Source organism: Ahaetulla prasina, chromosome 1 (assembly GCF_028640845.1).
Source record: "Ahaetulla prasina isolate Xishuangbanna chromosome 1, ASM2864084v1, whole genome shotgun sequence".
NCBI classification, from domain to species: domain Eukaryota; kingdom Metazoa; phylum Chordata; class Lepidosauria; order Squamata; family Colubridae; genus Ahaetulla; species Ahaetulla prasina.
The window spans coordinates 220398614-220509314 of record NC_080539.1 but is presented as its reverse complement, the minus strand read 5'-3'; the positions used below and the strand labels follow the sequence as shown (position 1 = coordinate 220509314).

The window sequence follows — 110701 nt, the reverse complement described above, 5'->3', positions numbered from 1 at the left end:
CACACAAGGAATTTGTCTTGGTGCATACGCTCTCAGTGTACATAAAAGAAAAGATACTTTCATCAAGGTACAACATTTACAACACAATTGATGGTCAATATATCAATATAAATCATAAGGATTACCAGCAACAAAGTTACAGTCATACAGTCATAAGTGGAAAGAGATTGATGATGGGAACGATGAGAAGATTAATAGTAGTGCAGATTTAGTAAATAGTTTGACAGTGTTGAGGGAATTATTTGTTTAGCAGAGTGATGGCCTTTGGGAAAAAACTGTTCTTGTGTCTAGTTGTTCTGGTATGCAGTGCTCTATAGCGTCGTTTTGAGGGTAGGAGTTGAAACAGTTTATGTCCAGGATGTGAGATATTATGAGTCAAGAAAAAGGGCCAGATATATGGTGAAAATGTGGTTCCAAGTTATCAACATTTATCTAGATTATTCTTGGGGTAGTGTTATAGAACAGGGGTCTCCAACCTTGGCAACTTTAAGACTTCTGGGAGTTGAAGTCCACAAGTCTTAAAATTGCCAAGGCTGGAGACCCCTGTTATCGAAGACTGAAGCTAATAAAGAAACTGGCAAAAATCCTTGCTTCAAATGTCACTTGGGCTATGAATTCATTGGCCAGTTGGTCAAGCCATTTCTTTTTGGCCTCAATTTTGCATTTGCAACAAGTGCAGAATACTAGTGGCCTATTTTCCAGGTTCATTACTGTAGTCGTGTATAAGGAGCAGCCAAGATAATTTATATGAAACTCCTTGTACACTTAAAAACATGAATGCATTCTAGATTTCATGGCTGCATTTCTGTCAACTGAGCCTTGGAACAATGTCCCCTTGTTGAAAACCCAAAGGGAGTAAAACTATTTTCTTGTATCACATGGACAAAATGAATATACTGGGGCTTTATGTACGTATGTATTGTATGACTGAAATGTATGAATGATATGGGGTGGGTGGCTGGGCAGTAATTACTGGAGGAAGTGGGGGACAGGCATGTAGTGAGATTAGCACTCAGTTTAACCAATGGTCTATAACAGGGGTAGTCAACCTTTTTATACGTTCTGCCCACTTTGTATCTCTGTTAGTAGTAAAATTTTCTAACCGCCCACCGGTTCCACAGTAATGCACCGTGTATCGTCTGCGCATGCCTCTCGTGCATCGTGGATTGGGTTTCGGGGGGGGGGCGCAGGCTACCAGCTCTGTTTGTCTATTACAGCTGGGTGGTTTGGGGGGAAATACATGAGTTATTCTGGGATGAGGCTCTTTTGTTTGCGGTCGCACTATAGCGCCACTTAGTTTCACTTACGTAATGTGAACTAAACTTATGCGAGGGTGATACAAATAGTATATTTTCAGAAATTTAAATTGTCACGGAGAATTTTACGAAAACCTAATGAAAATGTTTTTAAATAATGCTATGAATTTTTTTTAAAAAGTCAATTAAATTAAAAAAAAAGAAAGTGCTTCAGTATCAGACAAAACCCCTACCGCCCACCATGAAAGCTGGAACGCCCACTAGTGGGCGGTAGGGACCAGGTTGATTACCACTGGTCTATAATATAGATAATATTACTAGCATATGATCTCCATGGGCTTTGGTCCAGGATTAAGCCATGAAATTTAAAGAAGCTGGTTCTGCAATTGATTCTGCAAATTTAGGATTAGGGTAAGCCTGTGTTTCTCAACCTCAGCAGCTTTAAGACATGTGGATTTCAACTCCCTGAATTCCCCAGCCAGCTTGGGGTAAGCAGTGCAATTTTAGCTGTAAAGTCAGGGTTCCTTTCCAAACTGCTTCTGTATTGCCCTTTCTGCTTTATCAGAGACTGAATGACAAAACTTGAGAAGCAAGGGCAAGCCTGAGTGAGGCCCTCTGCCCTGGAAAAACAAATGAACATGATGTTGAAATGCTCATGTTAATGGCTGTAACTCAATCCAAAAATATCTGCAACAACGTTGTTTTGTGTATGAAACACTATGCAGCTGTTAACACAATAAATGTTTTTATCCTTTTGAGTATACTTACTGTTTAAAGGAAAAAATAGCAGTAAGCATTTATGATTAATGCCTCCAAACTAGGGATGAGTTCTTAATAGTACTCACTGGAATAATGATAACAGAAATGAAGTCAACCATTAAAGTAAAATAAACACAAGAACCAGTGCCCCACAGATAAAAGCATTAGTTTCCATTCTGTGAGTGGGATGTCTCTTGTAGTCGTTAAATTCCATATTGTTAATTTCTCTTGTGCTGGTGTAAAGAAAATACAGCATCATTTTATATATATAAAAAACATCTTTGGGAATCACTTGGTGCCTGGCTATGTGGCAAGATATAAAGCAGGGGTAAAATGTAAAATTTGTTACTACCGGTTCTGTGGGAGTGGCTTGGTGGTGGTGGATTTAATATGAGTGGGTGGGCGTGGCCACCTTTTTTTTTACTTTTAAAAGCATTTTTTCTACAACCTTTTCAGCTGAAGAGGTTGTAAAAAATGCTTTTAAAAGCCTCTGACGATCCCAGCTGAGCCGCGTGATCATCAGAGGCTTTTTTTTTACTTTTAAAAGCATTTTTTTTGGCTAAAGAAAAAATACTTTTAAAAGTAAAAAAAACAACCTCTGATGATCGCGCAGCTCAGCTGGGCATGGGGGGCCCCAAGGATTTTTGCTACCAGTTCTCCGAACCACCTGCCACCATCGCTACCGGATCGGGCAATTCAGTCCGAACCGGGAGCATTTCACCCCTGATCTAAAGTAATTGTCTACACATATACAGAGGGAGGGAGGGAGGGAGAAAGAGATTACTTTAAAAGGTTGTTCCTAGACTTATTGATCCCGTGCCACCTTTAAAAGGTACATGCTGTAGCAGCCAAAAATCAGTGCAGCATCTTTTCCTTGCAGGCATTGCTAAGTGATCATTCTTTCTTTCCCTACATAAATGCTTCTAAATTTGAAAGCCAAAAATATGCACCACCAGGAGGAGGCTCAAATAGTAACCGCCACAAGTCTCTTTAGAAAGCGCTCAGTAGTGGGCATGGGAAGGGACTCGGCCTTCCTCCCTTGCTTCATCCACCTCCAGGCTCCTTGTACAGGTTGTCCTCGACTTACAACCATTCATTTAGTGACTGTTCAAAGTTACAACGGTACTGGAAAAAAGTGACTTATGACCATTTTTCACGCTTACAGCCATTACAACATCCCCATGGTCACGTGATCAAAATTCAGATGCTTGGCAACCAGCATGTAGTGATGATGGTTGCAGTGTCCTGGGGTCATGTGATCACCCTTTATCAAACAAAGTCAACAGGGAAGCCATATTCACTTAAGAATTGTATTAATAACTTAACTACTGCAGTGATTCACTAAACTGTGGCCATAAAATGGGGCAAAACTCACTTAACAGCTGTCTTGCTTAGCAACAGCAATTTTAGTGTTTAAGTGCTGTCGTAAATCGAGGAGTATTACTATAAGTGGCTAGCTTTTTCATACCTTTCACTAAGTCGTATGTATTTTGAGCCTTTTTTTAAAAAAAAAAAATCAGTTAACTTTAAGAGGATGATTCTGTGCGTTGCCTTTAGAAGTGAAACATGGTTTGCAACTCACAGTGGCTGGATTCCCACAATGTAGAAAATCACAATCAGACAAACCGCAAGGGGGCTTAGTGCAATTTGTGAATGTTGCTCTCGATTAAAAAAACAAGGGGAGGAAATAGCAAGAGCACTCTAAGTTATCATGTCAAGCAGCTGTTGCAAAAAAATAATAATAATACACAGATCAGCAACAAATCTGTTGACTGACAGAAAAAGAAAGGGAATGACGGTCTTGTGTCACAGTGTATTTTACTTATTTTAAGCTACCATTGCTTATGACCGAAGTGATTATTTATGTAGACCATTTGGTTTTACTTTATTGTCCCATAGTCAAGACTAAATTGCAAAAAAAGGAGGGAGATTTCTTGTTTCACTTTTCACTTACTTCAGTAACTCCACTTCTTAATGACGGTAATCAGACAAGACTGCATTCCATATGGAAAACTAACCTGAAAGCTGTATGCCTCCTCTTTTCCTTTCAATTTAATATAATTTAACTTCAATTAGATTTTTTTTTTGGGGGGGGGGAGATGTTGCCGATTGCACTAAATAGCTGTCAGGCCCTGTACAAGTTATGGTGAAAGATGTGAGAAAAAGGATGGGAACTCCACTGCTTCCAGTTGGACCAAGGCGGCAAATGTTTGGCAGGGAAGGTAATCTGCAGTCCATCTGCCTTTCTGAAGGCAACTCTCTATTTCAGAGACCTTCTGTAGACCTCTGGTTTTTCCTCCCGTGGCAGTATCAGCCCACGTGAGACAGTGAATTTCAGCACCTCCCAAGGTGCTGAAAGATAAGTAAAATATACTGTGACATAAGACCGTCATTCCCTTTCTTTTTCTGTCGGTCTCCATACATGCTCTTCTCCCACCCCCAGCCTATAAACTAGTGCCTTTTTGTGTGTATATGCTGATTTTGGCAAATAGAACATAGTTCTGTTTTTCTGCAAAGTTTTTGAGACAAGAGAAGGATCGCCAGCTTTTTTACATGAGTAGCATATGCTTTCTTACACAACCATCTCCGGTTGTGCTATATTAGGTATAATCTTCAGGGCACGCTCATTGAGTCAAGAGGTTTCAATCCAGGGTTCTCCTTATGGGGTAGGAATGAAAATATAGAAAGGCTGAAGATGCTGAGGCAATGGAAAAAGAAAAGTAGGGAAAATGCAATATATGCTCCAGTCCTTTTGTTGTTGTTGGCACCCTTTACAGATATAAATAATGGATGCTGTTGCCAATATTTATCCTGTGTTTTGAGGCCTAGCAGAGGACAGGAACATCTTTACCAACTTTAGATCAAAAAACAAGAAGAGGGAGCAAACCAATGAGTGGCCTCAGAATCCTCCACCCAGAACAAATCTGGCATTCATTTGCAGAAGTTTGGTCCCTTTAGACTAGTTTATGCTTAGAAACTTAACCAAGCCCAATACGTAGGTCAACTGGGGTAAGGCCTCAGTAGAAAGAGCATGGGTTCAAGGAGCCGAGTCTCAGAATATCTGTCAACCCTGGAGCCATCTTTTGAGTGTCTTCAGGGTTGCCACAGTGACGCTGGCTGGAGCTGAGGGAAAGGGAAGGGGGAGTAGAGATAGCTGAGGGGAGTATGTAGCCAAAATAACATTCTTTCTCCTGTGAGCCAAGGACACTCTCACCAGCACCTGGAGGGGCATGGATGGGAGGCATCTGGGAGGGAGAAGAGAGACTTGATTGGGGCATGTGATGGTTGTGTGTAATGTGGGGAAGAAGTTTGGATATGAACTGGGTGGGAAACACGCAGGAGACTTCAGATTCGGGTTTTCACCAGCTGTGCCAATATAACATGCCTAATAAATACTTCGAGGAACCTTGCCTTGGAGTTTTGATTTCCTATGGGCTGTTACTTGGAACCCTGACAATATCTGGGAGATCTCAGTTGAATAAGATTACCTGAATCATAGCATCCTAGGATGGCTGGGATTGACAGGGACCTTGAAAATCACCTGATCTAACTCACAGAGCAAGGTCATCTGGTGTAGCATCTTCCCCAGTGTAGGTAACCATCACTAAAACATCCCCATCCAGCCTTTGCTTTTGACAACCAGAGAAGGAAAGTTCACCGCCTCCCAAGGCAGTCTATGCCTTTGCTGAACAACTCTAAGGAGGTAGACTAAGTCTACCTCCTCATCTTCTACAGGGCAGCTCTTCCTGTCACATCTCCACAAGTGTTATGCTATATACTTAACATCTTGTTGTAAACACTGGAAACTACAGTAAAAGTTTTAGTTTAATTTAACTAATTCAAAGATTTTAATTGCATCAGAAAACATCAAGTTCACCTGGTAATAAGTAGCTTGATTTGTCTGGATCTTGAAGATGCTTGCACTCCTTAAATCCATCACCTTTTATTGTAATTGTAGGTAGGATATACAGAAATAATCATGTTTTTTTTTATGACTGCCCCCTCTCCCTCCCCATTTCCTTAATTCCTTGGTTATTTCTTTGCAACTCTTTTAGACTATAAACCCAAATGAGTGATCAACCTCTTATACCAGTTCTTTATAAAACTTCATGCCTTACAATTGTATCTATTTTAAACAAGATCATTATTAAATCATAATCAAAGCAGAGTGGGCAGAGAAGGGCTAGATAGCTGGGGAAGCCAGAGTCAAATATTTTCCTGCTCATCTGTTCACCTTGTTGCAGATCCAACAACAACAACAACAACAACAACAACAATAATAATAATAATAATAATAATAATAATAATAATAATAATAATAATAATATTTTAATTTGTATACCGCCCTTCTCCCGAAGGACTCAGGGCGGTGAACAGGCAAATAAAATACAGACAAAAGCACACACAATATTAAAAAACAACCCTTAAAAAACTTATTCAATTAGCCAGAAAATTTAAGATAAAAATTACACCCTATAAAATTACAGAAATTTAAAAACCCCTTAAATTAAATTAAAATTTTAAAAATCAAGCCAGTCCAACAAGAAAATTCCTTTCATCCTGACGTCGTTGTTGATCAAAGGGAATACAATGCGTTTCCTGTTTTCTCTTTTCCTTAGAGGCAACACGGAAAGAAGCTAAATATCAGAATAATGATTTTTTCCCCTCCTTTTGCAGTAAGAGAAACAGGAAGGCTATGCAAGCAAATGAACAAGTAGTTAATTTCCTCTTTTCTAGAAGCAACAATGTGGAGTTGAAATAGGCAGGATGTAAGATGCAGAGAACCAGTTTGGTTTAGTGGTTTAAGATACCAGGTTAGCAACAATTCAAAAGCTTTCTCACAAACTGTGTTGCTGAGAAAAGAAAGCTGGGAGAAACCAGGGGGGTATTTTTTGTGTGAAAGGACTTCTGAACTTAGCTTGTGCAATGATCGCAGTTTCCTGTGCTAAATATGTGCTTAGAAATATCCTATATACCAACATCCTACAGACAATATATTTTATTAGATGCAGAGTAACAGAGGATGTGGAAGCATTCATTTGTGGGAAATTCTGAAAAACAAACTGAAGTCTGAGCCATTTTCATTTAAAGTCAGCAAAATAGAAAATCAAAATATAGTACTGCAGAGAAGTTCAGTCTGCTGGCGCTTTTATTTATTTTTTTAAATGTGAGGTGTCCCTGGAAATGTTTCAGCCATTGTGTCATGCAGTAATTTGCAACTTCCTAGCACTTAGCTTCATGTATATTTAATGATGCTGAATAATCTCAAATCATCACAGATGAAGAACTCTAGACTCCACTTTGAAAAGTGCAGTTAAGCTGTACCTCCACCAGAATCATTGGCCCAAGTTGGTAAGAGACCACAACTCTTTTCATTCAAAATATCCTGTACTGTGTGTCAATCTTCTGCACATGAGTGATTTTGCATAGAGGGAAGGGTTGCCAGAAGCTGGTTAAAGGCCTGGCCTGGTTCAGGAGGGCAGGTGCCCCGCGATTTACATGGCAACAGGAGACACGGATTCTCCTTCAAGAGATGGCAACCTTTCTGTTGTTGAGGGTTTTTTTTTTCAGCCTCCAGCGACCATAGGGAGAGAGGAATGGCAGTGATGCAGTGGTATAAATGGTGAGGGAAGTTGCAATACTTTTTGTTGGTTGAGAAAATTTTATGTGTTATTAAATTTTTACTTTGTTATTAGAACACAGTAGCCTGCAATTACTGCAGGTTCAAGCCCGGCCCAAGGTTGACTCAGCCTTCCATCCTTTATAAGGTAGGTAAAATGAGGACCCAGATTGTTGGGGGGGCAATAAGTTGACTTTGTAAAAAATATACAAATAGAATGAGACTTATTGCCTTATACACTGTAAGCCGCCCCGAGTCTTCGGAGAAGGGCGGGATATAAATGTAAAAAAAAAAAAATTGATCAAAAAGATGCATTGTAACAGGAGACGTAATGGTATGAGGCAATGGCTACGGGGGATAGGTGGAAGAGCCACAGACTAGACAAAGCAATAGTCAAGTAAGAGGTAGCTGAGTCCCCAGAAGGTATGGAGACATGGCAAACATCTCAGATGGGACTCTTGCTAGTTTTTGGGACTGTGAAGGTAAGGTGTGTGTGTATGAGATGTACTTTCAGACTTGCAAGGTTGATATCAAACTTGTGAAGTAGTCCTGACAAAAAGCACACCCAGAAGTACTAGCCCTAACTTTATTGTAAAGTTACATTAGCAGGATTGTGCAAATTTGAAGCTCCTTTGTCAAAATTTGTTTAATTTCAGCTCAGCACATGGTGTAGAACAATAAATAAAAGTTTATGGCTTTGTATTATGTAAGATCTCAACCATCTGCAACAACCATGTTTGGTTTAAATTTGGTTCATTGAATAAATTGCACTAAATTGCCTGTTATGTCAACTGCATATGATGATGGCTTGGCATAAATTTATAGTTTAGCATAAATAGAAACCTTTTATTACTGATTTATTGTTATATGAGTTGAACCAATTGTGGCTTACTCAGTAAACCATGATTAAAAATTAAAGCTTTGCATTATAACTCAGTTTAAGAGTTAATTTGGGCCAGATCTGAGGGATCATTTTATCCAATACCTGACCTGCAATATGTAATATGTTACATCTGAAATTTAAAGAATTTGATCAGATCTTTATCAGCAAATGCAAGATAGCGAGATTCATGACTTTAACAACCACCACCACAACAACCAAGTTGGGAGGGACCTTGGATCTAGTCCAACCCCCTGCCCAGGCAGGAAACCCAACATCACTTCGGACAAATGGTTATCCAACATCTTCTTAAAAATTTCCAGTGTTGGACGATTCACAACTTCTGGAGGCAAGTTGTTCCACTTATTAATTGTTCTGTCAGGAAATTCTCCTTAGTTCTAAGTTGCTTCTCTCCTTGATCAGTTTCCACCCATTGCTTCTTGTTCTACCCTCAGGTGCTTAGAGAATAGTTTGACTCCCTCTTCTTTGTGGCAACCCCTGAGATATTGGAACACTACTATCATGTCTCCCCTAGTCCTTCTTTTCATTAAACTAGACATACCGAGTTCCTGCAACCGTTCTTCATATGTTTTAGCCTCCAGTCCTCTAATCATCTTTGTTGCTCTTCTCTGCACTCTTTCTAGAGTCTCAGCATCTTTTTTACATCACGGCGACCAAAACTGAATGCAATATTCCAAGTGTGGCCTTACCAAGGCATTATAAAGTGGCACTAACACTTCACGCGATCTTGATTCTATCCCTCTGTTTATGCAGCCCAAAACTGTGTTGGCTTTTTTGGCAGCTGCTGCACATTGCTGGCTCATATCTAAATGGTTGTCCATTAGGACTCCAAGATCCCTCTCACAGTTACTACTATTGAACAGTAACTGTGAGAGGGATCTTGGAGTCCTAGTGGACAACCATTTAGATAACCACTTTGAAAAAGAGACTGTTCCAAAAAAGAGCATAAAGGAGAAAAACCTACTCTCTCTCCAGTTGATTTTGATTTAGTTGAGCCCAGGATTAGAGATATTGAAATGAATTTAATTATGTACTCCTTTGAGCTTGTTCTACTGTGTTGGGCAGTCTCTCTTTTGCTTTATCTTAAAAGCAAGTGGACCGACAGGAATCTCTATACTGCATCAGCTTTCCTTTTTTGGTATCTACCCAAATCGTTGTTTTAATTTTGCCATCATTTATTGGAAAGGGAGGTGACAATAAGCACTCCAATTTATTTGGCATTTATGGGAAGCAGGGCAAAGATCCAGTTGATAATGGAGAATCTCTTTGCCTACTTTAGCAAGTAGCCAGTGATTGTTTTAATTCTCAAACTGGAAGTAAACACTTAATGGATTAATAAGGTAACATCTTAGCCATCAGGACCATTGATTTCACCCATTCCTGGTGAAAGCCCCTGCATTATGTCATTGGTAGGCAAGCTCCTTTTGGATCAAACAACCCATGATTTATTTTATATATTAAATCATAGGCAGGTGGTTTTCCAGGCACAATTCTATTGTAAATTCTTTTAGATTTCTGACATAAGAAACAGTCTTTGATGATAAAAGGAACTTTTCATCTAAGCAAAACGCTGCCTGGGAGGATAGATTTTCATAGGGCCGGGCAGGGTACAGCAGAAAAGTCAGCTTCCTTTTTCCATGCCCAAATGATGGCTCCTTTATTTTCCCTTACATAAAGACAATACCCAGTTTGTTAATGTATGTTAAAACATTGCACAAAATTGGGGCCTTAAACTGGAGTTATCAGCATGAATTTTAACACGAGGCCCTCTGCACTTTTGGTTAACTTGGTACATAATCAAACACAAATACATCCGTCTACTTTCAGAAATTCAGCAACTTAGCTACCATGATGAGAACTGTGTTCTCTTTGCTGATGATGTCAAACTTTTCAACACCACTGACAATACATCCACAATTCAAAAGGACCTTGATCATCTAACTGCTTGGTCTAAAATTTGGCAACTACAAATCTCAACCAGTAAATGCTCAATCTTGCATATTGGAAGAAAGAACCCAATCACAAAGTACATGCTTGATGGACATTGCCTCGCAGATGACCCCCACCCTGTCAAAGACCTTGGAGTTTTTACATCTAACAATTTAAGTGCCAAAGCCCACTGCAACTATATAGCAAAGAAGGCTCTAAGAGTTGTTAACTTAATTCTATGTAGCTTCTTTTCAAAAAACACCACGCTACTGACCAGAGCATATAAAACATTTGCTAGGCCAATTCTTGATTACTGCTCTCCTGTCTGGAACCCATACCATATATCTGATATCAACACAGTTGAGCGTGTCCAAAGGTATTTTACGAGAAGAGTTCTCCACTCCTCCGAAATCAATAAAATACCTTATTCCACCAGACTTGATATTCTGGGTCTAGAAAACTTGGAACTTCGTCGCCTTCAACAGGACCTGGGTTTAGCTCATAAAATCATCCGTTGTAATGTCCTTCCTGTCAATGACTTCTTTAGTTTCAATAACAATATCACAAGAGCTACCAACAGATTTAAACTCAATGTCAACCGCTCCAGTTTAGATTGCAGAAAACACGATTTCTGTAACAGAACTGTATATGCTTGGAATGCATTACCTGACTCTGTGGTTTCTTCTCATAACCCCAAAAGCTTTACTCAAAATCTATCCATGGTTGACCTCACCACTTTCCTAAGAGGACTCTAAGGGGCGTGCATAAGAGCACAAACGTGCCTACCGTTCCTGTCCTATTGTTTCTTCCCCTATATATATATGTTTATAGTACCTTGTTTCTCCTTATATATATGTTTATATATTATATAATCCTTTATGCAATGCTTGTATATATTGTTACGACAAATAAAATAAATAAATAAAAATAAATACATGATAATTTACCTTCAAAATCCTGGATAGATGTGGTGTTGCTTTCTTCAGGATCCCAGCAACCTTTTCTTAGCCCATCTCTACTGCCTGTTTCTTCTTGATTTACTGATATTGCAACCCCTATCAATTTTTTAGGAGGATTTTTCTTCTTCTTCAAGGGCTATGTACAAAAGCTGGAGTGGCTGGCTTCCCACAGTGTGCTTGGGCATGGTTAAGTAATAAAGCTCAAATGGCTATGCTCACATCACACTCAAAGACATGAATTGTGGTTTACAAAGCACAATGGCTAGGGTGCATTAAACAAAAAGAAAACCCTAAACCAAATCAGCTACTTGTGGGCTTAGTGCAGAATAGAAGTCCAATTCAACTACTCAATTCAGCCTCTATGATTTCAGCTTCTTTCTACAAGGCAAGATACAGAGTCCACTTAGCATAATACTGTCTGGTACTCAGAAGAATACCTTAGTGAGGATACTCGTTAGTAGATAAGATACTGCCAATTGGAGAAAGCGAGAAGTTTTATATGTTAGCTCATGTCATGCTTCTATGGGCCTTTTCGCCTATGCAGCCTTTATTCCCACTCAGCCACCCATTGCCATGTTCAGCCTTCAGTTAGGATGGTGCTACTGCTACCTCATTTTCCTTGAATAGATTTTGGTTAAAGTATTTGCTTTAGTTTCTATGTGAATCATTTCAAAGAGATATTTGTGGTTATTCTTTTGCATATTTTTCACTGGATCAGTTCAAGTATAATATATCCCACACCACTGCAATTTCTATTCCCTAATCAGAACTAATAAATTCCTATCTGACAGCAAGCCGTAGTTTACCAGTGCCTCTTAACTATGGCTTGCACAAACTTTATACATTGGTATTAGAATCTCAACTCCAACTCCAGTTTGATGTATTGATTAAAAAAGTATTTGTTCAGGAAACATACTTCAAAACTGTGTGACCATAGCCAATGCAATTTATTCAACAAACCATAGTCAAAATGAACCATGATTTAGTATAATGTTAGAAACCAGAGGACTGTGAGTTTTAGTCCCACCTTAGATAGAAAGCCACCTAGGTGATCTTGGGCCAGTCCCCTATCTCTCAGTCCTAGGAAGAAGGAATGACAAACCACTTCTGAAAAACCTTGCCAAGAAAACTGCATGGGCTTCTCCAGGTACAGGAGTCAAAAGTTTAATGAAAGGAATATGAACACGTAAAGAGAGAAAGATGCACACATAAAAGTTAACCTTCTCTCTTACATTTGAACTTTTCATCATACTTTGATATTAGTATGTTTATATTCCATCCCTCCAAAAGGAAAAAAAAAGATTTAAAATATTTTAAAACAAAGAGTTAAAAAAACCCATACGGACGGTTTGCTATTTTCAGAAGCTAATTCTATATATAGAATTGAACTTTATGTCTCTTCTTGCTTATCCACCTAAAATTTTACCTGGAGGTGAGGCAGAATTATTTGAAATAAATAAATAAAAACCTTGGAAGCAAATTCAGTTATGTTCAGTGGTGCTTGATCCTCGATCAGCATGTATTAAGAAATGTAGGGCCAGGTAAATCCTTGGCTGGAAAAATCCAAAAATAGCCGCAGATCAACTAGAACACCTCTGCGCTTGTAAAATATTTATTGCTGTAGCCTGCCTTGGAGGGGGAATAATAATTGTGGCACATCCAGAAAGCCATTAATAAAAGCAAAATATCGATACAGGATTTGAGTTTGCAGATTTGGAATATCTATGGATGCTACTTAAAATTTTCCACACAACGCTTACCCGCTCTCATTAAAAGATGTATTTTTCTAAGATTTATCCCCAAACCATTTAGAATAGAATAGAATAGAATTTTTTATTGGCCAAGTGTGATTGGACACACAAGGAATTTGTCTTGGTGCATATGCTCTCAGTGTACATAAAAGAAAAGATACGTTCATCAAGGTACAACATTTACAACACAATTGATGATCAATATATCAATATAAATCATAAGGATTGCCAGCAACAAGTTATAGTCATACAGTCATAAGTGGAAAGAGATTGGTGATGGGAACTATGAAACGATTAATAGTAGTGCAGATTCAGTAAATAGTCTGACAGTGTTGAGGGAATTATTTGTTTAGCAGAGTGATGGCCTTCGGGAAAAAACTGTTCTTTAGACGGTTACAGGTAATCAATCCTCACTGTACGACCACAATTGAGGCCAAAATTTTATGTTGCTAAATGAGACATTGGTTAAAAGCGAGCTTTGACCCATTTTACGACTTTTCTTGTCACAGTTTGTTAAGTGAACCAGTGCAGTTGTCAGGTTAGTAACACAGTTGTTAAGGGAATCCGGCTTCCTCGTGGGCTTTGCTTGTCGGAAGGTCGCATGAGCCCCCCCCCCCGCTGCCCCCCCCCGGACACTGCAACCATCATAAACATGAACCATTTATCAAACATTTGAATGTAAATCACATTCGACCATGGGGATGCTGCAATGGGGGGTGGGGGTGTTTCATGAGTGTGAAAAATGGTCATGAGTCACTTTTTTTCAGTGCCCTTGTGACTTCGAACCAATGGTGATATTCAGCCGGTTCTATCCGGTACGGACAAACTGGTAGCAGCGAGTACAGGAGGCTCTGCCCACCTACTCAGACGTCATCACGTCCCACATGTCACACATGAGTGCACACATGTTTACATTTACGAACCGGTTGCAAAAGTAAGTGAATACCACCCCCTGCTTCAAATGGTCACTAGCGAACTGCTAAGTTGAGGACTACCTGTATACAGCGGTGGGATTCAAGTAATTTAACGACCGGTTCTCTGCCCTAATGATTTCTTCCAACAACCAGTTTGTCAAACTTCTCAGAAAGTTAACAACCGGTTCTCCCGAAGTGGCGCGAACTGGCTGAATCCCACCACTGGTTGTATACTGTTGAGGACTACCAGATACCGCTTATTTTTTAAGCCAGGGTGGCTATTAAAATGGAATACCTACCTACTAAAGGACCAGTATTTACATACATACAAACATTCCCGCTTAAAGGGAATAAAAACAGCAGCTTTCTTCTACTACTACCCGCTCCTTGATTTTCCGCAGATCAACCTCGCAGGCATCAACTGTGAGGGACCGAATTTCAGGGAGGCGGTGGGGAGAGAGAGAGAAAAGGAGCCGGTCTTTCTGCGGCTCTGATTGCGTGTCAGACAGGGCGTCTTTCCGCTCCTTGAGTTAATTCGTGCTCCTGCAGCAGCAGGAACCACGGCAAAGAACCACGCGAGAAGCGGCACACCACCTTCTCCACCACCCCGCTCCCTCCCTCGCGCTGCCCCGCCCGGACGGCGGAGTGCCGCAAATGGTTCGACTTCGGCGGCACTGCAGTGTCATCCCCACCGCTCCCCCCGCCTTCCCCCCCCATCCCTTAAAAGCTCTACGGGCTGTGTGGGAGACTATACGCCGCGTCTCCTCAGAAGCGCTGGGAGGGGGGGAGGGGAAAAAGGCGGGGTGAGGCGTCGCTGAGGAAAAGGACGGCTCATAATGCAACAAAGTCTCCAGCCGTGCTTTTGCCTTCCTTGCCCGGCAGCCTTTCCTGCGGGGAGGGTTTTTTTTTTTCCCCTCCCTTTTTTTTTCTCCCCACCCCTTACAAGTGTTTCCGAGCCAGGTACTTCGTTTTGGATTCGTTCTCCCAGGAAAGCAAATGAGTCATCATCCTGCAAGAACACACCCCGTCCTCCCCTCCCCCCCCCCCCCCCAAAAAAAAAAAAAAGCAAGGCTAGGTCCTTAGTGGTTGGCTTTTAGAGAGAGGAATTCGGCTATTTTTAATCTGGCAATATCTTCCCCTCTCCTGGCAATATTAAGCTTCCCCCGCCCCCTAAACTGCTGCCATTTTAGCACATTGCGGTTGGGTTTTTCTTGCACCGATGCATGGGAAAAACAACAACAACAACAACGCCACGCCAACTAATAAAGCGCAGAGCTCTTTATGCGACCCGCTTTCTTGGTATAAAGAAGCGGGTCGCATAAATAAACACCCCCTCCCCTAAGAAGGATTTGTGCAAGAATCTCGAATTAAGCCCCAAAAGAGGAATTTTGCAAGAATTTGGCGGGAGGGCAAGCAAGCTATCCCTCTCGTCCGCGCCCTATACTGTATGCAGATTTCCTTCAAAACCACGCGCTGTTTGGGGGAAAAAAATCAGGTTTGGGTGTTGAGCAAGAGGCAGGAGTCAGCAAGTTTTTCCCCTGGTGTAGTGAAATTAGTAATAGTTATACGTCCTGGGATAAGTAATATATTTGAACCATTAAAAGAGATTGGTGTAGGTTGAAACTGATTTTATTTTATTAGAACTGTAGAGTTCAGGTTGTTGAACAAATCATGCACCTGGGCTAAAAATGCAAAACTTCCTAAGTTCATTGAATTCGCCTTATGTTTGAAATCAAATAGGTTAACTTTTTAAAGATTTTATAAATAGTATGAACTAATGTCCAAACAGTAATAATATTTCCAATATTGATTGTGAGTCCAAATTCATTCTTTCTTTCTCTTCATTTTCTTTCCCGTCCTTCCTTTCTTCCTCCTTCCCCCCCCCCCATCTCTCTCTGTCTGATACACACATACACACACACAAACTCCTGCAGACCTCCAACAAAAATTGTGGCTGCTTTAAAGTCACAGGAGTTATACTCATGCCTTTGAAGTGTGGTATACCTTTATTACACACAAAACAAGCTGTGTGTGCATGTGTGTATACTTGATATACATGTACACATACATGATTCATTTCCCTCAATCCCTGCTATGCTGCCTCTTCATGGCATGTGTGTTTGGTGTTCCTGGATGGGATGAGTGACAAAAGCTGGAAGAATATGTCAAAAGTATGGAAGAGTCCCAGCAGGCTCACACAAGTTGTGAAGGTCATCTCACATGCCCAGTTAAAGCAAGCAATTATCTATATTGAGCAGGAATAATACAGGAAAATGCTGGAAGAGGAAGATCATTTTAGGCACAATGGCAAAGGCATCATTCATACTGCTCAGGAGAACCAATTCACTATTTTACCAGAAAACCACGGCTGGACAAAAGAAAGTGATTGATGACATAGTGCGCAATGACGGCCTCTCAAGTTGGAAGGCATTCAACATACTATTGAGAAAGAACAGAAGATATTTCAAAATATTATTTGTGTTTATGATGCAGCTAGGCAAAATCTTTGGGACATCCAGTTGCTGGTGTTGCCATACAGAAAAATTCAAAGCTTTGACATAAACATGAAAAGCACAAATATGGAAAAGATTGACACCTTGAAAGATAATCGGCTGTAAGATTGTACTGCTTACTACCTAGGATAAAAACAAGGACTAATGTTGCCTTCATAGGAAAGGTACAGCTAAAACAGAACCTGGGTACCATGCAGTCTATCAACAAATAATACCAGATTTCATGGACAACCATTTAATATGACACTTATCCAAGTTAATGCTTTAACCATTGGTGCAGAAGAAGAAAAGGTGAACAATTGTTATGGTTAATTTCAATCTGAAATCAACAGAACAGGCAAGCTGCCTATGATGGAAAATGGAAAGCCAAAATGGGAAATGTATTTGGACTGTATGGCCTAGGAAAGAGAAATGAAGCAGAAGAATGGCTTATCAGTTTCTACCTGTCCATATTTTGCCTTGAAACAAACACAGTGATGCTATCCATAGAGACATGACCAGATGCACTACATAGAAATCAGTTTGACTTTTTATTGTGCTGACTATGTAATACTATGAAATATTTTTAGGAATATCTATGGGAATCCCAGAATAGCTCATTGTTCTTATATGAAACTTGTATGTAGGGCATAGTCCAGATGAAATACAGCAAAACAATCTGGCTTCATATTGGCAAAGGAACAAGACAAGGCTATACACTCTTTCTTAATCAGTAGGTGACTAAAGCTAGAATGGAAGAAGATAAATATGGTTTTATAGCTGGAAGAAGGAACATCTGTAACCTGCATTACGTTGATGATTCTGATAGCTGAAAATACAAATAATCAGAACTTTAGTAATGAAAGTTAAGGAGTACAGTACAGTGAATAAACAGGACTAAGATTAAGTAGAAAGAAGACCAAGTAAAAGATCAAGGCACAAAACCAATCTTAGAATTGATAGAATGCAATGTTGTGAGGCACATTAATTAATGAGATATAAACATAGTCACGTACCTGTTTGTTAGAGAAGCCTCAATAGGAACTCTAATATTACACGTAAATTCATTCTATGAAAGAGAAGAGGGGTATTTTTTGTTTATAATGGCAAAGATCAATAGAGTTAAGGCTACTCTATTAATACTAATATTAATAATGCTTGATGTGGAAAAGAATGAAAATTTTGATTTTGGGTTTTACCGATTAGACTGATAGATCTTTATAGAAATGACTTGTTCATATTATTATGAAAAAGCAAAAAGCTATGATTTGATGTTAATGCCTTATTTTACTGTAACACAGTCAGAAGTTAATGCTTCTTTTTCTTTTTTTATCTTTCCTCCTTTCCTCCCCCCCACTGCTTTCTATTTACTTTGTATTTTTGTATTTTATAATACTTTATAATTCAATAAAAATGTTGACAAGGATACTATTAAAGTACAAGCATATCATCTTCATGCTTTTATCAAATTCCTTCCCATTTGTTTGCTATCATAATAAGTTGAGATATCTCCTTCCTGCCTGCAAAATTTTGACTATACCTGAAGTACGTTAGTGTATGTGCATTTGATATGAATGGTTTCATATGTTAAGTGATGTTTCAGAACATTAGGCTAAGTCATTATGCAAGTTGCTTGGGTTTATTACATGAAAACAGACATTGTGATTTGAAGTCCACGGTGCATGGATTTGGAATATTTTGCAGATGGGGCTTTTGGAAAACATTTCACCTACTTCTACTTCATCTGATTTGCTTTGCCAAATCAATGAGTTCAGCACTAAAAAAGTACTACTGATACTTCAGCTAATTCTAGACATGGCAAGGATCTGTTGTGTTGTTTCTGCCACCATCTGAATCTGAACATGTCTCCAGATGTCCCAACCACTTGCTTTTTCCAGCAAAGAATATGTTTTTTCTTTAGCAGAAAAAAAGGACTTGCTATCATACCCAGAGGGTCTGGCTTTAACATTGATAGTTTCTGGTGACTAGATGAGGGATTAAACCAGGAGAAATGGCATGGCATTCCTAGAGGATTCTTCGTGCATAGGGATTCATGATATGAATAGTATAAAAATTATCATAAGGTGCATATTGGGTATGCAATGGAAAAATTGGATTTAAACTATGGATCATCCTTACTGTAATGTGGTTTATTTAGTGAAATTCTGAACCCATTATAATTTAATGTTATACATCAGGGGTGTCAAACTCAAGGCCCGGGGCTGGATCTGGCCCGCGGGGTGCTTAGATCTGGCCAGGGGCCCCGCTCTGGAATCAGCGAAGGAGTGGCCCACGGTGCCTCTGCCAACGAAAATAGAGCTTGGGCTGGCCACATGCTCTGTTTTGCTGGCAGAGGGTTGCAGGACGCCATCGCAGCTGAAAATGGAGCTTGGGAGCCTGTTTTCACTAGCAGAGTACTCACGCCCCCAACATGAGTGACATCGAGCTGGCCACATCGCCCCTGGCCACCCCCCCCCCAGGTCCAACACAACCCTGATGCAGCCCTCAATGAAATCAAGTTTGACACCTCTTTATACATAGATGAACATAGACATAGAACATAGAATAACTTTGTCAGTTTGAATGTACACTAATTAGAATACATTAAAATGAAATTTCGTTGCATAAACCAGGTGACTATAGCTTGTTTAACATTTGTTCTTTTAAAAATCACCTTTGAAAGCACACATAGGGGCAGAGACTCATTTGCAATTTTTAAAACAGAATTACTTGGCAGAAACTCCATCTCTCCCATATACTCTGTGACTGGATGAATAAGGACCTCCAGTTCTTGACAGAAAGGATCTGAAGGAACACAGGACTTCAAGCAAGATAAGAGGGCAGATTGTGTGAATTCACAGATGACAACTCAAGGAACAGCAGTTAAAGATAAGTAACTATTTCTTGTGAACATTGTGACTTAACACGAGTGAGTAAAAAGTTGCTTACCTGGAGCAGTGTTTGGGTATCATAACAAGACTGAAATAAGTTGCCCCTTTCAAATGTCTGGGAAAGGACATCTAATCTATAGTGAAAGGTTGAGTCCATGCAGTTGCCAAACACAACTACAGTCAGGGAATATTTGAAAGAAAGGCTATGATGCTCGTGTGGGAACAAAGTAGGTTGGAAGAGGGCATAGCCGTTTGATCACCTCACAAAGTTTATGGCTACTGCTGTCCATTTGGAGAATTGCTGACAAAAAGACCACATCCTTTAGATGTGCCTTGGAAGGGCAGGAATACATGTTGACCTATGTGAAACAATATCAAGATGAAAAGGAAAAATACGTTCTAAATAATGAAATGATGCTCTCGATGATGCTGGGGATGTTAAGAAAAAAGCAAGCAATATAAGGAAGGAGAAAGATTCCAAATTTTGTCCTTAAACAAAAGTCCTTTAAGAGATCTTCAGCTTGATGAGCTGGCAGCATAGCTATCAAATCAATTACTTTCCATGAGTCACAGTTAACTTGTGTGATTGCTGTAAGGCTGCATTCTATTTTATATCTTGGAATAAAGACCTTGCCGAAAATTGCATTCACCATTATTTGTGACATTCACAAGAATATTCTCCTTGACTGGGTTAAAAAGTAGGACACATTTGTCACTCCTGTCTTCTGAAATACATTTTAGTTACTGGGAGGCATTATAATTGTTTAGTGTCCAACTATGCCAAGGTTCATAATTTTATCCCAAAATACTGTATATAGTTTTATTTTGCTTCCGTCTTGTGGATTGCAGTTTATTTCCTTAGCCAAGAGCATGGATAATGGATTAGCAGACTGCCACAGTATGTCTAGAACAGACATGGTTGGCTAGTGAGGATGGGGCCACACTTAGGAATAGGGCAGTAGAAAACTCAGCATTATGATTTATCTAGCAAATCCAGGGAAAAGCATGCAAATTAAATAAATTAAATGGATTATTTGCTGGCAAATTAATGTGAACGGTTTGAAATCAATAATTAAGAACATTAATTTTACATAAACATTCCAGGGATGATACATGAGCTCATAACTCTAAAGATAAAAACCGCATATAATAGATCAGAGTAGAAATATGCGATAATATCAGGACAAATACTGTAGCTGAGTTCAGAAAAACATACTTCTGTATTAATGGAAAAAGATGAGAAATGATTTTTCCTAAGAATATTAGAGAATTTATAAAGATCACCTTGATGCTACACATTTGCAAATACAACATATAAAAATATCAAAAATAAGCACCAAAAGATTAGGAAAGTGCTAAGTGTTTCCAAAGTTAACAAGCATCAACCTGTTAAGAATATAAGGAAGTATTTATTTTACAAACAGAACAGTGAGAAATCAGATTTTGCAAGCTTCATATAAGGGGGAGAAGATTCAGATTGCTGGTCAAGATATTTTGATATTAAAGGAAATTCCACCAAAAATGTTAAGGGCTAGGAAGGAATTTGCCTTCCTGGTGAATGAACTTAAAAAACATCAGATTGAATATAGATGGGATATTCCAACTGGTATAATAGTATATTATGCAGGGAAAGTACATCGTTTCAATACGGTTGGAAAAGCAAGAGAATTTTATGTTGAGGTATTAAAAGTTGGAAGTCTTCCCCCATTGGAAGCTAGAAGAAGGGAGGCTGAAGTGAAGGAAAGAGAAGTGAAGCAGGTACAAGAACAGATTGTGATGGAAGAAGATTTATTACAAGTGTTGGAAATACCTACGACGGGTTTAGATTCAAAAGAACAAAGGCTGACAAGAGCTGCTGCTAAACGCAAGGAACAAGAGATGAAGGCACAACAACAACTGGCAACTACTACAACGGAAACAGTGGGAGGAGCAAGGCCTAAAGTAAAATGTGATCTGCGGCTGGTGTTCCAAAAGTTTCCTTCGGCCGATAATGGCAATTAAACTATTATCTTGGAATGTTAATGGCCTGAATTCACCGCAGAAGAGAAGGAAAGTGTTAAGTTCGGGAAGTAACGAGGCTGGAGACCAGGGTAGTGACAACAGCTCTTTAATATATGGTGAACCCAGCAACCAGGCTGGGGAAAAACCTCTCCTTATATACAGTTCTACCGGCGGCTTTAACCAATCAGCAACGTGCTTGTTTCCCGCCAAAACCATTTAAAGATACATTACACTCCTTCCCCCCAGAAAACACTTTACCACTATTTACATGATATTTACATATTATTTTTCAACGTAATCACGCAAATAGACTGGGCGTCTCCTGACTCTTTCGGACCTGCGCAGTACATTCCCTGGGAGTGGGTCGAGCTGACCGGAGGGGCTGTTTGCTCCTCTCAGCTCTTTCTCTAGGCCATCCGGCCCTGGATTATTAGCAGAGTCGTCCCTGCTGTTTTCTACTGGAACCTGTGGGCGTCGCTGGACCTCCGGAATTTCAGCTAAGTCCTGCGAGTTCTCCGGGTTTGAGTCAGCTGTGGAATCAAACATTGTGTAGTCAGGGCCCGTTTCTATTGATTCAGATTGTTCAGCTATGCGTTTTCGTATTTGGTCTATGTGGCGCCTCCATACTCGGCCGTCCCTTAATTCTACTAAGTATGATTTGGGACCTGTTCTGTTTAGGATTTGTCCTGCTATCCAGGTTGGGCCTTCACCATAGTTGTGTGCCCACACTCGGTCGCCTATGTCCATTTCTCTTGTTTTTCCTATTTCCCCCTTGTAACCCTCCGGCGTATAGTTTGGATGTAGACGGTCTAGGGGGCACCTGAGCTTTCGGCCCATTAACAATTCGGCTGGGCTTCTGCCGGTTGTGACACAGGGGGTTCTGTGTTGGACTGCCAGGAAAATATCTATTTTTGTTTGCCAGTCGCCTGGCTTAAGTCTGGACAATGCCTCTTTAGCACTCCGGACGGAACGCTCTGCAAGGCCATTCGTCGCAGGGTGGAAAGGCGCCGAGAGGGCATGTCGGATGCCCTCCTCTGCCAAGTATTCTTCAAATTGGGTTGCCGTGAATTGTGGACCGTTATCGGACACTAGCGTGTCGGGCAACCCATGGGTTACAAATAGGTGCCTTAGGACTGAGATCGCGGCCTCGGCTGTCATGGATCTCATGAGAATGATTTCCAGCCATTTGGAATAGGCGTCTACTACGACCAGGAAGGTTTGGCCGTGGAAGGGGCCAGCAAAATCAATGTGTATTCTAGACCAGGGGCCCTGGGGTTTCTCCCATTCGAAGCTAGAAGAAGGGAGGCTGAAGTGAAGGAAAGAGAAGTGAAGCAGGTACAAGAACAGATTGTGATGGAAGAAGATTTATTACAAGTGTTGGAAATACCTACGACGGGTTTAGATTCAAAAGAACAAAGGCTGACAAGAGCTGCTGCTAAACGCAAGGAACAAGAGATGAAGGCACAACAACAACTGGCAACTACTACAACGGAAACAGTGGGAGGAGCAAGGCCTAAAGTAAAATGTGATCTGCGGCTGGTGTTCCAAAAGTTTCCTTCGGCCGATAATGGCAATTAAACTATTATCTTGGAATGTTAATGGCCTGAATTCACCGCAGAAGAGAAGGAAAGTGTTAAGTTCGGGAAGTAACGAGGCTGGAGACCAGGGTAGTGACAACAGCTCTTTAATATATGGTGAACCCAGCAACCAGGCTGGGGAAAAACCTCTCCTTATATACAGTTCTACCGGCGGCTTTAACCAATCAGCAACGTGCTTGTTTCCCGCCAAAACCATTTAAAGATACATTACACTCCTTCCCCCCAGAAAACACTTTACCCCTATTTACATGATATTTACATATTATTTTTCAACGTAATCACGCAAATAGACTGGGCGTCTCCTGACTCTTTCGGACCTGCGCAGTACATTCCCTGGGAGTGGGTCGAGCTGACCGGAGGGGCTGTTTGCTCCTCTCAGCTCTTTCTCTAGGCCATCCGGCCCTGGATTATTAGCAGAGTCGTCCCTGCTGTTTTCTACTGGAACCTGTGGGCGTCGCTGGACCTCCGGAATTTCAGCTAAGTCCTGCGAGTTCTCCGGGTTTGAGTCAGCTGTGGAATCAAACATTGTGTAGTCAGGGCCCGTTTCTATTGATTCAGATTGTTCAGCTATGCGTCAGATTTGGTCTATGTGGCGCCTCCATACTCGGCCGTCCCTTAATTCTACTAAGTATGATTTGGGACCTGTTCTGTTTAGGATTTGTCCTGCTATCCAGGTTGGGCCTTCACCATAGTTGTGTGCCCACACCGGTCGCCTATGTCCATTTCTCTTGTTTTCCTATTTCCCCTTGTAACCCTCCGGTATAGTTTGGATGTAGACGGTCTAGGGGCACCTGAGCTTCGCCCATTAACAATTCGGCTGGGCTTCTGCGGTTGTGACACAGGGGTTCTGTGTTGGACTGCCAGGAAAATATCTATTTTGTTTGCCAGTCGCCTGGCTTAAGTCTGACAATGCCTCTTTAGCACTCGGACGGAACGCCTGCAAGGCCATTCGTCGCAGGGTGGAAAGGCGCCGAGAGGGCATGTCGGATGCCCTCCTCTGCCAAGTATTCTTCAAATTGGGTTGCCGTGAATTGTGGACCGTTATCGGACACTAGCGTGTCGGGCAACCCATGGGTTACAAATAGGTGCCTTAGGACTGAGATCACGGCCTCGGCTGTCATGGATCTCATGAGAATGATTTCCAGCCATTTGGAATAGGCGTCTACTACGACCAGGAAGGTTTGGCCGTGGAAGGGGCCAGCAAAATCAATGTGTATTCTAGACCAGGGGCCCTGGGGTTTCTCCCATTCCCGAACCGGGGCCGTTGGGGGTAGCGGTCTGGACTCCTGGCAGGCCTGGCATTTCCCTACCCTTTCAGCAATTTCTGAGTCCATTAAGGGCCACCACACATAGCTTCTCGCTAAACCCTTCATCCTAACGATCCCTGGGTGACCCTCGTGGAGGAGGTCCAACACCCTTTTCCTCAATTTTCTGGGATCACCACTCTATCCCCCATAGCAGGCACCCCTTGAGCCGACAGTTCCCACGTTTTTTACAAATTCTTAAACGCCGCCCGCGCAGCGGCCACCCTCTTGTACCCAACCGAGTACAGTTCTCAAAGTAATGTCGGTATGATGCCCGAGCCACCTCCTTAGATGTGACTGGGCCAGAGTCCAGAGAGTCAATTAACAGTATGGGTGTCCCCGGAGTGGGGTCTTCGATCGCTCCTGGTAGTGGGCATATACTTAATGCGTCCGCATGCCCCACCTCTTTTCCCGGCCGATGCTGCAGTTTGTAGGAATAGGCGGCTAAGAAGATAGTCCATCGGGTCAGTCGTGGCGACAGTGCCACAGGCGTTGGGCGGTCGCCAGCCAGTATCCCTAACAGTGGTCTATGATCTGTCACAATTTCAAAGTCTCTACCAAAAACGTACTCGTGAAACTTTTTTACCCCTGACACAATAGCTAGCGCTTCCTTATCCAACTGGCTATAGTTCCTCTGTCGAGGACATCGCTCTGGAGTAGAAGGCTATTGGGGCTTCTGTGCCATTTGAAACCTGTGGCTGAGCACAGCCCCACCCGTAAGGGAAGCATCGCAGACTAATACCAATGGCAATGAGCTATGATACTGAACCAGTAAGCTATCGCTCGAGAGTAGGTTTTTTACTGCTTCGAAAGCCCTAGCTTCCGACTTTCCCCAAGACCAAGCAGTATTCTTTCCCAGTAACTTATGTAGCGGCTCGGCAACGGTTGCCTTATTTTTAAAAGACCGTAAAAATTCACTAGACCCAGGAATGCCTGTAGCTCTGTTTTGTTTTTGGGCGCTGGAGCCTTTCGTATTGCCCTGACCTTGCTCTCAGTGGGGTGAATTCCCTCCTTGTCTATTCTGTAGCCCAAGAAATCTACGGATTCTACCCCTATCTGGCATTTGTTCACTTTAACCTTTAGACCGGCTGACCGGAAAATGCCCAGAACTTTTCTCAAACGCTCCCCCAATTCTTCTAAATTTTCGGCTGATACCAATACATCATTGAAATAGGGGACTACCCCCGGGAGCCCTTGCAGAAGTCGCTCCATTAAGTTTTGGAATAGACCAGGTGCCACACTCACCCCAAACTGTAACCGGGTACACTTGAAAGCACCTCTGTGAGTCACAATCGTCTGGGCTTCGGCTGTGTTGGCGTCTACGGGTAGTTGTTGATAGGCTTGAGCCAAATCTAACTTGGCAAAGACGTGTCCTTGCCCCAGCGAGTGCAGCAAATGTTGCACCACGGGGACCGGGTAAGCGCTTTTCTGCAAGGCTTTGTTTAACGTCGCCTTGTAGTCAGCGCAGATCCTAACTGACCCATCTGGTTTTACTGGGGTGACGATTGGTGTCTCCCACTTTGCGTGATCGACTGGCACCAGAATCCCCTGACTGATGAGCTTGTCTATCCTTGTCAATCTTAGGTTTAAGGGCAAAAGGGACTCTCCTTGCCTTTAACCTAATGGGGGCTACCTGGGGGTCTAAATTGAAGGAAATAGGGGTCCCCTTGTACTTGCCCAGGCAGTCCTTGAAGACATCTTCGAACTCGTTCATGAGTGTGTCTTTTAGGTTAAAGTCACTTCTGTAGATGCCAGTCACTCCCATGCCCAATGCACGGAACCAGTCTAGTCCCAACAGACTTGGCAGTGTCCCTTCGACTATCGTGATGGGCAGGGTCTTCTTGTGTGGTCCGTACTCGACGCGGACGGAGGTGGTCCCTCGAACAGGGATGCGATTCCCTTGGTAGTCGTGCACTCGTAGCCGTTGTGTTTGCAGTTTGCGTTTGGCGATTCTCGGCAAAGCTTTTGCAAAAGTGTCCCAGGACATGATTGTGATCGCTGACCCGGTGTCCACTTCTAGTCGGCACGGCACTCCTTCGATTTTCGGTTTAGTGAAAATTTTCTTCTCGACGCAGGTTGCTGCACGGCCTATGACCACGGTCGTTCGATTTGAGTTCGCGCCCTTTTTGTTTTGACCAATCGCGGGTCGCCTTGCCGATCCCGTGCTCTGATTGGTTGGTTTGAATTTTCGGCGGGAAGGTTGGGGTGCTCGACAGACTTGAGCCAGGTGCCCCTTCTTCTCGCACCGCCGACATGTAGCGTCCTTGAACTTGCATCGTTGACGCTGGTGTTGCCCTCCGCAACTTCCGCATTCATCCCGGTCTTCTTTTCCCCTTCTCTCGGTGAGGCAAACTCCTTCCTCATCCTCGCCGTCTGACTCGGGCTGGATTTCTTCACTATGGACCGGGGTTGATTTCGCGCTTGTGCTCGCCGTTGGCGAGAGTGGCTTTTGCAGGGTTTCCGCCGCTTGGGTGGACATCTCATGAGCTCTGGCTTCGTCCAGAGCGTTTGCCAGCGTTAGATTGCTTTTTGATAGCAGCCGCCTCCACAACCGCATGTCTCTGACCCCACGGATGAGTTGCTCTAACAGCTCCTCATCCAAGTCTCGGTACCCACAGTCCTTGGAGGCTTTTCGCAGGGCGGCCATGTAATCGCTGATGGATTCGCCTTCTTGCTGTCTGCGCTCCCCAAATTCAAAACGCCGTACGTATTTGGACGGTGTTGGCGCGAAATGGTTCTTCAATAGATTTTGCAGAGTTTGCCACGGTACTGATTGTACCGGCGTTGGCTCTGCCAGGGCTTCCGCAATGTCGATGACCTCAGGACCGCAGTGGCTCAGGAAATATGCCCTTTTGCGGTTGTCTGGAACTCCTTGCAGTTCGTTTGCTTCTAGGAAGCTTTCGAAACGGGTCATGTACGTTCCCCATTTCTCCCTGGCTGGGTCAAACGGTGCGGGCGGAGTGTAGCTGGCCATCTCCGCGTTTCTGCCCTGAGTTTGCTGGGTTCGGTTCTCCGTGCGTTCAGCTCGTTCCTGGTGCTCTTAGCCTCGAAATCCCACCTTCGTCGCCAGTGTTAAGTTCGGGAAGTAACGAGGCTGGAGACCAGGGTAGTGACAACAGCTCTTTAATATATGGTGAACCCAGCAACCAGGCTGGGGAAAAACCTCTCCTTATATACAGTTCTACCGGCGGCTTTAACCAATCAGCAACGTGCTTGTTTCCCGCCAAAACCATTTAAAGATACATTACAGAAAGTATTTCATTATTTGAAACAATTTAAAAATGACATTACCTGTTTACAAGAAACACATATTAGATCTTGCTAAATGTTGGAGATGCGATTGTGAAGATGCTACTTATTACCATATATGGTGGACTTGTAAAAAAGTTAAAGCATTTTGGATTAAAGTATGGTGGATCATGCAGAATATTTTGAAAAAGAAGATTAAGTTTACTCCGCAGTTCTTTCTACTAGGAATAATTATGGACTATACAGCTATAGAGACTAAATTGATTTTGAACTTAATAACAGTCGCAAGACTTTTGATTGCTCAGTATTGGAAGAAAGAAGAATTACCTACAATCGAAGAATGGACACTCAAAGTATCAAATCTGGCAGAGATGACAAAATCTCCGCTTACTTGAAAGACTATACACTAGAAAATATATTTTAGAATGGAAAATGTGGATTGATTATATTCAAAATAAGAATCAGATGAAAAAATATCGAATAGCATATGAGTAAATATAGGAAATATTTTGTATTAGATTTATTTCTGAAGGAGAGGGGAATTGGGAGTGTGGCTAAGTGTGGTGTGACTAGAGATTATAATTTAGGAATTATTTTGGATTATGATTGTTAGTTTTGATACCCTGCATTTTGTTCTGGGAAGTCGGGGTGGGGGTGGGGGTAAGGGGAGGGAATTGGGGGTTTTGGTAGAGATGGAGTGATGGTTAATGTACAGGGATTATTGAAGAAATATAATTAATGTAGGGTCGGGTCTGCATAGTTACCATTTTAGAACGGTGAGGAGGGAGAAAAGAGAGAGTAGGAGGTAGGAAAGAGGAGAAGAGGAAGGAAGAGGGATAGTAGAGGGAGAAGGAAGGCGTAGGGTGGAGGGAGGAGCGGATGTAGATAAGAGAAGGAGAGGAAGGTTTGGAAAGTAAAAGAAGGTAGAAGAGGGAAGAGTGTTAAAAAGGGTGGTGGTGACTGGGCAAGCCCGACTAATTGTATATAACTGTACATTGGATGAATTATTTGATATGATTGTAAAAATAAAACTTTTTATAAAAAAAAAAAAAGAATATAAGGAAGTATTTATTGCTTACCAGAAATGAAGCAGGGAGGGGACCAGTTTTGGTCCTCCTTAGTGAAAGAATAGTAGATCTGGAGTATAGTTCTACATTATCTTGCCATTATGTTACCTTGATTTAAAATTTGGCTTAATATCTGGATTAAGGTAGTTTCTAGGTGATGTTTCTAGCTTGAGAAATTGTAATTATTTCTTCCATGCTAATACAGACATTGCAAATGAAAAGGTATGTACTAACAGGGTGAAAATTGTCACAATCACCTCGTAAACCACAAAATACAATTGGATTTATATAAGAGCAATAGTCTCTGCATTGCTCTTATACGATTTCTCTTCAGACTGGTGCTGTTGACCCCACAGTTCAGCTCTGAGCTACACATTCTCTATTAATTATATCCTGCTGATGCTTAAGAAGTGCAAATCTTTGGTATCTACTGATGTAGCTGGGCCCAATTGGGTAAACAATTGGATCTTATTTTGGTTTGTTTCACTATTTAATACCCTCTCCCCCATCCTGAAGCATTATTTTACTTTAATGAAAATTTAAAGTTAAAAAGAAGCACAAAATTAATTGATCCATGATAAAAATGATCAGCTTTATTCTTTTGGCTTGTTAGTAATATGGTTTATAGTTATTTATGCTAAAATATTCTTCTACATGCAATTCATCAATATATATTACTAGTCAATAGCCAAAGTAAAAGAATAGGTTTACTTCTTCCCTCTGTAAGAAACAGAGATGCCCAGATACATTGGTTTTCATTTTGCTGTTTTGTTCTTAAAGAAAGAGGACATTCGAATCAGCCTCTGGGGACCAAATTACAGTTATGATATATCTAATGCAGCACAGATCAGAATGAATACTGCCACAGGTGTAGCAGTAGTGAAATTCAAGACCCAAGTGTTGGTGCAAGTACTATGAGAACCAAACATTCACTAATATCACTGACCCAAAGCTCACTGCTTTCACAGGCAAATCACACACTGTCTCCATACATCTGCAATTATTTCATTTACTAATTGTTCAGCTTTTTTAATTGAAACTGCTAGGAGGCACAGAAACAAAACATAGCAATAACAACCTGATTGTCCCCCACCCCCATTGGTGTGTTAAAATGTATTATAAAATACCGGTTCAAATAAATAAGGAAGCATATATCAACTGCAAGCTGATAAATCGAAGTGGTTTAAAAATAATATAAAATATGCTTTTATAAAAAGTTTTATACATTTATATTTTAAACCAATTACCATGTTCATAGTACATCTTGTTAGTACAGTAATGTTTCGTGTCATAGAACAATCAATTAGTAAAAATTGTACAGTGGTTATATGCAGCATCAAATATAAATAGAACAATATCTCTTCAACTAGTTTCTTTCAGCTTCAGACACATGATTTCCCCTGTCTGACAACTACAAAAAAAAGATGAATCAGAGGCAACAAAGGTATTTTGCACCAACAGATCTAGATCCTGCCAATAAAATCCAAATCACTCTAAACAGAATAAGTTGTGTAACTTTACTAAATTATCCACATCAGCCCCATTTCCAAGCATGGCATGTTCAATCAATTTAGGATTTCTCTGTTTCCCCTATAAGGTACGTAAGGTGAGAAAGCTCTTATCTGAAAGTAAAAAGAGTATAGGAAAAGCTACCAACTATGGTTTTTTTTTAAAGAAAGTCTTCACTCAATTACAGTAATGAGCATTCAACAACTGTATAATTTACCAGAACTGCACAGAGGTTAAACAGTAATTTCTAAAAATCTTGCTCATTTTTCAAAAGCTTCATGGGAAGAGTCTTCCTTTCTCCTTGTGAGAAAGTTATGTGGGATTCCTTTCCTAAGGCAGCACCTGACACCTGCACTTTTTCTAGACACAACATAAGCACACTTTATTGAATGAATATTTTCAATCTATAAAATATTTAAGAAACTAATCTAGTACCTTTGCAGCTCTAGATATGTTGAACAATTCTCGTTCAAATAGTGATGATGATGATTCAATAATCTTTTGGGAGCTAGACTAGGCTCATAGTTCATATCTAATCATTCTAGAGCTAGTTTGGAAGAAAAAAGAAATGGTGTATTTAAATAAGCCAAATGTATAATTATTCTGGCTTATTTCACTTAATTTATTAGATTGCTTTAGGTGCCCACTCCAGAAGATTCTGGATGGTTTAAACGTAAATTAAAAAAACAACCACCAGTAAAAACAATTTTGACCCATATAAACAAACAACCCTGTTTAGCAAACGAATTGTGAAATATACTAATTCAAAGACGAACATTTACAATAAAAAGAAAAGTCATCATGTTATTTGATTCAGTTTACCTACACATTATAAGCTGTATAGAAACTTTATCTTGTATGATAAAGTTGGCTTGTATGATACAGCATGAATAGGTAAAAATTACAAACTTATGTAGTTGCTTACTTTTCCATTATGTGTGGGCTAGGAAGTAGAGCATGGCTTCATGCAAATCTGTTACCTTTACATGTGCGAAAATACTAGTATATTAATTGGCCAAATAAATTCAATGGATACCTAATGTACTAGAGACTTGGGATAGCTCATAAAACACCATTTTAAGATGCTGGACCCTATTGTAGTTGTCATATTATTTTAGAATGACTGAATGAACCAATCAATCAATGAATCAATTAAATCAATGAACACATATATGAATGGGAAGAGCTTGTCTTACCATCAAATGCAGTGTATACACTGTATGCTATGCTATATCAGGGGTCACCAACCTTTTGGACCTCAGGGACCACTAAATTCATAATATTAAATCCTGAGGATGACTAATATGATTTTTTTAAAAAGATAAATAGTATTTAGTGCAATATAAAAAATGGAAATAATTTTTCTGTGGACCACAAACATTTTCTCACGGACCACTGGTTGGTGACCACTGTGCTATAGTACTTAATTTTAGAATATGTACATTTTATTTTTGATTATTTTTAATAGTTATCTTTTTCCCTGTAGAAGTAATTACAGGAGAATACATATGAGAACATAAAATCCTTTTGGCTTTTGCATTCTTATAATATGTACCATATCTCACAGTATTCAAGACTTTTTCCTCTAAAGAAGTATCACCTCAGAACACATTCCTCTTCTACAACAGAAACATTTGTATGTGTACATACAAACAGAAAACTAAAACCTGTGGAAGTTGAGGAGCTAGAAGAATTGCCCAAACGTGAGAAACTATAAAAATAAAAAATAGTCAGAATTGATGTGAGTCCATGTAGCAGCTAATTCAGATTTTTTGGGGAAAGAAAATCCCACAAAGTTCCATTTAGTACTTGAGTTATGCCAGACATCAGCCTATATTCTTAAAGCACCTACCTGTCTCTTTAAAGCTGAGCAGATTTCAGCCAAATTCAAAACTGCAAATAAAGCCTAGAACTAGCAACAGCCAATAAAGAAGATTGGTAGTTCAAGCTGCTGGCTGACCTTGCACAGTGATGGGGGAGGAACTCCTGTCGCTACCTATGGCAGGAAGCAACACACACATGCTATTGTGCCCAACAGCCATTCTCAGCCTGTACAAAATAAAGCTCAATAGCCAAAGAAACCTCATCCATCTTCATGGATAATGCCGAGTTATGTTCTCCCCAGAGATCTGAAATTCTACTGCCTGAAAGAATCACATCACAAGCTATCCACTGTGGAAATGCCCTATTCTTTTCAAGGGAGGTATGTGCCTCCGCTCCAAGTGGCCAACCGTTCACTGTCCTTACCCTTCACTTCCCAGCTGGGCTTCCATCTTGCTTACTTCTAGCTCTTCTAGCTCAATCATATGAGTTCAAGGTCTGAACTTCTAGTTGCTTACAATTCTCTTCCAAGTCTCTTATTTTGATTCTCGTCATTTCTTTTCTGGTAGGCTGAGTTTTTAGTGAACTTAGCTGGACAATTTTTTTTTTTTCAGGGTGATACTTGCAGGTCTGAAGGATCTTGCAGATAAACTTTGGACAAGCCTACAAATGTCTGACAAGAATTTTTAAGCCTACAATGGTTAAGTTGCCCAATGATCCTATCATTATTATAAGTAATAAAGTTAAATATATATATGTGTATATATATATCTATATATCTGTGAAAAATCAGTTCTGTTGCTGGACATAATCACAAACAATGTTTTGTGAACAGAAATACAACTGCGCTAACAATTTGGTCAAACATGACGTAAATGGCAATGGAGACGTACACATTGGATACAATTACCGCAGCAAGGGAATAATTTTTGGTTGTTGTTAACACACACACACCACACACACACAAGTGCTAATGCATTCTTGCAGCCGCTAGTAATTTTGTGAGTCCTCTTCATCTGTGCAAGCTGGTAAGAAGAATTGTTCTTGTCCTCATAAGTCTGTTACCATACTATGCAGTCAACGATAAAATTACAAGTACCTTGGATGCATGAATATATTATGTTGATATAGTAGAAATGTTCAGTTTGGCATAAGCTTTCAGCATGATTCCTGTTAGTATCAGTATTACCTTTCTGATGCTGTAAACAATTTGGTGTAGGTAGAATGATAGTCCTGCTTCAGGGTTACTTTCTATAATCCTTGTCATCTTTACCTTTTTGTTCTTTTTCTGACTTTTCTTGTTCATATTTGTCTGGTTTTGTTACACTATCATAGGAAGGAGGTGACGTCGTGGAGGAGCTTCTATCTATCTTTTCCAGAGTTAAGCTCAAACTTAATTTATCAAAAGCCATTTCTGTTTTGGGAGGAAAAACATCCTCATCCCTGTATAAGTATGACCTATTGCACACTGGTTTCCTCAGGCGGTGATGCCTAAAGGCTCTCTGAATAACTTTAGCCGATTGCTCCTCAAGTTTCCGTTTCAGGGTGGTTGTAATTGGTTCATAGGAGACTTTTGAGGGATTGGCAGCCATAAACCGGTCTTCCATTTGCACACGGAGGGCATCCATTTCATCGCTTTCACCCAAAACACGCTTTGTAAAGGCAAATAAGATATCAAGGCAGTGAATCCTGTCGCCACTCACAATGGGCAGGTCCATTGCAATTAGCTGAACTTTGTTTGGTTTTGGTATTAGCAGAGGGGGCTCCAGCGAGGCAGCAAAATCAAAGAGCTTGCTGAACTCTATAAACTGTGTTGCACCTGGATCAAATTTTTCCCAGACCTCGTAGAACATCTCAAAGTCATCTTCCCCTAGCGGTTCAGCACTTTCTTCGGTAGCCACGCTGAAGTTCTCCAAAATGACAGCAATGTACATATTGACTACAACTAAAAACGAGATGATAATGTAGCTGACAAAGAAGAAAATCCCAACCGAAGGATTGCCACAGTCTCCTTCAACTGAGCTTCCCGGATGAACTTTTTTAGGGTCACAATCTGGCTCCTTGTTGAGAATGGGAAACAGCAAATAATTCCAACCACCAGACGTGGTAATTTGGAAAAGGCAGATCATACTGTTAGGAAAAGTTTCAAAATTGAACATGTCGTCAATCCCAGATTCCTTTTTAACATAGGCAAATTGGGACATTCCAAATATGGCGTAGATGAACATGACCAGGAAAAGGAGGAGACCGATGTTGAACAAGGCAGGGAGAGACATCATCAAGGCAAAAAGCAGAGTGCGGATCCCTTTTGCCCCCTTGATTAGACGCAGGACTCGACCTATCCTGGCAAGTCGGACCACTCGAAACAAAGTGGGGGATACAAAGAATTTCTCAAGGATCTGTGATAGGCACATACCTAAAGAAAAAACAAACAAAAAAACCCACTACGAGTTAAAATTGTACAGTTATATTTTCATACATTTATTGTATATTATTGTAACTTTAAATCAGGAGTGAATATTATTGTAATTTTAAACCAGGATGAAATAACATCCTTGTGGTTTCTTTTATCTGAAATTGACTCTATCCCCCTTTTCTAAGTGATATGACTGAGAAAACAGGAATAGAACACTAAGTCAATGTATCCTGTGCGCAAAAATGCATCTTCTTTTTTTTTTTAGTAAAGATGGGAGAGCTATCAGTAAGCAAAAAATTTTTCCTGCATAGCACAATTTAATCTGATTTTACTTCAAAAGTTTCTTACCTACAATGGAGAATATTACAACCACAAAATCAAATATATTCCAGCCAATAGTGAAATAATAGTAACGGAGAGCGATCAATTTCAGGAGACACTCCCCAGTAAAAATGACAATGAAAATCAAATTAATCCAGTATAAAATGTCTTTTACAGAATCATCCTGGTCAGCTGTTTCCACCATCATGGTAACCATGTTAAGGCAGATAAGAATCATGATGCCGATGTCAAAGGCTTGTTTGGTTACAAAATCAAATATAAAGCCTTGTATTTTATTCTAAAAAAAAGAAAAGAAAAACAATTTGTTATTATTTCCCGAAGGATTGGAAATCATTTTACAGAGTTATTTTTTCAGTTATTGATAAAAGGATACATTTTTAATTTCAATAAAACAAAGTATTTTACTTCTATGTTTTACGCAGATAGAAGTAAATAAATAACAAGCATTCTTACTGATGGCCTGGGTATAGGTTTCTGTGGTTTTTTTGATCCCAATTTTTTCATGGCATTATAATATTTTTTCTGTTCTTCTGTCATAAAAATATCTTGACCTCCTAAGTAAAGAAGTAAAACAAAATGGTTATAACCATTTACCTCACAAGGATAAAGCTGTATATGGTAGTTTAAACATGTTTTTTAAGAAATAGGTTGTTTCCTCAATAAATTGAGTTGTCACAGGATAAGAAGAGAAGTCCTTCCCATAAAATTCTACTAACCAGCTAAAACAAAACTATGAAAGATTCTCAAAATGAAGGAATGCGAAACAGTGAAATTTTTCAAGAATTTATATTGCAACTAATGGTTATTATGTTTTCATAAAATGTTCTGGAGATAAGATAGAGAATAGAAGAGGTGAAATATATTTTAATGCTATATTATTCAGGATAGATAGAATAATAAGGGATAGATAGCAATGAGTTCCAAAATATGTTTCCAAATTGATGTAATGGAATTGAAATGGCACAAATAATTCAATGTACAGGTAGTCCTCAACTTACAACCATAACTGAGCCCAACAATTGTGTTGGTAAGTGAGACATTTATTAAGTGGGTTTTGCCCCATTTTACGACATTTCATGACATGGTTGTTAAGCGAATCATTGCGGTGGTTAGTTAGTAACATGGTTATTATGTGAGTCTCGCTTTCCCATTGACCTAGCTTGTCAGAAGATTGCAAGAGGTGATCACATGACCTTGGGATACTGTTATAAATATGAGTCAGTTGCCAAGCATCTGAATTTTGATAATGTGACCATTAAGGATGCTGCAACAATTGTAAGTGAAAAATGGTCATATGTCTCTTTTTTCAGTGCTGTTGTAACTTCACATGGTCACTTAATGAACTGTTGTAAGTCGCAGACTAACTGTATATACCTATAGAAAGTAATTATCTTGGGGCCAAAAATCTAATATACGTTATTGAAGTATTTGCTGACCATGCCAACTGCTAAAGGAGGTGGATGGCTTGATGAAAGCATTAGGATTTAGCAGCTGTGTAGCAGGTGGCATTAAGATTGACCTATCTCAAATCTGTTATGGTATGGTTGAGGTTTATATTAAGCTACTATTGTATAGCTACTTTCAGCTGAGGATTTTGTATAAAATAAGTGTCTTATTTTGTTATATAAAATGGCTATATTCTAAAATAGAATTAAGAATTTTTTAAAATAAATATTTTAAAAGTAGTAGTCAAAGACTCGACTTTTTATTCATTTAATGGGCTGCATATAAAAGGACAAGGGAGAGAAAAAAACCTCTCTAAAAATCTTGAAAAATGTTTGTCCCCTATTTTTTATGCAACAGTATAAAATGGAAAACATTTTTTTATTTCATTACAAATACTTACTGAAAAGATCACTAGAATATTGAATTTTTGCCATTTAATGTTCTAAAATATTAGCTATGAAAGAAAAATAATATCCACAAATATCTATGAGAGATTATTCTTCCATTATAGCAACTATGTCAATTGTAGACAGCCTTCTCAATGTTGTAGGACTGAGTGAGCCTACTGCTACAACATTTGCACAAACTTTTATGTGTAGCCGTTGCTAAATTGTAACATATAGTTACTAATTTGAATGAAGCATAATTATATTGAGAACTAATTATCGGTAAGCTCATTCAGTAAAACCACTAAAATGACATTCTAGCTATTTAATTATAACAAGGAGTATATTGAAGTGAAAACTTAATTGTTTAAATTTTATTTATTTATGAAAATTATTTGCCACCCATCTTGTAACCAATGGCTGTGGGCGGCATGCAACCTAAAAAGACATTAAAACCATCCATTATATAAACACAGCCAATAAAAATGTTAACAGATGTTAATTAATACTTATCTTCTTTTTCTGTTGGTTGAAATTATCAATGATGACGCCAATGAACAGATTCAAAGTGAAGAATGAACCAAATATAATGAAGCCGACAAAGTAAAGATACATATACAGGTTATGCTCATACTGGGGTTGCTTTTCTATCTATAAAATAAGGAGGCATGGAAAAATATTATCCAGTGAGCTTTCAGGAATGATGAAGAATTTGTATGCTAAATATTTGATGAATATCACATATTCATAAAGAAATAATGAAATAATGTACAGAATCTATCATTTTTTTTCCTTCCTAGCATTTTTTCATATGTGCAGGGTCTACTTTTTTTGGATCAACTGAATCTTGGTTGATCCATTGGAATTGACTGACCAGTTTGTCACAGCTGTGGGCTAAGGTTGAATGACTGGCCCAAAGTCAGTCAGACAGCTTTCATGTCTAAGGTGATACTAGAACTTCTGGTCTCTGGATTTCTAGGCTGGTGCCTTAATTGCTAGACCAAACTGTCTCTCTATACAAAATATATGGTTATAACTTGAAATCCATTTTCTTCATTAATTTCCCAGGAGGTCTGTTAAGAAAATACTTTGGATGACATTAGAAGCAGCAAACCAATGCCGAAAGAGGTCCACTTGGGCTCCTTCTGAACATAATTCTATATTATCATTGGATATTTGATAAGTGGAGCAGTGTGGGGTGCACTGGTGCAATAATGAAAGAATCTGGTATTAGCTTCCTTAATGTTATTCTCTTCAATAGTAAATACTGGAGAGAAGAAGTCTGAGAATTCATTCCAGATGAATTGGAAGATGGTCAAACTAAGTCCCAAGCAGTTCTGAAGAAAACAAAATGGCTGCTCTGTCAGTGAGGAAAAGTTCAGCACATGTACCGAATGCTTTCTCAGTGTTGTTACAACTGCCAAGAGAAGTGAGGGAGATGAATGACTAGTATTCAACACTCTCTTGGCAAGGAGTAATGGAAGATTATCTTGTCTCAGTATTCTTGGCTATTAGTAGGGCTCTCCCCAACATGGAGAGGAATTTTTTTTGGATAAAAGCAATATTCTTCTACACAGGTCTAGGTATCTGACAAATAATTACTTTGAAGGTCCTATTATTCATACCAAAAGAGAGACTCAGAGAAAAAAAGAAAAGTCAAGGAGGCAAAATTAAGGAGATGGTGCCGCTCCTAATTCATAATCCAGGATTAAAAGTCAAATTTCTGTTGTTTGATCCTAATGAATAAGACTTCTAAACTCCAGATTATCTTCTGATATCTAGAGATCAAAACTTTGATGGACAAGAAAGATGTCCAAAGCATCTGGGCCCTGAATGAATCTAACTGAAAGCAGTAACATTCATTCAGTAATGTCCCTTTATATAATCTGAAAGCAAAGCAAAATCTACTTATTATGAACACATGTACATTTGTCATCCTATACTTACTCCTGTTGAATCAACAGCAGCATACATTATTTCCATCCATCCTTTAAAGGTAGCCTATAAAAAAAAGTGTCAGTGTTGTTATATAACAGATGCTGTTCCATTAACAGAACTATGGACGCAACCTACACTTCAATATGAAAACCTCTATTTGAAATGAAATGAAAAGCTTCAGAATAAAGAACTGTGCTAGTCTACAAATGACCCTGAACTAATTTTAATGGCCAAATAAATGTTCTGCAATTTTATAATTTAGCATGTGATACTTGCATAAGATGGCCAGCAATAGTGAATAATGCAAATGCCAATATACTTAGCATTGCCTGGATGGACTTTACATATAGTTCTTCACTATCCTTATTTTTAACAACCGGTACTCATTTTCATATGTTTCTTCTTAAAGAAGAATGATATTGAAGCAAAGCATAAATATGTTAGAACAGAAGAATTGAAATGGTGAGTCATGGCTATTTTACACAAGTCACCGAATGTAGTGATCTGGATCAGTCCAATGGCTTTCATTTGACAAAAATGGTGAAGATACAGCAAGAACTCTGCCAAAGAATATGCTCTGTTGATATGTTGTTCCTACATGCTAAAATATTGCTTGCTTGAAAATAGGATGTGGATTGATAGGATTTGGCTAATGGCTTCACTTGTTTCCATTTTTCCTATGAAACCATAAACTACATAGTATAGATGGAAAATTATTACTACCGTGATTCCCCGAAAATACAACTTACTCCAAAAGTAAGTCCTACTGATTTTTACACATGTGCCCAATATAAACCTTACTCCCAAAATAAGTCCTAATTAAGTCCCCACCCACTCCAGGGTGCATGGGTAAAAATTAAGCTAGGATGGAGAAGGAGCAGGTGTGAAATCCAGCAGGTTCTGACAGGCTCTGGAGAACTGGTAGCAGAAATGTTGAGTAGTTTGGAGAACCGGCAAATACCACCTCTGGCTGGCCCCAGAATGGGGTGGAAATGGAGATTTTGCAATATCCTTCCCCCAGGAGTGGAGAGGGAATGGAGATTTTGCAGTATCCTTCCCCTGGAGTGGGGTGGGAATGGAGATTTTGCAGTATCCTTCCCCTGCCATGCCCACCAAGTCACGCCCATAGAACTGGTAGTGAAAAAAATTTGGATTCACCACTGGGATGGAGGGGTGGAGCTGCCCTACTACTTACCTTTTGCAGCCAGGCCTCACATACGCCGATACCTGCTTTGCGGGACCATTTCTTCTGTAGCTGGCAAGGCTTTCCTGAAGGCCTCTGCAGCTGATAACAGAGTTCCGGATCGATCTGGAGCTCTGCTATTAGCTACAGAGGCCTTCAGAAAAGCCTTTCTGGCCTTGCCAGCTCCAGAAGAAGTTCCTGAAAGCCTCTGACAGCAAAATGGCTGGGGGTGACGCACACAAGTGAGGTGAATCAGTGGAAGACACCCCCCCCCCAAAATAAGACCTGGTGCCTTTTTTGGTGGCAAGTATCATACTCATAGTTACTTACAACTTGAAGAAGAGAGAGATATCCAGCTCCAACATTGTCAAAGTTGACTTTAACATTTCTCCATCTGGCATAGTCTAAAGTCTCGCAGACATTTTTAAATGGAACGATTAAATGTGAAATCCTTACTCCATCTGTTTTATTAACACATTCAAAGAATGTACCAGCAAACAGGTTTACACCCATGATGCTGAAAATTAGCCAGAATATAAGACAAACAAGAAGCACATTCATGATCGAGGGTATGGCTCCTACCAGGGCATTGACCACCACCTGGAGAGAGGGGAACAAACATTGTGCAAAAAATTGTAAGTCTACATCCAACAGTCTTATGGCACCTGAAAGATTAAATACATTTGTCCCAATACGAAGTGGACTCAGATGAACATATTATCCTAGGTTTGAAAAAAGATAACAACAACAAAAAAAGCAATGAAGCAGAAATTGTCTGCAGTGTAAATATATAAAACTAATCATGGACAATTGGCAATAGAAATAAGAACATCAAATATATGCTGTTCGGAAATGATCTAAAAGTTGACCCACACTCTGTCAAGGACCTAGGAGTACTCACTTCAAAAGATCTAAGTCCCAGAGCTCACTGTAACATCATTGCAAAAAATGCATTAAGAGTTGTCAACCTTATTTTACAAAGTTTTCTCTAGTAATGCTATACTCCAAACTAGGGCATACAACTTTCCCAGACCTATCCTTGAATTCTGCTCATCTGCCTGGAACCCTCACTGTATTTCAGACATAAATACATTAGAGAAGGTCCAGAGATATTTTACTAGAAGAGTAATCAAATACTCTGCTCGAAATAAAATTCCCTATACCACCAGGCTTGAAATTTTAGGCCTGGATAGCCTTGAACTATGCCGTCTACGTTCCGACCTATGCAGTTGGGGTTGCAAATTTTTTTACTTCTGGTTTGTGGGTGTGGCTTGGTGGGCGTGGTAGGGGAAGGATACTGTAAATTAATCTTCATTCCCACCCCACTCCAGGGGAAGGTTACTGCAAAATCCCCATTTCCTCCCGATCAGCTGGGACTTGGGAGGCAGATGGGGTTGGGGCCAGTCAGTATTTTTACTACCGGTTCTCCAACTACTCAAAATTTCCACTACTGGTTCTCCAGAACTGGTCAGAACCTGCTGAAACCCACCTCTGGAAGTCAATGGGGGGAGAAGCCAGATTTGCTTAACAACCACCCAAACTGGTGGTCAGAGATTCATTGCACTAATGAAGCGATGTGTTTAACAACCATAACAACAACAAAAAAAGGTCGTAAAAATCAGGCCTTACTCATTTAACAGCTGCCTTGCTTACTAACTCTGGTTCCAACTGGGATTGAGGACTACCTGTGCACTGTGATTCTGTCTGCCCTGGGAAGGCATCTAGAGTAGGATCTGCTTAAGGCTGCCTAAGGTTGCGAAAGAATGAGAAATAGAAGGCAAGACACCTTAGTAGGTTTGGGGCAGTAGTGAAATCTGAACTGGTTTGTTATCAGTTTCCTGGCTATGCATGCACATTGTGTGCCAAGCACGTGCTGTGCGCGTGCATGCGCAGTTCGCACCAAATGCACACTATGCGCGCATGCACAGTACACACCAAAAAGAGGCTCGGGAAGGTAAGTACAATAGCGGGGGCGGGGGGGGGGGAAATCGGCTGTGGCGTGCAATCTTGGAAACCTTTTTAAGAACTTTTTAAAAGTATTTTTTACTATCGGTTCGGGTGAATAGGTAGTAAAAAATGCTTTAAAAAAGTAAAAAAAAAGGTTCCGACGATCACAGCTATGCTGCGTGATCGTCCAAGCCTTTTTAAAACTTTTTTAAAGCATTTTTTACTACCTATTCATCTGAACTGGTAGAAAAAAAAATGCTTAAAAAGTAGAACCAAAAAAATTCCAATGATCATGCGTTGCTCAGCTGATAGTTGGAAATTTTTTTTTACATTTTTTTCCTACCAGTTCAGTGAACCAGTAGCATTTTTTACTACAGGTTTGGGTGAACCGGCCCAAACTGGTAGCATTTCACCCCTAGTTTGGGACACCCCCCCCACCTCCCCACGTTTCATTTGATGATGAAGCCTTGTTAGTACTGCGTGCTTCTTCTGTGCTGCATTTGGTCATTTTTCCCCCATAATATAAAATTTAATTTAATTAACTTTTTTCCCCCAACCTATTTTGAAGGTCAGGATCTACATCTTATTTTTCATTTGAATAAGTCTGTGAAGTACACATTTATTTTTTTTTGCTTTTTAAATTACAGCTTGTTTGGCAATAAACAAAGCGATGCAATCTGTTTTGGGATTAATTTACGTCGCCTTATGTTGCAATTTTGCATCATGTGTCTATCAAATGGTTCTAAGGATAGCATTAAAAGAACAATGCACTTGGCTGTAAAAACTATTTGCCAGAATGACTGTGGCTGCGATAATCTTCTCTGCAAATCTTTATCCTTGTTACAGGGAATGTTTCTAATAGTGGAAAAGTCAAACGGCGGATAACTTCACCCGACAAATTACTCTACCGAAATCCTCAATGAATTAGCATCTATGGAAGAGCTTGTTACTAATAACTTTGGTCTTACTTACCCTCATTCCTTCGAAGCGGGATAAGGCCCTTAAAGGTCTCAAAGCTCTCAGAGTGCGAAGTGATTTAATAGGGCCAAGTTCCGAATAGTTCAAGGCGTTGGCAATTAAACTGACTAAGGAAACCTGTTCAAAAACAAGAAGCACTAGCAGATCAAAATCATGTCACTGAAGAATTGTTGGAGTGGGGAAATTATCTTGTTTAAAAACGTAATTAACAAAAAAGACTTAAATGATCAGACGGATTACCAGATTAAAGCATCTGAATTGAATGGTTTATGTTAAGGGTAATCTGGGTTCACAACCAAGGTTGTGGACTGTTGAGCAGAGTACCCTACGCATGAAAACGACTGAGACTGGTTATATACAATAACAGTCACTTGCAGACAAACAGGGGTTTGATATTCCTTTACTTTTAGGGAAAAGGCAAAGACATAGTCCGAAAACAATTCCAGGTCATACACATATAAAGTCAGACAGTCAGGGATGTTACAAAGTCTTCTTACCAACATAGACTTGTACAACAAACAAAGTCTTTCAGTTTGGCAAAACACAGTTCAATACACAACAGTCAGTATCTTGAGGAATCAGTAACTAGCCATGATCAAGCAACGATCATAAAGCTCAAATATACAGTTGCAGCATGTCATCAAGTTACAATACTGTAGCATCTCTGTAGATTCCCCAACAAGCCATAATTTAGTAGTCCTTTTATACATTGGCTACAGAGCTCAACCAATCAGGATGCTTGGATGATGCAGCACAGCCTTAAAGCAATATCATCCCTTTCTACAAACATACATAGTTATATTGCCTGACCAACTAGTTAGGCAAATAACAATTTCCTGACAGTTTAGATATCTAACCTATATTTTTAGTGTCTGCTTTTCACCCTGGTGAAAATTCAAGGCAGCATACCAATAGAACTGTATTTTTTCAAAGCAAAGTTATTGCGTTAACTGTTCTAGACTAGCCTTTTTTTACACATTCATTGTAATGTGCGCCTTTGACATATAGCCATCTTGGCCACATGATCATGGAAAATATCTTCGGATACTGCTGGCTCCCTTGGCCAAGACATGGAGATGAGCATTGGCCCCTAACGTCAGATACGACTGGACAGGGAAACCTTTACCTCTAAAGCAGGGGTCTCAAACTCAATTTCATTGAGGGCTGCATCAGGGTTGTATTTGACCTTGGAGGGCCAGAGTGGGCATGGCCAGGGTGGGCGTGGCCAGTTCGACATCACTCATGTTGAGGGCGACTGGTGGTCTGAGCTCTCTGACAGAGAAAACGGGCTCCTGAGCTCCGTTTTCAGCTGCGACGGCCTCCTGCAACCCTCTGCCAGCGAATATGGAGCTGTGGAGGACCACGTGCAGTTCTCCCAAGCTCCATTTTCACTGGCAGAGGGACCGCTAGCCAGTCCGCTGTTTCCAGGGCGGCCCCGCAGGCCAGATCTAAGCACTCCCCGGGCCGGATCTGCCCTCCTCCGGGCCTTGAGTTTGACACCCCTGCTCTAAAGAGTCAGCTTTCTTTCCAGTTGCCAGGCAGTATGAAATGTTTATATACAAAACCAAAAAAATCAATATAATAATAAAATGAACAATGATACCCAAATTTAAGATTATTCATTCTCTCAGCCCTGGGGAAGAGCAAGGGCAAAACTACTTCCAAAATTGGGCAAAGAAAACCGCAGGGATTTGTTCAGGCAATCACCAGGAGCCAATACTGACTCAAAGCATCTCCTGCCCCCCCACAAGACAGAAAATATTAGGAGATGCTATGTGAGAATACAACACTTGTGCCAAATATGACAATCTGAAAAAGTTTTTTTACAAATTTCTTTTAAAATAAAACTATTAATATTATTAACAAGTGGATGCCCCTGGGATTGCTCTGGTGTCACATACAATCACTTTCTGCACTGTTAGGTTCAGATCAAGGCATGAAGGTAAGTAAATGGAATCAGGACTTACATCTACAATCATGAAATCCAGCCAGCACCAGGCATTGGTGAAATACGCTTGAAAGCCATAAGCCACCCACTTCAGAAGCATTTCTAAAATAAAGATGTAAGTGAAGACCTTGTCTGCATATTCCAGTACGATCTTGATAGTCTTGCGCTGCTCAATGTATATGTCTTCGAACGCCTATGAATTAAAATACTACTACAAGTAAGGTCATAAAGGTAAAAGATTAAAGATGGAAAAGTAAAAAAAATGAGAAGGAAAGGAAGGAAGGAAGAAAAATAGAAAAGAAAATACCCCCCCACCCATATTGTACTCCATATTTCAAAGATTTGTTTTGCATTGATTTCTATCTCAATTATATTTTGGATATTGTATTTTGTTATGCAGTCAGGATTTTTTCTGCTGCTTCGTTAAACAACACAATGTGTAGTAGTACTTCATAGGCCCTACTTATGAACCACCACACTCATTTGGTCTTTATTCTCCAAACACCTGAGACAGTGGTGAAATCCAATTTTTTTTACTACCGGTTCTGTGGGTGTGGCTTGGTGGGCATGGCTTGGTGAGCATGGCAGGGGAAGGATACTGCAAAATCCCCATTCCCACCCCACTCTGGGGCCAGTCAGAGCTAGTACTCAACATTTCCGCTACCACTTCTCCAGAACCTGTCAGAACCTGCTGGATTTCACCCCTGGCTTGAGGGCAGGACAAGAAGCAATGGATGGAAACTAATCAAGGAGAGAAGCAACCTAGAAGCAAGAAGAAATTTCCTGAGAGTTAAATCAATTAACCAGTGGAACAACTTGCCTTGAGAAGTTGTGAATTCTCCAACACTGGAAGTTTTTAAGAAGAGATTGGACAACTATTTGTCTGAAATGGTATAGGGTTTCCTGCCTAAGCAGGGGATTGGAATAGAAGACCTCCAAGGTCCCTTCCAACTCTGTTACTATTACTATTATTATTCATTAAACATAAAACCCAGTCAACTGAACATTTAAAAATGTATCACAAATATAATTGACTAGTGCTAATGGTTGATACGGATTGCTGCCAGAATCCTAGGTATCAACCAAGTATCTTCTTAAGATGTACGATGTTCCGAGTAGCACAGTTTTTTGTAGTTCCACTGGCATTATTGCAGGAAGCTGCAGTTTCTTGATGTGTTTTGTAAAATTCTTGGACATGATACCAAGTATTCCAATGACAATGGGTATCACTGTCACATATTTCACCCATAATCATATAGTCTTGATGGCCAGGTTGTGAAATTTCATGTTTTTTCCAGTTCTTTTTCTGCGATTCTGGTGTCTTCTGGTACGCGCTATCAATAAATTGTACGCTTCGGTTTTTGACAACTGTGATATCTGGCATGTTGTGTTCCAAATGATGATCTGTCTGTATTTGAACGTCCCACAAGATCTTCTCATTTTCAACAACTTTTTCCACTTCATGTTCTCATGACTTTTTGGATACAGGTAAGTCGTATTTTTTACATAATGACCAGTGGATTAATTTAGCAACTCAGTCCTGTCTAGCTTTGTAATCAGCTTGCACGATTTTGCTGCACTCACATATTAAATGTGAAACAGTTTCAACTTTGTCATTACAAAAGTCGGCAGTTTGGATTCTCAGTGATTTTTTGTATCTTCACTTTCATGGCATTAGTTTGTAGTGCTTGTTCTTGAGCAGCCAGTATTAAACCTTCAGTTTCTTTCTTGATGATTCCCATCTTAAGCCATGCCCATGTCAAGTTGTTATCACATTTTCCTTCAATGTTTTTCAAGTGCTGTCCATGCAAAGCTTTGGTTTTCCATCCATTTAATCTGTCTTTCCTTATATTATGCCTTTTTTTCTGTTGTTTTTATAATGTTCTCCGTTTTCACTGCAGCAATTTTTCTGTACTTCGATTCACATAGTCATTGAAACTTTGTTTTCTTTTTCTACAGTTTGATAGATTTGCAGTAGACCTCTGCCTCCTATTCTTCTTGGCAGGTACAACCTGATTATTATTATCATTATGATCATCATTATCATCATTACTATAAACTTTTATTCATTAAACCTGAAACTCAGTCAACTGAACATTTAAAAATGTATCACAAATATTATTGACTGGCACTGATGGCTGATATGAGTTGCTGCCAGCATCCTAGGTATCTACCAAGTACAACAACAACAACAACAACAACAACAACAATAGTCCCCATTATAAAATACTTCCTGTATTTCAAAGTCATCAGGACAAATCTATTTGCCCCAGTTTCTTTGGGACCTTCCCGCCTTTGTTCCCATTTCCCTTTGCCATCTGTCTATCCAGCCTGGTCTTTTTCTTCTATCTCACTTCCTCTAATGTAATAACTCATTCTTCTCATTCTCCCCTACCTATCTTAACAATCAGTGACAAAGAGGTTCCTTTTGTACAGTATTTCTATTTTAAAAAAATCAGCGTAGAACAGTAGGTAGGGCAATGCCGGCTAAGTTGTAGTTCTTATCTAAAGGAGTAAGTTTAAGACATCTGGTAATAATTCTGCTAGCTTTCATTCAGAGCAAATTCGCCTGCCGAGTAGCAAAGAGCTAGAGCTGTTGTCTTAAGGACTCTTAGCTTGGGACCCCAGGTAAAGCTCATTAATGAGCTCTACCTGGATCAGCCCATCATCAACCCACTTAACCCATCACATTGTATGAATGGCTTTTATATACATGCTGCAGACATCCAGAGATGAGAGACAGTGGGTAAAGAAACCAAAGTTTTCTGAAGCTCTTCATCGCCATCTGGTGGTTGTGTAGATTTTGAGCCCATAGTCTTATATCCCATACATATGAAACTCTGCAAAATCCTCATAAATGACAAACTGACATTTTATGTTCAATGTACCACAGCACAGGACTTTAACAACCATTTCATATTCTCAGAATTGAACAGTGTTAAGAGCCAGTTCCCTTGAATTTATCAATGTTTCAAATATTTATTAATATTTTAATGAGCTTCCAGATAGAATCTGTTTGAATTGAGGCTGGTTCTATCACATTCTTTATAATCTATTCAACAACATCATGATAGAGAACTAGGAGCTTAGAGACTTAGAGAAATTTTTAAATCCTATGAAGATGTTACAAGGAAGATAGAAAATTTTGATGAAAACAGTTAACCTCAGCCAGCTATTATTATTATATAATTATTCAGATTACTAAATGAAGCAAAATAAAAACAAAAGAGAAATAATAAAGTTACAAGAGAATAGAATAGAATAGAATAGAATAGAATAGAATAGAATAGAATAGAATAGAATAGAATTCTTTATTGGCCAAATGTGATTGGACACACAAGGAATTTGTCTTTGGTGCATGTGCTCTCAGTGTACATAAAAAGACAAGATACATTCATCAAGAATCATAAAGTACAACATTTAATTATAGTCATAGGGTACAAATAAGCAATCAGGAAACAATCAATATCAATATAAATCATAAGGATACAAGCAACAAGATTACTTGATTATCCTACAAGTGTTTTGTTTCCAGTTGGATATGGAATACGTTCAACTTACCAAAGCACCACTGCTTAGAAGAATCATGAAGACAATGAAGGTTTCAAACCAATTGTGTTCCACTATCTTAAAGCAAGTTTTGCGAAGGTTCCACCAGCATTTGCCTTTCCCGGACTCTATACTGATCTGACAACATCTGAATTTCTGTACGCAGCCTAGAACCAGAATATTTGCATTAAACAAACTTAACAACCCTAAACAAAAAAAGAACCATTATCTTTTTTTACACAAACTAACACAAGATAACATAATCCCCTTGATAACTTGGCTCGTCTTTGAGGGAAGAAGGATACGATGAAAGTAATTTTCTGCTGTTCATCTTTAAATCAACATACATGGCATTGAATCTGGAGAGCTAGAAAGGTTGGCTCACTCAGGTTTCTTCTAATCTGGGAGGGATTCCTCCCAAATATCTGGGGAATCTTTAAAAATCCACAGGGAAATAAGCAATCTTTTCAAATGATCGTGTGTGTGTGTGTGTGTGTGTGTGTGTGTGTGTGTGTGTGTGTGATAAAAGTCTACTTGTTTGCTTTGTTGCCTGGAATAAGTTTTACTTTTCCAATTGCAGGCGTATTTTCCCGATATTCCAACTGCATTATTGATTACAAATTATGAAGGATAAATGGCATGTATTTTCAGAAATAACGGTGTGAAGACTGAGGCTGGCAAAAGGCCAGAAGACAAAGACCAGATAGGACTGTTACCAAATCATGGTACAGGTGCCCTCCATGACCACAATTAAGAAAGGAGCAACAAGAAGTTCATTATTATGTAAGAAAGGGAAAAAAAATATATAGTACAGTAAAATGTAAGATGTAAGCTTTGTGGTTATAAATAAAAGGTTTGGCTCTGCAGCAGCTATATTTATTATTACAGCTTCTTAAAACTGCATTAAGCAATTTAAGCCCCACCCTTGATAATTGTGCTTTTTAGCTTCTAGAAACATGCCTCTCCACTTATACTGTCATTGTTACTACTACCTCTTCAAGAGGTTGGTTATTTCTTCCTTATCCAGGTTAAACAAACAGTAACTAAATATATTTCTAAGGCAACTTTTCATGCTTTCTCTACTTTTTTTCTCTGACTAAAACACTTCCATAATCTTTTTTGCATTCTGTTGAATCACACGAAGAAAATGAATCAACAAGAAACTTCTTCCTTTGCAGTCTGTAAACAACAATTTACTATCCGTATCCTGGCAATTGAAAAACCACCTACAACCTAATTCTCATTTTGTAATTCCAAAAGTTACTGTCAGTCACATCACAAGTGGGCCTGAAGTCTGAGTCTTTCATAAACTTGCATTTTCTTTTCTTCAGAGGCCAAGAAATTGATTCCGTAATAAATGACTTGACACTTGCACTACCTGACTCTGTTTTTTCCCCCAAACCCTCATAACTTTAACCTTAGACTGTCTACTTTGACCTCACCCCATTCCTAAGAAGTCTGTAAGGGGCGTGCATAAGTGCACCAACATGCCTACCGTCTCTGTCCTACTGTCCCCATGTGTTCATATCCTTATTCTGCATTCATAATCATGTTTATATTTATATCTGTTATCTTATACGCATTTGACAAATAAATAAAATAAAACAAAACATAACCTTTCGGTAACAAGCCAGGAAAGATAAATCAAGGTGCACAGCAGTACAAAGATAATTACAAACTGCAGAATCAGATAAAAATTCCTGGTGGTATTATATACAGATTAACAAAGTATATTTTGGTTGAACGCAAAGGCTGAAAAAGGCAATGACTTGCAAATTTCCCAAAATAAATTCACAATGAATACACACAATCACCACAATAAAGTTGGTCCCTTTGATACATACCATCAGTAAAACAAGGTTTGGGTTGTGGTGGGCCTTTTGCTGCAGTATCAGATTCTTTGTCTGCCACAGATGCGAAAATAATTGTGCTACCTTCAGTGGAGCTGGATAGACTTGTTTTCTGCAAATAAGATCCCACAAGGCATTTTAACGAAAACAGTATTATTCTGAATGGAAGTTAGGTATGCATTGTGATACTTTTCAGGGATAAACAGATTTCAAACTTGAAGACAACCTACTCTCTCCTGTTCTACTACCTCTTAAAACAGGGGGCCCAAACTCGCGTCATCATGGCTGTGTCACGTGATGTATCGCGACTTTCCCTTCGCTAAATTGGGTGTGGCTAGCACGTGACGCATCCAGCCCGTGAGCCGTGAGTTTGACACCCCTGTCTTACAATATTAGACAACACAGTATCAATAGAGTCCTTCAAATTTCTTAGTTCTATTATCTCCAAGGACTTGAAATGAACACCTAACATTAGAACCATCATTAAAAAGGCACAACCAAGAACGTTCTTCCTGCGTCAACTCAAGAGGAATTATTGACTCTGTCATTTGTACCTCAGTAACAATCTGGTTTGGCACAGCTACCAAACAGGGTAGATACAGACTTCAACAGATAATTAGGACTGCAAAAAAATTGCAACCAGCCTACTTTCCATTGAGAATCTGTTTACTATATGAACCAGAAATATGGCTGAGAAAATATCTACAGACCCTTCATATCCTGGACATAATCTGTTTCAACTGATCCCCCTCAGGATATTGCTATACGGCATTACATGCCAAAACAACTAGACACATAGATAGATCCCCCCCCTCTTCACTGCTTTTTAAAAAGTGTTGGCATCAATGTTATTCTGTCAGTCACAATCACTTTTTTAAAAAAAACCAGTTATGACTCAGTCAATGGTTCGGATTTACATTCAGCTCTTCCTGATATATATCTTCTGTTATCTGCTGAAGGCTCAAGCTGCTCATAACAACTAATGGATGTTTCAGATTAATATATAACATGATGCAGACACCTGAGCAAAGCTGGTGGTAAAAATGGCATGTCCTCTCTGCTGTATGTGCACCTACATATTGTAAGGTCAGTTTGCCACTTCTTACCATGGAAACATTTTGTTTAACTGAAGTTCAGTTGAGCTAGGAAAAACAGTGCTAAAATACTGAACAAGTATCACAGATGATGTATCATTTTATTTTCAACATAGCCAACACTGAAATCGCTACAGCGAAAGATAACAAATAAATTGCATTCCAATAGCCTCTGTTTTTGCATTCTTTCTTGCTGAAGCACAAATGTGTTGATTTCGGCACATTTTAAAACTATTTGTTATTTTGGTACACATATATAGATAGAGATATCCAGATTGTTCCTGGGGGGAAAAATCAGATTTGATATTGATTTGATATCTACCAATCTTGAAAACATCATCACATATGTAAATGTGATTTAATGTAGTGTTCTGGGCAGCGACGGGAACTGATACAAACTGGATAAACAATGGACATATATGAGTTTCCAAAATAAAGCAAATTAGTTTTGGTAATGGTATTTTCTGATCTGTTGCAATGTTATTACCATAAAGTATAACATCAGAAATGAGTTCAACGTGACACAGCTGGATGAATATAATGAACGATGAAAGCATAATTTTAAACAATATAGGATCATTCACACCAATATTGCTGCAATCCAATTTTCCCTTTTTTAAATTTGAAAGATACAAAATAAAAGATACAGAATAAAAAAAAATATTTTTATTTTATTCTTTAAAATAAAAATATACACATTTATACATTTATTTTGTTTTTCATTCAGTTTCCCTCCTTTTTTTTAAAGGAAGCCCACAAGCTCAAAGTGAATGAAAACAAAATATTTATTTATAATGTATGATTATTTATCTGCCACAGCTTCACTGGGCTGCATTATCCAATCCACGCATTGACATTTCACAAGGAAAAGAAAGTCACTGCATCATCCTGCTACATGCTCTTCCTTGAAATTGTCTTCCTATAATTACCTGGGTGAGAAACAAACTATAGACTAGATATTCAAATATGCTGTCTACGCTCTCCTAATGAGAACCACTGGAGTTTGAACTTCTATTGCACAAGGCTGACAAGGCCTTGGAAGTTCGCTGAACTTTTGCCAACATTTGTCCTAATCACTGATGGCCAGAACAAAGGATGCCATAGGAATATTTTCTCCCATTTTGGCTGGGGAAGAATGCTACCAGAGATCTCCCAACTCTTGGAGAAAACCTCAGCTGGTTGTCTGTACAAGGCAAAAGTTTCTATGGCATTGTCGTTTACAAAAATCAAAATGAGTGCTTGTACGTAAACGTGAGGAGACAATGGGGAGGCCAACTTGGTCAACACCACTAGTTTTTCCCCCCTAAATGATTCATTACCACAATCCCTCCTCTGTTAATCTTCTGTTACTTTCTGAGGAAATGGAAACTTTTCCATTCAGATGACCAAAGAGCAGATAAACTTCCTGAGGGAAGAAACTTGTATTCCGTTCCTTGCCTATTATACAAATGATTTATCTGTTATTGGAAAAACAGGCAATATAAGAATTACAAAGCACTCACAACAAGAGGGCTATAACGATTGTGTATATGTTAAAATAATTATATATCACTTTCCTTATTATTGTGAGCTGAGCTGTAATGTTTTTGCTTTCATCATTCTAATATGGACATTTTTCTTACACCAAATGTTACAACAATGACTGGAGTGGAGATATTCATTCTGAACTGGATTATAAAACAAAAGTAATAGAAAATGTTTAAGTAGTTAGATATGTATATTATGCTAGGTAATTTCATATTGTTTTTAATTGTTGTTTAATAAATAGTTACTCCCACCTTCCTCTTTTCTAAGTGACCTTAGTCACTTTTCTCAGTTCTTCAGCAGAACCTTTGAGAATGGATCTGAATGGTGCCACAGCATTTCAGAGTAATAAAGTTCTCATTTCACCCTCTTTTCAACCTTTCCCCATCCCAGCTCTTCTTTCCCTGTGATATTATTTTTTCCCCCTCATCATTCACTGAATCAGCTTCTCACTAGGCCCTGCCTTCCTCCCTTTAAATTGAGTATGGTACCCAGCAAACATGTCCTGGAGCCTTCCATTCCTGGATCAGTCATAGAAGAGATTTGTGATCGACTATGGCAGCTTATATCAACCCCAGAAGACCATCAGTTGTAATAATCTCCCTTCTTGGTGCAAAAAGTTCTGGGGAGTAACCATGGTGACGAACTGTGTCTGTTTCCTGAACCCACAGGAATCAAGAAATCCAATTTCTCAATATGTAAATACTATGAAATGGAGTTTGTCAGGCCAGCAAGAAGAGATAAGCAGTTAGAAGAGAAGGAGGAATTTAATGGTTCAACAAGAACTGTGAAAACGTGTTCTCCACTTTTTACACAAGTTTCTTGTGGTGGTAGAAAAGCTAAGAGACGTGTGGAGAAAGGCAGAGGATTGGGGACTGAGGGGTGGGGAGGCAAGCCAGGAGTGCAAGGAGAAAGGAAAGTATGGGGAAAGTGAAAAGGGAGGGCAGCAGGGATGATAGAAATAATACAAGTGCTTGAGTGGTACCTCTGAAATGCCATAACGTTTGCCAGATGAAGCTGGGGCACTGTAAGAGGCTATGCCTGTGCAGGCCAATTCAAGATTCTGAGTTATCCACCCGGAATAAAATTTAGAGAATTTGTCTTTTTCTCTAGATATAAAAACACTCAAGTTATGACTAAAGATGAAATTACCTCAGACACTTTTCAGGATGGGTTTTCCTCCTAGTACCTATAGTAATAGTTGTAGTTATAGTTAGTCATTGTTAGTATAGTTAGTATTGTTTTATACTAATAGAAAGACCTGTTCTAATTGTTTTCTCAGAAGGCAGAAGGACACAGTCACTTATATATGTAGCAATCATGTTATAAATTTAACACCACCTTGAGTGATGCATGGACAAAAACTTTAATTCATACCATCAAAATCTCTATGCAATTTATTGTTTTCTACTCTAAGGCTAAGTAAAAAAAACCTAAAACTTAGCAAAAAGCTCCACTGAATATGCTAGAAAATTAAATATCACATTATAATTTTAACATTATAATATTCAATTGGATTGTTCAATAGTTTATTTCCTATAGAGAACACCACTGGACCAAAATCAATAATTTTATTAAAAATCAGAATTTCTATTAAACCCAAGACCTATCATCCATCATGTATAATCCAAGGCAAAGTGGATCCATAGACCATGCATTAAAATGCTATGTAACAATAGTCAGACATGGTGAATATTGGGCATTGATCATGCTGTAATGCAAGTCACATGATTCAAAACTAGATCAATTCATACATGTTTCTATTCATTTGCAATGGATGAAAGTGGCAGATATTGTAAACTGATTATTAACATGCATGCCAGTCGAGTTTTATTCAACATTGAACATGTAGATTTGTCCAGACAACCTGTTCAAAAGAGATGACACATGATGATCTGCCTTGCTTAAAAGTGTGCACTCTTGATTGATCCTGCTTGATTTAAGTCCTGTGAGAAGTAAGAATGATAGGAAACAGGGTTGAAGACACAAATAATTGGTGTCTGTTTCAGTAAATGTGTTGAAAATGGCTTCAAATGTTTCTACTACAATATTCAAACAAAAAAACCTGTGAAAAGTAGGGCAAACATAACAAGTTAATAAAAACTCAATTTTTAAAAAGTACACATCATGAATATTGTTTGCTGTGGCTTCTGGTGTGAGCCTTGACTGACTGAAGACACCTGTGCGAATGAATAGAGATGACAACTACTGTGAAGAATTAAAGATGAGTTAGTAGATGAAGCCTTCCAATCTTCCTGAAGAAGAGATAGAGAAATCACCACGAGTGCTCTGAATGGCAGATTCTTTCTAGGAGATCATAAAATATGTATCTCCCACAGGTTTGAGCACCAGGAGCTGATGGAGACAACATCTTTTCAGCGGTGAAGCCTTTCACAAGGACACTAAGCCAGCAGAACTTTCTAGTTACATTTGGAAATGTTCAATTTAGCCATTTTATGAATATTAGAGATCTTCAAAGCAGGGAGCTTAATTTGAAACCTGGTAAGTTTTACTTTCTTCTTTGGATTCAAGAAATTTTAAGCAGAGATTTAAGAATTTAAAATAATAAACAAAAAAACAAACAAAAGTAATGGCAAAAAGCAAAAAAAAAAGAGAGGATTTTTATTTAATAAAGTTTTACATGGGATGGGAGACTAGAGAGATTTGGAATATTGGTTATTTTTGCTGTATGATTTCAAAAATAAGTATATAATTTATTCAATATACTTACGTAAAATGACTAAAATGGAACTAAAACCCATATTAGGAATTGAGGCTTGGTGAAACCTGCAAATGGACACTAGAGGGAACTAAAGGATCAGGCAGAAAAAGTGTTAAAATAGCTAAGCCAATTATAATTTTATCTGTAAGGAAGTTTTTGAAATATGGACTGAAATATTAATAACTAATATTTCTGGAAGGATACAGACTTAATTGGATAAATGTTTAGAAGATACAAACTAAAAAAACAACCCTTTTACCTAACACAGACATTACAGAATCAGGGCAAGGCATGGAAGACAATAAAATCGAGATTACCAAAATAGGAGTACTAAAGGCAAATCAAGAAAATCTGGGCATTGTACAGCTGTGACAAGAAATCCTGGACAATGCCTCTTTACGGGATTTACAAAGTAGGCTGAAGACTCCTTTTAAATCCAAAGAATGATGAAATATCAAATCCTGAAATGCCATAGGAATGTTTTAAAAGTCAAGATTTGCAGAGAGAAAGAGAAAGAATACAAAGTTGGACTATTTGACCAGGGATAAACTATTTATTTGATATTTCTGGCAAAAGTCCCTAATCGACTTCTTGCTGAATTGGGATTGAAAAAATGATGATTTTTAGATTGGGTTTACTTACAAAAGTTAGGCTATAGGGAGAAGGTGTTTTTTTTTTTTGTAACTTTAAAAAGAGGGTGAAAAGTTAGCGTACTAGCTTATGCTTGGTATGATAAAGGTTGGAAACATTTCTTCATTATTGTCTTTGTTGCCTTTTTTCTCTTCTTTATTCTGTACCTTCTGAACTTTTATTTTTCTTTCTTCTAGTTTTAGTTTATATTCATTTTTACTAAGTTTATCAATTTTTAATATCATATGGTAATAGAGAATTTTTAAATGTACTCAAACTTGCTGCAAAACAAATCGGAAGATTTTAATTTTTTTAATTCTTTCTTTCTGCACTTTTACTTTTCCTTTTCTTCTTCTTTATTTACTGTTTCTGCATTTTATTAGCTTGGGTCAACTTTTGTATGTTTTGTAAAACAATTTTTTAAAAAAAATTACTATGTTTATTAAAGACTTCAATACAATTATCAACAAAAAGGAATACTAGCATCTGTAGAAACCTCCACAGTGCAATTCCAGAATAACAACTGTTAGTCCAGAACAAGTAGATTCCAAATAAATGAATCTGTGTATTACACTTTTCTACAGGGTGGAACTTTTCCTTTTGAAAAACTATGGTAGGATAAGAAAAAAGAAAGTCAACTATGCTACCTTGGGGCACTCCAGCAAATTCACACGGATGCCGTGGGACTTTAACAGCTTAATAAACAGAACTGGGGAAAATAGGAGAAGGGAGTGTTAGGTATAGAATAGAATTCTTTATTGGCCAAGTGTGATTGGACACACAAGGAATTTGTTTTGGTGCATACGCTCTCAGTGTACATAAAAGAATGAAAGAAAAGGTATGTTAGTTGCCTTGAGTTATTTATCAAAATAATAAAGGCAGGAAATGAATACATAAATAAAATATATTCATTATATTAGACATGTAGGATAACTCACAGTAACCTTCCTTTTCTTTTCCTGTGCATCTCTGAACTTGGATATTGAATCCAAACATGATATTCACAACCCAAAATTGCAGCCAATCTTAATCACACTAAGAAAAAGTGACAATGTGAGTAAAATTTGGCCTGAAGCTGAATTGTTTCCATTAATCTAACAAAGTCTAAGTAAAGTTTGTCTGTGTTTGTCCAAAGCTTCTGAACTTGGAGCAAAAAAATAAAATAAAACTGTTCATCCACTGTTCTCTTGTGCCTTATTCTCGGCCCCTTCCTCTCCTAATCATGTTTGTGTCAAGTGCCCTTTGTGACTGAAAGTGGTTCAGCAGGAGAAGATAATGTATGGTACTAGAACATCGTGGCACTTGACCTAAATTGAAAATAAATTCTGTTCATTAACAGACTTTTGGCAACAGTAAAGTGGCCTTCCCTTAGCAGCTTACTAGATGGTTAGATAAAAAGAAAGGGGTTGGCAGAAAGAGGGAGAAAAAGGAAATGGTGTTTTTGGCTCCAACCTCAACTCCTACAGCATTGAGGGTTTGCCAACAGCTGATAAACAATGAAGATGCTTCTCTACTTGGAAGACAGCAGGATACCATTTATGTGCACAAATAGAGAAGTGAAGGTGAATAATAACATCCCGTGCTCAAAATTCTTGGAGGATGAAGCAGGCCAACTTATGGAGGAAAAGACACCTGGTATTTATTTACTTGTAAAATTTATTAGCTGCCTGCCTTCCTACACTTACACTCAGGTGGAATCCTAGTTCCATAATCTAATCTCCCCATAAGTTTGGGAAGATCTAAATTCAAATCTATCCTTAACCATGGATGACATATGATTAGTCTCTATCCCACAACATCACTGTGAGGGAGAAAAGATACCTAGGTAGATCAGTTTGAGTTCCTGAAGGAATATAAATCTAAATAAGTAAAATATTATGACCTGATTGTTATTGTAATAAGTGTTACTTTTGTTAACACTAGCCTCAAAGGGGCCATGCGTCTTAACTATTTTCAAAATTTTGACTACCTACTTCAAACACAATAGCATTTTGTATTCATATACTTATTAAGTCAAGACATAGCCCATTTCAGCATTTTGTTAAAGATATATATCTCCTAGATATTTGGGCTGAAAAACACGTGTAAAAGTTACTGAGGTTTCTATGGAAATTAATTATGAGAAGTCAACACAGACTTCAGATATAGTGGTTTCCCTGTACTATAGAAAGCCATAATCTTTTCTACATATACTTTTTGCCTATTAAAAATGTATCTGACTCTTTTTTAATGATTTAAGTACAATATATTTTGATTTCAGACGTGATAAATCTTTGGAATACACAAGTGGTTTCAGATTGTTTGAATCACCCTAGGGGAATTACTTGCCTTACCAAACTAAGGAACTACCACTTCCGAACTAAAGTAATCTTCTAAACCAAGTGCCACTAGAGGTCTGAATTTTTGTGTGAATTTTCTTTTTGAGTCCTGTCACATTTCCCATTTTTTCCCTTAGAGGGACATCTTGAACCTACCAAAATGAGCCACCTTAATGAACCTAATTCAGCCATTGATTTGAAGTTTGTAGATATTGCATGTTGACAGAATTCTTCAATTTTTGGCAAGGTGTGTGTCTTGCTCTACACAACATCTCCTCCCTAACTTTCAGACTGTGTGAAATCTGTATTTCACTCAACTCTTTGCAAATATGTTATATTTTATCTGTCGTGCAGATACATGTTAGGTGCCATTCTGTGAATGAAAGGACACATATCATACATAGCAGTAGTGGGTTGCTACCAGTTCGCCTCTGGTCGGGCAAACTGGTTGCGGCAGTGGCGGTGAGAGGCTCTGCCCACCCGCTTGGACACTTCTGGACATGCACAGAAGCATCGTGCGCCCACGAACAAACTGGTAGCGATGGGTTTTGAAACCCGCCCCGATACATAGTCTTGTATTACATGATCAAAAGATAATTAGGTTGTCACTGTTTAATGGTCACAAGTCAGTACTAATATGTAGATAAAAACAGCAATTTCAATGAAACCCTAACTTACCAGCTTTTGACACAACAGACTTCATATCCACTAGACCAAATTTCTCTAGTTATTTATGTCATTTGTGTACTTGTATCATTAAACAAATTATACAAATGAAGTAAATTGCTGTAATGCTCTACTTTTCAATTCTACCGGCCATGCATGAATGAACAGCACTTCTCCCAAATAGTCCAATAAAAAGAAATTTCACATTATTGAAAAATTAAGAATCCTTTAAAAGATTTAAGTCATAGAAATCTAATGGCACTTTTAAAAAATATATATATAAAGGTGACATGATTAAAAGTTAGAATAGGGATAGAAATAAGAGAGAGGGGGAATATTAGTATACACATTTTTATACAATAAGACAAAAGTAATAATAAGAGGGAAGATTAGAAATTGAATGATAGTATTATTATGTATGTTTAAACAATATTGTGATTGGCATTGGAATAATGTATTGAAACACTGAATGATTAAATAATGAAAGTCTATAATTTAATACAAATATGTGTATTAATACTAGAACTACATAACCTTGACGAATGTAACAAATATGATATAATGGCACTATGGTATACACCCAAAAATAACTCAAGCATATAAAACAGTATTACTGTATAAAATAATGCCTTACTTCTTTGGTTTCTTCAAGTTCGGATATGCTGGTAAGTTCCTCTGTGTTGAAATGTTCAAAATCAGACTCTCCCACTGCTATCGGTACAGTCACAGTAAAATTTGGGTTGTTTATGAATGACATGTGATCAGCGTTGTCCATGCAGGTGGTAGTCATTCTAGGCTTCTGATAACCAAAAGTTTGGTTGATCTCCACTATGGTGTGGTTGGGAATGCACTGATCTTTCTTATTGTTTTGTAGATCAGTTGCACTTAATCCAGAAGTGTCCTTGCATCTTTGCAAAAAAACAATTTGCACAAATTCACATATCTTCCTCTTTATGTAATTTATTCCCCTCTGAATTCTTGATATAGCAATCTGTAGATTATTTGCTTCAGTTTCCTGCTCTGGAGCAGCAAGGCTGTCTGAACTGAAAGAACTCAATAATAATGCCAGGAAGAGGTTTAGAAGCTGGAGGATGGAGTAGGGAAATAAATTAATTAGACTTTCCCCCCCTCTCTAGTTAATCATTTTGACTTTTTGACTTCTTGCTTTTGACTTTCTACCAATTGCATGCATTCACCTTTTAGTTTCTGATCATAGTAAAAAAAAAATCCAGTTCCTGATTCTAGGTTTTCAACTTTGGCAGACATGAAATCAAATTTGCTTGCAGGATTTGTGTGTGGAGGAAGAGGGAGGGGGAGGGAGAGGAGTCCTTAACCAGAATAGGAGGCCAATCCCATTTAAAAAAACCATTTGTATAATAGGATGTAAATTGACTGGTTGGTAACACCAAATCAATACTGTTTTTGAAGATAGAATGGGATGGTATAGTGGTTGAAAAATAACAAATTAACTTGTAGAAAAAAAACAAGGAGAAACTGTGTGATGAAAAGGGGCGTGCATAAGAGCACAAAAGTGCCTACCGTTCCTGTCCTATTGTTCCCTTCATTATATCAAATTAATATAGTTGATGCATATTTTTTACTTATATATATATATTTTTCAAGATATGTTGTTTTATTTATGACAATGTTTTTGTATACTGTTGTGACAAAATGAAATAAAAAAAAAGAAAAGAACTGAAGCAACACAAACATATGACTAAAATACAGGCCTACTAATACAGTCCAAGCTAGATAAATTGGGAATCTTTCTATCTTTCTCCCCACAGGTGACTTTTTGAACCAATGTAATTTCTAAAACATTTGCACACTTTCTTCTCTGAGATCACCAGTTTCCCTTCCTGTTGAAATTAACCACATTAATTAACTTTATGTCTATACTACATTATGTCTGTACTGCAAACTGTGGGTGGTTAAAACATAGTAAAGTAGTAATATTTTACTGTTTTCATCAGGCAAGTAATAAGAATATTCTTGCTTTGTTTATGAAGCCTGTAAATGGGTAATTCAGTTACTTGAAACAAAAAGAAGATTTCCCACCATATTTTTGCAATTGCAATAGAGGAAATCGAAGGTTTGAATTTGAGTTGCATAGACTTTTAAATTTGGCATTATGCCAGGATCGACACTGTGCCCATCACAGCACTTTAAAGCTGTGACAGCTATCTAAAATTGCAGAAGTTACAACTGCACTGAAAAAAGTGACAATTTTTCACATTACGACCATTGCAGCATCGCCTCAGTCACACAACACTTATAGTGTCCTTGGATCATGTAATCCCTTCTTGCAACCTTTTGACAAGCAAAGTCCATGGGCAAACCAGATTCACTTAACAACTGTGTTACTAATTTAACAACTGCAATGATCCACTTAACAAATGTGGTGAGAAAAGTTGTAAAATGGGGCAAAACTCACTTAACAAATTTCTCACTAAGCAACATAAATTTGGGCTCAATTGTGGAAGTATGTTGAGGGCTTCCTGTACTTTGAAATTCCTTGTAACTTTCTGATTATACAAAAGATATTTGAAAAGAGTACTCTTAGTAGCTCTCATGGACTCTAAATTTTGGTGGGAATGTACAACAGCAGTTTTCTCAACAAAACTACTTAGCTGAGCTCATCAACAATAAGAGCTGTATAGTATCAGACAACACAGTAGAAACAATCCCATAACAGCTGTATACAGCGGTGCCTACAAATACTTACCAGCAGTCCCAAAGGTGCTTTTCAAAAGGCAACTGGACTTTCTTTGTTTTTTCCTTGAAGACTGTTATTTCCCGTTCTGAAAAAGCTTCTTGGGTAAGAAGCAAAACATCTTCAAGGAAAAAACAAAGAAAGTCCAGTTGCCTTTTGAAAAGCCCATTTCAGACAACCGTGACCTGAATAACTGAGAATCTCCATAGTTACTTACCACCAGGTTTCCAATCACCATCACCATCATGAAAACTGTCAGGCAAAGGGGTTGACCTGCAACCTCCATACAGTCCCACATGGTTTCTATCCATTCTCCGCAAAGAACTCGGAACACGATCAAGAATGAGTGGAAAAAGTCATTCATGTGCCAGCGTGGAAGTTTACAGTCTTCTGAAATTTTGCATTTACAACTGTCATAGTTTTTACCAAACAGCTGCATACCAACCACAGCAAATATGAAGACAATGATAGCTAGCACCAAGGTCAAGTTTCCTAAAGCTCCAACTGAGTTCCCAATGATCTTTATTAGCATGTTTAGAGTTGGCCAAGACTTTGCCAGTTTGAACACTCGAAGCTGAAAACAGTAAGGAAGAATTCATATGTAAGAAAAAAAATATATAATTTATATAGATGAGGATTTGGTACAGGCTGGCTAAAATGCAGAGAACCATCAGGCCACACTATTAGCTGTAAACATGTAGTCTGAGAATTGTTTTAATTTCTCTGGTACCCATTTATAATACTGCAAACCCTCTCAGATTGCAAAACTGTCAATTCTCAGCAGTGGGTTTTTGCTGTTGTTGTAGTTCTTATTGTTAGCTGTCTCTCAGAATACTTTAAAATTCTCCAATCCATTTTTAAAAAATAACAAATCAGAGCTCTGCTTCTACGCCACCATAAAGGTGAACCCCACTTCACCAAAACATGTAGTTGAAATAAAACAAACAAAATAAAGAAAATGTTCCAAATCCGAAGGCGGGGGGGGGGGGCGCGAACGGACAGTCGGTCGGTGTGCCCTGCTCTACTTACATGTTACATACTGAACAATGGGCTTTAGTTACAGTTCTGAAAACATAGACTTCTTTAAGTAACAATTGCCAAACAAAATACATGTTCATTCATGTTTTTCCTAGACTCCTTGCTCTTTTTTTTATTGTTGATGTGCATCTGATTGCTAGCAAAAACTGAGAAAATATATTAATGCTTTAAAAAAAAACCTCCAAATCATCCAATATCTTTTCTTTGCCAGCAGCATTTTTTGGAGGGAAAACAAAGGCCTCATCCACAGACCTTCCTCACCACGGCATCAAAGTGGATTGTTAAACCTTTTGTAGAGGTTGCGCCCTTACATGGAACCTCCATTGTAGAGCCAGCCTGCTGCTGAATCAAGGCTGAAGCCAGATCAAGATGATCTGTCAGTGTTCCTCTGGGAAACGCACCATCTCCCTTGCAGGACCATTGCAGGACCGCCCCCCACACACTCCCATTTGGCCATGGAGCTTTGCTGCCTCTGTGATGATTTCTGCTTTGGCTGTTGGAGACAACAGAACATCCCAGCAACCCAAACTGTCTTTCTTTCATTAGTTTCTAGTAGCTATTTCAGAAAGTTGCCATTCCTTCCAATAGCTGCTGCTGTCAATAGAGCAGGAAATCTGAGATAGGAAGAGTTCCTTCAATGTCCCTGCTCCTCTTGTCTGGCTTATACCCTTACTTCTGTGCTTCTCCCTAGCAACAGAAACCATTGTCCTGTCATGAGAAGAAAACACATGGTGTGTGTTTGTGTATAGGTAAAAGCCATACACTTGACAGCCTTATATCTAAAAGGGGCTTGCTGCTAATCAGTCTGAATGCTTGTGAAATCCAGGCTGTGATCAATTCCGGAATGGTCTAGAAATTTCTTCAGGGAACTTGACTTGTTTCTAGGAAATGCAATTTCTCATTCTGCTTCCTTTTAATCTGCCCTTCCTATACCAAACACCTGCCTATCACAGAGGTTACTTATGTTCTCTATTGTTAGATCCTAGGTAGCTAGAGGCTATTAATGCTGGAAACAGAATAGTAATCTCTCTCTACATTACATATTCCACATAGGTTTTCTATCCTAGTAAGAATGGCTAAAATGCTTCCTTCTGAGTAAACTGTAGATTCCTCCAGGATTTTCAACTTATTCCTGATGAAGGGGATTTATTTAGTGGAGAGGGGTTGCGTCATCCAAAATGCACTTCCCAACAGGGAGTTTTCATTCTCCCCTAATCACACGAGTCAAACTTGTTTGCGTCACGTGACATATTGTAACATTTTTTGCCTTGGCAGAGCAGGGGTAGGCATGGCCTGCATGTGATGCAATCCAGCCCATGGGCCGCCAGTTTGACAGGCCTGCCTTATCAGAACCCAGCAGACTAAACTATATAATGACAGTGCATCCAATCAGCCTGTTTCCTTATAAGAAAATAATTGTATATATGGATATTCCATCCAAGTGTTTGCAAAAACTCTAATAAAGATCTTGGTAGATTCAAAAATTTGAGTCTGGCTTTTCTAATATAAAACTTCTGCTCTATTATAACAATCTCCAAATAGGATAAACAGAGTCTGTCAATTCCAGAGATATTATGTCTTCCTGCTTAAGTAAACTAATCTGCAGATATCTGCACAACCTGCTAGATCCACCAAGTCCACAATCCACATAGAACGATTTTTATCCTAAGGAAAATTGCAGCTATGCTGGGGGAAAAAATCCCTCTACAGGTCAGATATTTACCAGTCTGAAAGATCTTAAGACTGACAATCCATCCACATCTTGAAGACCCAGCTCCATTAAACTCAGGGATACAATGATGCTATCAAAAATATTCCAGCCTTCTTGAAAATAATAATAAGGATCCATGGCAATTATTTTGAGGACCATCTCTGCAGTGAAGATTCCAGTGAAAACCTAAATGTAGAATGCAATCAGTTAGTTATTCCCATGAAAACTTCATGCATTGTTTTGTTGTTTGTAGGCATACAGCTCAAGAACCAATACTTGAAATACAGTGACAGAAACAAATGTTTAAATCTCATCTGTTCTCCAGCTCCAACTGAGGAAATCCATGGCTTGACATAATTTTAAAAGAGCTGAAGTACAGGAGAACTTACACCAAAGGATAGGGCATGAACCATGGGAGGGTTTGTTGAAAACAACATTATTTAACAACTTTCAATCATACAAAAATAGCCTTCTGGTTGCGCGGGACTTCAACTTCCACAATTCTCAATCAGAACAGCACTCCCTTTTATAGTCCTAAGGTTGTAACTATAATTCTGAAAAGAAGGAACAGGGCAATGGGAAACACACACATATTCCATAAAATAAACTCCAGAGTTAATCTCAGGAAGGATTTCAATACTGTGGTGGAAAAAAACCAATATTTGCTATATTGATGATTCCCGATAAAAAGGCACTGATGACTACTTCAGATTTATATTTTCAAAAAGTTGGAAACTTCCTTAGACTTTAGCAGATTTATGAATTATAAAATTATTTATATTTATAATTATTTGACTTACCATATTTCCATTTTTAAGAACACTACTGAAGGAGTCGTCAATTGGATAATGTTCCATGCTCATGAATAGTGTATTTAAAATAATGCAGATAGTAATTCCAAGATCAACAAATGGATCCATCACAATTAAATGAATAATACTCTTTATTTGTAACCACCTATCAGAGCAATTCCAAATCAAGTAACTGTGGGCAAACTTATACCAGCATGGTGGACATTTCTGTCTTGATTCTTCAAGTTCTAAAAGAATTGAAAACATGAAAAAAAAAACCCACCTTATACTGATTTACATTCATCTGATTTACATTTACATTAAAATCTGATTGCAGGTTCATTTCTATGAATTTTCTGTCATAGCACATTTCAAATACTGCTACTTAAAAGGGCAATCCTATTTCACAGATATTGTAACAACTGGTAAGACAGAAAATGAAGTGCTGGATATTTTGTTTATTTATTGCCATCACACAGAAAAGCAACTGTAGGAAGTGCACAATAAAAAACTACTTGTACAATCAAACTATTAAAACAATTACAATTAAAAATACATCAGGCAATATTATTATTTATTAAATAAGGGAAAAAATGATGCAGCCATCTTTTTAGACCACCATTTCCTTGATATCCTAAAGCGGCCATGTTTTGAGGGACATCTGGAAGGATATCAAGGAAGGGGTCAATCTCACCACAGAGATGAGGGAGTGGGGATGGTGTTCCACAGAATGGGCATCACAGCAGAAAAGGCCATCTCCTGGGTCACACTAAATAAAACTCTTTTACAGATGGCAGGTGTAACTGGGTGAAGGTAGTCCTTTAACTAACTTGGCTCCTTGCCATGAAGAGCTTCAAAATCAACATCTTGAATTGTATCTGGAAACAAACTGGTATCAATGAAGCTTACAGAGCAAAGATATGACTTGTGCCATTCTAGGGGCACACACAACTGCCCAAGCCACCATATTTTGCACCAGCTGAAATTTCCAGATATTCTTCAACGGCAGCCCCATGTAGAATTCATTACAGTAGTCCCACCCAGGAGGTGACCAGGGCATGATTCTGTGTCAGTCAATTGTGAGTAGAGCCTCTTTCAACAGGAACAGGTACATCCCAAAACTGTTATTGAAAAATATCCTGCATCATCTTGAGCATGATGACTGGAAAAATGATGGAACCATCCTGTCCCAGTTGGAGACTCTACGACCTGCACCCCGTTGCTCAGTTGCAGCCATATCAGAGAACAACGGTGTAAGGCTCTCAAATGTATATGGAGAACTGTGCATTGATCTAATTGTGGCTTCCATTCAAACAAAGAGGTGTGTAGAATTTGTTTCATCCTCTATTTCTTCCTTACTATAACAAGACACCTAAATTAAAATTAGGTGTTAATAAAGGCTCTGTCACGGTTTATTCTAGTACTTTAAAAAAATCCTCTTCTAAAAACAAATCCAGTGTACTATTTATTTTTTAATAGGCAGACTATCAGTATACTTAAGAGAGAGGACTTCACTCTCAATTTATCCATCTTCTTGGTTTTAGTTCTAATTTAAGTCTTACCTGTAGGAGATGACCAGGCTGAGTTGGAGAGAGGGATCAAACGTGTCATCAGTCATGAATCTCTGCATGCCCACAAGAGATTTAAGTCCAGCCCACCTTGAATGCCTTTCTTAACTCCCGCTAATTTCCCTTGACCATTAATAGCTCAGATTCTTGTAGAGAGCTTAAGCTTGTAATGAATCTTTATACTCATTTGAACTGCCTGAATCTCCTGATTTCCCCGGTGTTTGACATGACCAATTTTAACTGCTTATCATTTTGTAAGCCGCTCAGAGTCACTTTGTTTGTGGGCAGCATATTATAAACAAACAAAGTTTACATTATACAATATACTATTAAGAAAAAAAAAACGCTATCTTGAGAAACATGAGATAGTTCAATTGACTCTCCTAAAGCACACCGAAGGATGCATGAGAGGGATTGTAGGCCCACCCAAGTGAATTGTTCAGGGATGTCAAACTCAAGACTTGCGGGCTGGATCCGCCCCTTGTGGTGCTTGGATCTGGCTTTGTGGGGCCGCCCTTGAAACAGTGAAGGATCGGCCCACGGTGCCTTTGCCAGCCAAAATGGAGCTCAGGAGGACCATGTGCATTTTCGCTGGGAGAGGGTTGCCGGAGGCCACTGCAGCCAAAAACGGAGCTCAGGAGCCCATTTTCTCTGGCAGGGCACTTAGCCACCACAGGCTCCCGACACTAGTGACATCAAGTTGGCTACTCTCCCGGGCTGTGCCTCCCCTGCCCTTCCAAGGTCAAACACAACCCTGATTTGGCCCTCAATGAAATCGAGTTTGACAGCCCAATTTGATTTGGATTGTGAATGCGCCAATTCAGCAATTTTCCTGTGATTATGCAGGCACAAAGCAATGAATGTTTTACCATCTACTTTTTACCATCTACCAGTACTGCCATCATATCCATTTTCTTTTCTTAATTGCTTCCACTTAAATCTGTAGTACCAGCCAGAAACACCTAAAGCCAAGAACACCTTTTCCAATGATGGCACATCAGCAGACCCATAAAGACCCCTCTCCAAGAAAATGGAGTGCGTTTTAAAATTTTACAGGTGTTATGCACATCCTGAATTACATTTTGTCTATTGATTCCAAATCTCTGCAAAGCCTAATAAAGCACAGGGTTTTTTTTTAAACTTGATTAGTGCCTTATTAGCTTTATAAAGCTTTCCTAATCCATAACAGAGAAGTAAACCAAAGTTTCATAGCAGATTTGCTAGGCTAGGCACACAGCTATACGCAGAGACCCACCTTCCATTGTGTTTGTGATAATGCTAGCTATGCTCATTGCTCTTTGCCTTACGGTGGGGTCTTCCAGCAAATCCATCGATATCTGAAAAGAACTGGACCGCCTCTTTTTGCCTTCCATCTCAGAAGCAGTAGCCTACAGTGAAGTAAGAAGACTAAATTATCAATATGATAATGGAGATCTATACTAGAACTATAACCCAACACAAATAACTTCAAGAAGTTCATGCTATTGCACATGCACCTGAATCTTTCTGTACTTCTTAAGCTTAAACGTAAGTCAACTGTAGAACGTATTTTATGCTTGTTACACGTAACCAACTAAACCTGCACCTCTACAACAGGCCAGTTTAGCCTTTTAGTTTAGAAATGTCCCTGCACCTCAGGAGCTCTTGAGGGCTCACATGCAAATTTTGTATGTTATTTTGAATATCTCTCTTCTATAATAATTGAAACTATATTTCAAGTTTCCCAAAGTCGCGCTTGGATCAGGATTACGGATTAGGTTCTTGATCCAGACTTTAGCAGGGATCGATCTATAGCAGGGGTGTCAAACTTATGTCATCACGGCAGCGTCACGTGACGTATTGGGACCTTTTCCCCCTTCACTAAACTGGGTGTGGGCGTGGTGAGTGCATGACACATCTGGCCCATGGGCCGTGAGTTTGACAGTCCTGATCTATAGCCTTGTTCTAAAACTAAAATTTAGTTTTTCAGATCCTCTTTGGTTCCAAGTAGAATCTGTAGGCATAGTTTCCTGCTATTTTGAAATGGAGTATATACAGAAACTATACTGTAAGGTAGGTTTTGGTTTCTAGAAATATTGGTGGCACATACCCAAATATTAAGAAAAGAAAATGAAAAAAGTTAAAATACTGCCCAATAAGGGAAAAACTCCAGAAAACGGTAGGCTCACTCAACACTATGTCATTGCTACACCATTGCCTTAGTCCCATTGTCTTCTATGTACTCATGAATATGAGTCTTATTTTCTGTAGAACTGTAACACTTACAATTGAAATGATCGTGAATACATCTTATTGCCAAGACACAAAGACGATATATGTAAATCAAAGCATGAAAATTCATGCTAGAGGTTAGAAAAAATAATTTTATGTTTAAATAGCCTGACACCTTTCACATGGGAATCCAGAAAGAAAAATTAGGTCATGCAACAAAAGTCATTTCAGCAAACAGCATTATGTTTTTGAGCCAGTGCTCCTCCAGGCCTTCAATCCATTCTGAACAATTATTTAAAAAATCAATAACAAATTTATCCCAGGTGCATCATTGTTGCATGCTCTGCCTAGCAATAAAAACATGACTTAACTGAGCTTCAACACGCCAACCATAAACCAAGGAACATACTCCGGGATATAATATTGTATGGAGCTGCAAACACAATATATAGTTAAATGTGATCTAATCACGTTTGTTATGTGATTAGATCATATTTATTTATTGCATCCCTTTTTAAAATTGGGAAAGGAGTTATTATACAGTTGGAGGACCATACCATGAAGTTAATGAGGGGCAAACATTGGTGTTAAACTTATAACATACTCTTGAGTACAAAATGGTTCTTTCACAGAGAACAAAATGAAGGTTCTCTTGATCTGGCATGGAGGGAAGGATAGTAAGCCAGGCAGGTTTCACCCTCCATTCTGCCTACAATGGTCTCTACCCAATCATATTACCCGAGTTTAAATTTGTGCAGCGCCACACAAATTTATGTCTATCTATGTAGAGATGCACACACACACACAAAAACCCATGAGCATTCCAATATACACGCTCAGTGTAGCCAGTATGATTTATTGGTGTCCTTTGTGCCTTTTTTTTTTTTTTTTTGCAAAGCTGGTTTTTAGGAGACCTGCTGCTTCAGGAATTGGCCTTACTAGGAATTGGCCTTACTAGGCTGAAGTGCCACAGAGCATGGAAGTGCCTTCTTGTTAAGGTAAGGCAATGAGACAGATACCAGTGGGAGAATTAAAAAGAGATAGAAGCAGCTGTGGCAATGGAAGAGAGTTAAGCAGAGGTGTACAATTTTGGGGGATTGAGTAGCAATAGCACTTAGTCATTGCTGGCTGTTAATGAATATAAGATAGGATTTCTCTGTCCTGTCAAGACAGTTCTTACTATAGCAATAGCACTTAGACTTACATACCGCTTCACAGCGCTTTGCAGCCCTCTCTAAGCAGTTTACAGAGTCAGCCTATTGCCCCCAACAATCCGGGTCCTCATTTTACCAGTCTCGAAAGGATGGAAGGCTGAGTTAACCTTGAGCCTGTCAGGATCGAACTCCAGACTGTGGGCAAAGTTAGCCTGCAATATTGCATTCTAACCACCACGGCTCCTACCACACTGTGTGGCCAGGGTTGCATTCCCCAAAAGTAGGAGACCCGGATAAAGAGGTAAGATCAAGAAAAGTTTACTCCAGACAAATAAAGTTAGTGGAATTTTCACCCTTTTTGTACATTAAAAAAAAAATCACATTAAATAGCTGTTTTTGGAGAGGCTCTAAGATCCATGTGGACACACTAAGGTCCATGTGGACACTTCTAGAAACAAGGTACATACATAATGGATCTTTTAGGCAAGGATGAGCAGGAGCAAATCAAAGATAAAGGAGCAAAGAAGGCGAAGGTATTTGCTAAGCGTAAATTAAAGGTAAACATGGCAACAAATCCTTCTGTATTTAATTTAATTTAAATCTTGTTTTCCTTTAAATCCCATTGTGTGTACGGTGTTTGCAAATACATGCAGCAGAAGTCAGACCATTTATTTTTGGGGAGCCCAGTGTTAAAGCCTGGAAAGGGGACAATATCGAAAGCATTTCCAAGATGCAGAGGCATTCGGGATTTGGATTCCATTTTGGAGACCCATCATGCCTACGCTACTTAAATCTTCCTTACACTGTCATCGGTAGTTGCTTTATCTATTATCACCTCTGGGAGAAGCTGTCCTGTAGGCGACAGGAGCACAGGTGGTCCTCCTATCAAGGAAACCACCCCATTGCAGTCCACACTGCTCTGCATCTTCCCATTCATTGGAAACATGGTCTGACTAATGTTGCTGCTGCGACGGTCACTATGTCTGCGTACAACAAAATAGGAACCATTCCGGCTTCCGTTTTCTTCAAAGGTGCTGTGCTCACTATCAGCATCGGAGCCTCCTTCGGTGGTTGGACCTTTGAAGCTGGAGAAGCTGGCCCTGCTATTGCGCCTTGTGGGAAACAGCATTGACTAAGGAGACAGAAATTGAACCATCAAGTGAAAACTTGCAAATCATATACAAAGCTCAGTTGGATGATGCTAGGCAATAACTTTCAAGAGAAAAAGTACAGTTGATCTTAAGTATGATGTGATCAAACTTCTAAACTGATTTCATGGGGATCAGACATGCTTCCTAGGGATAAAGGAATGCAGGTTTGACTCAGAAATGGGGAAGTGAATAGAATAGAAGTATAGTATAGTTTAGTATAGAATAGAATAGAATAGAATAGAATAGAATAGAATAGAATAGAATAGAATAGAATAGAATTCTTTATTGGCCAAGTGTGATTGGACACACAAGGAATTTGTCTTGGTGCATATGCTCTCAGTGTACATAAAAGTGGAACCACAAGACATTATAAAAAGGTTAACCAAGTCCTGGCAAAATAGAAAACATGAGAAAGAAACATAAAACATTCAAATATTGTTTTCTACCACATCTTCTTGCCTCCAAGGATACCATCTATAATCTCAACTTATCCTTTGTTTGTGAAGATAATCATACTTCCAAATTGAGAACAACCACTGTTTTCCTTTTCTAGAAATACCGATACGGCTGTGTGAGGCTTATGGACTTTCTTAGGAATGTGGTTAATAGTGCTTTAAAATACAATAGCTGTTTTATTTTATTTTTAATTAAAAGAATGTTTAAGAAGTATTCAAAATCAACATATGGACCAATAGCTCGACACATATCAAGAGTGATGTCCTTGGGCACTATTCTCCCCATCCCACCCGAAATTTCAATAAATGCTAAAAGGTACTTCCAAATACATCAAATTGACTGCATCAAAGGCCCATCAATATTATTAAAGGAAAATTCAATTATAATTAGTGGTTCCATTGAAATGATAACTTCTTACTGGTAGAGTCCTTGTGCTACCAAGTTCTTATTAATAAGTCATGAAAATGTCCATTCAGTACATTTAAATAGGTTATTTTGCTATTCAGATACTTAGCACCACTCTGTCTTTCCAATATAGCAACGAAGACCTGGCTGCAGGGGTCCCCAATCCCCAAGCTGGTCCATGGACTTTTAGGAACCAGGCCACGCAAGCAAGTGAAGCTTCATCTGCGCATCCACGGGATCTAGGTAGCATGTGAAACCACTACGAGCACCGCCCCGATCTGTGGAAAAATTGTCTTCCACAAAACTGGTCCCTGGTGCCAGAAAGAGTGGGGACCACTGCTCTCCTGTCTTTGTTAGAAAAATCTTATTCCTTTCTTCCCAAATTTCATACTATTATCCTCTACCTCTTTTCTAACTGTTTGGCTTTCTAATAACAAAAAGAGACTATTGTTTTTAAGTTCCTCAAGTTACTGCAAGTAATGACAAGAACCTGAAGCCCAGAAGGACACAATATGTTTATATATGTCTTTCCTTGCATGAAGACCACGAAGTGCAACAATTTGGATAGATATACCCACAGGATATCTGACCTGGTATGGAGAAATGACCCTGTTTTCATATGTGAGTCTATTCCCTTCCAAGGAAAATCGAAATCCTTTTCTTCGGATGCTACTATCGGATTCTGATTTTGGAAACATTTTGTTGTTCCCTCCAGGTTCGCCAACAGACAATTCTCTTTGCCGTCTTTTTTTCCTTCGGTTTCTTCTTTCTTTAGCACTTTTGGAGCTTGATAATTCTGAAGATGTTTCGGAAAGTCTTCCAAGAGCACCATCCTCCCTGAAATCTTTATAAGCCGCTGCTGCCACCAGTGCCTATCATATGAAGGGATCAACTGTGTAAGTGCTTTTCACACAATTTAGTTATTTAGCATGATGCTTATTACTACCAAAGAACACAGCTTGAAGAATACAAGTGGGCAAAAAACCAACAACATGCATGTATCAAAATATTAAACGTTCCCCTTGCACATATGTGCTAGTCGTTCCCGACTCTAGGGGGCGGTGCTCATCTCCATTTCTAAACCGAAGAGCCAGCACTGTCTGATGACGATTCCATGGTCATGTGGTCATGACTAAACACCAAAGGTGCATGTAACGCTGTTATCTTCCCACCAAAGGTGATCCCTATTTTTCTACTTGCATTTTTACATGCTTTCGAATTGTTAGGTTGGCAGAAGCTGGGGCAAGGAACGGGAGCTCACTCCATTATGTGGTGCTAGGGATTCAAACCACCAAACTGCCGACCTTTCTGATTGACAAGTTCAGCGTCTTAGCCACTGAGCCACTTATCAAAATATTAGCAAATGAATATACACCAAAATAGGGGCTTTTAGTCTTTTTGTTTCATAGATCTCTTTGAGGGTCTTGCGACATCTATGGATACCTTCTTATATAAAAGCTTTTAAATACATTGAAGTTAAATACATAAATAGATACTACATTACAAAGGAAATCGTTATACTCAACTACAGGTATCAAAATATTTTAAAAACAGCAATATGGAATACAATATACGTGCTTCTTTATTAAGCCATTTAATCAACACAAGCTAAGTTTCAGTTAAAATACATTTTTTCCCTATTGAAGTTCATGAATCCCTTGAAATGTATCAGTATGTTAAGGTAATCCTCGACTTACAACAGTTCATTTAGTGACCATTCAAAGTTACAACAAGCACTGAAAAAATTTACCTATGACCATTTTTCACACTTATAGCCATTGCAGTATCCCTGTGGTCATTGATCAAAATTCCGCCACTTGGCAACTGACTCATATTTATGCAGTGTCTGGAATCTACTGGAGTCATGTAATCCCCTTTTGCAACTTTCTGGCAAGCAAAGTCAATGGGGAAGCCAGATTCACTTAACAACCGTGTTGTTAACTTAACCACCTGCAGTGATCCACTTAACAGCTAAGGCTAGAAAAGTCATAAAATGGAGCAAAACTCCCTTAACAAATGTCTCACTTAAGACACACAGATTTGGGTCTCCGTTGTGGTCGTAAGTCTGCCTGTAAATATTTAGCTGATATATAATAATAATAATAATTAGAATCTAGCCTGTGTGTTGTGTGTTAACACTATGTGTATCATTAACTAAGCCAAGGTACTATATTTCATGTTCTGTACGTAATATTGTAATAGTGTTCTTTTCATCTGCATGAGCACCTGTCTGGTTCTAAAGCTCTGGGGACTCAATCCCATCCTTATGAAGGACAATAACACTAAGTAATGCCCTTAATTTCCTATCATCTTTGTTGGTGTTGCAACTGTACTACAAATGTTATTTGACAGATGACAGATGCCATATGATTCATATGCTTTCTATATGGTTGATAAAGGCAAGACATAATGATAAGATATTTCACAAGAAGACTCCTCCACTCTGCTGGCAACAAAATACCTTATGCCACCAGACTCAAAATTTTGGGCTTAGACAACTTAGAACTTCGCCGTCTTTGGTCTGACCTAAGCATAGTACATAAAATCATCTGCTGCAATGAGCTATCAGCCAATGACTACTTCAACCAAAACAATACAAGAGCACACAATAGATAGAAATTCATGGTAAACCGATCCAAACTAGACTGCAGAAAATACGACTTCAGTAACAGAGTTGTCAATGCCTGGAATGCACTACCTGACTCTGTGGTTTCTTCCCCAAATCCCCAAAACTTTTACCTTATATTGTCTATTGTAGCCCTCACCCCATTCGTAAGAGTAGGAAGCGCACCAGCGTGCCTACCGTCCAGTGGTGAAATCTAAATTTCATTCCTACCGGTTCTGTGGGTGTGACTTGGTGGGCATGGCTTGGTGGGGGATCATCTGACTGGGTGGGCGTGGCTATGTGACTGGGGGATCAAAAGACAAAAATTCACTAACAATGTCCTGCTGGAACAGGGTTGGATTAGATGTCCTCCAGGTCCCTTCCAGTCCTGGATTATCCTCTGAAGCTGTGTCTAATGCCAGATTTGTAGTCCTTCCTTCCTCTCCCTTTTCCTCCTTCCCTCCCTCCCTCCCTCCCTCCCTCCTTCCCTCCCTCCCTTATTTCTTTCTTTCTTTCTTTCTCCCCCCTCCACGAAACCCCACCCCCCATTTTTTGCCTATACCGCCCTTTTTTTGCCTAGCAGGCTTCAGCTTTTTTACCTTTTAAAAAATGCTTTTAAAAGTAAAAAAAGAGCCTCTGACGATTAGGCACTTCAGCTGCGATCCTCAGAGCCTTGTTTTAACCCTTTAAAAGCATTTTTTTTTTTCATAAAAAGTTTTATTTTTACAATCATATCAAATAATTCATCCAATGTACAGTTATATACAATTAGTCGGGCTTGCCCAGTCACCACCCCCCTTTTTAACACTCTTCCCTCTTCTACCTTCTTTTACTTTCCAAACCTTCCTCTCCTTCTCTTATCTACATCCGCTCCTCCCTCCACCCTACACCTTCCTTCTCCCTCTACTATCCCTCTTCCTTCCTCTTCTCCTCTTTCCTACCTCCTACTCTCTTTTCTCCTCCTCACCGTTCTAAAATGGTAACTATGCAGACCCGATCCTACATTAATTATATTTCTTCAATAATCCCTGTACATTAACCATCACTCCATCTCTACCAAACCCCCAATTCCCTCCCCTTACCCCCACCCCCATCCCGACTTCCCAGAACAAAATGCAGGGTATCAAAACTAACAATCATAATCCAAAATAATTCCTAAATTATAATCTCTAGTCACACCACACTTAGTCACACTCTCAATTCCCCTCTCCTTCAAAAATATATCTAATACAAAATATTTCCTAAATTTACTCATATGCTATTCGATATTTTTTTTATCTGATACTTATTTTAAATATAATCAATTCACATTTTCCATTCTAAAATATATTTTTCTTGTGTATAGTCTTTCAAGTAAGCGGAGATTTTTGTCATCTCTGCCAGATTTGATACTTTGAGTGTCCATTCTTCGATTGTAGGTAATTCTTCTTTCTTCCAATACTGAGCAATCAAAAATCTTGCGACTGTTATTAAGTTCAAAATCAATTTAGACTCTATAGCTGTATAGTCCATAATTATTCCTAGTAGAAAGAACTGCGGAGTAAACTTAATCTTCTTTTTCAAAATATTCTGCATGATCCACCATACTTTAATCCAAAATGCTTTAACTTTTTTACAAGTCCACCATATATGGTAATAAGTAGCATCTTCACAATCGCATCTCCAACATTTAGCAAGATCTAATATGTGTTTCTTGTAAACAGGTAATGTCATTTTTAAATTGTTTCAAATAATGAAATACTTTCCTTCTCTTCTACGGTGAGTTCAGGCCATTAACATTCCAAGATAGGAAACTTTTGGAACACCAGCCGCAGATCACATTTTACTTTAGGCCTTGCTCCTCCCACTGTTTCCGTTGTAGTAGTTGCCAGTTGTTGTTGTGCCTTCATCTCTTGTTCCTTGCGTTTAGCAGCAGCTCTTGTCAACCTTTGTTCTTTTGAATCTAAACCCGTCGTAGGTATTTCCAACACTTGTAATAAATCTTCTTCCATCACAATCTGTTCTTGTACCTGCTTCACTTCTCTTTCCTTCACTTCAGCCTCCTTCCTCTAGCTTCCAATGGGGAAGACTTCCAACTTTAATACCTCAACATAAAATTCTCTTGCTTTTCCAACCGTATTGAAACGATATACTTTCCTGCATAATATACTATTATACCAGTTGGAATATCCCATCTATATTCAATCTGATGTTTTTAAGTTCATTCACCAGGAAGGCAAATTCCTTCCTAGCCCTTAACATTTTGGTGGAATTTCCTTTAATATCAAAATATCTTGACCAGCAATCTGAATCTTCTCCCCTTATATGAAGCTTGCAAAATCTGATTTCTCACTGTTCTGTTTGTAAAATAAATAACAACATCCCTTGGCAACTTTTTTGCCTTGCTATCCAAGAATTCACGATATATTTTATCAATTTGATAAGCCACATCTGCTGGACGAGCTGCTAATATCTCAGCAAATACTTCAGAAAAATTTCCTTAAATTCTCTTCCTTATTTTCTTTCAAACCTCGAATTCTAAGAGCAAATTCCATATTTCTATATTGTATCAAAACTATTTCATCCTCTGTTTTTCCATTTTACTTTGAAATTCATCCATTTTATTTTCTAATTTTAAATTATGTTGCTTAATTTCTTCAACCTCCTCCTCCAATAAAATCACATTCGTTGCCAAACTTGTACTGCCATTACAAATCCTTCTTTAACTTCTTTATTTCCCACTTGAATTTCTGATATCTGCTCTTTCATTTCAGACATCTCATCAGTTATTACTTTAAATTTTTCTTCTATAAAGCCTTTTAAGTTCTCTTGTAACGCCTCTAAATTCAATGTTCTAGTCTCTGCTGTATGAGCTGGAGAAACACCAGCTGATAAAGTTCCAGAGCTCTTTGTTACAGTAGACTTTAATTGTTTGGCTGCCATCTTCTATAAAATTATATATTTATTTATTTCCAACTTAATATTCACTTTAAATCTTCTTAACCTCTAAAAAACACAGTCTTTTAAAGCAGTATTTAAAAATCTCCCCTAGATTCTATCAGCAGGCAGCAAAGAGTTAAAGAGTAAAAGCAGCAAGTAACATGCAAATTACCAACTGCAGACGGAACGCTGAAAGTATCGCTTTCGCTTTCCACTCGTTAACTTGTTAACAATTCGCCTCCATTTTTTTACTGTTTTCAAGCTTGTTACAAAGTATCGGGGAATCGGCTTGGCTACTTGCATAAAGTTCTCCCACTTTCGTTCTGTCCGGTATAATCCTTTATTGTCCAAAATAAATCTCGGCGTTTGGTCGTGGTGATTGGTTCCGCCAAAGCAGAAGAATCCTCGGATCTGGAGCACTTCGGGTTACTGGAAGGAACTTAACCCTTCAAACCCCTTTTTTCTCAGGGGCTTTAGGGAAATTCAACCTCTGCCCTCAGCTCACCACCTTCTCCTTCTCCCGAAGAAGGGGTTTTCCGAACCGCTGGACAGCAGATTTAAGCTGTCCTAGCGATTCCACATAATCCAGAGGTTGGTGATCGTAAAGATCACCGCCATCACCTACGGTGCCAAACCGGAAGTCTCCCTTTAAAAGCATTTTTTAACAACCTCTTCGGGTGAAGAGGTTGTTAAAAAATGCTTTTAAAAGTAAAAAAAAAAGGCTCTGACGATCATGTGGCTCAGCTGGGCATGTAGGGGGCAGGGAGTTTTGCTACTGGTTCTTCAAACCACCTGCCGCCATTGCTACCGGATTGACTGATCCAGTCTGAACCGGGAACATTTCACTCCTGCTACCGTCCCTGACCTATTGTTTTCTTTTATTCATACCCTTTACATTTGTTTATAATTATGTTTACACTTGTATCTGTCATAAAATACATGCTTGACAAAAAATAAATAAATAAAAAATAAATAAATAAACCCAGATAGAACTCTATTTTTATAAAACATATCACATCAGGCACTGGTGTACAAACATATACAGGTAGTCCTCAACCTATGACCACAATCAAGCCCAAAATTTCTGTTGTTAAGTGAGACGTGTGTTAAGTGAATTTCCCCCCCATTTTTCGACCTTTCTTGCCACTGTTGTTAAGTGAATCACTGCAGTTGATGAGTTAGTTACACGGTTGTTAAGTGAACCTGGCTTCTCCATTGATTTTGCTTGTTAAAAGGTGATCACATGACCTGGGGACACAGGAACGGTTGTAAGTATGAACCAGTTGCCAAGCAACTGAATTTTGATCACATGACCATGGGGATGCTACAAAGGTTGCCAATGTGAAAAACGATCATAAGTCACTTTTTTCAATGCTGTTGTAATTTTGGATGGTCAGTAAATGAACAGTTGTAAATCAAAAATGCAATAGATTTCTTGAACACCTTGAGATTAGAAGCAGTGCCGCAGGGGAGTCTCACAAAGTCCTTCTAAAAGGAAAACGTTTTGTGCAGTTCCTACTTATCTATATTTACTTTTCTTGAAGATTTTAGATGCCAGTACCTGAGCTTCCTCTTGTTGCCTTTTCAGATGCTCAAGCATTTGTTGATACTCTGTCTCTTTTCGCCGAGCTTCCTCAATAGTAGCTTGATTTTGCTCATCGTAGGCCATAGCTACTACTGCCAAGATCAGGTTGATAAGGTAGAAAGAGCCCAGGAAAATCACCACAACGAAAAAGAACATATATCCTTTGCCAGCAGCCCGCAATGTCTGGAAAACCAAGTAGGAGTTACTAGGTTAGTAAACAAGTGAATGTTAGAAGTTAGCTGTGTATCTATCTCTCTATGTTTACATATCTTCCGTTGATGTTGTCTCTGAAATATACGGAATGAACAAACAAGTCTTGGATCTATTATTCAGCAGTATAAACATATTTTCTGAATTTGGTACATGTTGTAATCAACTCTACCACCATGTATTCCTTGTTTAAAAATAGGTATGATGAAACTGGGAAGCTGCATTAAATGATACCAGAGTTTTCAATGCTGCATGTGAAGTTTAGTTGTTTCTCTAACAAATGGTTCATAACAATTCTTCATCTAAGACATATTCACAATATAACAGGGGGGGTTATTTTTTTTGTTCAGTCACTTGCCTAAACAAATTTTGGTCCTTTCTCACAATTAAAAGTGTTATTTTTCTCACCTGTTGATAAAGGTTTTCCCAGTAATCCTGAGTCATCAGCCGAAAGAGTGACAAGAAAGCCCAACTAAAGCTATCAAAGCTTGTATAGCCGTAGTCCGGGTTTCTACCAATTGGTACACACGTATATCCTTCTGGACACTGCCTATAAAAAAAGATGATGAAATGAACGTTTTTACACTTTCTAATTAAGCACATGGAATATGTCTCAAAGCAAAAGTAAAGGAGTAACTGTATTCTGTACCTTGGAATACTGAGATGTATACTAACCCAAACTGCATGGAACAGTTGAGAATAAAAACTTTATAGTTTTTAAACTTATCTACTGTATTTTTCGGTGTATAAGACGCACCTTTTTACCCCCAAAAAAGAGGGTGAAAATCTAGGTGGATCTTATACGCCGAATGTAGCCCTGCCCACCTGCCGGCCCCCATCCTTTGGACCTTTTCGGCAGGGGTGAAATGCTACCAGATAGGTAGCAAAGACTGGAGCTGGTTCACCGAACTGGGAGCAATGGCTGGCTGGCCACGCCCCCAAACCAGTCCACGGCTCACAGTCCTGCCATGCTTGCCTGCCTTCGCAAGCTGGACACCAGGACACCAGGAAGGTAGCTCGCCACCTGCTCGCCCTTCAGTCAGGGGCCAGGGCCCATTCCCCGAGGTCCCAGAGCCGCCTGCCTCAACCGGGTTGGGGAATGCACCATTCCTCGACTCCAGCCTTTCCCCAGAGCTGCCACCCACTCGGTCAGGCCCAGGGCCCAGGGATGCCCCATTCCCTGAGGCCCCAAAGCTGCCACCTGCTTGCCGCCTGCCTTAACCAGGTCGGGAAATGCACCATTCCCTGACTCTGGCCTTTCCCCGGAACTGCCACCCGTTCTTCCTTCGCCATGCTACGTATACTTACCTTCCTTCAGCAGCTGGCTGCCAGGAAAGGCAAGCGTCCGAAAGTTACCGGAGCTGCTCTCCTTGAATATGCCATTGCTGCCTTGTTCCATGCGCTGACCATGCAAGCGCACACAGTTTATTTCATTGATTCATTGACAGGTTGGGTGTGCACTTGCACAGCCGGCACATGGAACAAGGCGGCGATGGCGGCGGCACATTCAAGAAGGAGAGCGGCTCCGGTAACTTTTGGATGCTTGCCTTTCCTGGCAGCCAGCCGCTGGAGGAAGGCAAGTATACGTCATGTGGTGAAGGAAGAGTGGGCGGTGGCTCCGGGGAAAGACTGGTGTTGGGGAATGGTATATTCCCTGACCCGGTTGAGGCAGGTGGCAAGAAGGTGGCGGCTCCAGGGCCTCAGGGAATGGGGCGTCCCAGGACCCTGGCTCCTGACCGAAGGTGAAGTGTGAGCGGGTGGCAAGCGGGCAGCAAGTGAGTGGCAGCTCTGGGGAAAGGCCAGAGTCGGGAATGGTGCATTCCCCGACCCGGTTGAGGCAGGCGGTACGCAGGTGCCTTGTTTGCCGAAGCTGCTGGGCAGATTTCCCCCCTCGACCATCCTGAAGAGGTTTGCTTCTCAGGCTGTGCTCCGACCTTCCCCCCAGAGCTATAGGTCGGAAGACGGGGGCATCTCAGGAGCAGAGCCTTCGGTGCCAAGTCACTCTTCTACCCCCATGAAAATCATCCCCTCCCCCCACTCATTCCAGTTAAACGCATGTAGAGTTATAGGGTTTGTTTTAAACAGATAAAAAAATCTGTGCTGCTTGTTATCAAAATCAAGTGGAAGTCTGGACATGGCTGATCTTGATGCTGGTAGGCAGAGGTAGAATTCTTTTTTTCTTGTTTTCCTCCCCAAAAATTAAGTTGCGTCTTATACTCCGGTGCGTCTTATACACCGAAAAATACTGTAAATATTCTTGAATTCGGTCTTTGAAAGGATTAATATGTGAAATTACCTCTCAAATTTCATACTTCTTCAAATCAAATCAAAAGCATCGATCAGATCAGAAACTTCAAATGCACTTTAAAAGGCTTGTTTTAGACTAAAATAGCTTAGACAGAAAAATTGAACGTGTAGAGATATATCAGGCACATTAAAAGTCAAAATACAAATTGCTATGAGGATTTATAAAGATTTGAAGATCCTGTAGATAACAAAAACCTATCTGTGTACATATTCAAGTCTGACATGAATCAGAACCCGAATGGCCTCAGAAATTTAAGAACATTGTATTACTTAAGAGTTCATCACACTGGGTCTCATCGGAGTGAATATCTGAGGTTCAGCCCCCTTTGGATGAAGTTTCCTTTTCTTGGTGCTTTTCCTTGTATTTTTCTTCTTAAAGAAAACAGATAATTTTTAGCTCTACCTGAACTAGTTCTCAATTAATATAATTTTATGAGTGTGCGAAAAAGTTCCCATTAACTTCTCATGACATTCAAAAATAATTATATTTTGTTATCCAATTAAAGAAACCAGATCTTTGTACTAAACCAAACTTTTATTTAGGACTTTACACTAAACTGGGCCTATAAAACAAAGTATTTTAATGCCTTGAATATACTTGCCATATTATAAAGCAAAGAGGAAATATTAAATTTGTCCCATTTCTTCCCTTAAGCTACAGCTTTCTGTATAACGTTCCATCCCCAAATCTCTTCCATAGCTTCTGCTCAAATATTCAATGCAAAGTAGTTGATGGACTAACAGATTTAGTTATATTACTAATATTGGATTTCTCTTCTAAACTATACTTACCCAGCATCTGAGTTATTACCACATAGCAAGGCATCCTTTGCACCTTCCAAGAAGTAAAAGTGTTCTGGTAAGAAAAAAAAAATACCCTTATGATATTTTCATTCATATCATAGTCACAGTTTTCTGTTTGTCACAGAAGACATTTTCACACTAAGAGCCACAATCCAATAAACCAACCAGATACATTAGAAAGTAACCAAGAGACACAGAAGAGATTTCTACTTTTGGTAGAAATCGGTATTCCGTGCACAATATTTTGCAGTTTTGCTCTCCTGAGTTAACAGTGTGCAATCTGTTCTTCTACCTTTAGCAGCAATTTGTTTATAATGTATGCAAATATAACTGTGGTCTTGTGACTAGACTTGTATGAGAGAAGACAAAGCCGTTAGGAGTGCAGGTTAATTTTGTGTGTGTGTGTGGATTAAATTCAAGGAAGTTGACTAGCCTGATTATATCATTGTATTTCCTGAATCCATTCATTTTTTTTATTATTATTTAATATCTTTACTTTTCTGTAACAAAAAAAAATCTTAGGAATCCATGTGATTCTGTAAATTATGACTAAAATCTGATTTTCAAGGTGAGGTATTGCCTGTGTGTGTGAATTACAACTAACATCTCTATCGGGAAAGTGGACAACTTGATTGAAGGGAAATTGTCTCATTTTTTTTCCCAAACAGAGCACCCCTAGCATTTTCAAAGAGCTTTACTTTTTCTTCTGACATTGCAACAGAAACTATTAATCAATCAATCTATCTCTGTGACTGGGCATTTAGATTCAAATAGAAAACATGAGATTGGTTATTTATTGCAGTTTTATATTGCAACTCTTATTTGAAATGGTGTTTTTACTAACAGTACTGATTTCCCTTCATTTAAGCAATTCATTGTCAATGATCTATACTAAATGAATTAAATTTATATCGCAATTAGTCCAGAGAAGCCACAAAATAAAGTAAGTCCAGAAAAAAAATCTTAGATTAATTATTATTACATTATCAACCCTATTGCCAGGCAATGTCGAGCAAATGATGTTTTCACTTTAATTGAAAAGACCAAAAATTAACTAAATATTGGAAAATAGAGTGCCACCCAGTGGAACAACTGAATGATGGTAGTGTGATGTGATGTTGATTCACAGCAATACTTTTGATTCCACAAATATTTTCTGAATTTAGAACTGGCCAAATATATCGGTTGGATTTATGGCAAAGCTTAGATCCCTATCCAAGTACTCTAGTGGAATATTATTATTGCTGCTGCTATTATTTAAACATTACCTTTATTTTCAACATATTTAGACCACATGAGCTCAGTTCCATTGTAGTATTCCTTGAAGTGTGGATCTTCATAAGAAGTGTTACTCAGGGGCCAAAACAAGCATTTATGCTTCAAGTGACCCATGAACAACTGCAATCCTATTAGTGCAAACACACTCAGACAAAACAGAGTCAAGATCATAACATCTGAAAGCTTCTTCACTGACTGAATGAGGGCGCCTACAATTGTCTTCAGGCCTAAAATAAAGAGAAATCAATCCCAAATTAGCCTCGGATCGAGCGCTAGGTGTTGGCAACTGAGATGAATTAAAACATTTCATGCAAGCAGTTCCTATTTTTGAAAGCCATTTTTTTTTTTTGCTAAAAGAGAAAGCCTTCAAACTCTTGAGACATGAAATAGTAAAAAAAGAAAAAAAAGAAAAAGGCAACTATACAGGAATATAAAAAGCATCATCACTTAAACAGCTATGCAACTGGAAGCCAGCAATTGTAGTTATTCTTACTTTGCATGGAACTAATGCAGGGGATAGGCAACTGGGGTGTGTGGGGTGTGTGTGTGATAACTTTAAGTTTGAAAGCATGGGTTAATTACAAACATTGGACATGAGAAGACACCCGAAGATACCAGAAGTCAAATTCGCCCTTCTCCCCAAGTATGGTCTCTGTGATCCCAGCGGTGGATTTGAAGCGTTCTTATAACTTCATAGAACATTAGAAGATGCAGTTTTGTTTCATGATGGTTTTATACATATATAAAAGGACTTGTTAAACACAGCCAAGCAGGATGCCAAGCTAGGTCAGTAGCAAAGGAGGTGTCATGGGCATGCTGCCTACCCCTGATCTGATGTAAGGACTTTTTTTTTTTTACCAATAGTAATTTTTTTTCAAGCATGACTTAACAAGAAACATCTCCTTTCAAGCCAGAAAGTGGTTTGGAAGGTAAGGCTTCTTAAGCTATATTCATGCAATATCCATGCAATTCCTTTATTAGCATATTATTATTAGAAAGTTTACTAGCAATCTAATTTTCTAAATACTAACATCCTCATTCCCAAATTATTTCAATAAGCAAAGACTATCTGAATATGAAAAGTGCAACCATTTTTCATATTGTTGAATGAAAGAAAATTAACTATTTTCATGTGCAACATACATAATTTTCATTGCTATCTCATGCAAAAATGTGTTAAACTCCAAGGCTGATGTCTTCACCACAGCAAGAAACAAGGAATTGGTTCTAGATAAATAATCTAGATTAGCAATTAAATTGGCCAAACAGTTACCACTGCAGTTTTGACAAATTAAAATCAGCCTCTGGGTTTAACCTAGCTCTCACCTGGAATGACTGATATTGTTTTCAATGCCCGGAGAACTCTGAATGTTCTCAACGCTGAGACATTGCCCAGGTCCACAAACTCTGTCACATATCTGTAATAGGGGAGTTCACACACAAACACAATGACAGGATAAAAAGGAACAGTTGGACAGATACAAGGGACCTAACACCTTACACCACTTACATCTTACCTGGAATTACAGAAATAGTTTTCAAAGCTCTCAATACTCTGAAAGTTCGAAGAGCTGAAACATTGCCTAGGTTTACAAATTCTGTTAGATACCTGTAGAATTAAACCACAGTTATTCAGAGTTGAGGTAGACTTCATGGTACTTACCTGGGTATTTATTGGAGCTAAATCCTGTTGGTAATTAAATTATAATTTAGTTTTAGTGATTTTGCATTCAGCACGTAGAGTTGAAAATAACTCCCGCTGTGTCCACTGGGAATAACACCACGTGAATACTTGTAAATTTACAATTATTGTCAGTGAAACATTCACTGGCACATTTGATATCAATGATTAAAGACGCTTTACCACGTATACATGGCACTGGTTTTGTTAGCAGACTGAAACTTAGGTGTCTGTATTTCCATGCCTGTGTGGATGTATTGTGGTGGAATAAAGTACCTTCTCCTTAAAAGGGAGCTGCATTCAGCCCTATAAAATTCACCACCATATACAGAAACGGTCAGTGCTTTGTTGGAAGCCTAGTGTACACCACAGTTGTTTGCGTGATTAATAAATTTACGTACTACTTTCAAAGTGTTATGGATTATTTAAATGAACAATTTAGGGCCACAAGGGTGTATGTGTATCAGAGGTGGGTTTCAGCAGGTTCTGACCAGTAGCGGAAACTTTAAGTAGTTCAGAGAACTGGTAAATACCACCTCTGACTGGCCCCGCCCCCATCTGTTCTCTGCCTCCAGAGTCCCAGCTGATTGGGAGGAAATGGGGATTTTGTAGTATCCTTCCCCTGGAGTGGGGTGGGAATGGGGATTTTGCAGTAACCTTCCCCTGCCATGCCCACCAAGCCATTCCACGCCCATAGAACCGGTAGTAAAAAAATTTGAATCCCACCACTGATGTGTGTTTGTATGTGTATGTGCACGTATAGGTATATGTATGTGTCTGTATTTCAGACAATTTGAATCAGTTACACCTTATTATTGCATTATAGCTTCAACAAATGAAATTCTGACATTTAAGAAAAAGTGGGGGAAAACTGGATTAGATGCAGCAATTCATCCTTTACATTCAATCTGCTCCTACATTTCCAGAATACATTGCGAAGAAACATGGACGGGATTTCAGGACAAGCCGTTTTGCTGGCAGAAACTACTTTACTGGTAAAGGGAGCTAATTATGACCAAGAAAAACTAATCACAACTGAACTAAACATGAGATTAGTATGGCTTAGTTGTAGTATCTGGGGACGGTTTTTCCACTCTGCTCATACAGTGAGAATTTCCCACCGATTCTTTCTATCATCTGGGATTCCTGTACCTATCCTAGAGCAGTGGTTAGGGGAGGGGGGCATGCAGGGAAATTTCTCTTGCCTGTTATGCCCATTCCACCAAGAAAAAGCTATTTGCAATTCATCAACAATACAATTAATGTACGTCAAAACTGTCATGCAGGTGCAATATTAGTGATACTAGTTTTTAAAAAATACATACGTCACCAATGGAAAAAAAAAAAAGGCTGAATACTTACGCAAATGAAATTACAAGAAAATCAAGCCAATTCCAAGGATCTCGAAGGAAAGTAAACTTATCTATACAGAAACCTCTTGCAAAAATTTTAATGAGGGATTCGAATGTATATATTCCGGTGAATGTGTATCTGAAGGGGAGAAAAATCCAAGCAAACTGGTCATTCCTGCAGGATTTAGTATTTCCTACTTGTTTTATTAGTGCCTCCTTTTCCTTTTATTTAGTGCCTTCCAATAATGCAGATTTCTGCCCTTAAAATGACAATTTTCCTTTCCACTTGCCCCCCCCCCCGCCCCCCCCTTTCATTCTCAATTTCTGCTTCTACATCTTGGAGCTAAGGACAGGAACATTCTCTTTATCAAAAAGATTATACTACTGGATTGTTTTTAATATTATTAATATAATACTACGTTATTTTTATACTGAGCATAAAACACTACTATAGATGCACATCTCATTAAAAGTTTTAAGACATAAGGATTTAACATAACTTTAGACACAACACTAGAGAGCTGTTTTTAAATTCTGTTAAAAGTTTTAAAGAGTACCAATGTACCAAGTTTTTAATACAGAAAAGTAATGCTCCTCCTTATTTGCGGAATAAGAAGGAAGACATATTAGTAGAAGGGACGTACATTAGTTTATTATTGAAGTGATAGACTAGCGATAAAAAGATATCAAAGCCCTTATTGTTTTATGGAAGTATATTGCATGTTCTATTTTGGACATGTAATACTTCCACTTTTTTCCCCATAAATTCCATGAGATTTGGTTTGTGAAACTTTCTTTTTTCCTTGAATATGTATTGCACTCTAACCACTGTGCCACCACTGCCCATGCTGTAATCTTCCCAAATTAATCTAATCACATTGCATGCTTTCAAACTGCTAGGAGGGTGGGAGCTGGGACAAGTAATGGGAGCTCTCCAGCTGCCAAGCTCAGCATCTTTAACTGCTGAGCCATCGTCTCCCATTAAGTTGCATTAATAGTCTAAATAAAAATTCTACATGTTCTGAAAAATGTATCACAGGCTCTTCTGGCTCAATTACTGCTATGAGTTGCCAAACAGCTGATCAGAGTACCAGGTATTGTAGCTGAACTCTGTTTTCAACTGGCTCACAAAATTCCAGAAAATTTAACAATTGGTTCTTGCAAGTCAGGAGCCGGCTCCAACACTATCACTTGGTGTATTTTGGGGCAGAGGGAGGGAACCAAAAGCAATCCACATATAAAACACCATCCATCCATCCATCCATCCATCCATCCATCCATCCATCCATCCATCCATCCATCTATCTATCTATCTATCTATCTATCTATCTATCTATCTATCTATCTATCATCTTGTAAATCTTCATCATTGCCTATATACAGTATTATCATGAGACTGTCTATATAGGACTAGGAAAACAAACAAATTGTGTACTTACTCTACCATCTTTGACCAGTCAGGAGGTTCTTTCAAAGTCATGAATACACAATTTGTGAGAATAGTACACATAATAAAGATGCTGAATAATGTTGGATTATGTCAAGGAATACGTGATAGATTCTAGACAAATACTTACATCTACCAATTCATTTCAATATATATCTACTCAAAAGTAAGTCCACTTAACTGAATGAGATAAAGAGGCATAAGTTTATTCTCTAAATAACAATAGCATTTAGACTTATATTTTGCTCCATAATGCTTTACAGCACTCTTTTGAGTGGTTTGCAGTATCAGCATATTGTCCTCAACAATCTGGATTCTCATTTTTGCGACCTCAGAAGATGAGTCAACCTTGAGCCCTGTCAGGATCAAATTCCAGATTGTGGGCAGAATTAGATTGCAATATTGCATTCTAAACACTGTCACCAGTGTATCCATGTTTTTTAGGATACTGGCTTATAAATATTCATTGTATGAATTGATGAATTTATTTGAAAATGTATCTATAGATTCCAGATAAAAATGCTATGCCAAAGTTATCTTCCAAGATAAATCCAAAGTTTTATTTTACTGATAGAAAATCAAAAGGAATCTGGTAACATCTTTTACCATTGGTGAATTGTTGTAAAAAGTATAAGCTTTCATGGGCTGTTGCGTACTTTATCAGATACTCAGGGTGGTCCCAATAAACTGAAGAGAAGGGAGAGGGAGGGAGGGAGGGGAGGGAAGGAAGGAAGGAAGGATATTCCAAGTCAAATGATACCTACAAAGAGAAGATTTTATCTATCTAAATAAGAATATAATGTTACCAAAGTAATTAAAATTAAGGAAGAACACGTACATCTCTCTGACAAAAGGAACTGATGCTGCTGTTTAAAAAGCAGTTTCATAAGAGAAAGTTTTGTGTTACCTGTTGTAAAAGGATATGAATGAACTAAAATTTTTATAGAAATTCTTCTAAGGGTACTGAAAGGACTCAGCATGTATAAGGCAGGTGTGGCACTGAATCTGAAGATATTCTTCCCTTTATTCAATACTATAAATGTCTGATAAGAGAGAACAAAACATAAATGCAATGTTGTAATCATGTTGATTTTATTTCTTTAGTTTTACATCAAGTTGAAGTTCAAACGTTCCAGATAATCATGGTTTTCTATTATAAGAAGGAGTCACTATAAGCCATGTGCTATTCCTTCCCTTCATAATTGTGCAAGAGGAGTTTTCAAAATTTTTAAAATTCATTTTACACTAAGCACAATTCAGTATAATATTCCTGTTCTGATATTCATTTACTTATAGAATGTATTACCAGCTTTCCTTTTAACAAACAATTATACTGAGGTTTTAGTACAACATTAAAACTACAAAACCTTCAAATTACAACAGCCTAAAATTGTAAAATCATCATCTTACAAAATCTTAATAATTATCACAGGATTAATGAAACTCAGAAGCACTGAATCAGTTAAAAGCCTGGGCAAAGATAACATCTGTTGTAAATGAACCGGGAAGATTTCTAGACTTTTATATCTCTTGTTGCCTATTTTAACTATTTTTTAGTATGCCATAGTGACATATCATATCATAATTCTGCACAATAAAAGTAAAAGTGCTCCTACTTATCAAATTCTCCTGGTATATTGTTATGAGATGAATATACCTTCTTTAATTTTAAGGCAGGAGCATGGTGGCTCACATGGTTAGGATGCTGGGATGGAAGTTAGCAAGCCCCCATTCGAAACCCGAGTGCTGCCCTGGACCGAGTTTGAGCTTTCATCCTTCGCTCCATCTCCCACCAAGGACATGAAAGGAGCCCCCAACTGGATATCCCCTGCGCAACAGTGATGTCACTGGCTAATCCTTTCAACTCAGAAGCGCCTCGGTTTTTTCTGACATGAGTGCAATTTTAAGGTAACTACATTTTTTTGTCTAAATTTGTAAATTATGATTAACTGTCAAGGTATGATAATTTTATTGAGAAATGGCAGATATGTGCAAAATCTACAATTCCAGGAAGGGTCCTATTTCCCATTCACAGTATGATTGTATGTAAATCTACACCTAGGGCAGAAATTGTCTACTCTTGGAATAGGAACAGTAGGCTTTGTACATACCTACCATGTGGCATTTTTCACAAAAACATTTCCAAGTAAGTAATTATTTAACAGTTACACATTTCAGTTTGCCACAAGGATGTAGCAAATAAGGCATCAATTTTCCATTTCAGTACAAAGACTAGTTGATTAAGCAAAAAGAACAGATTTGTGGTGCATTTGTTATGTTAAAATAACTGCTAGGCAAGATGCATTCACTAACCCAGGGGTGTCAAACTTGATTTCACTGAGGGCTGCATCAGGGTTGTGTTTGATCTCAGGGGGCCAGGATGGGTATGACCTGCTCGTCACTCGTGTCAGGGGCACCTGTGGTGGCCCAAGTGCTCTGCCAGTGAAAGTGGGCTTCTGAGTTCCGTTTCTGGCTGCGACAGCCTCCTGCAACTTTCTGTCAGCGAAAACGGAGCTCAGGAGGGCTACTCAGAAGGCGCAGCCTTCCCGAACTCTGTTTTCACTGACAGAGGCACTGTGGGCCGGTCGTTCACTGTTTCCAGGGCGTCCCCATGAGCCAGATCTAAGCACCCTGTGGGCCAGATTTGGCCCGTGGGCCTTGAGTTTGACACCTAGCAAAACACTGCTAGTCAAGGTTATACATATGACTTGTTTCATCCACATTATGCAGCGCATATATACTAATTTGCTATGATCCATGCTTTGGTTTTACTCTTTATGAACACTTACTTTTTTATTTGCATAATAAGGGTCCAGGTCTTCCAAGGGCTCAGACACGAAGTGAGGAGGAATGTCTCCATAAATAAAAGGCAACGGCTTCCCTGCTTCCAAGTCAGTATTTGGCTTTGGCTTGTTTTCATCGTGGTCCTCCTCCTTTTGCTCTTGATCTACTTTTTGTTTGGCTTTTTCCTCAGTGATCCTTTGCTCAATTGCTGCAAGTGACTCCTGAGTGAATCGGAAGAAGCAATCGGGTCCTGGTTGTGCAAGCAGTGCGTGTGCCATTTTTTCATTCTGCAAAGTTTTAATTACTTTTTAATTCCTATGAAAGAATAACCTATGAGAAGGAGGAAAATCATAAAGAGTTAAAAAAGAAGAAGCAAGCAAGCAACAACAAGAAGAGGTTTTGTGTGTCTCTGTGTGAAACTCTTCCAAACTGCAACAGGAAAATAATCCATAGCTTCTTGGCCAGGCAAATATGAACGCTTTATTATTATTATTTTTCAGATTTTCCAAATAAAATTAGGGTTAAGGTTCTAAAGTTCAGTGAGAATCAACGGGATATGATTGTTCTGACCTAGGCTTCCTGATGCAGTAAAAGCACACAATGAGTCCCCAAAACCCTCTTTTTATTACAACGGCTGTGACTTCTGCTCATTCAGAGCCAGTTCATTCTCAGTCTGTTCATTCACAGATGAGTCCCAAATAGTTGTAAAGAGTCTGACAGAAGTGTACCACAGTTCTTTGGGATAAGGCTGATAAGCACTCACCTTTATTTCCCTTGACGTGCTGCCAAGACTTAATTGGCAAATAACTTTGCAAGGCCACACGGAATACAGAGTCAACACGGAGCTGCAGTATTGAAACCAACCAGCACGAAAGACAGTTGCTTCCTGCAAAGGCCCATGTCCTTTTGTTCTTCCTTTATGTCTTATGGGAGGGGCAATCATCTCCAAGCCCTACTCTTGAGTTGTCCCTTTTTGTTTTAACTGTTCTTGCCTTCTGGCAGCTCTGTGCATGCGTGCACTGGGCACAAGCTCCCCCTGTTCCTCTTCCTCACTGGTGTCCGACTCTGGAGGCTCTGGAGGCAGCACATAACTCCCAGATGGCCCTGCCCCCCTCTCTGTCTTTGATGCAGAGCCCTTATTGGAGCCTTTCCCTGACTCCAGGACTGGCCCATGTTCCTCCCTAGCCTCCTCACTGACCGACTCCGCTGCCAGCTCCGTAGGCCGCCAGCGGACCACAATCATGATACAGTAAACTTTAATCATCTACATTCAAAATCCAGAATTGAAGTTTTCCATTATTTAAAGTGCTATTTAGACATAATTGATTCTAAAGACTTAAAACATTTGAATTGTATCAGAAAATTGTATGTCATCTTTCTATTAAGTATTTGCATGCAGAATCATAACATGCAGGAATCTTTTTCTTGTTCCAAAGTTGCACAGCAAGAAATTCCACGGATAATCAATAAAGAAATTTCATACACACACACACACACACACACACACACACACACACACACACACACACACACACACACACACACACACACACACCTTCTCCTTCATCTATTGTTTAGTAGTAAAAATATTTATAAGGCTGAAAGAGTAGCTTTGAGATTGTAAACGGACCTTATATAAGCTGCTGTAGTGGCCCTTTCCACTAAAAAGGAAACAAAAAAAGGGCACAGGTAGAGATAGACCTTGACTTATAACTATAATGGCAATGAAGACATGTTCACCTTGTTTAACGATCCTTACCCCTGCCCTCCCCAATGTGGTCATTAAGCACCTGTGCTGGTCGTTACTGTATGTGGAGTATGGGGTACCTCAGTGGTGGAGGAGACACTCGGAGGCCTAGCCCAGGCTCAGGTCCATTTGCCCCAGGCCTCCCAAGGCACTCCCCACCCCAAAGCACCCCATGCTCCACTTCCCGTTCCTTGAGGTCCCTGCAGGCCGCAGGCCAGATGCGTCATACGCTGGCCACACCCATGCCTGGTTTAGCGAAGAGGGGGGAAAGTCCTGATACATCACGTGACGCCTCCGTGACAACATGACTTTGACACACCTGCTGTAGGTTTTGACAGCTTCCCCAGGCAATGTTTTCACAAAAATCAGGCTGAAGGATCTTGACCGTAGAAGCCACGGGGACACAACATGCACCAATATATTATTTGTAAATGATGTAATCCATGAAACTTGCACGAATTGTGTGCCACGATGCAAATAATACAGAGTAGGCAATTCTCATCACTTATGCCATAATATCATGACATATGTGATGTCACTCTGTCCCCACCATCCTGGTAAGTGCAAAATGTTCCAACTCAGCTGTAAGGGAATAAGAATGCATTTGGCAAGTTGTAACTGTTTAGATGCCAAATGTGGCTTGAACTTTAAACAGTCTGAGCACTTACAATGATGATCATTATTTCTGACAAACACAGGACCCGAACACTGCAAAGAAGATGAGAGAACCGCACAACGCAAAACATCGCACTGCACTTTGCTGAATGCAAATCAAGCATTTGTGCGAATGGAAGTTTCCCCCCCACCCAGTGGAAATAGCAGGTGCAGTAGAGCTGGTCCAATCCGAGAAAGGAGTCAAAGCTTACCCCCTCCTCCAAGCCCTTGGTACTTATTTTAAGAAGCAGTTTTAATAATTTCTATATTGTAAATAATATCCTGTTTAATTTCGCCTGAACCACTGAATAGTTAATGTACACCACACTTATGTGCACACAAAGCAGGAGCAAGTCCTTCTGAACACAGAGGAATTAACTTAGAATCACAATTGTGTTGCATGTGTACCTTGCCTAATGCATCTATTTTTACCTATGCGCCGATTTAAAAGAAAAAGGAATAGGGAAACACCATCCACCTAAAGCAAATATTTATTTTAATCAGTCCATGTAAATTCAGCATACATTAAGCAAACTCTTACTTGCTTTACATAAACCACTTGTACGTTTACTGTGTTTTATAGATGCCAAGTCCATAACAATAATTATTCTAAAACATTGTTCAGTATTTTACTCTCAAAACCTCCTCACAAAGAGGAAAACATAGAAAGAGGGGAAGATCAGACTGAGATCAATGAAGGCCACAGTTTGATTAAAACGGAGAGACAGTTTGATCTTCTGGTTAAGGCACCAGGCTAGAAACCAGGAGCCTGAGTTCTAGTTCTACCTTAGGCATGAATGGCCAACTAAGTGACATTGGGTCTTTCTTTCAATTCAACTTTTGTCACAGGGCTGCTGTTGTGATAGGGAGAACAGCAGGAAGAAGGAGGTATGTTCACTGCTTTGAGTTATTTATAAAAAAAAATTATAAAAGCGGGATTAAAAAAATCTAAAAGCCTCACAGGACTTCCACTGCAGCTGTACACTAGTGGTGCATGTCCTCTTCAACAGATTGAATAATGTCTCTTTCATACCTTTCTCAGAATCGGGTCTAAATTATTTTACAGCAATTACATATATATTTTAAGAAAACTATAGTTTTGACTTACTGTCTGTTGAGAAGAAAAATAACCAAAGATGGAATCAAAGCTTGACAAGAAAGTTGCGTTCTCGAGATATGCAGCTATATAAAATGAGTGAGGAAGAAGGCAGCTGGTTTCCTCCACTACATCCTATTAACTTTATAAGAAATGGATGATTTGGTTTTGATAAGGTGAAAGCTAGGTGTCCTACTTAGTAGACTACCACTTAAGTATGAGCCAGCAGTATGCCACATCTGCTAAAAAAAGCCAATGCAATCCTAGGCTGCATCAACAGAGGGATAGCATCAAGAAGAGGAGAAGTGATAATACCGCTTTATACTACTGGTAAGACCACACCTGAAATAATGTGTCCAGTTCTGGTCGCCACTATAGGAAAAAGATGCTGAGACTCCAGAAAGATGTCGAGAAGAGCAACAAAGATAATGAAGGGTTGGAGACTAAATCACATAATGAACAGTTCAGGGAAGTAGGCATGTCTAGCCTAACAAAGAGAAAGCTTAGGAGTGACATGATAGCAGCCTTCCAATACTTGAAGGACTTTCACAGGGAAGAGGGTGTCTATTTATTCTCCATAGTACCTGAGAACAGGAAAAGAAGCAGCGCATGGAAGCTTATCAGAGGGAGATTCAACTTGGAACTTAGTAGAAATTTCCTGACAGTGAAAATGATTAATCGATGGAACAGCTTGCCTCCCAAAGTTGTGAATGTTCCATCACTGGAGGTTTTCAAGAAGATATTGAACAACATTTTGTCCAGAACAACTCCTGCTTTGGATAAGGGGTTGGACTAGAACAGGGGTCTCCAACCTTGGCAACTTTAAGACTTGCGGACTTCAACTCTGGGAGTTGAAGTCCGCAAGTCTTAAAGTTGCCAAGATTGGAGACCTCTGGACTAGAAGACTTCCATGGTCCCTTCCGGCTCTACGATTCTATGTCTATGTCATACACTGTTTTAGTTCCTTCAACCTTCCTTTGTGGAGCCTAGATCTCATATATATATATATTTTTGGTTTGGAAAGCACTGCTTGAAATGAGCCATTGCCACTCAATTAATGACAAGTGCTCTATCTGGCACTAAAATTCAAAAGTTCTGGCTGGTTTCCCTTGCAATTTCAATCTTGCTGCCTGTCTTACTCATAGCAGAACTTCCAATCTGCCCTTCATCCTAACACTCAAATGTCCCTCACACCCAGTGGTGGGATTCAGCCAGTTCGCACCACTTCGGGAGAACCGGTTGTTAACTTTCTCAGCAATTTGTTGAACTGGTTGTTGGAAGAAATCATTAGGGCAGAGAACCCGTTGTTAAATTACTTGAATCCCACCACTGCTCACACCCCTCCCTTGCTTTGTTATTTCACCATACAGCTTCTAGGCAAGTGCTACAAAGAAGCAAACATTAAGAAATTAAGAAAAATCAAGGTATTTCCCCCATGTCTGCACTGTTTTATTCCTTCACCCTAACAAAATAATGACATATAAAAAGTACTCTGGGATATCATCAGTATGGTGTGAAGATATTCCCCCCACCCAACTCTGCTCCCATAAAACTTTACAGGTAGACCTTGCTTACTAACCATTTGTTGGTGACCTTCTGAAGTTATGAGGGCTTTGCCAAAGGAAACGTAACAACCAATTCTCGAAGTTACAGTTGTTACAGTCTGCAATTGCTTGGCAACTAGTGTGCCTCTACAGCAGTTGCAAAATCCTGGAATCTCACGATCTCCATTTGTGCAGGTTTCCAACAAGCAATATCAACGGGGAAGCCAGCAAGAAGTTGCAAGTCGTAGTCATGCGATGTCATGCGTGGTGATTTGCTGAATGATAGCAGCCAGAACTGACGTTGTTGCAAGTCGGTGCAGTCACATGGCATTTCACTCAATAACACCTGACACATGCTTTTTGGCTACAGTGAAGTAAATGCAATGATTGGCAACGAACTACTAGAATGAATGTATCAGTTAGAAGCAAGAAATGTGATTGTACTTTTCCCTCTTTTTTAACATAGGCAAAGAAAACCAGCAAGTTTACTTACTGGAGACTAAGTGGCCAAGCATTCTAGGAACAAGCCTTCGTATTGTTAATGGGCCATATTGTTAAGACTTAGACTAAATTTATTGTCACCAATCGGCATACATTAAAATGAAATTTCATTGCATACCGCTCTCAAAGGGTCACCACCTCCAATATATTTTATTTATTTTATTTGTCAATCATATATAAGATAACAGGTAAAAGTATAGACATAATTTGGATACATGAAAAGAGTAAGTCAAAAGGAATATTTGGACAGGGACGGTAGGCACACAGGTGCACTTATGCACGCCCCTTACAGACCTCTTAGGAATGGGGTGAGGTCAACAGTAGACAGTTTAAGCTTAAAGTTTTGGGGGTTTGGGGAAGAAACTACAGAGTCAGTAGGTGCATTCCAGGCATTGACCACTCTGTTACTGAAGTCATATTTTCTGCAATCAAGTTTGGAGCCGTTTACCTTTAGTTTGTATCTATTATTTGCTTGTGTATTGTTGTGGTTGAAGCTGAAGTAGTCATTGATGTGATTACTACTAGGTAGGACATTATGGCAGATAATTTTATGTACTATGCTTAGGTCAGACTGAAGTCGGTGTAGATTATATATACATTGCTGTGTAAACAAATGTAGGGCTACTCTCAAATCCTATCTGCAGCAATGTTTCGGAGAACTGCAAAGCATTTTTTGAGGATCAAAATGCAAGGCAATCTGAACACACTGTGGGATGTAATAAAAGACTCCTACAACTGTGCTGCCAATACGGGTAGACCTTGATTAAGTGATATAGTGACCAGGCCAGAATTGCTGTCACTAAGTGATGTGGTCGTATAGCTTGACATGTAACTGCATCATTTAGCAATGGCAATTCCAGGCCTCTCCATTGCTATTGTTAGGCAAATATCGCCTGGTCATTAGCCAAGGACCCATCTATATCATTCTCACCTTGGTCCCTCTTAGCTCTAAGCCTCAGTAAGACAAGGGACTGGCTTCTTTTCAACTACCCCCCCCCCACCTATTTCCCTGCCGCCATCTTTTATCTTTTGGGCATCCTGCTTTTTGTGCTCTGCTGGCCTTGTGCTTCACTCACCCAGCTGCCCTTCCACTTCTGGCTGACCTTCCTTGACTTCTTCCTCCGGCTGCTGATGACACTACACAAGGCAGTGTGGTATCTTGTCCAAATGACATGTAGTTTTCTCACAAGGCTAGGAAACGTATCAAAGCCTTGCGAGGAAGCCACATGCAATTAGGATAAGGCGCGTGAAATGGTTTATATTTTTTGAACAATTATTTTTTTAAAAGTAGGTTTCAGAACGAAATATTGAAACCGGTTGCTGTTTCCTACTTTGAACTCCAAGTACTGAGCCGGTCTGGTAGAGTGATTAAGGCACCTGGCTAGAAACCTAGAGCGTGTGTGAGTTCTACTGCTACCTTGGGCATAAAGCCAGCTGTGTGATTTTGGGCCAGTCAGTCACTCTCCTTCCCAGCCCTGGAAAGGAAGCAAAGGCGAACCACTTTTGAAAAATATTGCCAGGCAAACTGCAGGGACCTATCCAAGCAGCCACCAGAGCTCAATACAAAGGTTGTGTGGCTGCAGAGGGAAGGTAGAGGAACCAGCTTGGCTAATGGGAGTATTCAGCATAGTGATTAACCTAAACCCTGATGTACAGCAAGATCGACAAAACTCACACGTTCATAATTTTATTAATGAAAAAGCCCAAAGCTGTGTGAATTTCTCAGAGTTTGGAAATGCGACATTGAGAACAAAGCCCGAACCTACTGAAGAGGTATTCAGCTGCGAGTCACCGGGCAAAGCCCTGTTCTCAGTCCACAGGTAGGGCTAAAACGATGCTTTCGGTTACCTGGTAGATAAATAACAGAGATGAGATTGAAGCTCTTAGTAAGGACTCTCCTTCTAGTGGCTGATGGTTTTGTGGGTGGGTCTTACGCTCTCTCTCCACAGAGAAAGTAGCAGCAATTAGATCAACCGTTCCCGAAAAGAGGTTTTCCCTAGTTGATTTGTACAGGCGGCATGTCAACCAGCAGCTGGCTTTTCCCGCATCTCAAGAGGCACCCTTAGTTTACATAAAGGGGGCCCAAGCAGATGAGGGAACAGCTAATGTGTTTACTTGTAACAGGTGGCTTAGATTCAGCTAAAAACAACAGACAAATGTTGAAGCTTAAGTCCGAGAGGAGCAAAATTACAGTTCACGATCCAGATCGAGAACAAGCTTTTGTACAACTTTAAGAGTTTTATTACACATTCTAGGAAAAAATAGCCTTTTGAAGATGTTGCCATGATTTTTATCTTATTTATTATTAGATTTCTTTCTTTAATTTTTCTGCCTTTAGGTGCCGGGCATCTGTAATATGTTTACTGCACTACGGTGATAAATAAAATGTGAAAATAGTGCCAAAGCACACAAAATTCTTCAGAATGCCTCACTGCTATGACTGAAATCAAAAGCATGTTTGAATACATCTACTGTATGTACTCCTGAGATTTTCTTCTCATTTTAAAACTTCATTCAGTTTATCTGAATTACTAATAAAAGTATTTTTGAAACTTCAAATATATGGATTATTTAACAAATCACAAGATATGTTTCTAGTCACTTTCTGACATTAGTTTCATACCTTATTTTTTCCCCATCTGTAATCCTACTTTAAATTTCCATGGACTAAAACTCTACAAAGCAAACAATTTTGTCATTTTTCTTTATTTTTATCTTATTCTGTCTAAAGCATAATGCAGCTTCTAAAACTCTGCTGCTTAAGAAACACTTGGCAAAATAAACTTCCTCAGTGAGCAATAAAATGTAAAATCTCCTTTAACTTGAACTCAACTTGTGGTGGCTTCATGGATAAGTTTACAATATTTTTTTAGTAACTAAAAATATTTTATTTGCTCCAGCAATACATAACTGATTTACTGTTGCTTTCCTCCAGAATGTTTTTTTTTAAATTTCTCAATCTAGTTTACAGTTTGGGATTCCCAGGTGGTCTCCCATCCAATTCCTAACCTAATTTATTCTTTTGGAAAACAGCTGAAATTGGTTAGATGCTGCCATATAGTTATAAAAATACAGTAAAACCACCATAGCTGATCACCTCCTTACATTACCACCTTCTTAAGTTGACCTAATTTTCATAAACGGGACATACACTATATGTACACACTAGAAAGCCAATCTCTCTATATTCACCACCTCTGTAAGTTGTATTTTGACCACCAGGACATAATATTAATTTACTCTCTATAACTCAAGTTACTCTCTATAACTTGAGTCCAGTGTACACCAATGGAAAGAAAAGAGAAATGCAGAATTGGTAGCAATGAATTTCTTACAATAAGAATATCAAAGAATACAATATTTTTGACTTTGATTTGGCGATTTAACAACGATAATTATGGATTCATTTCGTAATGCAAATTGCACAAAGACTTAATTTTTTTTCCATTTCACTTTCCACTTTTTTAGGACCCTAAACCCCCCCAAAAGGAGTTCCATTTAGCATAATAACCCCATTAAGAGAACTGTTATCAATAGCTATTTGTGAATAGCTTGCAAGACTACAAAAGATATTGCTTCTTTATTTCTTAGAGTTTTGTCTCATAGATTGAGCACATCAGATCCTGAATAGGGTCTTCAACACAGAGATTCTAAATACTGTTTTGATCACACAACCTTCTCTGAATATGTTCTCCAACACACAATAACAATATATGGAAAAATCTTATGTGGTGACAGTCAGTATGCTATTGTAATTAGGTATAGGACTAGGAAAAGTCAGGTTCAAGTCGATTTTCAGTCATGCAAAGTTGCTTGATTAAATCTGGGTCAGATCCTATCTCTGTCCAGCCTTTCTAATAAGATTACTGTATGGATACAATTGGAAGGGTTATTGTGGTTTCCTGATGTGATAGGATAAGACGTTTAATGAACAAAGTGTCTATCCACTTAGAATCAGTAATTTCTGACTTGAAAAGTTGGTCAGTAAATTTTGACGTGAAAGACAGAAGAGAGAACTTTCTGACATAACCCACATTTTCTGCTAACACCAACAATTTTCTCCGTAGAGCATTTTTATTTCATGTAAGGCTGTATGAAAATTAATGCAAGGCTATATTGGTGCCACATGATTTTCCCCCGACAATGTCAGAATGAAGGAGGGGATTCATAAGTAGGTAAGTAGTATCAATATTCAAATTCCAGCTGCTCCAGAGCTACTTATCAGGTAGGATCCTATCCTTCAGAATTATGCCTACTTAAAATAGTTCATATGGTTGGAGAAAGCTGATTCACGCTAATACATTTTTATATGTCCTTTACAATTAAATAAAATTTATCAGACTAAATTGAAGTATATTTTAGTTTAATTCATTTTATCTTCAAATCATGCTGTTCATAGAAAATGATACATTCAGGCACATGCATCATAGAAAACACACATAAATTGCAATGCCTCTTATGCATTGATATCAAACGTGTTTGCTGATTCAGTGTAAGACTTAAGTTCTGAATTATTATGGACATTAATATTTTTAACCAATACAATTAAAGAAAAAATACCAGATTTTTAACCAAATGTTTTTTCTCCACTACTTTATTTAACACTACTTAAATAATAAACCTTGAAGATGAAAAACTTTTTTAAAAATTCTCTAGAAGCCCAATCAATTCGGATTACTTAAAGACGATAAAGAAATTGGTTAACAGGATTTGACGAATCAGTGAAAATGAATAAATGAATTCATCATTTCATTTATTCATCATGAATAAATGAAAATGTACTTTATTCGATCAATATTAAAACTCATTATTTTTATTTAATGGATAACAGGATATGATGGTGTTTATACAGCACTGAGTTGAGTTTTAAAGTATTTTTCCCTCCTTATCATGTTCCATAAATAGTTTCACTATAGTCAGTCCTTGTTTAGCGACCACAATTGGGACTAGTAACTGGGTGGAAGCAGAATGGTCACTAAGTGAAATTGGGACTGTGCTTAGGATCTTACTTTAGCTTTTGTTTCTTTTATAGACTTGTGAAAGTTGTAAGTGTGAGGAAACAAAAATACATTTTCATCACTGTCATAACTGAATAGTTGGTAAACAAAAGCAATGGCTATCTGTAGTGTTCTTATACTACAGAGTACTAATTTTAGAATGCCATGGCTTAGTTCTTCGCTCACCAAATCTTTGAACAGGAAAATTTTACTTTGCGAGTGCTCTCACAAAATGGCAACCATGGTTGGATAGGCTTTTCACAGGACATCTGTAAATATCCTTCCCAGCCCCTAGCCAAATTCTAGGATACTCTCTACCACCTAAGCTTAATTTTCTTTTTTTATCCTCTACAGAGGTAGATGCATTTAGAAACGCAGCGTTTACCATCTTATAAATACATTTTTAATGAATTCCTCTAGTGCTTATTTGGACTCCAAAGGCATTTTTGTAAAGACGATGAGCCTAGAGACCAGTGCTTTAGACTGGTAAAATGCCACATTCTATTAATTCTAAAAAATAAATGGTAATCTTTTGAAGAATTTAAAGTGGAATAGAAAACCCAGCAGATGTCAAATAAGTTGTCGGCAGGCAACTGGGAGGGCACCACATTTCCTAGGCCTAAAATACATAATTTATATTCTAAACATATCTGGACTCTTTTTATTTTATAAATTAAGTGCTGATTGAATGTAATAGTTGCCAGAGCAAATTAGGGGGCAGCAGAGCATACAGTCCTAGGGAAAGAAGGTGGCTTGTTACTAAATCATGTAAATAATAACAACAACAACAACAACAACGAGTTGGAAGAGACCTTGGAGGTCTTCTAGTCCAACCCCCTGCCGAGGCAGGAAACCCTACACCATTTCAGACAAATGGTTATCCAACATCTTCTTAAAAATTTCCAGTGTTGGAGCATTCACAACTTCTGCAGGCAAGTCGTTCCACTGACTAATTGTTCTAACTGTGAGGAAATTTCTCCTTAGTTCTAAGTTGCTTCTCTCCTTGATCAGTTTCCACCCATTGCTTCTTGTCCTACCCTCAGGTGCTTTGGAGAATAGCTTGACTCCCTCTTCTTTGTGGCAACCCCAAAGAAATTGGAACACTGCTATCATGTCTCCCTTAGTCCTTCTTTTCATTAAACTAGACATATTGAGTTCCTGCAACCGTTCTTCATATGTTTTAGCCTCCAGTCCCCTAATCATCTTTGTTGCTCTTCTCTGCACTCTTTCTAGAGTCTCAACATCTTTTTTACATGGTGGCGACCAAAACTGAATGCAATATTCCAAGTGTGGCCTTACCAAGGCATTATAAAGTGGTATTAACACTTCATGTGTTCTTGATTCTATCCCTCTGTTTATGCAGCCCAGAACTGTGTTGGTTTTTTGGCAGCTGCTGCACACTGCTGGCTCATATCTAAATGGTTTTCCACTAGGACTCCAAGATCCCTTCACAGTTACTACTATTGAGCAAGGTACCACATAGACGGTACCTGTGCATTTTGGGTTTTTTTTTGCCTAAATGTAGAACCTTACTTTTTTCACTGTTGAATTTCATTTTGTTAGATAGCGCCCAATGTTCAAGTCTGTCAAGATCCTTCTGTAACTTGAGCTTCTGCAGTGTTGGCTATTCCTGCCAGCTTGGTGTCATCTGCAAATTTGATGAGTTCCCCATCTATTCCCTTGTCCAAGTCACTGATGAAGATGTTGAAGAGTACTGGGCCTAAAAAAAGAGTCTTGGGGTACTCCACTGCATACTTCCCTCCATGTGGATGTAATTCCATTGAGGACTACACATTGAGTCTGGTTGGTCAGCCAGTTACGAATCCATCTGGTGGTGGTGCTGTCTAACCCACATTTTTCTACTTTATCTAATAGTAGGTTATGGTCTACTTTATCAAATGCTTTACTGAAGTCCAAGTAAATTATATCAACAGCATTCCTCTGGTCCACTAATTTTGTCACTTTGTCAAAGAATGCAATAAGATTAGTCTGGCATGATCTGTTTTTGACAAACCCATGTTGGCTTTTGGTTATTACTTTGTTTGCTTCTAGGTGTTTGGTGATTCGTTGCTTATCTTTTCCAGAATCTTCCCTGGTATTGAGGTCAGGCTGATAGGTCTGTAGTTTCCTCGATCTGTTTTTTTTTCTTTTTGAAAGATGGGAACTACATCAGCTCTTTTCCAGTCCTCTGGCAGTTCCCCTGTGCTCTAGGATCTTTGAAAGATATAGTTCAGTGGTTCTGCGATTTTGTCTGCCAGTTCCTTCAGAACCTTGGGGTGTAATCCATCTGGTCCTGGTGATTTCAACTCATCTAGGGTAGACAGATGTTCACTTACCATTTTTTCCCCTATTTTAACTTGTGTTCCTAATTTGTTTTTTGTGGTGCTATTTTTGATAGGTTGGATTGTTTTTTCCTTTTGTGGAAATTAAATTAATAAATTATAAATTAAATTAATATTGACCTTTACTAGTACAGGTAGTCCTTGAATTACGAGTATTTGTTTAGCCACTTTTCAAAATTATGGCGGTGCTAAACAAATGGTACTTATGTCTGGTCCCCACAGTTATAGCCATTGCAGCATTCCTAGGGTCATATGATCAAAAGTTAAGACGCTTGGCACCCTGCCCTCATTTATAACTACGGGGGAGCTTTAAATCCCTCACATGCCTATCATCATCTCTACCATTTGACCTCTACTGCCCTGTACTCCACAGCCCCCCCCCCCCAGATGTCCTTTCTCATCTTCTTACTCCTGTTAGTGATGAGAACTTGGCACTTCTCAAAGCAGCTGTTGACTGTGTGAAGCTTTCTTCCCGAGGCCACACCTGGCAGTTTCCTCAAGAAACCTAGAGAAGGCCTTGTATAGTCAGCAGCTGCCTCATAAGGGTCAAGGATGGGCATTACTCATTAGCAGTGGAAACAAGAAGATAACAAAGGTCACTTCGGTGCAGTGCATCAATGGGTGGCAGGGGCCTCCAAGTGCTGGGCTGGATCAGGACAGGTTCATGATGTAGCTGTGGGTTAGGTGGTTTCCAGGGGTTGTGGTTATAGCTTCATCCCATTGGGGCAGGGCTGGGAGTGGCTTCTGAGGTAATTGTGTTGCAGTTCAGAGGTTTTTAGGAGCCCCACAATCATGCCATGCCATGAAGCCCTGGTTCTGGGGCTGCTTGTCACTCCATAAGGCAGGATGCAGGAAGGACAAAAGGCCAGAGATGAGTGGGAACAGGTGGTTGGAAGGAGCTGAACGGAAAGTAGTCCCTTACCTTGGAAGAAAAAAGGAGGGTCCAAATTGGGAATGGCTCGGATTAGGATGGAACCTTGGCTAATAACTAGTGAAATTCGATTAATGATGGCAATGGAGAGTGCCAGGATTGCCGTCACTAAGCGATGAAGTCACATGATATCAAGATTTACAACATCATCACTTAGGGGTTCCAATCCGAATTGCTGTCGTAACTCAGGAACTCATAATTTAGGAATTTCAGTCCCAACTGCTGTCATAACTCAAGGATTATCTGCAACACATTTTATAAAAAAATTTGCTGCCTTATTTCCCACTTTTAATGTCTTATTTTAATTTCTAGATGCATTTTGAATACAATTTCTATTTCTAATATTTGGAATTTATCTTTATATATGTTACCTCAAATTTTAAATCATTATAGTATTTATTCCTTCTTTCTTTTGTTTAAGCAAAGATGAACAGAAACCTACAGAGCAAAATATTGGAAGAGAGATTATTTTTATGACACGTGCACAGAGCTTTCTTGCAAATAAAACAATTACCGTACACAAATAATTCTTGGTCCTTGACCACAGCTGTTTTAAATCATTTTAATAACCTGCAAAGACTTTGCATCAAAGCCTCAAGCAATTATTTATAGTGCAGCCTACAGTATGCTTAAACATGTAAATGTATAAATATTCTGCAAATGAGAGAGAATAAGAATATCCTGCTCTGTTACTCACCTTCACAAAGATCTGCACCGAAAAGGTGGCCACAATGTTTTATTTAACAAAAAATTAATTTTAAAATATATGACCAATTAATAATTTAAACCAATACTATGCGGTATTTCCAAGATTGTACTAGGCACGTACCAGATCTACAGAAATATATGAGACAGAGCAAGTTTGGCATAGTGGTTAAAGCATTAGGGTAGAAACAGTAGACCATGAATTCTAGTCCCATCTTGGACACAACGTCAGAGGGGTTAAGCCAGTCATTTTTTTCTCAGCTCTAGGAAGGAGGCAATGGCAAACTACTAAAAAACACTGCTGACAAAGTGTAAGTTCTACATGTGCTGTTAGGCCAGAGTGTTTCAGCTCAAGGAAGTAGACCAGATCAAGAAACTGACTATAACCATATATTATTGAGATAGGCTATAGTGACAGAATTTTGCAACTCTGGATGTGTTTTACTTTCCCTCCCATATACTTTGTTGAGTCAGCCTGAGTCTCTTCTGAACACTATCTCCTTTCCTAGGGCTAAAGGAATGCTTTTGCCTGTGTTTCTTTAGCGCAGCGGTTCTCAACCTGTGGGTCGGGCCCCCGTTGGGGGTCGAATGACGATTTGCCAGGGGTCGCCTAAGATCATCGGAAATATGGGAAGTATACTTGCGAGTTGAAGAATCGCGCTCCAAAGGTTGACTTCACAAGCCAGCTCCAGGCTCTTCAAATCGCTAGCCGAATTCGGCTTCAGGCGTGATCAATTAAAAAAGAGAGAAATCTTTGCTCTGATGTCTCCCTCTCAAGCCAGCTGCAATCACTCCCAATCGCTAGCCTAATCTGGCTTTAGGCGCGATAAACTTAATAGGGGAGGAGTTTCCACTTTAATGCCTCCTTCCTCAAGGCAATCGCAAGCAGTTCAGATCGCTAGCCAATATGGCTTCAGGCGCGATACATTCAAAACGAAAATAATTTTACCATTGGGGGTCGCCACATCGTGGGGAATTGTATTAAAGGGGTCGCAGCACTATAAAGGTTGAGAACCACTGCTTTAGCGGCTTCCAAATGTTTCTTTCACAGCCATCTCCATGATTCTCTACAGTGAGGGAGAAGTTAGGGATGTTGCTGTTACATCATCTTCCCAGCTTATATAACTGTGTCCTTGTCTGAGCTTCTTGATCTCACCTCTAGGTTTATAACTGAAAAACAAGGATGCTAATGCCAGGTGATTTCAACTCTCTGGTTCTGGAATTGTATGGAACATCATTCATTACAGTTGCATTACCCCTCTTAGCAGTTGAGACATGATGGAGAAGTGGGGGGGGGGAATATATATGACATCTAGTTCTCCAACATGGAAATATCACCTTTTAGTAGAGATTGACAGCAGAGCCATGCCTCTCCAGCAGGACTGGAACAATTAATAGGTCTATTCCAGGAACAAACAAAAATATGTTACAGAGGCAAACAAGGGAGTTGAGAAATTGCTCAGCTTCTGGAACGAAGGAGGTGAAAATATAAAAATATTGTCCTTGTAGAATACAGACATTTTATGTATATATATATACATTTTTCTAGGTGGTATTTTTGGAACTATTTGGCCACTGGGGCTGAGAGAGTGTCTCACCTAAAAACCAGCTGGCCTGTTAACCTAGAACTCAGATTTTCCTACTCCTAGTCTGACACTTTTAATTATCTGGCCAAACCAGGTTTTATATATATATACACACAAAAATAAAAGTGGAGGTGGAATTGAAAAAGAGGTAGAAATTAAACAAATATTACAAGAATTAAGTGGATTAAGTGAAAGTTGTTGAAAAAAGCTCTACAACTCTAATAATTAATATCAGATAATATTGTTCATTTATGTACCAGGTTTTTTAATGGGCTCCACTGAATGGTACACAACTTTTGTAAATGCATAAGCTTTCAAACATCACATCTATGGAGATTCTCAGTCATCCAGTCATGGTTGTCCCAAAGGAGCTTTTTCCAAAGGCAACTGGGCTTTCTTTGCTTTTCCTTGAAGATGTTTCACTTCTCATCCAAGAAGCTTCTTCAGTTCTTCTTCCTCTGAGCACTGAAGAAGCTTCTTGGATGAGAAGTGAAATGTCTTCAAGGAAAAACTAAGAAAGCTACCTTTTGAAAAAATATCTTTGGGATTTTTAACATCACCTTTTTCCTGCAGAAAAAAATGAACCATCTACTTCCACCTGAACTCAGTACGAAACTGAGGCAGGAATCTACATCACTGTATCTGAACATTTGTTTATGGATCAAGGCAAAAGATCTATCTAGTCCATCATTCTGTGGCACAGTTGCCAATTACAGTAGAAGCATCAGAAACTTTATAAAGAAAGTAACTGATTTATGTTTTTAACATCTGGTGTTTAAATACACTATTTATGATTCAAGAAGTAGTGTTACTAAGAAAGCTGCACAGAATGAAACATAATTCAAAGGTTTTACTTCTATATAGCCATCAAGCAGCCACTCACAGCTCAGTCTTCCACAAATCTGTCTAGGAGTTTTACAAAACCATACAAATTTGTGGCCATCATTCTGTCATATTTCAGGGAAGCATATTTCATAGTAACTATTCGTCGTGTGCCTTTTAATACCCATCCTGAATAGTCTCACATTTAGTTTCAATATATGATCCCCTTTGTTAGAAGGGAGAAAAAAAACCCTCTGCATTCCATTATTTTTTTAATTTGAAATTTTAATGTATAGTAATACACAAAACAAGCAAGAACAAAATAAAAGATGAAGAAACAAGAAAGAAATTGTAAAAAATATAGAATTGGGCCTTTTGTCCTTTCTATGGCGTCTTCCCACTTCTTTCTCCAATCTCTGTCTCATTTTTAATTCCACAAAAAACTTTTTCATGCTATGCAAAACTTGAGCTCTATTATCTGCCCTTTCACTTGTACAAACTAAAAATATCAAATGCTGTGATTTTTCTCTGTGTAGGGAAGCTCAAAATAGTCCCTTAATCTTCTCTATTGCCTTTTCCCATACCATTTCCACTTCCAGCACTATTTTTTTTAGAAGAGAAAAGCATCCAATATGCTTTAGGGCCTTTAAAAGTCTCTAAATTAGCATGGATTGTTAATAATTGAGATTTTATAAAGTACTACTGATGAAGTATTAGTGCATTGTTTAGAATGCGTAAAGTTGGAAAGCAAAAATAGCAGTAGTAGGTAACAGCAGAATGATGTATTTATATACGGAAATGTAATTTCTTTTGAATTTCAGAGTGTTGATTTATGAGTATTGCAGTTTATTTCTTTGAGACAACAGGAAATCTAAATAAAACCTTATGTGAAAACCACTATACCTGGCAACACAATTTTCTTCACTGATGTGAAATATGAGAGCGACCAACGTATCAACAAGATTGCAAACAAATAGTGTCATATATCACAGTTTTAATGTATGTACTGTCAGAGGCATCAAGCTAATTATGGAACAATTTTAATTCATCCTGGGATTTTACTAGCTGCCTTTTTTGCATTATTCAGATTCTTGTTCCCATGCTTTCTATCAACTACTGTATATACGTGGATAAGCCCATCTGTAGATAAGCCATCTTTTGAATTTTTAACCAAAATACCATGAAAAATGCACCATCAGCATATAAGGCAAACCTTGAAATTTCTGCATAATTCAATGTTCAAAAGTGGCTTATCTGTAGACGGCACATTTTTTATGGTATTTTGATTACAAATTTGAATGATGGCTTATCCACAGTGAGATTATCCCTGAACATCTAAGGGAAATACAGATATTTTAAAAATTATTATTACATATACACACAGATAAGCCACTCCGTGGACAAGTCATAGCCAATTCTGAGGGTGTATTGCTTTAAGATTAAAATTATTTATTTATCTACATGTGGTAGTTACCACAGTTCAAGAATTTTTTCATTGCCCAAGTAAAAAGAAAAAAATACTAGTTCTGAAGAAAAAGAATCTAAAGTCTTCCTCAGATGCATACATATCAATGTGCAGCTGTTAATGACTTCTTGCCTATTTTATGTCATTATTTCCTGTCTGCATTTCTGTTTGCACTTGTCTCCATCTGCTTGCAATAATACTTATGACAAAACCATTTAAATGTTCTACCATCAGAATAAGTTATGGAAACTGAATTTTAATTTGGATCCTTTTCTTATTTGCTGACTCATATGTTTACCTATACTTAAAATTGTGTTTTTCTAAGAAAAGGAATAATAAATTGTTGTTTTATTTTTAATTACTGAAATTAATTTTAATTTTATCAGAATTTGGTAGACGCTTTGTAATAATAATATAATATCTTTAAACTAAAAGATAAAAACAAAAACTTCTCTTTCCCTTCACTTTTTCATAAAACAATTTTCTGACACATTCCAGAAGGTTCAATTAAAAATGTAAGGAATGGAATTGTTTTCAGTATCCACACTTTTGCTTCCTCTCATCTTCTCTAGGAAGAGAATTTTTGTGGGGAAGTTTGAACTGAAGTTGATTCTCTATGGCATGGGTCTCAAACACGCCTCATCACGTTGCTGTCAGGTGATGTTTCACAATGCTTTTCCCATTTGCGGAGCTGGGGTGGGCGTGGCCCATTTGTGACGCATCCGGCCCATGGGCTGCCAGTTCGAAACCCCTGCTTTATGGACTAAATCAGGAGGCCAAGGTTTCCTGACTCCAAAGGTTTGAGATCTGGTGCAGAAACAGATGAATACAAATCTTTATTTAGCTAAAATGGGAGTGCTTGGTCCTGACCGAGATATGCCCTTTCATGATAGGACAACTACATATGCAATTTGAATTTTCTTATAGGAAAACCCCGAGGTGCAAATGTATACATAAGTACTATATTAATATCTGGCTGGATTTAAATGGTTTTTGACATTGATAAAGATAAAAATCAGGAATCTTTTCTGATGTAATAATACAGAAATATTAATATACAAGCACAGCTCAGATTCTCTTCACTGCGGAATAATAATTCATCATCTAAAAATAATATCCGCTGCAAAAGAAGAAGCCTAGCTCCAAAATGAAAGTAACATTTTGAGTACCAAAAGATGTCCTA

At 38.9% G+C, this 110701-nt stretch overlaps 1 protein-coding gene across 2 annotated transcripts; it reads right to left on the bottom strand.

Annotated features, from left to right (window-relative positions):
* Nucleotides 1-32483: 32483 nt before the first annotated feature.
* LOC131202395 (sodium channel protein type 2 subunit alpha-like) lies at nucleotides 32484-91406 on the bottom strand. Of its 2 annotated transcripts, XM_058191342.1 has the most exons (27): nucleotides 91134-91406; nucleotides 89269-89387; nucleotides 88337-88426; nucleotides 86908-87036; nucleotides 85382-85473; nucleotides 83855-84091; nucleotides 82575-82638; nucleotides 79884-80025; nucleotides 79236-79448; nucleotides 72747-73028; nucleotides 72042-72059; nucleotides 70980-71276; nucleotides 68035-68167; nucleotides 65221-65459; nucleotides 64433-64606; nucleotides 61889-62245; nucleotides 59593-60042; nucleotides 49999-50116; nucleotides 48167-48321; nucleotides 44625-44798; nucleotides 42652-42774; nucleotides 40063-40332; nucleotides 38559-38612; nucleotides 37121-37262; nucleotides 35233-35333; nucleotides 34786-35056; nucleotides 32484-34437 (listed from the first exon to the last, which is right to left on the bottom strand). In XM_058191342.1, the coding sequence occupies exons 1-27, from the start codon at nucleotides 91404-91406 to the stop codon at nucleotides 33266-33268; spliced, it is 5889 nt and encodes a 1962-aa protein (XP_058047325.1). In that variant the 3' UTR covers nucleotides 32484-33265. The 2 variants fall into 2 exon arrangements, with proteins under 2 accessions (XP_058047325.1, XP_058047333.1); XM_058191350.1 differs by lacking the exon at nucleotides 72042-72059 and having other exon boundaries at nucleotides 35233-35337; nucleotides 37125-37262; nucleotides 70947-71276; nucleotides 79242-79448.
* Nucleotides 91407-110701: the final 19295 nt, after the last annotated feature.

Excerpts from the sequence above, each read along its gene's own strand:
- LOC131202395 (XM_058191350.1), bottom strand. The coding sequence starts at position 91,406 with ATGGCACACGCACTGCTTGCACAACCAGGACCCGATTGCTTCTTCCGA. Across the intron at positions 35,057-35,232 it reads AACCTATACCCAGGCCATCA|AATAAAATACAAGGCTTTAT; the intron begins GTAAGAATGCTT and ends TCTTTTTTTTAG. Across the intron at positions 34,438-34,785 it reads TGTAATATTCTCCATTGTAG|GTATGTGCCTATCACAGATC; the intron begins GTAAGAAACTTT and ends TTTTTTCTTTAG.